The following is a 144,179-nucleotide window of genomic DNA, read 5'->3' as shown; positions in this document are numbered from 1 at the left end:
GAGTGTTTCTGCTTCCGAATAGCATGAAAGCAAACTTAATGCTGGTACTTTTTCAGTGACATGTCATCTGGCAAATGAGAATAAGGGCACAGACTTGCTTCATCAACACTTTGAAAACTATTTTTTTATATATGCTTTTGTACAAATGAGATTCCTAACCATGGGTGTCAAGCTGCTTTATAGATATGCAAACGAGCTAATTAACTATCAGGACCAGTTTCCATAATATACTGGAATCTCTCCCAGGAATCTCTAGAAAGTGGTTTAAGGATACAGAATTATATTTTTGTTAAATAGGAACCATTTATAAAATTGTGCTGCCAGTGTAAATACATTGTAAACCGGTAAGGAATGACACTTCAATTTGAAGTGTAATTACTAACTTAATTTTTTTAAGACAAAAAATTTTACAGGCAAAAATTCTCCTAGGATGGTAGGATACCAGTTCTACATTGTTAGCAGAAAGTCGTAGCAGCATAATAGTGACTTTTGGTCAGCACTAAATTTCAGAATAAGAAATATTATGATATATAAAATCATAACGAAGAGTACCTATTTAAGGAAGGGTATCTATTATTCCATCAAAGCATGCTTCTGTTACATATCAGCACTATAAATAAATTTGATTCTGAACATCTTATATTCCATTTCAAAAGTTCAGCAAAACATGCCGAAACCCAAAGGAAGTTTGAAATTTGCAAAAAGAGAGAGGGGAGGGGGAGGGAGAAAGAAAGAAGGAAGAAAGGAAAGAAAGAAAGAAAGAAAGAAGGGGAGAGAAAGAAGTAAGGAAGGAAGGAAAGAGAAGGAAAGAAAAAAGAAAGAGGGAGAGAGAGAGAGAGAGAGAAAGAAAGAAAGAAAGAAAGAAAGAAAGAAAGAAAGAAAGAAAGAGAGAAAGAATTGCCTTAATGGAGGAAAGGGGAAGGAGAGAAAGATAGAAAAAGAAAGAAACACTCAAACCTGCCCATAAGGAATGACATAATGCTGAGAACCTGAGAGATTGATAGATAAAATTGACAGCCATTTGTGAGAGGGAATGAAAGTAGTGGCTGGAAAGGGAGAGGAAGATGAAATACACAGAGATAAAAGGCTCAAAGGGAATCATCTCATTATCTTGATAGGCTATTTCTTAATATACCACTTTATAATGAGAAATAAATAATTGCACAAGTAAAAAACCCACTATTGAATTGATCTGGCTTGCACAGTACTGTATACTGTCTACTTCATGGAAAATGTATAAATGTTAGCAAAATAAATAAATCCTGCTTTATGCATGTAATGGGAAATAAGGACACAGATCATTCTTTGGAAATGAATGGGGATGATTTCACAAGCGCAAACAGTCCATATGGCCCTGTTTATCCAACATACTTAGCTGATGGGGACTCCTCATCATTCATCATTAATGGTGGGGGTACTATTGTGCCATGCAGATTCCAAAATGGAATTAATTGAACCAGCCAATTAATCATGAGGTTAGTTTTAGCTCCAACCTGTTCTATGTTTCTTTGAGACTAAAATCAGGTATATATGTAGCATTATCCTCAAAGCAATGGGGATTCCCAATGTGGAAAGAGCTCCACAACAAAATTCCCCAGATTGCAACAATTGAATGTGGTCAAGGGAATGTCTCCCTTATTGCTGCCAACACAGTAGGACTGTATATCTCATAAGGAGTTAGGAAGAGAAGACAGCAGCCAATTATGAAGCCTGGGAGAGCACTCTGTTTCTACTAAGTATGTCCCACCTACATGCAAACTATTGCAGCAGCACAACAGTGACAATGCAGTAATGTACTCAGGTGTCTGGGAGGAAGAAACAAAAGGAATTCAGGGCAAAAAGGTGGTTGGGTCCACCTGCTGCTCTTTCATTAGTAATTATGCTACCCAATGTACATTTTCATTTTCTTATTTCTCCCTTATATGGAATACTTACCTATGAGTAACTGTTCCTTTCAACAACCACAACTAAAACCAACCCTAAGCATACCCTACATGAAGCTATAAACCAAGATTGTGAGAATTGAGCTGGGCTCCAACTCTGTGTGAAGTTTTATCCTTTGATTTAGAAACTACTGCCTTACCCAAGATGAATAAAATTAGAGTATTTTTAATTAAAACTAGAGTATTTCCCCCCCTAATTTTTTAACTTATTTTTTAGTACACACATGCATGCACATACATGTACATCACAAGTTTCACAGTCAGTTCCCAAAACTTTGTTATATAATTCAACACATTAATACATTCAATATTTAAAGATTTCCTTATAAAGGTACCAAATTATCACATGACCTTATCATTTGGGTTAATGAATCTTTAAAAACTTTATACCTCTAATGAATATAATCAGATGTAGGTTCTTTCCTCTACTTTGGGGAGAGGATAATATATTCAATATTTAAAAACATGCGATTTTTGAAGAAAAACATTAATCCCAAACCTGCTGATATGGTATTGTTTTAGTATTTTTAAGAATATGATTAATAGAGCATTAACAGACATTTCAGTTCTTTAATGCACATGTGGAATGTTTATATTAAAAATGTTTTGTTAGAGATTTGTAATAGGTTCAATTTTGTCATGGATTCCATCAAATAAGAGAGCATCTCAGGTCTCTTTGAAGTAACCAATGTCTTTGTTGAACCTATCTTCCATAACTTTAATGTGATTTCCTCATGCTAAATATATTGGCTTGTGAATAGCCATTATCAAGGAGAAGCACCGCTTGGTTAATAATTAGGACATTCTAAAGGGAAAAAAATGAAATGTAATGAAAAATACTGTACCTGCTAGGCCAATTATCTGCCCCTATATCATAATAAAAAGAGAATTTTTTTTAAAGGATGCTAACATCACAGTTCTCAAAAAGAAATTAGAAACATTTCCAATTGCAGCTAGTGGGCACACAATAGTCTTTGGATGGCATTTCCTATTTTGCAAAGGACATAAAATGTAATTTAAGAATCCATGCAGACATATCTTTGTAAGCCATTGTAGGGTCTGAAGATGCTGATGCCTCTGATAATGTTTTCTCGGGAGAATAGCAGTGTTTCATTCTTTGGTTAATAGGAATTGGAATGAAAAAATGTTGATATCTTAGAGAAGCCTGCCTGTTAGATGCTAACAAAGGTATATAGTTGATGTTACTTTTGTTATTGCTTTCTTTGAGATCTTCTGAGCTGAGTAAAATAGGGGTGACTTGCCTGAAGCTGTTTTCTTCTAAGACTCACTATTTCTGTTTAGCTAGTTTGCAGAGTGTTTCCAAATTGCTTCTTTGGTGAGGGGAACTGGAAAGATTAACAAAGTGCCCTTTGAAGTCAAAAGATGCCTTTTCTTTGGCTGCCCTGAACCTTGAGTGAGCAGCCCATAAAGCCAAAGCAATTTCACACCTAAAAGGCTGCCAATAGTCTCCCATCTTTAAGAATTTGTTTCACTCTAGGCATTTCCTGGAGTCAGAAGGAGTTGCTTGGAGCTGCAAAATTTGTTAATAAATAAATAGTCATGATAATAGTGTGGAAGTTTCTTTAAAAAAAAAAACCCAAAGTGCACTTAATGTCAAGTTCTAAACATTATGCTTAAGTATGGTATGTTGTAGAAAGACAAAATAGTAACAATGCTTTATAAATCCTAAATCTGTACATGGTAGTAAGCACAACCAATTCATTATGGCTAACTATATTGTCTGAACCAGACCCTACTAGGCCACCCTTCTGAGAATACATTATTCTGTAGGGCAGCAACATTTAAACTTATCTGCCTGTGCAGACTTCTCTCTGAGTCTTGCTCCGGAGAAATCCCTGCTACTGCTTACTAATTCAATGCAAACCTGGGTATCAGTCAAATTCAGTCATTTCCATTTCTCTATAAATGCCTAAAAAAAGTAATGCTGGTAGACAATTCTGGGACTTGTTATCATAGTATATATCAAGATTACACTGTGTGGGGTGGTGGTGGTGGTGGTAATCTAGTTATCTACAATTCTGCACATATTTGCTGAGAAGAAAATCCTATGTTCTATGGGATTGTGTGCATAGGATTGCAGCCAAGAAAAGAAAAAGGTAGAATGACTCGAATGTCGATTTAGTCAAGCTTTAATTGGCAACTAGATATGAATTTTAAAAAATTACATCCTTAAAGCTCCTGTTGAATTATAAATCCATTAATATTGTAACATAGAGGGTTCCTGAAAATAAAGGAATCAGAGCAACTAAGAAGCAGAAATAGGGGGAAATATTCAGAGATTTGCATCACAATAAAGAGTTGTCTTTGTTACACTTGGATTGTTGTTAATCCCATTTCTGAATCAAGGCTGGGAATTTAAAGAATTAAAACAAGAATAGTTCCACCACACTGGAACAGTTTGCAGTGTTATTTTATTTTTGAAACAGGGAAAAGATCACGACCTTTCTCAGTCAATGGAACCTGTAGAAAACCTCTTAAAGTCCTTGAATTATGTGAATTTAGAGTGTTTGGAAACCATGTTCAAACAAATGTGCTAACTTCAGTGGAGCTCATTTCCATATAAATAGTTTGAACTGGAACTCCAGGAAACTTGGTTATCTTTTTTTAAAGAGCTTAAAGGTTCAACAAGCTAACTTGAAAATAACGTCCACTTGCTTAGAAACTCTTCAGTACAATAACTGATTTACAAAATCCTTCCTTTCTGTCTAAATAGCATTGGTAAAAGCTGGCAATAAAATAGGGAAGATACATTTAAAATTTCAAATATTTACAAATTTATATAAGAACATATTCCTTTTTATATTTATATACTTGTAACTACCCAAGGTTAGCGCCAGGATACGGTCCAGGGCTGCACCCACCTATCGAGGGACTTTGCATTTACCCAGGACGGTAGCAAGGGTGGAGTGAGGGGTGGCTGAAGCGGCCCGCGGCCCCAAAGCGGGATGCGGACGCGGGGCCTCGGTGAGGCCGATCGGAGCGACTGCAAGAGGCGCGGCTTCCTTGCTGCTTCCTAAGAATAGGTCGGATAATAGCCGTCCCAATTTAGTTAGGCGGATGCTGATGGCAACATCCCCACAGAACGCACCTGCGGCGGCGGCGCTGTTCTTGAGGAACGGTTTGCGCGGGCAAAACCAGAGCACAAGCGCAGCTATGCATTTTTACAAGCTCAGCTCTTTCCTCAAAGATAGCCAGGAGCCGTTTAACCGTTGGCGGGGAAGGATTGAAGGGGGGGGGGGGGGCATCAAAGAGGTTGGCGCGGCACTCTATATTTATATCCCAGAGTCTGCTACTGTGCATGTAAACTGAGCACGGTCATAAGGTGAATAATCACAAAATAACGAAATGGCCAACAGCAACCGAAGACCTCTCAGCAGGCCGCAAAGGGCGTTCTGAGGACGCCCCTGCCACGCGGGAGGGAGGAACCCGGCCGCACCCGATTGTTCTGAGGCGAGAAGAGTTTCGAGCCGCCTTCCGCTCCGAACTGACCGGTCCCGCCAGGCACCGGCAAACAAAGGGTGCCGCGAGCGGCATTATTGCGAAGGCGGGGCCCATCCCCTCCCCATCCCCTCCCCTCGGCCAATTTACTCCAAAGGGGGCGGAAGTGTGCGTGGGGTGACGGCCGGTCCTGGGAGTTGCACTGTTGAACTTGGCCGGGTAGCCACGAGCAGTGTTTTAAGAGGGGGCTACGAAAAGGAAGGGAAGCCTTCTCTTTCTTTAAAGGTCTCCCTTCGATTTCGACAACCCCTCCCTTCCCCCAAGCAGTCGCCTGGCGAAGTTGCGCTGCTTTCGTGCGGGGGAAGGCAGAAGCCAGAAGCCAGAACGCGCACCTGCCGACCATCTTGCGCGAGCTTCCCTTTGCCAAACAGCCAGACGCTCTTTGCGCCGAGAAGGCGGAGCGGGGCGTTGTAGGAGGAGGAGAAGTAGCACCCAGGAGGCGGGCCAGGGCAGGCCGCGCTGGGATTCTGTGGGCGGAGCTCGCGCCTGCCTCCTCTCCCCCATCCCCAACTCCCCCTTAACGATGTTCGCAGGGCGCGTCCTCTGAGCCCGGCGCTTTTAAGAAACGCGACCTGACGGAGAAACCGCCTACAGGAAACGAGGCTGATGGAGGCGGGAGGGGGCGTTTGGGGGAGGACAGGCGTGTCTGTTTGGGTCTGCAGGAGTGCGAGCGAGGTCATGTCGTTGTGGGCTAAGAAAGCTTACGGCGAGGCGGGGGGGAAGGGGGGGAGGAAATCAACGGCGTACGTTAACTTTACAACAATGTAAATTTAAGGGCGCGAAAGATGGATGGTGTTGGGTTTCGGTTTTGACAAATGTCTGAGTGGAATTCTGGTTCCATGTCTACTAGGCGCAATAAATGAATTAAAATCACAATAAAGGTCATGCTTACTGGCTTGGTCAAAATAGAATGTGCCCCCCTCCAGCTCATTTTGTTTGAATTGTCTGTGACTTTTTAAAAAAAAAACAAGGGGAAGGCTGCTTTTGTCCATTAACAAAAGTTCAATGGGCAGATCATAGGGAAAGTGCAAATGACAAAACAAATGGATCTGGTGGAATTGCTGTGTATCCCCCCCTCTTGCATGGGGATGAGAGGAGGAGGAAGATATCCACAATTAAATTGATTATTTATCTGCATCAACCTGCCAAATATTGGATGGTATACAGTGGTACGTCTACTTAAGAACGCCTCCACTTAGGAACTTTTCTAAATAAGAACCGGGTGTTCAAGATTTTTTTGCCTCTTCCTAAGAACCACTTTCTACTTAAGAACCTGAGAAAAATTTCCCAGGAAATTTGAGAGTGGCAGGAACCCCGGGCCAGTTTCCTGCCATTCTCCCTTTAATCCTCCCCACCTCGGGTTTTTCTGGGCTGCCAGAGGAGCCTTTTGGTGGTGCCTGTCTGGGTTTCTCTCTCTGGCGCAGTCTATGGAAGGCATACACTGCTCTTCTTCCTCCTCCTCCTCCCACCCAAATTCCAAGCTTTTATTTCTTTCCTAATGGGTTTGCACACATTATTTGCTTTTACATTGATTCCTATGGGAAAAATTGCTTCTACTTACAAACTTTTCTAGTTAAGAACCTGGTCACGGAACCAATTCAGTTCTTAAGTAGAGGTACCACTGTACTCTTAAAAGGTAAAATATCTGCTGACACCTTCTAAAATAAAGTAAAATATCTGCTGACGCTTTCTAAAACTGCAAGTGCTACATTTTGGCTGTGAAGTCAGGCTTTGCACTCAAATTAACTTTTAGGTGCACCTGTAGAGGAATTTATTTGAAAGGCCCAATTAAGTATCTGTATAAGAACTGCTGTAAGTCTACATACAGTACTTCCTAATTGGGTTACTATGTGCACCAGTAGTGAAATAAAACTGGAATCCGCCCATGAAAACACTGCCACTGTCGTGAATACATGTTGGTTGCCAAGCACCTGAATTTTGATTACTTGATCATAGGGAAGCTGCACTGGTTGTAAGTTACTCCCCCTTCCCTAACTTTCAACTGTTGCTAAAGGAATGGTTTGAGGACTACTGATAGACTCACTAAAGAATATGAATACCCTGAAAAACAATTAACAGCTGTCAAAATATTACAGAAACGGCCTACGGAGAGGGGCGGCATACAAATCCAATAAATAAATAAAAACAAGATTAAATATATTGATTTCCTTTTTTGATAACCAATTTTGTGTTCTTTTACCCTTTGTTCAACTTACATTTGCAATAAACTGATACCATATCTTTCTGCCATTATTCTGGAGGGGAGTTCAATATCTCTTGCTGAGATAATCAATTCCAGGATTTTATTTGGGGAAGAAAATAGGTGCTACCTTAGTCTGATTTAATAAACTCATTTGTATTGAAGCATCAATATAATCTGGCCTGTTTTGCCTCATATATATCATCCAGAAAATAATGAGGAATCTTGAACCGGTTTTATGTTACCATATTGTTTGAGGATGCACTTTTTTACCCCCAAAAGAGGTTGAAAACTTGGGTGCGTCTTACACACTGAATGTAGCCCTATCCAACCTGCTGCACCCTTTGGCCTTGCCTCCCAGCAATTTATCTCCTTGCAGCAAACCCTGATCAGGCAGAGCCTGATTAGCACAAGCAACTCATTACCAGCTTCCCAATCCTCAGCTGATTTGAGGCTGCAAGCAGGCCAGCCACATGCTAAACTGAAAGTGAAACTAGCTGCAAGGAGGCAAATTGCAGGGAGTTGGACTGCTGCCAGTATTGGACTGTTGAAACTGGATGCAATGAGATAAGTCAATAACTATAAACGCTTATAGAATGTTCAAATTATTAGACTTTTTTTTTAAAAAAAACTGCTTTATTACTGTTCTAGACAACAAAAAGAAGAAGCTTTTTAAAATAAGAGATTCAGTGATATTGTATCTTCTTTTAAATAGCAGAGAATAATGTATACTTTCAGAAAGCCACATCAACTTTAAAGACCTGTGAAAATATAATATGAAATGTAACAGTGTCCTGTTTTAGTATTAAGATAAGGCAGCAGAGTTAAACCCTGACTTATTCATGTTTGGAATAGATCTATTTAAATAATAGGGAGGAGTTAGTGTAACTACATCTAAGACAACTTTCTGACATTAATATGCTGCCATAAAGTACATTTTTCCAATTATTTGCTATTTTTATGAGTCAGGCCCACATGCACAGAAATACATAGCAAACAGTGTATATCATCTGTACTGTTTACTGTTTGCTGGGAGGCAAATTGCTGAGAGACAGAGGCAGATTTTTTTCCTCTTCGTTTTCCTCCTTCTCTAAAGTGGGTCTTATACTCCAGTGCATCTTATACATGTACTCTGAAATATACGGTACTCACCGGTTTCCCTGTATTTACCTGTTTCAATCACTTTTTCCTATCAGCCTCTTTCTCTCCAGCCTCTTTCAATTTCCTTGTAAATGATTGTCTCTCTGATAGTTTATATATTGTGGGACAAAGCTTTTAATACAAAGGAGAAAAAATTGGTCATCTTGCCTATAACAAGTAGCATATTACAAAACACTGCATTCACTTAGTGGCAGAGTGTGGGTTTATACAATTGTGGCTAATTTAGCCAATTTTGGCTTATGTGTTATGTAAGCACTGCCTAAGCTCCCATAAGATTGCACTTTAAAACAGATTCCTTATAACTATTGTCTTTCTTACATGCAAACAGTAAAACGTAATTCAGGATCTGGTCTATTGCCTGCTGTAAAATCCAGTCAAGGAATGTGTAATATTATAATAAAGAAATTTGAAGCACATTTCAGAGTCTATTTCAGCATTCAATAGGTAGTTGGAGAGATTAAGGCTGATTCTCGGTATACAGTATTTAATATGACTATGAAATCTTCAGATTCATTTAAGATATTGACTAACCCGTTTTTCTCAGACTCTATAAATATGCCTCCACATTTTTCTTGCAGCTTAGTCTATTGAAGGTTCCTACAAGGATCTGCCAAAGTGGAATTGATCACAAGCCCACAATTCAAATCCCTTTGCAGCTCCATTGGGTAGTTTAGGCTGACAACGTGGCATAGGATGAAGATAGAAATGCCCCTATCCAAATGCAAATAATGACTAATAACAAAAGATGCTATTCTGAAATATTGGGAGAGTACCAATTTGCTTGCTTTTGTTTTAAAACATCAAGGAACACAACTATACACTACTTAATTTAATTCAATCAAACTTTTGGGTCTCTTAACTGTTTCCAAGCACTATTTCAATTGATTAATGATGGACTCTGCTTGTGGGGCTTATGGGGCTAAGTGATTTCCAGCATGAATCCATGCTTGGATTAGGGGTTGGGAATATAGAAACAAACTATTTGATTAAATCTCCACGGCTAGACCTTGTTTCTTTTGACTCTTTATTTACTAGAATTGGAAGGGACCTTGTAGGTCATCTAGTCCAACCTCCTGCTCAAGCATGAACCCTACATCACCCAGACAAATGGCAGCCCAATCTCTTGAAGGTCTCAAGTGTTGGGGTGTTCACAACCTCAGCAGGCAAGCTGTTCCACTGGTTGATCACTCTCACTTCATCTTCCTACTTGTTTCCAAGTTAAATCTCTTTTTGGTCAGCTTCCATCCATTGTTCCTTGGTTGGTTTTCTGGTGCTTTGGTAAACAGCTTAACCCCCACCCCTCTACTATCACGTTTCCCCTGGTCCTTCTCTTCGCTAGACTGCAACCTCTCTTCATGTGTTTTAGTTTCCAGTCCCCTTATCATCCTGGTTGTTTCTTTAGCTTAAGCCAAATCATGTACCCTTCAAGGGAAAAGGAAACGGCTAACTGGAGTATTGACAGAAAAATATTTTCAGAAAAGGGATTTTGACATCTTTATGCATTAGTAGAAAGATTTACTAATTGTCTTCATAGCTTAACCATAGTTTGTTGACATATCTGCATTTATGCAAGTGTGAAAGCACAGCATAGCGAAGACGAGATACTATATTAGTGATGGCAAACCTTTTTTTGCTTGAGTGCCATAAGTGCATGCGCGTGTATGATAGCATGTATGTGCATGACCAGACCCATAATGCAATGCCATCCCACCCAAGCATGTGTACACAACCCTCCCAACACCCTGCTCTCCCACATGCACACAGGACCTACTGAAGCCAAATGGCAAAAAATGGGCCCAATGGGCTTAATGGAAGTTTGTTTCAGAACTTCTGGTTGGTCCATGGGACCTATTTTTTTAATCACTCACAGGCTCCAGAAGCTTTCCTAAAGCCTGCAGAGTGCAAAAACAGCCTCCCCCACTCTCTGAAAAGCCAAAAATCAGCTGGCCAGCACACACATGCACACTGGAGCTGACATAGGATGCCTCATTGCCCTCCACTATGGTTCCACGTACCACCTGTATCACGCATGCCATAGGTTCGCTATCACGGTACTATATTGTCAATAACTGATTGTGTCGATATAATTTGCTTATTAGCTTGTCTGCATGAACTGATATCTTTCTTTAATAGTAAAGAAACTATGTTGACTAAGGAGGAGGATTGGTAGGATGGGACTTTAAAAAAAATTAAAAGGGTGATTATTACCTTGAGATTGAAGTCATTTTCTTATTTGTTTTTTATTTGTCCCACTTTTATTATTTTTACAAATAACTCAATGCGGCTAATATATCCAAGTTACCTTCCTGTTCTGATTTTTCCTACAACAGCAGCTTTGTGGGATAAGTTGGGCTAAGAGAGAATGAATGGTTGACGTCACCCAGATGGCTATGTTTGGACCAGAACTCATCATTTTGTAGTTTCTAGCCTGATGCCTTAATAACTAGATCGAAGTGGTTCCCAGCAAGGCAAGACTTCACAAGAAGAGAAAGACACTCATTTGGAATAAGATCCTTAAAGCAGGGCCTTATATAGAGCTTCCTGCAACCCAAAGCAGATGAATTATCAGAGAGGTCAAGGCAGAAGTCTTACCAGAGCTGAAGGCAAAAGGAAAGGAAAAAGGGAAACCATTGGGTTGCAACTTCCCCCTGGTAACACTACTTGTTCCCCTTCCTCAAGACGTGCATGTTGTAGCTATTTAAAAGTTACTGGTTTTGTCATGACATTGCTAGACTGTATAACCATGGGAGGGAACAAAGGAGTGGGTTTTGTGTCACTTTTTGTTGCCATCTAGTGATTGTCCAGAATTTCACAGTCCATTCATAACTCCAAGTGATCAGGTTGGTTGAAAGACTAGAACGGTGTTTATCAACTTTCCCAACTTTAAGATGGGTTGACTTCAACTCCAAGAATTCCCTAGTCAGCATTTGAAGTAGACAAGGCTGAGGAAAAACTGGCATTTGATGAAGTAAAATAAAGATAAAACTGGAATCCCAGATTCAAATCACTGTGTGTTGAATCCAACCGCTAGGGCAGCTCTCCCTCCACACTCAGCAGAATATAAGATAACTTGTTGATTTCTACGGGCTTACTGGATATATAAAAAACTTTAATCCTATTCCTACTAACCATGTCAGTACCAGAATCTAAGTACAAGTCCTGCTGAATTTAACAGTGTGCTCTTTGCTCTTGGCAGAAATATAACAATCATAATGTAGGGCTGTTTTAACTTGTCAGAAGACAAAGACTTCTTTGTTAGTTTTCATTTTTAATTTAAACTAAGGCAGAAATTGAATATTTATTTATTTATTTATTATTTATTATTTAGATTTGTATGCCGCCCCTCTCCGAAGACTCGGGGCGGCTCACAACAAGATAGAACAAATCATAAATAATCCAAATAACATTAAAATATTTAAAGATTTAAAAGAACCCCATATACTAACAGACACACACACAAGCATACCATGTATAAATTGAACATGCCCGGGGGAGGTGTTTCAATTCCCCCATGCCTGACGGCAAAGGTGGGTTTTAAGGAGTTTACGGAAGGCAGGAAGAGTAGGGGCAGTTCTAATCTCTGGGGGGAGTTGGTTCCAGAGAGTCGGTGCCGCCACAGAGAAGGCTCTTCCCTGGGGCCCGCCAACTGACATTGTTTAGTTGACGGGACCCGGAGAAGGCCCACTCTGTGGGACCTAATCGGTCGCTGGGATTCGTGCGGCAGGAAGCGGTCTCGGAGATATTCTGGTCCAGTGCCATGAAGGGCTTTAAAGGTCATAACCAACACTTTGAATTGTGACCGGAAATTGATCGGCAGCCAATGCAGACTGCAGAGTGATGGTGAAACATAGGCATACCTAGGTAAGCCCATGACTGCTCTCGCAGCTGCATTCTGCACGATCTGAACTTTCCGAACACTTTTCAAAGGTAGCCCCATGTAGAGAGCATTACAGTAGTCGAACCTCGAGGTGATGAGGGCATGAGTGACTGTGAGCAATGAGTCCCGGTCCAGATAGGGCCGCAACTGGTGCACCAGGTGAACCTGGGCAAACGCCCCCCTCGCCACAGCTGAAAGATGGTTCTCTAATATGGCATCCACTGTCTCAAGTAAGATGGAAGGATTTCAAGTGGAAGATCTGAAAACTCTAGAAGAATAGGAATTCTTAAGACCATTTCTTTTAATAGGTGGGAGATCTACGCTGAGAAATACTCAAGGGCTGAAGGGTCAAGATTCACTTGGGATTTCCTTTCTTTCTCTTCAGCTCTGATTTGACTCACCACATACCTTCATTAACTTCAGAAAAGAGCAAGCAGTCCAGGCACCTGTGGATCTGAATGTAGAGTACCAATATCTTAATAATAAGAATGGGCTGGGATCCTGCAACATACAATCCTCTTGTTTAATTTGATTAGGTAGGTGGCACAAACCATAATGCTTTGAAAACTATTTTCCATGGCCCTGTAAATTGTGCCAATGGTAGTTTGTTCCATAAAGCATGGTCAGGCAAAAACTTGAGTTTAGCAGGATGTGAAGATTCAACCAGAGAAGCACATGTCTTATTTCTATGCCTTTCATTCCCTATTCTATGCCTTCCATTCCCTGTTACTGTATGCAATAGGTCTTTAGAACAGGGGTCTCCAACCTTAGCAACTTTAAGGCTTGTGGACTTCAATTCCCTCTCTTGGAATTAAAGTCCACAAGTCTTAAAGTTACCAAAGTTGGAGACTCATGCTTTAGAACAGTGATTTTCAACCTTTTTTGAGCCGTGGCACATTTTTTACATTTACGAAACCCTGGGGCACATTGAGCAAGGGGGGGGGGGGGCTAAAAAAAGTTTGGACAAAAAAATCCTCTCTCTCTCTCTTCCTCCCCTTCACTCTATTTCTTTCTCCCTCCCTCTTTCTCTCCCTTCCTTCCCCTTTCTTTCTCTCTCTCTCCATCCCTCTTTCTTTCTCTTCCTTCCTCTCTTTTTTGCTCTCTTTCTCCCTCCCTCCCTCCCTCTGGATGATCTCTGGCGGGCCCGGGACAGGGGCTTGTCCTCTGTCCTGGTGCTCCTTGACCTCTCAGCGGCTTTCGATACCATCGACCATGGTATCCTTCTGCGCCGACTGGAGGGGTTGGGAGTGGGAGGCACTGTTCTTCAGTGGTTCTCCTCCTACCTCTCCGGTCGGTCGCAGTCGGTGTTAGTGGGGGGTCAGAGGTCGACCCCGAGGTTTCTCCCTTGTGGGGTGCCTCAGGGGTCGGTCCTCTCCCCCCTGCTATTTAATATCTACATGAAACCGCTGGGTGAGATCATCCAAGGGCATGGGGTGAGGTATCATCAATATGCCGATGATACCCAGTTGTACATCTCCACCCCATGTCCAGTCAACGAAGCAGTGGAAGTGATGTGCCGGTGCCTGGAGGCTGTTGGGGCCTGGATGGGTGTCAACAAACTCAAACTCAACCCAGACAAGACGGAGTGGCTGTGGGTCTTGCCTCCCAAGGACAATTCTATCTGTCCGTCCATTACCCTGGGGGGGGAATTATTGACCCCCTCAGAGAGGGTCCGCAACTTGGGCGTCCTCCTCGATCCACAGCTCACATTAGAAAAACACCTTTCAGCTGTGGCGAGGGGGGCGTTTGCCCAGGTTCGCCTGGTGCGCCAGTTGCGGCCCTATTTGGACCGGGAGTCATTGCTCACAGTCACTCATGCCCTCATCACCTCGAGGCTCGACTACTGTAACGCTCTCTACATGGGGCTACCTTTGAAAAGTGTTCGGAAACTTCAGATCGTGCAGAATGCAGCTGCGAGAGCAATTATGGGCTTCTCCAAGTATGCCCATATCACTCCAACACTCCGCAGTCTGCATTGGCTGCCGATCAGTTTCCGGTCACAATTCAAAGTGTTGGTTATGACCTATAAAGCCCTTCATGGCACCGGACCAGAATATCTTCGGGACCGCCTCCTGCCGCACGAATCCCAGCGACCGGTTAGGTCCCACAGAGTTGGCCTTCTCCGGGTCCCGTCGACTAAACAATGTCGTCTGGCGGGACCCAGGGGAAGAGCCTTCTCTGTGGGGGCCCCGACCCTCTGGAACCAGCTCCCCCCTGAGATTAGGATTGCCCCCACCCTCCCTGCCTTTCGTAAACTCCTTAAGACCCACCTTTGCCGTCAGGCATGGGGGAACTAAAACACCTCCCCCTTGCCCATGTTGTTCTGTTGGTTGATTGATTGACTGTGTGCCTGTTTTTTATATATACTGTTTTTTATGAGATTATTAATTTCAATTGGAACTGGATGGGTGGGCATTGGATTTGGTATTGTGTACTGTACTGTTTTTTATTATTGTTGTGAGCCGCCCCGAGTTTGCGGAGAGGGGCGGCATATAAATCCAATAAACCTAACCTAACCTAACCTCTATGTATTTCTCTCTCTCTCCTTTCCTCCCTCTCTTTCTCTCTCTCTCTCTTTCTCTCTTTCTTTCTCTTGTTTTCTCTCTCTCTTGTTCTCTTTCTAGCTCTCTCGCGCTCTTTCTCTCTTGCTTTCTTTCTCTCTCTCTCTCTTGCTTTCTTTCTCTCTTGCTTTCTCTCTCTCTTGCTTTCTTTCTCTCTTTTTTTCTCTCTTTTGCTTTTTTTCTCTCTGAGCTTCACGGCACACCTGACCATGTCTCGCGGCACACTAGTGTGCCCCGGCACACTGGTTGAAAAACACTGCTTTAGAACATGCAGCGTGTTTTGAATGATTTTTGGGAGGTGGTTGCAGTGAGCTCAAAATTAACCCAGTTCTTCATAGCTTTCAGTGCATGTGGTAAGACTGGAAGCAAATTGAGCCAGAAGACATTGATAAACTAAGAAATAGTGCTCCAGATTTTATCTTTTGTCTCTCTGGATAAAGCAGATTTCCAGTTCAGGATTCTTCTGTATATGTTAAGGGCAGGCCCAGGAAATTTTACTGTCCAGACAAAAGAGCAAATGATGACTCTTCTCTAGGCAAGATGCTTTGCACCCAATGCCAGTAGAATATTTGAACACCCATTGAAGAAAACTTAATGTAATTCCATCTGTTCTCCACTCCTTACAAGTAATTATTATTCTCCGATTTCCATTTTGTGAAAGTTAATACAGCTGCCCTAAGGTCACTGCCCATTACCACCTCTTCATCTAATGTTAGGTCTGGCCCTGCCTGGCTCACACTGGAATGACTTTATTGTTCAATTCCAGTATTGTCGCCAGAGCAGCTATGAATTATCCAGCCAGCTGAGAAGTCCAGCCCTGATTTCTTTCTAATCTCATTGGTATATGGCTATCTAATCCCCACATCTCTGTGGGGTGTTTCACGCAGTCTTTAGCTGAGAAAAGCACTCCTTGTGCTTCAGACCCATTTAGTGCCAGTTCTGCTCCATTACGGATCTGCCGAACTTGGCCTGGAATGACTGCAGACATTTATTTCCTGGATCTACACAGTTGTTTATAATGAATTGATAAGTCAGAATCATTAAGCATTTGCTCCTTTGGAGAGAGCCATGCCAGCATGGAAAAGCTGGACAAGGGCTGCTGCATTATAAAAAACATAGAAAAGCAATAGGGAGGTGCACACTTGAGCAATTTGTAGTTATGTTAAGCTCTCACTCAATCTCTCCCTTTTGGGGCCCCCACCCTTCCCTTTTTTGGACCAGTTTCTGTTGGCATAGCAATAAGGAAACTTTGTAGTTACACGAACTGTTTTTTGCCAGATCAATGTAACTGGAAAGCCTGCAGGGTTCTATTTAAACCTACATAAGTGGGCAATATAAAAACATTCTTTCCACACCCCTTCAAGTTTCAGTAAGCAGAGGATCTCTTGCAACCAGATCTTATTTGTTGACAAGTCCTCAGTCTTAGTTCGTAGTAGTTCCCGCAGGACTTCATTGGTGAGAAAGTTCGCCTACTTCTTTATTTCAGAATTGCAAAGTCTAAGGGACAGGTGCTTTTATCACAGAAGGAATAATGCCAGGAATAATGTCACTGCAGAATTGAGGTTGAACCTGAACTGTAGCTTGATGACCTTTTAGAAAAGAAAGCTAATAAATTATTTGCTTGCCCTGCTCGGTGAGTAAATGTTATCTTTGTCAAACCACTTCAAAAATACCACCTCTAGTAGGATATTGTATCTTTCATTCCAACTGGCTCTAAAAAGCTATTTGTCAGTTACATCCTTACCAAAAAAAAATCATCAAAGGTTTTTTATTGTTCCCTTTCTTCTTACAGGTGATTTGAAGATAACTTATTAGGTCCAAAGATTACGATGTTTGATCATAATTTGGTGTTACTGTTTGTGAGTCCATCTCTGAGGGAACTGGAGCAGATCCCTCAACTACTTCAGTGGACCTTTGACTTTGTTCCTTCATCATTGCAGCTTGTAACATGCAACTTCTTGGTGTGGAAGATTGCCAAGTGCTAAACCTGGGAAATCAAAATAGCAAAAGAAGCATACCTTCTTTTTAAATTTTAAAATGAAGTTTGTTTATTTCCTATAATTCTACCTTAAATTTATACTTTTCAATAGAAAGCCTTGATTTTGGGATTGGGGTGTGTGTGTGTGTGTGTGCGCGCGCGTGCGTCTGTGAGTCTAGTTGCCATGACTATAGTTGATCCAGGGGTTTTTTTTTATTGCTCAAAACTGGGAGGAGGACAAGAATCCATCATACCCACCTCCGTCCTCGAATAAAAATAGTTGGCTGCTAAGTTGATACTCACAAGAAGAGCTGGTTGGACCGCTGGAGTAACCAGCGGCTCCGGTTCATCGGAACTTCCAGAGTCCATGTTGCTCAGTCAGTCCCCGGGTCAGCGAAGAAATGCTTTGCCACATACACTTGGCTAGCACACGCCTCGTTGAAATCTGGGTTTGGGCAAATATATGCTCAACAGATGAAAGGCAAGTAAAGCGGCCAGGAACCGACTCCAACTCTCGAAAACTGCCAAGCGAGACATAAAGCCGCATTGTCAAAATCATCTGGAAAACAGGTTTCCCTATTGAAATCGCTCAGTGTTAATTACAGCGATCTGGAAGCCTCTGAATTTAAGCGCCTGGAAGCGGCTTTCCCTGCGCTCGCCTGCCCGCCCGCCCCCTATTTTTCCGGGGTAAATGGACAGGGCGCGCTGTGCCCCGGCTGGTGACAAGGGTGGGGGCTAGTTGACACCCGGCTTCTTTGCCCTACTTGCTTAGACATCCGTGATTCGTGCCCACGGAAGGCGCGCCCAGGATGGCGGCTTATTTTCTGGTAAAGAAAACGCAGGTCTCCCTTCCTTTTTGCCTTACAAAATGATTCGCATTATGTATGCTACATTGGGCGATCTAATTTCTTCGTGATAGTCAGCTAATTGCTGTGGCAGGTAATTAGGAGAGGTTTTACAACGCGAAAAGGGGCTTCCTCTTTTTTTCTGGTTTTCCCTCCCCCTGCTTTCCCTTTATATTTTTCCTATTTTACAATGCCCCTTTGGATTATTAGATGGCCCTATAAATTATCATATCTCTCTAAAGGGGCGGTAGGGTGGGGATGATGGTTATGGCGGAGGGGAGATCTTTTCAATAAGTTTTTCTGGTGCCATCCAGCTCGCTCTTGCTCTCCCTCTCTTTTAATGGACTTTTTTCCCCTTGGTTTAGCTTTTTCCTGGCCTCGAATTATTCTAAAGCACGCGATCTGAAGCCCATTTTGTTCGTGCTCAGTGGTCCAGAATAACTTGCCCATAATGGGCCAGGTTTGAAGCGAGCTTCCTAAGCGATGGCAATCTCTACGGAGCATGTGGGAAAAGAATGGCTTAAACGAGGACATCTGTTCGGCGCTGCTCGCCCCCACCTCCGCTCTTTAACAGGCCAGGCTACTGGAATAACCGACCGCCACTTCCCTCACTCAAGTGTACATGCACGATTCACACGTTGCTTCAGGTGGGCGGACGGGGAAAAATAAGTTCCAATCCATTGGGGTCAAAAGGTCAGTCCTACAATTTTTGGAAGGGAAGAACCTGGTTGGATATGTGGTTGTTTTATACAGTCGACCATCCATGTATAGTGAATGCATTAAAAAATAACATCTCTGTCTGAACTTCCTAACACTGGGACAAAAATATGAGTATGCAGCCCGCCACTTCTGAGCCCCGTAAGAAAGGAGGTGGTCGCCCCTTTTCCATGCCTCCGGTAATATTTCATTCGCCCCGTCATAGTTCAGAGTTTTTTGACAGCCTCCGAGTGCTACGGTCTGAACGGAGACCTGTGCCGCCTGAGGTCAGAGAAGTTAAATTGCACTCCGCAGGCCAGATCCGGAGCAAAAGCTCAGCTGCCGCAAGAAAAGCCGTGCCCTCGGGCCAACTGCCGGTCTTGCAAGAAGGCTGTGAACTTGGGGCTTATCTCAGTGTATCTCATTGATCTCCATAGGACTCCGGTAGAGTGCGGGCGCCGAGTGGCTAATATTGTATTTGCTGCGCACCATTAGGCGCCAGCTGGTGGGAGAATGTTTGCACTCCCTCCCCCTATTTTATTATATATATATAGATTGCCCCCCTCTGCCCGGCCTTTCGATGCTTGTGAAAGTATTCTCCAACACACGGGCATTTGAAGCACCCCAGCAACAGCTCCAGTGCGCCACCGTTCAACTCCGAGACCTTTTTAAATTATTGGTAATTAAACGCTCTTCCTAAAGTAACATTCATCTTCAAGTAAGCACGATTGCAACTGTCAACCGTCTGGAGGAGATGTGCGGTAATCGGGGAGCCTGACCTCCAGGGAGAGAGGGGGCAAAGTGCGACGGGGTGGGGGGTGGGTGGGAAATCAATATTGCTGAGGAGGCGGATTCTGTAGCTTTTAAACTGTGTGGAGAGAAACGGAAGTATAAAAGAAACGGGGAGGGGGAGAAACCTGACTTTTCTTCGGGGGGGGGGGTTAAGGAACGCTTGCGATTTTCTGAGGCAGCCCTTTCTCCGCCCCGAGGGCCTAAACGAAACGGTAGGCGACGGCGAAAGTGGGTCAGGGTAGCGTTCCCAAACCTGTTTCTCTCACTTGTTGCTACTTGAGGCCCCCAGATGTGTGTCGGATTTAATCTATATTTCATCCTATTCCAATCCCTTTCTGGTTTTCTGGGGAAAGGTTTCTGTGATGGAAGAGGCGACAGCATCTACGTTCTCCCAGGACCGGCTCCTAAGCGACATCTGGAAGTTACTGGGACTGTAAACAAGCAAAGGAAACCGGTTTGGGACAGCCACGGCCGGCACGTTTTCCCCAGATAAGGGGAACCAGCCCAGGCTGTTTCTGCTCTGTCAAGCCCCAAAGCGGCATCTGGAGAAAAGCCTTTTTCAGCTGGAAAAGAAAGAACAAGAAAAGGATAATCAGACATTCCGAGGTCGCCGGTTCCTCGAGTGACCCTCTGGTCTCAGCCACGCCCCTCAGCGAAATACGCGCAGGATTGTGGAGTAAAAGGGACCCCCTGGGGAAAGTTCAAGATTGTAACGAAAAGGTCCCACGCGCGGGCAAGGCTGTCGAGGGTAGTGGAAGAGAGGAGTCCGACTCACCTGCATAAAAGAAAAACAATCATTTCCCCCTCCCCTGGCAATATTAGTGCGCATTTGGACGCGTGTGCATGAACCCGCACTTCTCCTCAACTCCCTCCCCCCCCCGAAAGTGTTGCATAAAGCGTTTAACCGTTTAACCAAGTTAGCTAGTTGAAAATTGAAAGGCCAGGCCAAGGGAACAATGAAAACGGGCAGCGGAGATAATAATGGGGCAAAGGCTTTTCGATTCCCGAAACCTTAAGCGCTTCCCTTCCCGCAGGCTACCCCAAACTTGCACTGATTCTGTGAGAGTTTAAGCAAGAGCTTCATATGCCCTAGTTGAAATCAAGGAGCTTAGAATTATTTGGACCCTGGCTTTTTGTTATTTAGTAATGGCAAGGGAAAATAATACCGAGGGGGGGGGGGGGAAATGCCTTTACTTATACATAAGTAAAGTGATAAGTTATTGTTTAGCTTTCCTGTGGATTTCTTTGGCATTTTTTCCTTAGAGAATTCCCATGAATTATGAATGAATGAAAAAAAGCCTTAGGCATAAGCAAAGTATTAATACTGGTGGGAGTAAAAAGAAGAAAGTGTTTTTTTTTTCTTCCTTCCTCCTTCCTTCCTCCTTCCTTCCTTCTTTCCTCTTCCTTCCTTCCTTCCTTCCTTCTTTCTTTCTTTTTTAAAGCGGGCACCTTCTGAGTCTTTAGATGTATAATGAACACTCTGGCTGTGGATTCAGTTATCTTTCCTACACTTTCCTGCTTTTGAATACCTCATGCTACTCCCTTCGACGGAATCGTATCTTTATTTCTTGAGATGGGATGTTGGTCATGCTAGTCAATAAAACTTTTTTTCTAAGCCCTCATTAGTATATGGACAGGAGACGATCCAAATTACTAGTGAGTTGAAAGCACCCCAGAAGGCAACGACAGATCTTTCCCGAAGCTTTGAGTGCTCCTGAGATTCAACTCGACTGTATCCCCTTTCCCCAAGAAATCCCAGGCAGAAAAGCTGGAATTCTCTCGCTTCGGATTTCCCCGTGCAACATTTAAACGCCTCTGTCCACTTCAGTCTGGGCTTGGTTGTTTGAGGCGACCGCCCATCTGCAACTGTTTGGCAGAGTGAGTGTGTCCTAGGTCACCTCAATTATACAGCGTCGCCTAGGAAGTGCACCTTCTGTCCTTCTAGAAAGCATCTCCCGAAGATCTGTAAGGGTTCGGTAAAACTTCGGTTGCTTCGCTTCTAGGCCTGAGATTAGGATGGCCATCGAGTCTCCGAAGTCTTTTTGGGGGGACCGGGGCGGGGACGAGTTTTTTCTATATATCTATCTATCTTTTTTTTAAAAAATGTCAAACTGGGAATTGGGCAGTCTGAAAATGCAATAAGAGGCATGCGTACATGTTCCAACAAATAAAACCCACATTTGGTTTGCTCCGCAAACTAATCAATAGCCGGCGGGATGCTGGTTGCTGTGTGTATTGACAAATTATGCACATGGGAAATCCGTGCACGCAAGCCTTCCTGGGCGAAGTGCCGCTTGTTCCCAGGGGGAACCGCCTTGGAATAAGACCCATTCTTCCCTTTCCTCCAAGTCGCAGAAGAGACGAAGGGTCTTCTAGTGTCAGGATTCGGCTCCTGAGAATCGGCCCATAGAAGCCCCTTCGCCTCGCTTGAACAAATCGAAAGGTCGCCAAAGCCGCCGCGTCCTTCCTTCAGGCCCTGCGCGAAGAGCTAGTTTGTTTCCTGTCACCCACGGGACCGGGTGTGTGTTTTATGCAGGGGTGGGGAAAGTGTGCGCTCAGCTGGGACTCCTGTTTCCTTCCCCCACCCCCACCTCGCGTGCGCGCACACACACACGTCCGTCTCATCGGGCGGATGGGATTCCTAATGGGTCCCCGAGCCACTAGGGTCTTCGCTGGGCAGACTTGTGCAAGTTGTTCCCGGTATGTAAATTAGGTCCCCAAAGCTGTTGTCCAAATCGAAGAAACAGAGAAATTAATCTGGGAGACTATCCATCATAGACTGTAATAAAGGGAGCGACATGGATGAGACAGATGATATGATTAAGGAGCTGTGGTCGTTTTAATTAACTTTTCGCTGTCCTGTAATGATCAAACTGGTCAACAGACCCGGTCAATAAGCATGTTAATATCAAACAAATAAAACCAGGGATGATTAAAAACCTCCCGGTTTATTAAATTTGAAATTCAAATGAAATTTATGTGCAGATGCAGGCGGAATGCTAATGGCCCGCCACTTTTCGCCAAAGCGGCGGGTGCCACAGGTTTACAAGAAAACGTGCGGACCTCTCCCGGCCAAACAGCGAAGGAAATTGGTGCGCGCTTAGTACTTCCATGAATTTGGAGAAGAGAGCTTTTTACCGCCTTTGAGGTTCCAATCCTTAAAAATTCCTATTTCTCCCGCTCCCCAACCTCCATCCCCACCAGCCCCCAAAAGATATGGGGCTCCCTGCGGACTATCCCCAGCCGGGATAACCACAGGTTTTAGATTAATCTGGTTTTTCAGCCCAGCCGAAGGCCGCTAGTAGATGCGCATCGTGCGCTCACACACACTCCGCACACCAAGTTGCATTCTTCCCCTCTCCCTCCGTTCGGAGACAACCCTGCTACACAGATTCTCTTTGTTTCTCTTTCTTTCCCTGGCGCAGGGGCTGCAATTCTTCCGCGGAGATATTTTCTAAGTTTATGATAATTACTAATTTGGGCAGATGCTGCTTTTCAGTAATGAAGTTAAAAAAGGAAAGAAAAGAAAATAGAAGTGATCCAGGGAAATGAGCATTTCTGAAGTCCTCTCAAACCCTATAAATAATTGGCTAGACATAGAAATGCATAACTGAGAAGAAAAGGAGGGAAGCGTTTTCTTCACCTCACCCCACTAACGAATTTGATCTAATTGATAACCCCTATTTGCAGGGATCTCTTTAGAACAGGCGGCACCAAGCTGTCTTTCCCCGGCTTGGAAAGAGGCGCTGACCCCATTGATTTTCGACTCCCTCCCAAATCTTCTTCTTCCGTGCACTTCTGGTGCAGCGGACAAAGTCAACAGATCCCGAGCCTCAACAGTTTACTCCTCCATCCAAACTCTCCCCTAAAGAACTTTCTCACTCTTTTTTTAAACTCACGTTCCCACCCCCTTTCTGTGGGTGTTTGGCGGGAGGGGGGAGGTCAAGGGGTAGTATTGATTCAATTTAAATCCTAAATTTAAACAAGTGTGCATTAGGTCTTTAAAATGAATATCATTACAGAAGGAGACCAAAGGCACGAAGTTAATTCTTTTTATTTGTTAAACGCCGCTCCCTCCCTCCCTCCACCCATTCCTCCTCCTGGGCTGGCCTGTCCCGCCTTCTCAACAGGCTCAAGTCACTCAGAGCAGCTCAGCGAGAGAAGCGCCACATTCATGGTTAACCGTCAGCCTTCAGAGAAAGACAGCAGTTCATTAATTTACTTCGCTCCTTACTTCCAAGTATGATCATGCCTCTTACCCCGTAATCAATAGCTATGATGTGCAGTCAATAGCCACAAAGCATTAAAAGCCTCCCCCACCTCCGTAACAAAAGCGGGGGGAGAAGCCCAGAATTGGCTATAGAGGTGAGGTATCCCAGTCCGGGATACTCCACCTTTATATATACACCTCTGGTTTCTCCTAAAAGTTTGGAGTAGAGGAAAAACTCCAGCTACAAATACTGTACATGGCAAGCGGGAGCCCGGGGCGCTCTCTGCATTAGTGTTAACTGTAATAATACTAATTTCTTCTCATCTGAAAATAAATACGGGGAACAAAATGTACTAACGAAAGGCCCTCTTCTGCTTAAATTAAAAAGGGTTGCGCTTTCATGGTGATGATTGCGTTGATGAATATGATGATAAATAGCGACGCTTTGGTGGAAGTCTAAAATCCTTCCATTTAACACCTGTGTCAAGAGATTTCACTCTACCGGAAACGGAGCTATTCCGATTTGAAGAAAAGGAGGAAAAAAGAGAAGGGGGGCGGGGGAGTCTGCACTACACAGTGTGGAAATCCCAATTCCAATTTTTTATTTGTCCAAAGCAAAACAATCGTGCCTCCTCGAGTGCTTGAAATCCTGTTGAAATAATCAGGAGTGCACCAGGAAATTGGGGTCTAAAATATCTACATGTAATCCGTATGCACATCATCGTGTTTCAGGAAAGAAATAATGGGAGGGGGAGAAAGATAGAAGGAAGGATGGAGAGATGGAGGGAGGGAGGGAGGGAGGGAGGAAGGAAGGAAGGAAGGAAGGAAGGAAGGAAGGAAGGAAGGAAGGAAGGAAGGAAGGAAGGAAAGGCGGACCCACTGACAGTAGCCTGATCCGGGATACTGTAGTTCTTTCCCGCTGCTTCACACGACTAGACTCCTTGGCATTACAACAAGCTCGGGCGAGTGAGTGGTCGGGTAGGGGAAGGAAAGCGGGGATTCCCCAACCATCCAAACGACTGCAGCGGGCAATTGGGATGTGAGGGAAGGCGGAAGAGACCGCAGACAAAAAGAGACGGGGGTTGAAACTACGGTCGGCGGCTCCCAAAGCTGTCACATGTCTGAGTAGTCTCATGCAGAGGGCTAAAAAACCCACGCGTTTTTCTTTCCGTCTCCGGGGCTGAATATCTGAGCAACTTTCCGGGAAACGAGAGATTGAAAGAAAACGGAGGGAACAAACGGGCAGGCGAAGCGCGCTGCAAGGAACGCCGAAGCTCCCTTGCGCTCGCCCGGCATGCCTGCTTTTTGCTCCCTGCGCGCCGTGCAGCAGCCCTGGAACGAGCGGGCAGCGGCGGCGGCAGCAGCAGCAGCGGCGCTGATGACCTCACGCGGCAACGCAGCCGAGCGGCCAACGGCGCCGCAGATTGGCTGGCGCGGGCTCAGCGGCACTTCAAAGCGAGAGAGGGAGCTACAATTGTGGTGGAATGGGCGGAACTGATCATTGTATTGCACACCTCTAAAAAAAACACTGCCTCTGATTTATCAATATAAAAAAGATCCTCTGAGAGGAGGGCACTTTGTGGGATGGCAACTTCACTTCTAGGGGTGAGTCCGAGGGTGTGTGTTTTCCCCCCTCTCTACTGCCCCCCTCCCCGCTTTGCTGTTTTAATTGGGTCCTTTTTATTGGCGATCGCGGAGCAGGGTTAAAGCAACCCCTCTCTTGACCGGGGGGCTATTGAGGGTTTCGTTTTTGCTTTTTCCCCCTCTCCTCCTCTTGACTCCATGCGAGTTTAGGAGAAAAGAAAGAGGAGAGGGGGAAGGGGAGGGGGGAAGAGGGCAGCCTCTCTTTTTTTTCCCAACCCCCTTGACAGCGTGCAGGAAAAGGTTTTAAGGGCATTAGCCCTTAACAACCTCCAGAGCTTGGGCTGAGCTATTCCTGTATCCCCGGAGAACTGGCCTCTCTGTTGTCGACGCGGACGGGGGAAAAACAGCTGCCTCGCTTAATCTTTTTCTCTCCCTGTGAGATCTTTAAAAAAAATTGCAGCAGCTTGTTGCTGTTGTTGATTCCCCCCCCCCTCTCCTTTTTAACATTTCTTTGAGCCCGACATTTCCTGCAGGTATGTTGATTGTCTCTGTTTCCTTGAGGTGTGAATATAAAAAATTGGGGAGGGGGTAGAATGCTCTATGAGTGAACTCTGAGACTAAAAGGAACAGGTTTTTTTTTTAAAAAAAGAAAAACTTTAATCTGCGGCTACAGCCACTTTTAATTGCTAGATAAGAATGGCTGCGGATTAAATACACCAATATACTCTTGGTAGTTTCAGGAAGAGAAAGAAGGGGGCATATGCTGTGGAAACCCGGCATATGAACTGGGGTTTAGTCGGTACCGACTAAGCTTTCTCTCTTCTTTTCCTTCCGAGTCTGGGTTATCTGGATGGGACTGAGATTGTTCTCGAGCTCTTTGGCCGGGCTCCGGGCTGCGAGCCAATCTCAACCAAAGAAACCAGTGGGCTTTCCTAAAGGACGCTTTTCCGGGGCTGGTGAGCAGAGATCGGGGGAGGGGGTGTCATTTCTTCTCACGGAATCAAGAGGAGGGGTAAAGGACCGCAAAGGTTCCTCGCCTTAGCCCCCATTTCCTCGTCCACAGGCGAGGCTACCAGGCGTGGATCCTGCTTTGGGGCGGGCTGCCGCGGGCATCTTTGCCGGCGGAAGATGACGGGCGCTGTCCCGGACTTCTCTCCCCGTTTTCTGCAGGAAGAACCGCGTCTCGGCTCTACTCCACTGGCCATGCTCGCCGCTACCTGCAACAAGATCGGCAGCCCCAGCCCCTCGCCGTCGGTCTTGTCCGACAGTACCTCGTCCTTCGGCAAAGGCTTCCATCCGTGGAAACGTTCATCTTCGGGAAGCTGCAACGTGGTGGGATCCACTCTGAGCGGCGTTGGAGTCTCGGCCTCGACCCGGAACGGTTCTTCAGCTCACGCCGCGGCTGCGGCAGCGGCTGCTGCCGCGGCGGCTGCCCTGGTCTCGGACTCCTTCAGCTGCGCCGGCTCGCCTGGATCCAGCGCCTTTTCCCTCACGTCGAGCGGACCGGCGGCCGGCTCGCCCTTCGCCAACGACTACTCCGTATTCCAGGCGCCCGGGCCGTCGGGCGGCGGGGGCGGCGGAGGCGGCGGCGGGGCAGCTCCGGACACAGCCGCCGCTCATCAGCCGGTCTTCATCTCCAAGGTGCACACCTCGGTGGAGGGCCTGCAGGGCATCTACCCGCGCGTGGGCATGGCGCACCCCTACGAGTCCTGGTTCAAGCCCTCGCACCCGAGCGACGCGGGCGCCTCCAGCTGGTGGGACGTGGGGGCCGGGTGGCTGGACGTGCAGAACCCCAACGGCGTCCACCCAGCCGCTGCCGCGGCCAGCGGTCTCCAAGCGGGTTCCCTGCACTCGCCACTGGGCGCCTACAACTCGGATTACTCCGGCCTGGCGGGTCACTCGGCCTTCAGCAGCAGCGCCGCCTCCTCGCACCTCCTCAGCCCCGCCGGGCAGCATCTCATGGACGGATTTAAGCCGGTTCTGCCGGGCTCCTACCCGGACGCGGCCCCTTCACCACTGACGTCCGGAGCCGGGGCCTCAATGTTGGGCGCCGGACCCTCCGCGCCACTAGGCGGCTCCCCGCGCTCGTCGGCCCGGCGTTACTCGGGCCGCGCCACTTGTGACTGCCCCAACTGCCAGGAGGCGGAGCGGTTGGGCCCTGCCGGTGCCAGCCTGAGGCGCAAGGGCTTGCATAGCTGCCACATCCCCGGCTGCGGCAAGGTCTACGGCAAGACGTCCCACCTCAAGGCGCACCTGCGCTGGCACACGGGCGAGCGGCCCTTCGTCTGCAACTGGCTCTTCTGCGGCAAGCGCTTCACGCGCTCGGACGAGCTGCAGCGCCACCTGCGCACGCACACGGGTGAGAAGCGCTTCGCCTGCCCGGTGTGCAACAAGCGCTTCATGCGCAGCGACCACCTCAGCAAGCACGTCAAGACTCACAGCAGCGGCGGCGGCGGGAGCGGGAGTGGGGGCGGCTCGGGGGGCGGCAAGAAGGGCAGCGACACCGACAGCGAGCACAGCGCCCCCGGGAGCCCGCCCTGCCACTCGCCCGAGCTGCTCCAGACCCCCGAGCCAGGCCACCGGAACGGCCTGGAGTGAAACCCTCCCTGAGCGCGCTGGCGGAGGCCAGGCGGGAGGGGGACATTGCCGTTGCTCTTCCCGGCTCTCGCCTCTCTCCTCCCCCTCTCAGTCCTTCGTCTCTCCTTCTCCCCTTCCTGTTCGGATCCACCACCCGCTTTTCAGCCCTCCCATTCCGCAGCCTCCCACCCACTGGGCCAAAGGGGATCTGGACGTCGAAGTAACGCATTCCAAACCAACGCGGACTCGCAGCCAGATCCCTGCCCAGAAAAGGGACTTCGGTTACCGGACAGCTGCTTCAGAGACACCCGCGCCGGAGGGGAAGAGGTTTGGGGCGCCCCAAAGATTCTGAGAGGGCGGGGATCGGGCTCTCGGCAAGGAGAGATGGCTGTCCGGGGCAATAGGGAATGGGAGAGGGGGAGAAAGCCCAAGGCCTCCCGCTGAAAGCACTTTGAATATTGTGAGATGCTTTTTATTAATATTAATTATTATTTCAAAGAATTGCTCCAAACTTTAAATTTCTATTCAGTTTTGCTCCGAAACTGCAGCGTTCACTCGCTTTCTCTGGAATATTGCAACTAATAGGATTACTCTGGAGGACGTGGGTGAAGCCTATAATGTGTGCGTGTGTGGAAGTGAGAATGTGAATGTAGGCGTGATCGCCTAGCGCCCCATTTGCAATTCAGTTCTGTCAAAGAGGATCCCGCCTTGGTAGATATTACAAAATAAGCTGGGCTACGCTTTTCTTTCGGATGTCTTTTCTGTCTAGCACTTTCAAATGTTCTGTGCTTCAGCGACTGGCTCAAAATGACTAAGATTCTAGTCTTAGTTGGAGGTTATCTTTTATTTCGGCTTTCTTAAAAAAAGTTTTAATGAGAACAGATCAGGAACTTTCAAATAAATGGATTTTTAATATACCATTGACTTGGGAAAAAAATCAGATTAAGTAATTTAAAGAAAAATCCCCCAACTCGGCATACAGCCATAGAGCTTTCACTCAGAAATTAGTGAGGTTGGTTTCATAGACTTAAGTCCAAGATAGTTTTCATAGAAAATTTTGAAAAAAAATATCCTTCAATCCCTTTTACTTGCACTCAAAATCTAGGCAAACTGAATTAAAGTTCCAAAGTTAAATAGTGAGGGTCATTTCTGAGTATCTCTAGGATTGCATAGTAAATTGCCTTAAAATACTATCTTTTCCATGCTTTCCTAGGGATAAATTCCATTCAGTATAAAGCTATTTACTTTTGGTTAATATTCATAAAGCTGGGCTGCACCCATTCTGATCAGTTAGTTTATCCTTCTATAAGTCCAACTAGTTTTTAAAGTTTTGAATTGGACTATTAATTCGTGATTTATGCTGTAATCAAGCATTGCTTAATTGATGGTAAAATTGACTGCAAAATACTTCCTGGAAAAAGTGTAATCAATTGGTGCAGCTCAACCACTTTGATTATATAAACTTTATAATTGTTGAAAGTTATGACCCAGTTTGTCCCATTGATTTCAATGAGATGCTAAAAACAATTTCCAATATTTTCTTTGTCCATGACTACTTATTTGACTGGCTAATATCCATTAGTTAAATATAAGTGACTTCCAATCTTCCCTATTATTCTTTTAAAAGTTAGAGAAAAAAAATCTAATTAAATTACTTCAGTCTACATAAGTTTCTTCCCCATTCTTAAAAGAAAGTAGCAATACCTCTGCTTAATTTCCAGAGCCCATCATCTCATGTGATGCTTTGAAAACACAAAGGATATAATTTATTCTCCTTCGTAGCATAATTTTTCTGACAGTAAGAAATATGAAACCAACCTAGCTTTTCTGCAAGTCTGTAGTTTGGGGGGAGGAACCCCAGCCAACCAAACAAAAACATAAGGAAATAAAGACAAATATTAGTAAAATAGTTCTAAACCTAATGACTTGTACAACAGAAATCCTTGTAAAATAGTTAGCAATTTAATATAATTCCACCACTGTATTGGTGTGAGGCGCAGTTGTCCAGGGGACGATTTTGTATAGTATTTTTCTTGTATATTACTTCCAGTAAATATTTGAAAATATATCAAAGTACACATGAGCTTTCTTTTTAAAAAAACATTTTCCTTTTTTGTCACAAAATATTAAATCATTATTGTTGCAGTCTTAATGAACTGCAATTTTTTTTAAAAAAATATGTCCTTTGAAGTGTACAGCAAATTGCACTTCAGAATATAGTTTTGCTTGAATATTAATTTAGTTAGGCATAAGACTGTAATTAAACAAAAAAGATTGGATAAATGTTGAATGCCACTTCATTTAATGGAGCATGTACTTTTTTGCATTTTCTGACAGTTCAGGTATAGTTTAAGTGAGAATTCTCCTATATTTCACACAGTGGGCTCATCTACACCCATATATTAAATAAACTGTCCAAATGATGCAGACAAATAATGCCCTTGTGCTTTTCCTGAAAATAAATATGGTGAATGTTAATAACGCACTCCTGGTGTTACCTAAACAACACAATCCTATGCATGTTTTCTTAGGAATCCTACTGTCTTTGGTAGGTCTTATTCCTAAATATGGATAAGATTGTTGTGTGCAAGTTTGCTAACTCTGCAAACAAATTGTCTCATTGTAATGTTGAAATAAGTTTGGATATTTCACATTGAAATGAAAAGAATGAAATAATCAAAGGAAGAAAGAAAAGGCCTTTCTCGGGAATACTTAAAAATTGCATTTTAAATGCATGAAATGTAATTGACTTTTATCTGTAAGATTTTAAATGGAATTAATAAACAGCACATAAAATATTTGTTGTTAGGGGTTAGTTAATTTTTTTCTCAGGATAATAATGGGGTATCTTCAAGACATTGCAATTTATTTTTCCGAAAATGGGATCCCTTTTGAAAATAATGTGTTAGACTCTGCAGCCTCGCGGAATCTTCCTGTGCAAGTCCTCTAAAACTAATAGGCAAATATATGCTGGGGGGGGGGACCTCTATTAAACACAGCTGGATTTGGTTTGAGATAAGAAGCTTTAGCAACTAATGTAATACACATTGCTCTACTCTCATTCTGTTGCTTGTGACAAAAAAACCACGTTCACATTCAAATATTAGTTTGCTAATGCTTCTCAGGAGATAAACCGGGACAGTTAAATTTGGGGAATATTATTTAGTGATTGGCTCGCTGTGTGCATGGAGTGCTCATTTTTTAAATTATTATTTTAATTTAGCCTGACTTACAACGCATTTCTTCCTACAGACAATGAGTGAATGAGATACAAAACTGGTGTTATCCTATGGCGATTGAACAACTATTTAAGTACGTTGACCCCTGTTATCGATCCGTAATGCCAGCAGAATAAGAACAAACACATTCCTTAAAGCTACTTTTCGGGTCAAGCCGTTTAGGAGCAGAGATTTTGGGTGGGGAGTGGGAAATAGCTTTAAGGTTGAAAAGAACCTTGCTAACTATTGAGCGGGGATAGATCCAAGCCTGAAGTTTGAAAGTTGTTGATTATTCTGATCCCTGGCTGATGGTCGCCCTAAAAAAGGGAAGAAGTTCTATTTGGTTTTAATGTAAAGAAAAGATCACAGAATCGGCAGTCAGTGGGGTTTTTAAAGGTGTTGTCCGAATCAATACATTGGGGGTGGGTGGGTGGGCGGAATGCAAATTTGAGTTTGGGGGAATTCTGGCGCCAGATTATTTACGTTGATTTCGTTCATCTGCGGGATGCAATCCGGAGAGCTGACTCTTTGCGGTTTGGCCAGTGATTTCGCATGCAAACTCCCTTTCCAACTGAGAGGCAAAAGTGAAAGTTAGGCTAGGCTGTGTATAATAATGGGAAAAGTAACCAGCGAAACGAGAGCGATAGTCTCGTCAGGGAGCTGCGAGTTGCGAAATAACCACAACTGCAAAAATACAGTACTGCCGTGTTTTTTCTCTCCCGGATTTTGAGGTCTTTGCAAGGCATGCTTTTCCATTCTTCCATAGCCCCCATCTCCTCCAAGCAGAGAAAAAGACCGCCGGTATCACGGGCGCACAGGTACTCCCGCCCCCCCCCCCCCGCCACCTTTTCTGATTGGCAAAGACTGGAGCGCAAAGCGCGGAAATGGGAGAGTTGGAGTTGGAAGTCCGGCAGGCGAGACAGCGCCGACCTCTCCTTCCCCCCCCGTCTGGCAAGGTGGGCTTCGAGGCTGGGGGCGGGGATGGGTTTGGCTGCCCCACAGGAGGGCCCCGAGGTGATTCCAGGCTGCCGCCCCAGTTGAAAACTGAAGCTGCTTTTGGCTTGGTGCCTTGAGTGTGCGTGGCCTTTTCTGCACTACTGAGTGGGAACTGAGGAGGTGAGGGAGGTCTCAACCTTAGGGCAAAAAGGGGGGCAAAATGGAGAGCGCTTTCTGCAGGCTCACGGCTGCTTTCAGCCGAAATCTCTCCCAGCTAGAGAAAACTCAGCCGGCTTGTGGGAGGGAGGCAGCGGCCGGGGGGGGGGGGCGGAGAGGCGGAGGCAGTACGCCTTAGCTATTTGCTCTTTGACTTTGTAAATAGATTTTCTACAAAGCTGCTCTGGGTGTCCTGCCCCAAGTTTAAGTCAACGAGGAAGTGGGGCGGGGGTAGAACGAATACTTGAAATTAATATTTTAGGATTGCGCCAATTCTCTCGCCACTTAGGTGTTTCCGGTTGGAGCAGAACTAGCCAAACTTTGTTTGTATTTAACCGGGGAGGTGGGAGGGAAGAGAGTCGCACACAATATTCACTGTTCCTTTGCTCAGTTACAAACCGCTGGAGAATGTGCGTTTGACGCCTTCTACCACAGACCATGCCTTACTCCCTCGCTTGAAGAGGTAGGATGGGACCCCACTGACTACGGTGGAGCTAAGCATCGCTGCAGTCCCAATGTGCAGTCTAACGTGGTCACATTTTAAAAGAAGGATCCTAAATCCTTTTGTTAAAAAAAGTGAACTCCATTGAGTCCTGTCCAAAGAAGACTATTAGGAACGCAGCCTTGTGAACACCTGTAGCCACCTCCATCCAACTCGAAGTAAACGCATTTAGGATCGGGCTCTAACTCAACTGGCCTCTAATTCGGAGCTTTGGAACGGATAATAAATAATATACGGAGGTATCTCTCTGAAAGAAAATATAAGAAGGCTTAAATTAAGACAGGGAATCATAAACCACAGGTGTCTTTCTGGCAAGAAGGGGAACACGTTCGCGGACCTGTGGTGGTTTAAGATTCTTCGTACTCTTGGTTGGGGGAAATCTAATTTCTGAGCCTTCGAGGCTTTAAGGCAAACTTTAATACTAGCCAGCTTTCCTTGCTAAGTGCGGCTCCCTTGGGAAGATGTCTTGTGGACTGAGAAAGTGTTGCACAACTTTCGAAGAAATGCTATCCTTGCTTCTTTTTCAGACCTAAGGTGCTGGGGTCACACAATAGGTCGGGACAAACTAGGGGGCTAAAATAAAACAGGACTGGGCGGTTTGTATTGTGGGAATCCAGTCAGCCACTATCGAGGTCTACAGGTACAAAAGCTATCCCGTGAAACTATAAAACGACTCCTTCGACTAGCGCATATTTAGGTAGAGACCGCGTTTTGTTTTGTTAATCCTAGTTTAAGGTTTAACGGTGTTTTGTAATCCCGGTTGCAGGATCGATCACGGACAGAGTTGAAACCCCTGCTCAGGTTTTGTAAAGGCAGGTGGAGATTTGGGTCAGTCACTATTCCGCAGTGGAACCAGCTTCAAAGGCTTATCGAAGGATAAAGGGGGAGGGAAAGGGAGAGGGAGTTGCGGTTCGGAGAGATGATGGTTTAAATTTACACAGAGTAACAATAAAGATCTAATGCAGAATAGAACGTTCCTTCCATAGGTGTCAGAAAAAGCAAGAAATTGAGGCTAATTTGTTGTGTATTAATATGCATTCTAAATTCGGAGCTGGCGCTTATTATCGATCTGGATTAAAGATGCGCTCCAGAGCCACTGAACGAAATCTTAAAGTAGTTTATCTCTCCCTTGTTTGTGTCCTAACTAACTTGGGTTTTTGTTTTCGAAGAATTGACTTTTTTTTTTTCGTTGAAGGAGCTTTTTTCCGAACCTCTGTTTATTTCGCTCTGGAAATTAACAGAACACCAGGAATTCAGTGACATGTCCAGACTGGGTCGCTGGGCTGCCGTACCAAAATACATTTGCAGCGATTCTCTTGAGGATAATGCTAGACTTACTTCCAGGCACTATTATCTCTATTAGTGTCTTTGCAACTATCGAAGTGCCTAAGGGAAGGAGGTAGAAACCTCCCCACCCGCACGATTTACTGTGACTGACTGGCTAGAAAATTCAATTAGCACTCTAGGACGTTTATGCCCGCAAAATTTCAATTAGGAGATAATACAGGAATTCCTATCGGAATCTGAGAGGGTAAAATGGCTTAAGTTTCAGTTAAACGCAGGGGAAAACATAAACTCGCAGGACTCGGGTCAATCGCGCAGTTCCCAAAATTCGCGGGGATCTGGATCTGCATATCGCTTTACTTTTTCCTGCGACAAAGCCTGAGGCGGTGCTTTGAATCCATTTGCGAAGCAGTTTGTTCCTGGAGTTGGCTGGAATGGAAGCGTCGTTTCCTGGAAAACCCCTCCTCTTCCCCCGTCGGTTTTAGTCTACAGCAATTACATATCCCGGGTTAAGAGGCCGCCCTAATTCTTCATCGCTTGAGGGAGGAATGAGGGGGCCTCCTATCCAGGTGACTATTCCTTCCTTCTCTCTGAGCCTCAATGGGGGGTAATGTCTTGAAAGAACCATTGGAGGTTGCTTGAGCTCCGGCCAGGAAAGCCCTTGTCCGGAGGCAAGTTTACCGCGAGAAGTATCGAAGCAGTTTTGGGTGAAAGTATCCGAAGGCGACCTCCATTTGACAGGGAATTCGATCCCAGCATCCCCGCCGGCGTTTTCTAGTGTTTTGTATGGCCTTAAAATAATTATCTCTCCACTCGGCTTCGCTTTTTGGCCCTCTGCCGGTGAGCTAAGTTGTGTTGGAGACTTGGCTCCCCTTTGGTGCGCGTGGGTGCGAAGGAACCTTTGGGGATCAAGAAGGCACCTTTACGCCTTACAGGGGTGGACAGAAATGGGTGACTGTGCGGTGGTTTCCAAAGCCGACTTCGGTACTAGCGCGGACCTGGCAGCTTGCTTAGGTGCTGAAGCTCCTGACAGCACAGCCGAGCGCGCCGATTTCGAGAATGGAGAAACAGCGCCGCCTGCTGACTGAATCGAAGCCGCTACGGGCGTTGGCAGAAAGACGGAGGCGCCGCGAAGCCCGCAACCGGGAAGCGAGCTTTTTTAAATTGGCCAAAACTTTCTGCCAGTTTTGTTAGACGCAGGGTCGATGCAGAAAATGTTGTTTTTGTTGTTGTTTCATTTAAAAATAAAATAAAATCAAGGAAATTAAAGGTGAAGAGGTTGAGACAGAGGGGTTAAAAATGTAACTGTATGTATATAGCACTGTATTTTTCTTGCCCATTTTACTTGCCCCCCCCCCCCCGGTCGCTGATAAAGCGGTTGGAGATTTATTTTTCTCTTTTGTTGCGCCCACCTCGGTTTCTGCCAGCCCAAGTGCTACTAAGCGGATCTGAGGAAACTGGCTACGTTTCGCTCCTTTTGGGCTCCAACCTGCTTATCTGCGCACTTTTAGCGGTACCTACCCTTTCTTCCAGGTACATCAGATCTCACCGGACACAGAGCGAAGAAGAAATGTTTTTCAGAATCGATGGTTAAAGCAAAGGAACCAACAGAACTAAAGGAAACGCCGGGCGGAATGAGATCCCCTTCCGTGTTTTAAAAGGTTAACCCCGGAATTAAAGCAATTGAAATGGAGGGATTTAGTCTCCTCTGTGCCGAGGCACCTGCTTTAATTTCTTTACAAAGGGAATCTAATACTGTATAAACAAGCAAATATTTCTGTAGCATGTACAAGGACTTAAAGCGCTTAAGTGTTCCTACAAAATAAATCATGGCTTCATAGTTGTTCGGACAGGGAGCTTCATGATATATATTAGAAATTATGATATACTTTAAGATTGTGATGATGGCAGTAGAAAAACCAGGTCTAGCTAGAATTGCTAAAGTTGGTGTAGAGATGAATCTAACCTGTATAACAGACACAAGATAATCCATAACTTTGCCATTTTCAAGAGACATATGCAGTTCCAACCTGACTCACACCTCAGTAACAAAGGTTCCAAAAAACCCAATTCTGGCTATGTATTCTGTGACATGAAACATTATCTACACTGAAATTAATTTGTTTGGTTTAATTTTTGCTGGTCCTTTTGCTCATACATTCATACACTGTCTACTCTTCTCAACAGCAGTGTTGGACAAGATGATCAACTGGATCTCTGTAAACCTGCTTCAAGTTCAACTTTAGCTCTGGAATTTCATTGGCTGATTTTGGGCTTGCCATGAAATTTCTTGTCATCACCAGAATTAGCACTGTATTAGTGTCGAAGTAAAAATAAGTAGAAAAAGATGGTCTCTGCTTTCTCCAGCACGCCAGCTGTGCTTTTCAAGAAGACATCTACCAACAATCACTCTCCTTGAAATAATATTATTGTTATTTCTAGAGGTAAAGACACATATTTTAGTGCAACTCTCAAGATAGGGCCACTCAAATGAATCACAACTCCCTTGATTCACAACCAGCGATCTCAGTACATGTCATATTTCCTCACTCCCCCATAATGAGAAGGGTAATTTGACTCTGCCACATATTTAGGAATATATAAAGTGTCCTTGAACATTTTACGTACAAAGCATATTGCAGAATACACTGAGTGAAACAAAAATTGAATCAAAACAAATTATTTTTGCTTATGTAGGTGATGTGCTACGTATTAGAATACATAGCCAGAATTGTTTTTGGAACTTCTGTTACTGAGTTTTGATTCAGGTTGGATCAACATGCATTTCTTAAAAATGGCAAAGGTATGATTATCTTGCACCTGTTCTTCACGTTAGATACCAACTCTTTCTCACCTGAGACTTACCATTCAATCGCATCAGAAATCTTGGTCTCAAAACAGGGCAGATTAATGTCAGCAACCTGTCTGATATAATTTCCATCTGTAACATGAGAAGAATGCCTAGATATCGGATTCAGTTGAACTGATTGTCTGGTGTTTCAATGGCCCTAGAAAATATGCTTAAACCTGCCAGAATGCAAAGTAGATTTCTGCCAAGTGAAAGTTTGGCTGCTTTTTAAGTGCATGCCTAAAGTTTTGTAGATAGCCATTTCTGCAAATTATATGTTACAGTACAGCCAGCAGGTTTCCTGATTCCTTCAGTACTTTTTGAAACTTTAAATATAAATGCCTGCACAAAAATGAAAGTTTGGTACTTCAATGATCTGAGAATGAAAAATTAGAAATCTAATGATCTAGAAATGTTATCCACAGTATCAATTCAGTATGGTCAGAAAGGGGAGATACTGCTGTTTGTAATGTTTTCTTGAAGGTTTTTAAAATTATCCCTTTTTTTTTACAGGTGTATTATATTACACAGCACTGCTTTAAAATAAAGTTGCATACTTCCAATTGCCTCTTTAATACAACATCGGGCAGAATGTCTGTATCAATCTTCAAAAATGTTGTTCAAATTTTCCTTTTTTTAAAAAACAGCCAAGGTACTCTGAATACTGAGGAACCCATTTACTCAACTATTAAAATCTATCTGTATTTCTAACAGCATTGCACACTTTTGTTTGTTTTTTTTAAAAACTAAACTTCCTTCAAACTGTCAATGTTCACAAGTGAGGTTTTGGATATTGAATATTAAAATGTTAAAAAAAAAATCTGGTAATGAATACTTAAGTACAAAATCTCAGAGGTATTTTTGTTATTAAGGTGACACTTACACTTTTTGTACAAAACAAGTTTGATCTAAAAATGCCCAGATTATTGGATTAATATATGGGTGGTATCATGTTGTACACAAAAATTCTAGTGTGTGAATAGATATTGGCACATCCGCTTTTGTGATTAGAAAATACCCTGCTTGTATAATGAAGATCTCTAATATGACCCTTAAGGACTTCTGTTGCTATGTGGATTTCTTTATGATACTTGCCAGACCTCTCTGGTCTCTTAACTTTCTTTGAAATATTTTTGATGAAAAACTTAAAAAAAGAAAAAAGAAATAGGGAAGCCTGGGATGCTGCACAGAGAGGCATGAAACTGCAATACCATTGTTCCCAGGAATTTTTTGAGCAGAAAAATTGTGAGTGTCTGCAGTTCAAGGTATAGGCCCAGATGTGTAGAAAGTGAAAATAAATTGGAGATGAATGATAGACTTAAAGAGACATTTTTGGCAAAAAAAAGAGAGAGGATGGTGGAAAATAAAGCAGGCATTTTGAATATTGTAAAAATGTAATGTGATTGCTCTTCACTTGTGTAATTTCACTTGCATATTTTGATGTGCATGGGGGAACTTTGAATAAATAGATTTCTGACCACCAACCTTGCACTCTGCAAAACGGTTTTTTTTGTTCTCCCTGAGAGAGAATATATCACTCAGCAACTCTTACATGACTTACGAGCAGCTTCTTGACTAATCATTTTATCTTACATTTTGTTAGATATCTGCCTGGAATGTGTCTATGCCATTGTGACTGATATTTTGTGAGAGTAGCAACGACACAATCTTAACATTCAAAATATGCCCAATGTTCTGTCTGGGTCACTCCAGAAGCCAATACCAACCCAAAAAGAGAAGCCAGACACACTGGTAAAAGGCAAAGGCAGTTTATATAATTCAAGGAAAACACAGGTAACAGAAAATGTCCTTACAAACAGGAAAAACGCTGGAACTTCAAATATATACACGAAGGCAATAGTCCATGAGGCAATACCAGATTCTTGCTGCCAAGACGAAGCTGTAGATAGCAAACAAACGCCTCCCACGAGTCTTCCAGAGTGCTAGGCCACAAGCCAAGATCAGAGACGCTGAGAATCAAAGCAGGTCACCGCAACTCCAATTGATAACACTCCACATGGCTTCAAGGCCTTGCCTGCCTTTTAAACCCTGCTGATGAGGACCACACCCAAACCCAGCTGTTTCTAATTCAATGGTGATAATATTTCTTTAACTGCTCCTTTCGTTGCTCTGAGCGTCTCTGTCTCATGTCAATGACAGCTTGTGCGTCATCACCTAATGACTCCAAGCTACTGGCCGGGGAGAGCCCCCCCCCCCCCCCCGGGGCTCTCATGCTGTTCTCCTTCATCCCATTCCTGACTCTCCTCTCCCCGTCCGACTGTTCAGCCCCCTCCTCTGCGCTGTCATCCTCCTCCGGGAATGGAGCCAGCAGAGACACAGCCGGTCCCTGAGCAGCCTCAGGCTGAACCACAACACCCAAGAGTTCAGAAGGATACAGCAGAATCCTTTCATTGCTATATATAATATGAGCACTTCCTAGTCTGAGTGGGCAGTCAGCAAAAATGCATAGATTAGCAGCTGCTCTTGCAACAATGTTTTCTACTTGGTTTTCTAGGACTTTCAGAAAATTTCACCTGCTAAAATTTGGATGCCCATTAGGTGACAGGCAAAAAAAGTAAATAAATAAAAACATAAATTTTGCTGTATTTTGAGGGCCATCTAGATTTTTTTTTTTTTTTTGCAGCACAGGTTCTGAAACCTATGTATTTGGAGCATTAGTTGAAATTTCGGAAATAAGCAAATGGATTGCCTTTGTTTCTGAAACAAGCTTCATTCATCAAATTTGCTCCAATGTTTATCTCATGTAGTACACATACATACACATACACATGCGTGCGTACGCATGTGTAAAGACCTGGCGTTTGTGTATGTGCATATATATGTATATGTATTATATATATATATGTATGCAACATATTTTTTGCTGAGAAGAGAAAAGGAATATTATATATACCCCACCTCCGGACTTCCATTGTGAGCGAAGCACCCATTTTTGCGATGCTGGTATTCCCCTGCTGGTATTCCCCTGCAGCATTGCAAAAACGTGGCAGTCCGGAGGTGGGGTTTTCCATGGAGAGGAGCCTCAGGGGAATCCCACCAGCGCAAAAACGGGTGGTTCGGCTGGCAAAAGGGGTGAATTTTGGGCTTGCACGCATTAATCGCTTTTCCATTGATTCCTATGGGAAACATTGTTTCATCTTACAAACTTTTCACCTTACAAACCTCGTCCTGGTACCAATTAAGTTCGTAAGACAAGGTATCACTGTGTATGTATGTATGTATGTATGTATGTGTGTGTGTGTATATATGTATGTATGTGTGTGTATGTATGTATGTATGTATATATATATATACATAAAAATCATCCCCAGAGAAAAATCTTCCATATGTCCAAAACTCTATGGCCTTCCAAAAATACACAAAGAAGGAATACCTCTCAGGCCAATAGTCAGTTCTATAGGCTCCCCTCTACAAAACCTTGCCAAATTTTTAGCCAAATACCTTCAACCATATACAGAAACTATTACCTCATATGTTCAAAATTCATCCCACTTTATACAAATAATTAAAAAACAAAACCTACAACCCGATGACCTACTTGTAAGTTTCGATGTCGTGTCCCTGTTCACACAAATACCTATTACAGAAGCCTTGACAGCTATCCAAGACAAACACAAACCCCCCAAATATATCCTAGACCTTACCAACCACTGCCTGACCAATACATACTTCATCTATAATGAACAAAGATATAAACAAATAGAGGGAGCCCCCATGGGATCACCTCTATCACCTGTCATAGCCAACCTCTATATGGAATATTTCGAAAATAATGCTTTAGAGCAAGCCAAATACAAACCCAAACTTTGGCTGAGATATGTTGATGATACCTTTGTAATTTGGCCACATGGTAAAGAAAAACTAGACAATTTCCTCACTCATCTCAACAGCCTACACCCCAAAATACAGTTTACTATGGAAACAGAAATCAATGATCAACTTCCCTTTCTAGATGTACTGGTCTATAAAAAACCCAATGGCAGCCTAGGACATACTATCTACCAAAAGAAAACCCATACCAACCGTTATCTAAATGCACACTCACACCACCACCCCGCACAAATCACCTCAGTGGCCAAAACTCTCATCACCAGAACCAAACGCTTAGCTGACCATGAGCACTTAAAAACTGAATTGAACAAACTCAAAGATGTACTAATTTCTAATGGATTCAAAGAGAAAACAATAACAAACCTAATCAATAAAGAGACACCCCCCAAAAAACAAGATCAAGAACAGGACAATGGCACCACCATCCTTCCTTACATCAAAGGCACCACGGATAAAATTAGTAAAATTCTACAAAAACATAACATCAAAACCTCATTTTGCACTAACCAAAAAATATCTAATATCCTAAGGAGCCCCAAAGATAAAATCCAATTAGAATACCAAGGAATCTATGAAATCCCTTGCAAAACATGTGCAGCCACATACATTGGACAAACTAACCGAAGAGTGAGCCAGCGCATGGCAGAACATATGAATGCAGTCAAGAAACAGGAGAAGACCTCCTCCCTTGTCCAGCACATTAAAAAAACAGGGCACGAAATTGACTTTGAAAAAACTAAATTACTCCACAAAACAGAGAATTTATATAAAAGAATCTCTCTAGAAGCTATCGAAATTGAAAAGAGGTCCTTTTGTTTAAATAAAAGGGATGATACCTCGCGCCTGCCAGAGATTTGGAAACCAGCCTTAAACAAAATAAACACTTCATTATAATCAATATGTCAATCCTTTAATTATTATGATTTTAGAATTTTATATTTGGAAATCAGACTTAAACAAAACACTTCATAATCTTCATGCCATTCCTTCTATAACCATGATTACACCAACCAATCAGATCACGGAAGCATAGTCACCCAATCTATTTGCTACATTCAAAGCAAATCTCCACCCCCACACTACATGCTAAGAAGAAATGTCAGTTGCTAATATTCATTTGCAAAAACACAAAGATTGGAACTCCAGCCTGATGATGGTGAATGTGATTTCGCCGAAACGTCGCATAGACATGCAAAACATTACACAGGGCAAAACCCGAACTCAGAACAATCTACATACATATACCCGTGAAAATTTACGAAAACAAATATCTTGCCTCTACGGGGAGGACACTTTCCTACTGACTAGGACCTATGAAAAACTTGAAGTCAGAAAAGCCTCCATCTTATGTGATCTCACATTCCTACGCAACTGCAGGGACAAAAAAATAATTCCCAAATACTTCCAACTAAAATTCCACCCAAAAACCCCAACCATAGAGAGGATCCTAAAAAGAACTGAATTAGCCCTAATCAGAAATGAACTCCACAAAAAAAGATTCATACTTGATGAAATCAACAAAAGTCTACTCTCTCTTCACCTTAAAATCAGTAACCAAATACACCCTTTACTCTGGGATAAATTCAAACAAATATCAATCTGGAGGGCAGAAACAGAAACCCAATACAAAACAGACACACATAATAAGAAACTCCAAATACTAGAGGTACAGCAAAAACCCAGCCCTCCACAACAACTTATGACCAAAACAGTACATAACATATCAGACAAGATACTCACCACTACAGAAACCAATATTCTTTCAAAAGGATTTAATTTTGCAATAACTCCAAGACGAATACCAACTGAAAATATCATATGTGGAATTGAAACAACTTTACATAAAATCAACCCAGATACTGCTAACAAAATCAGACTCCAAGTCACTAATATTCTGTGCTCTAGTAAACCTCCAAAAAGCAACATACAGCAGGAAGAAAGAGAGGCACTTATCAATCTAAAGAAAAACCAGGATATAATAATACTCCCAGCTGATAAAGGAAACTCCACTATAGTAATGAACACAGCAGAATACAAGGAAAAAATGACAAATCTACTAAAAAACCCGGCCTACAAACTCCTAAGCACAGATCCTACCACCTACCTAGAAAAAACCACCAAATCTAAAATCAAGGCCTCTCCCATCAGCGAAGAAATCCAGCAAAAAATCATCCCCAGAGAAAAATCTTCCATATGTCCAAAACTCTATGGCCTTCCAAAAATACACAAAGAAGGAATACCTCTCAGGCCAATAGTCAGTTCTATAGGCTCCCCTCTACAAAACCTTGCCAAATTTTTAGCCAAATACCTTCAACCATATACAGAAACTATTACCTCATATGTTCAAAATTCATCCCACTTTATACAAATAATTAAAAAACAAAACCTACAACCCGATGACCTACTTGTAAGTTTCGATGTCGTGTCCCTGTTCACACAAATACCTATTACAGAAGCCTTGACAGCTATCCAAGACAAACACAAACCCCCCAAATATATCCTAGACCTTACCAACCACTGCCTGACCAATACATACTTCATCTATAATGAACAAAGATATAAACAAATAGAGGGAGCCCCCATGGGATCACCTCTATCACCTGTCATAGCCAACCTCTATATGGAATATTTCGAAAATAATGCTTTAGAGCAAGCCAAATACAAACCCAAACTTTGGCTGAGATATGTTGATGATACCTTTGTAATTTGGCCACATGGTAAAGAAAAACTAGACAATTTCCTCACTCATCTCAACAGCCTACACCCCAAAATACAGTTTACTATGGAAACAGAAATCAATGATCAACTTCCCTTTCTAGATGTACTGGTCTATAAAAAACCCAATGGCAGCCTAGGACATACTATCTACCAAAAGAAAACCCATACCAACCGTTATCTAAATGCACACTCACACCACCACCCCGCACAAATCACCTCAGTGGCCAAAACTCTCATCACCAGAACCAAACGCTTAGCTGACCATGAGCACTTAAAAACTGAATTGAACAAACTCAAAGATGTACTAATTTCTAATGGATTCAAAGAGAAAACAATAACAAACCTAATCAATAAAGAGACACCCCCCAAAAAACAAGATCAAGAACAGGACAATGGCACCACCATCCTTCCTTACATCAAAGGCACCACGGATAAAATTAGTAAAATTCTACAAAAACATAACATCAAAACCTCATTTTGCACTAACCAAAAAATATCTAATATCCTAAGGAGCCCCAAAGATAAAATCCAATTAGAATACCAAGGAATCTATGAAATCCCTTGCAAAACATGTGCAGCCACATACATTGGACAAACTAACCGAAGAGTGAGCCAGCGCATGGCAGAACATATGAATGCAGTCAAGAAACAGGAGAAGACCTCCTCCCTTGTCCAGCACATTAAAAAAACAGGGCACGAAATTGACTTTGAAAAAACTAAATTACTCCACAAAACAGAGAATTTATATAAAAGAATCTCTCTAGAAGCTATCGAAATTGAAAAGAGGTCCTTTTGTTTAAATAAAAGGGATGATACCTCGCGCCTGCCAGAGATTTGGAAACCAGCCTTAAACAAAATAAACACTTCATTATAATCAATATGTCAATCCTTTAATTATTATGATTTTAGAATTTTATATTTGGAAATCAGACTTAAACAAAACACTTCATAATCTTCATGCCATTCCTTCTATAACCATGATTACACCAACCAATCAGATCACGGAAGCATAGTCACCCAATCTATTTGCTACATTCAAAGCAAATCTCCACCCCCACACTACATGCTAAGAAGAAATGTCAGTTGCTAATATTCATTTGCAAAAACACAAAGATTGGAACTCCAGCCTGATGATGGTGAATGTGATTTCGCCGAAACGTCGCATAGACATGCAAAACATTACACAGGGCAAAACCCGAACTCAGAACAATCTACATATATATATATATATATATATATTTTCGTAAATTTTCACGGGTATATGTATGTAGATTGTTCTGAGTTCGGGTTTTGCCCTGTGTAATGTTACATTACATTACATTACATTACACAGGGCAAAACCCGAACTCAGAACAATCTACATATATATATATATATATATATTCCATATTTACAGCAGCACGAAGCTTAAAACGTCAGCCTGATGATGGTGAATGTGATTTCACCGAAACGTCGCATAGACACTCAAAATATTACACGGGGCAAAACCCGAACTCAGAACAATCTACATACATATACCCGTGAAAATCTACGAAAGCATATATATATATATATATATATATATATATATATATATATATATATATATATATATATATACACACACACAGTGTCACATGTTTTTGCTGATACACACACACACACAATATATATTATATATATCATTATCAGCAGAGGGTGTCTCTCTCTCTCTCTCTCTCTCTCTCTCTCTCTCTCTCTCTCTCACACACACACACACATTGGGATGGGGCAAATTGCCAAAATTTTCTGATCAGATCTATATAGCCAGTTATCTTTCTTTGTCTTTCTTTCAATAGAAGTAAACTTGCCTGCATAGCTATGTCACAAATTTTGTGAATTTATCAAGAAGAGAGTATTTTAATGTTTGAACATTTCTTCCCAATTTTTTTTAAAAATGCGGCCAAATAATAAGTTTATTTAAAAGCTTCTGACCATTTAAAGCCAGTACACTTTGTCACATCACAGCTATGCATTCAAGTCTTATGTGCCATCACTAACTCTAAAAGTTGATCAAGGGATTTAAGTTGATTAGGAATACAATCCACACATTCATGTTTATCTGTTTTATTTGTTTAAGAAAATGGATATGTCCACAAAACTCACTCTTGGTGACTCAGGTTGGATTAGAAAGATAAAAAGCCAATATAAAAACAATAAAAGCCTATAATTCTTCTCCCCCGCATCCTATCCTCCTGCTGATAAACAGTCAAAGGAATCATTTGACGGGTTCCATCCCACTCTAGGGTCCCTAGGTCTGTTGGCAAAACCAGGTCTTAAGCATCTTGCAAAAGATTGTCAGTTATGTTAGCATTTGTGGATACCAACAAGTCTCGATTTAAAAACAGAAAAGCTTCCCCTAGTTTCTGGTCACAATTCAAAATGTTGGTAATAACCTATACAGCCCTACATGGCATCGGACCAGAATACTTTCGGAACTGTCTTCTGCCACACGAATCCCAGCGATTGTTGTTGGCCTTCTCCCGGTCCTGTTGACTAAACAATGTCATTTGGCGGTACCCAGGGGAAGAGCCTTCTCTGTGGTGGCCCTGACCCTCTGGAACCAGCTCCCCCTGGAGATCAGAATTGCCCCCACCCTCCTTGCCTTTTATCCCCTTCCCCCTAGGTCTATACAATTTATGCATGGTATGTTTATGTGTATGCTTTGCTTTTTTAATAAGGGGTTTTTAAATATTAGATTTGTCATTCATTGTTTTGTTATTGCTGTGAGCCGCCCCAAGTCTACGGAGAGGGGTGGCATACAAATTTAATAAATAAATAAAATGGAGGCTAAGATAATGTTCCACAGGAAGGGAACCACCAGAGAGAAGGCCCTTTTTTGTCCTTTTAAAGGATCTTCTCAGAGGAGGGTACCTGTAGCATTCCTTGCAGGAAAAGTCAGTCCTTCAAGTTACCTGGTCCCAAGCCATGTAGAGCTTTGAAGGTAACAACTAGCGCTTTGAATTGCACCCAGAAGCAAATTAGCAGTCATTGTAGCTCCAGCAAAGAGACGATACATATCTCATTTAGGACTGCAGACAACCATGCAAGCCACAGTTTAAACCAATTGAAGTTTCTGGATACTTTTCAACAGCAACCCCCATGTAGAATGCATTGAAATAGTTGAGACATTAAGCAATTAGGATGCGAGTGAGTGGGAGCAGTTATCATTGGTCCAGGAAAGTGCACAACCTGCAGCTGTGCAAAGGCACTCCTGGCCACAACACCACCTTCTCCTTCAGCAGGAGTTGTGAGTCCAGAGAACCCCCATATTATATACTAGGGCTGTTTGGGTTAGTGCCATTTCATCCAAGACCAGAGATGGCAATTCTCCATGGACCAAGAATCCCCAACTCAGAGCTATTCTGTTTTGCCAGGGGTCAGTTTCAGCTTGTTGCTCCCCATCCAGCCCTTAGCAGCTTTCAAACATTGTGAGAGGGAGGTCATGGCATCAGCAACTTGCCCGGCACTGAGACATATAGCCTTTGTCACATCAGCAAATGGAAGATATCTCAACCCATGGTGTCAAACGTAGATGTAGATGTTAAATAAAAGTACTCGTGGGACACTGCAAAGCAGTAGAACTTCTCACTGTTAACAGTAACTGAAAAAAGACCACAAAGGAAATTAACAAGGACAATACAGAGCCCCCCACTCCAACCTGTGAATCCATCCAGAAGAATACCATGATCAATTATATTGAAGGCTTCTGAGTGGTAAAGTAGAGCATGGATGGATGCAGAAACCCTATCCTGCTCCCACCAGATATTAAAAAGTACAGCCAAGGCCATTTCCATCCCATACCCTGACTGAAAAGGGTCTAGATAAGCTAGTTTATGCAGGAACATCTGGAAATATCATGCAATCACTTTCTCAATAACCTACCACCTGAAAGGGAAGACTGGAGACAGAATAAAATTATCCAAAAATCTAGTGAAGGCTTCTTAAGAAGAGGGTAGACAGCAGCCTCCTTGAAATACTAGGTATGTGATCACTATTTCCAATTGGACCCTGGATGACCTAGGACAGGGATGGGCAAAGTTGGCTCTTCTATGACATATCGACTTCAACTCCCAGAATTCCTGAGCCAATCATGCTAGCTCGGGAATTCTGGGAGTTGAAGTCTAATGTCATAGAAGAGCCAACTTTGCCTATCCCTGACCTAGGACATAGTTTTCATGAAATCCCAAGCTAACTTCAACTCCACCCTCAGTGATGGTACATTGAAGTCCCCCAGAACTGTAAGTCTACTCTAGAGAACTCCACTGCCAGCTTTGTGGTGAAGTCCAGGTAAGGAAGTTGCCACACAGTGGGGAGGTTGATATAGTAGCAACAATCTCACCTGATCCTTTGAGTCCAACCTATGAAAAAGAGTCTCATAATTGGGCACTCGTGGAGCCACGTCCCTGGAGGCTGCCATAGATTAAAGGATAACTTTAAGTCTCTCAACAGTGAACTGTAGGGGCTACACTAAACATATTTGTGTTTTGAGAAAAAGATGTGGCAAGGTGATTAATGCTACTTTTTCTGTGGCAGCCTGGTTCTTTGTGGCCTTATCATTTCTGTGACGTTGCATCTCTGATGCCAGCAGAGTCTGTTCCCTCTGATAACTGTCAATCACAAAATATTGCTAGCAAGCTACCACTTTGACCTAACTATGTCCTGTCAGTGATGGTGGGAATATTTCAAGGAATTGGCAAGTTTGCTAACCAATGATGATAACCTTTCTGACTTTCCAGATGCCCATCATGACAAAGGTGAATCAGTGGGCATTCTTAAGCCAAGTCTTGCCATCCCTGTAAAATGAATTGAAGAATTAGTTTAAGTGGTTTTAAAATTATTTTTATGTTAAAGTTAGGGCAAAATACTTTCTTTCAACCCAATTAGGCTCCTGTTTGGAAGCCATGATGCTGTTTTCCATTCACCCTTGCTATGTCTGCCCTAAAGGATTTGTGGGGTGACTTAAATTGTCAAGTATCCCATTGGTAACATATAGGCAAGAAGATATAATCTCCTTATTTTACCAAGAGTATAACTTTACTGATAGATCCACATAGGCACAGTAGAAAGCAAAGTCAGTTCTGTTAAAAACTGCATAGTTAACCCTCCCTTCTTTTCCCCAGAGACACCCACCAATCCAGTGCCATCTCTGTTTTGGGGAACAGCCTGCTCAGTTGAGAAGGTTCTCATTGCTGGACCGTGAGGTGTAGAGATTTTTCCCAGGTCACAGACGATGTACACAAATTCCTCAATTCTCTCCCAGCTACCCATACATTCCAATCATTCCTCCATTTGGATACATTGACTCCCTTAGGATTCAGGGGTCCATGGCTTCCCCCACCTTGCCCACATTTGCCTCCAAGCAGGGTTGTACAGGGCATTCTTCTCCCTCTCTACCACATTCACAGGCTGTTGCTCAAATCTCTTGGCATTCCATTTGGGATATGTGCTAGCCGGCAGTGTTTCTCCTCAATATTGAAACATCGCTGGAACCTCCCGAGCCTGACCTCCCGAGCCTCTCTGGTAGACTCCTCCCACAAATTCACAGGTACAAATTTCAGACACACACGCATTTGAAAATTCAAAACAATGTTCTTTATAATGAAAATTCACTTAAACTAAGCCCTCTTTTGGTATAGCAAAGAGCACTCATCTCCAAACAAACTGGTAATTTGTACAAGTCCCTTATCAGTTCTGTGATACTTAGCTTGCAGCTGTGAGGCAATTCACAGTCCTTCTTCTTTCACAAAGTGAAACACACTTTGCCCTGGTTTAGTTTCAAAGTGGGGAAAAATCAGCACACAAAAGGTCAAAGTCAGTAAAGCAGTCAGGAATCACAACGATCAGGTAATCCTCCACAATGGCCAAACCCACAGGCTGCTCTTTATAGCAGCCTCACTAATTACCACAGCCCCACCCAACTACAGGTGGCCTCATTTTCTTTGATAATAATCTCTCAGTTGTTGTTGCCTATGCATCGCTCTCTGCATGCGTGGCTGTATCATTAACTCTTGTTCTGAATCCAAGGAGGAGCTAGATAATTGATCTCCTTCTGAGCTGTCTGCCACATTCTCCTCCTCCCTGTCACTCATGTCTTCTTGGTCAGAGGAGCCTTCATCAACAGATTCCACCGGGGGCAAAACAGGCCTGAAGCATGTGGGTCTCCCCCACATCCACAGTCCTTGGGGCAGGAGCTGGGCCAGAGCTAACCACAACACAGGGGTGGACTGCTGCCTGGATGTCCGCGGAGAGGGGCGGCATACAAATCTAAATAATAAAATAAAATAAATAAAAATAAATAAATGGTGGTGGTGGGGGGGGGGAAAACACAGTGGGGTAGCAAAAATGGAGCTCCACCCCAGAGTACCCAATTTGCACTGAAAGATGTTGAAAGAAAATGCCGGGCGTCCTGTATAAGCCACATCCACAGTGTGGTAGTAAAAAATTTGGTAGCCCTTCACTGCCTATTAGCATATGCAGCAAAAGAAACTCCTTACCAAGACTATAACTTCACTGATAGTTCCATATTGGCATAGCAGAAAGCAAAGCCAGTTCTGACTTTTCATATAAAAAAATTGTATAGGTAAAACCTCTCTGCCCACCCCCCCACCATCCACTGGTTTGGTGTACACCAATCCCATGCAATCTATTTGCTTTGAGAAAGAGTCTCCTCAGCTCAGAAGGCTCTCATTGCTCGACCTTGAGATGTAGAGCTACTTCCAGGCCACAGATGGTGCACATGAATTCCTCAATTCCCTCCCAGCCACCTCTATATTCCAATTATTCCTCCCCCCCTTCCTGGTTTCTGTTGCCTGGCTGTAAGCCAAAGTGCAGGGCAATTCTGCCTTGACATAAATATTAAAATGAAATTCTGCTAAATATCCAGCTAGAACTCCAGACACAAAGTATCCTCTAAAAGCCAACTAATACCTGGGGGTTTTAATCTCCATGTTGTGAAGTATGAAATAATTACAAGTGTTATACTTAATAGATAGACATTGTTGAAGATTCTCAGACATTTGTCTGGAAGTAGAGTCCAGTTGCCACGACTCCTTTATAGGTGTATCTTTTTTCAAAACGATGCTCAAAGCTGAAAACATTTTGAAGTCAACTTGGCTACCTGCAAAATCTCAAGTCTCAAAGTAGCATTCTTCACATATTGAATTCAAATTGAATCAATGATGATTGACTGAGGTTCATTATTCCAGGACATGGGAGTACCATGGGGCATTATGGGACGATATTATTCAATTCAATTCTATTTATTAGATTTGTATGCCGCCCCTCTCCGCAGACTCGGGGCGGCTCACAGCAATAATAAAAAACAATATACAATGGCAAATCTAGTAATTAAGATATCAAAAAACCCTTATTTAAAACAATACATTCAGACAAACATACCATGCATAAATTATATAGGCCAGGGGAGATTATTGCAGAGTTCTCCATCAGAGAGATTTTCTTCTTGTTGACATTTGTGAATATACCTTGCTCTTTCTTGCTATAAACAACTTGAAAGTCTGTATGTATGTCTACTTACTTATCTAAAAGAGTAATGGATTTGGATGGGACCTTAGAGATATTTATTTATTTATTGGATTATTCTAGTGCAACCACCTGTTCAAGGAAACCCTATACAGCAGTGATGGAGAACCTATGGCACAGGTGCCACAGGTGGCACGCAGAGCCATATCTTCTAGCACATGAGCTGTTACCCTAGCTCAGCTCCAACTTATATATGCGTGCCTGCCAGCTAATTTTCAGCTCACCTGGATGGGCATTTTTGGCTTCTAGAGAGTCTCTGGAGGGATGTGGGAGGGTATTTTTGCCCTCCCCAGGCTCCAGAGAAGCCACTGGAGCCTGAGGAGGGCAAAAAATGGGCCTATTGGGCCCACCAGAGGTTGGCAATTGGGCTGTTTTGGGCCTCCGGCGGGATGGGGAAAGCAATTTTCACTGTCCCAGGAATTGAATTATGGGTGTGGGCACTCACGCATGCACAATAGCACATGCTCACGCACTTTCGGCACCCGAGGAAAACAAGGTTTGCCATCACTGCTATATACCTGTTGTGGTTAGCTCTGGCCCAGCTCCTGCCCCAAGGAATGTGGAGGTGGATGTGGGGGAGACATCCACAAGCCGCAGGCCTGTTTTGCTCCCAGTAGAATCTGCCAACGAAATCTCCTCTGACCAAGGAAGTGTGAGTGACAGGGAAGAGGGGAGTTTGGCAGCCAGCCCAGGAGGAGATCAGTCATCTGTATCATCCCTGGATTCTGAACAAGAATTAATGACACATCCACGCATGCATAGAGTAATGCATAGGAGACAACAGCTGAAGGATTATTACAAGAGAAAATGAGGCCACCTGTGGTTGGATGGGACTGCTGTAATTAGTGCTACAGATAAAAGTGCAGCCTGGTGTTTTAGCCTCATGGCAGTTTATCTGATTCATTGTTTCGTCAAGACCGTGGTTTTTGCTGTTCAGGATTGTGTGTGTGGACTCTCTGGACTTTAGAATTGGACTCAATTTCCCAGTTATTGGACTGCATTTAACCTGTGCCTTGTGTGTATCAGAAAATCCCTTTGACATTTAAAAAGGGAGATGTTTCTGTTTTTCTGTTTATAAAAACTTTTGGGTTTCCCTTTTATTGTGTGGTGTGTGTCTTCCTGGACTAATTACCCTGTAATTACGGGTGGTTGAGACACGCCAGCAGAACATATACCATTCCAGATAAGTGGCTGTCCTGTCTCTTCTTAAAAGCCCTTGGTGTTGGAGCATCACAACTTCTGAAGACAAGCTGTTGTACTGATTAATTGTTCTCACTTTAAGAAATTTATCTTGAATTCTAGGCTACTTCTCTCCTTGGTTTCCATCTATTGTTTCTTGACTTATCTTCTGATACTTTGGACACCATTCTTCTTTATGGCAGCCCCTGAAATATTGAAACTCTGCTATCATGTCTCCACTAGCCTTATTTTACTAGACTAGACAGACCCAATTCTTGCGATTGTTCTTCATATGTTTAACTGCCAGCCCCTTACTCATCTTTGTTGCTCTTTTCTGCACTCTTTCCAGAGTCTCAACATTTTTTTAATAATATGGTGTCCAAAATTAGATGCAATGGTATTACTAATGCTTTATAAAACGGTGTTAATACTTCAAGTGATCTTGATTCTACCACTCTGTTAATGCAACCTAGGATTGCATTGCCTTTTTTTGGGTACTGCCGCACATTGCTGGTACACATTTAAGTGATTGTGAACTAGGAACCCATAGCTACTGCTAATGAAACAGATTTTACCAAATCTATACCTATAGATTTGTTTTTTCTTGCCCAAGTGTAAAATCTTATTCTTCTCTGCATTGACATTCATTTTGTTAAATAGAACTACCAGTACTAATTTTCCACCCATCTTTCCAATCCACCCACCCACCCACCCATCCACCCACCCACCCACCCACCCACCCACCCATCCATCCATCCATCCATCCATCCATCCATCCATCCATCCAAACACACACATTTATTTATTAATAGATTTATTTGCCACCCATTTCATTTTGAAGAGACAAATAAAACTATTTGGAAATAGGAAAATAATGGCATTATTGAGTTATTGCTGAGGTGATGAAATTTGTGCTTGAGTTTTTCAATGCAGACAATTCCTCCCCCTCACATAGACACTGCTGTGAGTTTCTAGAGACAATATAAAAACAAGGCATAAATAAAACTAAATAATATACCATAAAGAAAAATTGAATTCAGATACATTTAAATACTGTCTACAGGGGAGAAAAAAATACATATTTTGATTAATCATGTGTCAGTAAGTCAATCCTTAGCAAATGTAGAACATGTATACTAAATTTATATAAATATTTTAAATCCCAGTGAAAATTTCCTTTTCTTTAAGGAGGTAACTCAGCAGTCACATACCAATTTATGAATCAGAAAACTACTGATTTGAATGGACAACAGTGACCTCCCATGCATTTGCCAGTCAATGATGCAGACAATTGGGGAAACCTATAAATGCCTCTTACCTATAATTTTCTTGTATTTTGTCCTCTTCCCTTGCAAAACTTTTATTATGCAAACCATGCTGTAGCCACATAGTTCTACGTTCCACTCTTGACAACTCTTTTCATTTCTAACCGACCCATTTTGCATCAAATATAAAAGTGAACTGATACACTAAGCATTTTTCATTTTTAGCCAATTGGTGCCTGTTTAAAAAACAACAATATTTCTTGTATATTTTAATTATTTAATCTCCAACCGTTGATAACAGATTTTGTCTAATTAAAAAAAGATACTTTTGGTGATAGGAAATTATATGCTCGGACATTCTCCCCCCACATAATTCATATACTAATTAAAAGCAAGATAATTTTTAAAACCTGTGTTATTGCTATTATTGTTGAACTTAAGTCCAGGTGTCCAAGAGTATTTGCATACTCTTTCTATAACAGACAAAATTCTAAAACTTCATGCACCCTTAGGATTTTTTCTGGTTTTACTTTTGCAACCATATGTACTCAGACATATGTACTCATTTCTATATATATGTTATGTTTTTCATGACAGTAAATTTACTGTCTGAATAGCAAAATAACAAAAATATGGACTTAAAATATTTTTTAAAATATTAAAGCATTACCCTGTATATTCCTCAACAACTTTTTATTATACATAATTTATGTATTTACATTTAGCAAATAACATGTGTTTCAAAAAAGGATCTTTTATTGCCACATTTGTACAATATTTTCCTAACAAATTCTTTTTTCTCCTCTGTCTCCCCCTCCCTCCCTTTCTCCCCCCTCACTGGAAATGATTTTAGATACTTTCATTGCAATAGGCAAAATTTCCTTTTTGCTATATAGTCAGTTTTTGTGTTTTGATTCCTCTGCAAAAATACTTCCAATGAGTGTAAATGATAATATGCTATAATTTTGGACCCTAAAATTATGCTGGTTTTCTGTGCTATGACAAAGCAATAAATTTTCATCATATTGCCGTTATAATCTTACAGGAAGTCCTTAACCTATGGCCATTTATTTAATAATGGCCCCAGAAAAAGTGACTTACAGTGTGACCTGCACTTGTTTTTAGGATAGACAATCCCTCCCCCACAATCTCATGATTACAATTTAGGTACTTGGCACTTGGCTTGCAGAATCCTGTTGTCACGTGACCCTAATTTATGACAATTTTCAGCACCCCCCTACTCCCTATTGGGGAAGATGGTTTATTTAATGGCTGTATGAGTCACTTAACAATTTAAAAATTGTCATAAAATTGAGTCCAACTTGAACTTACCTCCTTAATGACTTATGATGGAAATTCTGGTTCCAACTCTGGTCCTAATTCCAGGATTATCTGTACTCCTACCATGTTTTCCTGAAAACATGCCTTATATTTTTTTTTTAATCCTGAAATAAGCACTTGCCATGCACTCAAAAGTCCGATTATCAGCTGATGTCTTATTTTGGGGGGAAATAGGGTACTTAGAACACAGCACATGTACACACTGACATAGGTTCAAGGGGATTGGGCCTTATACCCTTCTATTACAAGGTGTCCAGCTTCTGCATCTTTTCCTAAACTCTTGGAAAGGGGCACCTTGGTAATGTTGCCAGGGGAATCTGGCTTTGTCTTGATTTACTCAGAAGAAAGCAAAGGGCATTTTTTTCCCCTTTCAGTAGTTCAATTGAAGAGCAAAGATGCATTCTAACGTCTGGCATTTTTAATTTTTGTAGAATGAGTACCATATACATTTGTGAATAAGCTGCGAATTTTAGATGCAATCTAAATATTGGGTTTGGCTTATCTGCAGATGAGCTTGTCTAACAAGTGTTTACTGAATAACTTTTGGTAAGGGCTTGCAGGCCATAGAGAACTAGATGTATTTTTTTGGCCCTTCATGGTATACTTTTATATCATGGTCTTGCTTTTTATCCCTCTACCAATCTAAGATCCCAAAATGTACTTGAGTCACTAGAATGCCAAAGAGAGTGACCCAAGAAGAGGCTTGGGGGAAAAAAATATCAGTTTTCATTTGTACAAAAAAGAAATAGGTAGACCATTCCACAACATACAGATAAAGAGCATACAGTAAAAGGCCACACTTTGGAGAAGGTATAGCATCCTTTTATAAATTCCAAGACATTAGCTTAGTACCAAATTCTGCCCCCATGTCCCATGCCTTCCTTTTGGCCCTACATTGGCTGTGCAGCAACGAACAGGGGGGCTGAGAGCTTGACAACAGTGGTATTTGACCAGTGTAAACCTGCCAAGCCATGACATATCCTGCTTCTTGGTGTATCCACCAGGCACAGAGTTGTACAAAAAACCCAAGATAATTGGAGTTAGATCACTGGTAGAAGCAAATGGCAGAGGCAATTCTCAAGGAGCAAAACAATTCTTACAGAAGTGAAATAGCAAGTTCCTATTTTTATTCCAGTAATTCTACCTAGTCTACTATTATTATGTTCCTTCAAGAACATGAGGCTTGGGTTGAAAAATTGCTGCAGTAATGAAATCCATCTACATGCATTTGCAAATGTACAATAACCTTATGGTTATATATTCACATATTATATGTCTATCATGCTGCTCCTGTTACTCATGGTTCTGAAAGTGTAGTCTGGGGACTATGAGAGTTTCCAAGATTTTTCCAAAGGTCCCTGAGGTTATATAAATAAATACTTTAACAATTCACAGTTTTAACTTTGAATACAATGCATATTGATAAACATAAACCACATATACCAAAGCTCTTTTGAGTTGTCAATCATTTTTAAGAACATAAAAGGATCCAGGGACCAAAATAATTGAAAACTCTGTTATCCTGATTCTAATTTTAAGGGTGCTATATGGAAATGTTAATGACTTTGATCAGTAGATGGCACTAGAGTCAGAGTTTGACAAGGCAATAGATGAAATACTCAGTGGCTGCTGTTCTTTGCATAAGTGGCAACTGCAATCCAAGAAAACTGGGTAAAAAACTAGTTTTGCAGGCTTTGCCATCACCATTGGGATCTGTAGTGCAACAATCTAGAAAATCATTTCTAAAGTGTAGTTTTATGTGTGAGACTTAAAGTCACTCCTTCACTGTAGGCAACTGTCTGGACAAGTCATTGCAATTTTCTTAGCCTGATTGCAGAAGTGAGTTGCCATTGCCTGCTTTCTCGGTTTTTAGAGAGATTAACTAGGTGCACTTATTTCTAGTCTGGTTCCTGAACTACTGCACCGCGCGGGCTCTCTGCAAATTTATTTGAAAGCATGTATCAGCTACATCTGTATTTATAGGGCAGGGATGGCGAACCTTCTTTCTCTCAGGTGCTAAAAGAGCATGGGTGCGTGAGTGGCCATGCCCATAATTCAATGCCTGGGAAGAGCAAAAACAGCTTACCCTGACCTCTGGAGGCCTTCTGGAGGATGGAAACGGCCTGTTTCCCAACTTCTGGTGGGCCCAGTAGACTCGTTTTTCACCCTCTTCAGGCTCCAAAGGCTTCCGTGGAGCTGGGGAAGGTTAAAAACACTCTAGCCCAGACCTGTCTGTGACCGGCCTGCCTGCTATCTGTGACTGGTCCAAGAAGGTCAGGGTCTGCTCCAGTGTGAGGATGAAAGAGCTCACTGCGACTGCCAGGACTCCTCCGGTTTCTGCTAGGAAAGCAGGAACCAGAGGAGTCCCGGTAGACGTGGCGAGCTCTTTCATCCTCGCACTGGAGCAGACCCCAACCACCTACCGAGAGCAGCCGAGCACAGAAACCACACAAACACTCCAGCGCATTGACTGTGGTGCACCGTGTTGCCATAAAACAAACAATTAGGGGTCTGTAGAGTGGGTCTGGGTGTTTAGGTCAGCCCAGGTTCTGGGTCACTACAGTATTGGGTAGAACTGAGTTAATTGTATTAGTCCAGCCCTCTAAAACGATCCCAATTTCTCAGTCGGCCCCATGGCAAAATTAATTGCCCACCCCTGCCTTAGCCCAACCCGGAGGCTTTCTGGAAGCCAAAAACGCCCTCCCAGAGTTTCTGTGTGAGTCAAAAATCAGCTGGACGGCATACACATGCACATTAGAGCTGAGCTAGGGCAACAGCTCACGTGCCAGTAGATATGGCTCTGCATGCCACCTGTGGCACCCGTGCCATAGGTTTGCCATCACTGTTATAGGGCATGTCAAATTTTTCAACTTTCAATTTCCAAGCTTTAGGAGTGCTTCAAAGTTGTGACATGCCTTGGGGATTGTAAAGATATTTTGGTTACTTTAATATAATTTAAATGTGCTCGGTAGGTAACTACATAAATATCATAACTTTTTAACATTTTGTTTGTTTCACGTACTATAGAATACTTCCCATGGCATATATCCAGTACTGCTCTACTGACCAATTATGCTGGCAATAATGTGCCAAATCATTCTACTATCAAGCTTTACTTGCCCACCAAGGAGTTCTTAAGCAGATATAAACTGCACTTCATTATGACCATCCAATATTCAAGAGTGCCTCTTAGGACTTATTAAAAGGCCTGCAGCAGCTGGAGGGTTGTATTCTAACCACATTCAGCGATGCATGGCTTGCAAACAATTAACCCAACTAGAAGCTTTCAAAAACAGAGTAGTTATTTCCAAAATGATCAGGTCAAAGGAACATCACACAGATCGTTCACTAGAGGAATTGCTTGACAATATACTGCTTTTGCTGCCACTTCATATAAGCTTAAAGGAGGTTTTTTTTTAAAAAAAAAATTCCATCTGAAAATTCTCTTTTGGGGTTTTCCCATATGATTTTGAGTTCAGTTTGGCCATGCTTTATTAAATTTAACTTGGGGAGGGGGGACATATTTGCTAAATTCCCAAGCCTATATAAGCTGTAAAATCATTATTTGCATATGTACTTATTTTGAAAAGTTAATTGAAATCAATTTTAATTTAATTATTAATTTTAATATAAAAATAAGGGAAAATGGCTTATGGGAGAATTTCATTGATATTTGTGTGCTCATCTCGATCCAGATCTTGGACCAGATTGGGATATTCAACTGCAGAGAAGATCAATGAGTAACTTGAATTAAGGTAGACTTTTCTCAAAGGCTTGAAACAGAAATTACTGCCTTCCATTGCAATAGTGTCCACGTTGGTGGAAAATAACTGAGCAACCAATCAATGCTCACTTCCTTTCTCCATTCCATGCTACTCATACCCAGATGTGTAGGCCTGCTCAACATGATATAGTGGGTTTAAGATATATTATTGCTATTAATTGGGAGAGAGGGGGGAGGGAGAGGGAGGGGAAGGGAGGGAAAGAGGGGGGCATACGTTTGAATGTATAACACAGTCACCTAGAAAACAATTTCAAAAGGAAGAAATGTAAGAGAATTTTTTTTGCATATGCATATATGCATATGGGATTAAAAATGACCCTATTCTTTTGAAGTATTCCAATGGTTCTTTAAAACTAAGTAGGTTGCAAGGCAATGTTGTGGAAGGGAAAGGAACTGTCTTTTTTATTTATCACCCACATTCTTGGTCCGAAGGAAAATAATTGATGATCGATTGATCGGAGAGATACTCTAAGAGTGTTGATGAGCTACAAATTGTGGCTTAAGCAGACACTTAGCTTTGCTTGTCCTAAAAAGATTTTTTTCTGAGGATTTCTTTGGCATTGCGCATGCCTGCACATATGAAGTGCACACTCACCCATGAGGCGTGCTCATAAGGCATGGGAGGAGGTGAATTGGCAGCACGGTAAGTAGGAACCTGTAAAATCAGAGGCTGGAGGCCGATGAAGAGGGTAACAGCTCTTAATCAGGAACATTTAAAATGACCAGCTCGCAGGCAGGTAGTGACTTAAAAAACAAGTGGCCAAAACCGCACCTTATATACTTTGTTACCAGCGCTGGGATTGGTGACAATGTTTCAAGACTTCATGCCAGGGCTTCCTATTGGTTGCGCCCGGAGGCTCCTTATTGGTCGCGCCTCGGCTTCCCATTGGTTGCGCTTGTGGGCTTCTTATTGGTCGCGCCTGCTCCAATCAGCGATCACATCTATTCTAACAACTTGCAAACATAACACCACCCACCCCTCAACCTACTACAGTGGTACCTGTACTTACGAACTTAATTTGTTCTGTGACCAAATTCTTAAGTAGAAAAATTTGTAAGAAGAAGCAATTTTCCCCATAGGAATCAATGTAAAAGCAAATAATGCCCTGTTTCTTCCCAGGAGATTCCTAGAGAGGCCCCACGGAGGCTTCTCCCTGCCTTTTCCGGTTCTGTTTCCTCCCAGGAGATTCCTATAAAGGCCCCACGGAGGCTTCCTACCTTTTCCGGTTACAGTTTCAGAGACTTGGGTTTGTAAGTGGAAAATGATTCTTGAGAAGAGGCAAAAAAATCTTGAACACCCGGTTCTTATCTACAAAAGTTTGTAAAGAGAGGCATTTGTAGGTAGAGGTACTTGGTAAGCTAGAAAAATGTAGGATAGTCAGCATTACCACCAGATGGATTTCTAACTGGCTGACAAAAACCATACCCAACAAGTAGTCGTTAATGGAAACTAATCCAGGAGACAAGCAACCTGGAATTAAAGAGAAACAGGAAGTGAAGACAATTAACCCATGAAACAGCGTATCTTCAGACATTGTGGGTGCTTCATCACTGCAGGTTTTTAAGAAGAGACTAGTTTAGTTTAGTTAGTTTAGTTTATTTAGATTTGTATGCCGCCCCTCTCCGAAGACTCGGGGCGGCTAACAACAATAAAAAACAATGTAACAAATCTAATATTAAAAAGTAATCTAAAAACCCCCAATTTAAGAGACCAATCATACCAATAAACATACCATGTATAAATTCTATAAGCCTAGGGGGAAGGGAGAAAATTTTTTTTCAATTCCCCCATGCCTGATGACAGAGGTGGGTTTTAAGGAGCTTGTGAAAGGCAAGGAGGGTGGGGGAAACTCTGATATCTGGGGGGAGCTGGTTCCAGAGGGTCGGGGCCGCCACAGAGAAGGCTCTTCTCCTGGGTCCCGCCAAATGTCACTTGTCTGAAATGGTATACGATCTGCTTGAGCAAGGGGATGGACTAACCTCCAAGGTCCCTTCCAGCTGTATTCTGATTCTGACCTTCATTTTACAACTGTGTTACTAGCTTAACAACTGCAGTTAAGAAAAACCATGTAGCAAAATGGGACAAAACTCACTTAACAAATGTCTCGCTTAGAAACATAAATTTTGGGCTCAATTGTGGTTGTACAGTTAGTCTAGGACTACCTGTATTTAGAGGACACTAGCTTTTAATAGATTCTGCAAAATTCTGTGCAAGGCTGGTGAGTTTTCTTTGTACAAAATTTGGCAATGGGGTGAACTTTAGTGAAATAGCCTAGTGCCTATTTTCAATAAGTAGTTCATGGGACCATTGTGATAATCATATTAAAACCAGTTTACGGCTTTTGTTCTAATATATCACAATGTACCTACTATTATCATAAAAAGAAAGCTTCACGAGATGAATGTCATAGGACTATTAGCATGTGAATGGGTGATTAGCAAGGCATCAACAAGAGTGCCCAGACTACAAAAATTAGCATTTATATTATATTAGAATGGACATGAGAGTCCTGTTTTTCCCGCCCCACTTAGCAACATCATAAGCTAATAACTTCATTTAAATTACTTTCAAGTCACTGAGTTACTTAAAAGAATGGACATGATCATGCAAACTTGCCTCTCAAGGGGGTCTTTGAGAATCATACCCCGGATCGTGAACTTATTAGGCAATGCAATTTATGCTTATGAGAATGTCTGCATTCTCACCGTGAACTCTGTTGTGGCAGTTTACCAATCCCATTAGAACCAGGAGGACTATGGGGAAAATGGGCTGACAGCAACTGACAGAAATTCAGGTTTACTAAATGCTTTCCAAAAGGAAGAACAGAGTGGGAAGGTTAGAAGCAGTGACGGGATTCAATTTTTAAAATAACTGGTTCTGTGGGTGTGGCTTATTTGGGGGCCTGGCTAGCTGTTCATGTGACCAGGCGGATGCGGTTAGCTAGTCATGTGACTGGGTGAATGTGGCTATGTGCATAGGGACTACTCAGATGGCTGGGAAAAGTGAATTATGACAGGTCCTTGCACTTATGACCTGTCCTTGCACTTATGACGATACTCAAATTTACTATCGTTGCAACATTCCTAATAACTGTGCCACTCATTTCACAACTGTGATGCTTTTCTTCACCACGGTAACAAGATAGGGCACAAAATGGGGGAAAAAAGGAGTAAAATGTGATGATGGTCATAAGTGCAAGGTCCTGTCATAAGTGTAAGGACCAGTCAGAAACCATTTTTTTCAGCATAGGGCATATGTGCATAGGGACTACTTCAGAGGGCTAAAAAGTGAATTATGACCAATCCTTGTACTTAAGACCGGTCATCATTTATGCCTATTGCATCATTTCCCTAATTCCCCATGAGTGGCCAACTCCCGAGTTCCATATCTGCCTCTCCAAGTCAAGACTGCTATGCTCCGGCCCCTTCCCACCCTATATGGAACCAACTCCCTCCAGATATCAGAGTTGCCCCCACCCTCCTTGCCTTTCCTAAGCTCTTAAAAACCCACCTCTGTCATCAGGCATGGGGGAATTGAAATATTCCCTTCCCCTAGACTTATAAAATTAACGTGTGGTATGACTATATGTATGACTGAGCTCTTAAATTGGGGTTTTTAGATTTTTTAATATTAGATTTGTTTACGTTGTCTTTTTACTGTTGTTAGCCGCCCCGAGTCTGCGGAGAAGGGCGGCATACAAATCAAATGAATGAATGAATGAATGAATGAATGAATAAAATAAAATAAAATAAAATAAAATAAAATAAAATAAAATAAAATAAAATAAAATAAATAAAATAAAATAAAATAAAATAAAATAAAATAAAATAAAATAAAATAAAATAAAATAAAATAAAATAAAATAAAATAAAATAAAATAAAATAAAATAAAATAAAATAAAATAAAATAAAATAAAATAAAATAAAATAAAATAAAATAAAATAAAATAAAATAAAATAAAATAAAATAAAATAAAATAAAATAAAAATAAATAAAATAAATAAATAAATAAATAAAATAAAATAAAATAAAATAAAATAAAATAGCCCGCCCTACTCTCCAGGGCTCACTCATCTGGGTGGTAGCACAGGTCTGCTATCACATTCATATCAATCCAGGGGACACAGTCAAACCCCCACCTGCTTCTGTTTGCACATTCAGCAAGGGGGGGAACCTGTTCTCACTCACTCATTCTTCTCACACATTTACACTACAGGCACTCCCCCCCGCCAAAAAAAAGTTAGAATAGAGTAAAAATAGCAATATAACAGAAGCCAATGAGGCAGATACAGAATAAAAAGGGATGTTGCAACTGTCAAGGTTGGTTAAGACTAGTCTGGTCTTAGAAATGTTCAGGGAGTTAATAAAATCAGTCCTGTCATTAAAAGGTAGGGCAAGATGGTAGTAATTCCCATGATTGATTTAAAATAGGAGGGAAGTCCAGATAAAGTTGTTAAAATCCAAATAATGGTATCAGACCTGGGATATTCATTTCACTTATTTATTTATTCAATTTTCATGCCGCCCTTCTCCTTAGAGTCAGGGCATGTTAGCAATAGCATTTTTTAACAGAGCCAGCCTATTGCCCCCACAATCCGGGTACTCATTTTACCCACCTTGGAAGGATGGAAGGCTCAGTCAACCTTGAGCCGGTGATGAGATTTGAACCGCTGACCTGCAGATCTACAGTCAGCTTCAGTGGCCTGCAGTACAGCACTCTACCTGCTGCGACACCCTGGCTCTTCCCCAACCAAAGGTCTTTTATTATATCCCTCCACGCTGCTGCCAAAACGGCCGGCGTCATGATGGTAAAACTTGGCCGTAGTAAGTATAATGGCATAGACGTCCTTCTTCAAGCAAGGATTCCGCTCCCCAAACTAGTTAGCCAAACTAGAGAGTCATCTAATCACTGCATTCTAACCTCCAAATCCTGTGGCTGTTTCTATTACTGGTCACGAGTTCAACCATATGCAGATCTTTGTAATTAATTGCCACTGCTAAGAAGGATCTATTGCCACTTTCCCAAAACACTGTCAAGGGCTTCCAAAATCTCCCTGTTCCTATCAGCTATTATTCATTCGTTAATTCATTCATTCATTCATTATTTAGTCAAGCATGTACAGTAGTACCTCTAGATACGAGCTGCTCCATATGTGAGTATTTCAAGATACGAGCCACGAGGGGAGAGAAATTTCTGTTCCAGTCCCGAACTCAAATTCAGGATATGAGCCGAGCGTCCACTAAATGGCGCAAGAATCCTTGCTTTTGGTTATCTCGGAGGGGAAAAACAAAGTCTAAAGTTATTTGTTCCAGATACAAGTTGCTCGACATACAAGCTCCCTTCTGGAACGAATTATGCTCGTATCTAGGGGTACTACTGTATATGAATACAAGCAAAGTCTACGAGTCTATGGAGAAGGGCGGCATACAAATCTAACAAATAAATAAATAAATAAATAAATAAATAAATAAAGTAAGTAAGTAAGTAAGTAAGTAAGTAAGTAAGTAAGTAAGTAAGTATAAACATTAATGTGAGTATATAAAAGTACAAGCATAATTTTAAATGCATGATATTTTATGAAATACATGGGGATTTTAGAACATGGTCGGTAGGCACCCTAGTGCGCTTATGCACATCCGTTACAGACCACTTAGGAATGGGGTGAGGTCAATGGTAAACAGTTTAAGGTTAAGGCTCCAGGGAGTTGGGGATGAAATTACAAAGTCAGGTAATGTATTCCAGGCATTGACCATTCTGTTGTTGAAGTTGAATTTTTTGCAATCAAATCTGGAGCGGTATCTATTGTGAGATTGTGTATTGTTGTAGTTGAAGCCGAAGTAGTCATTGACAGGTAGGACATTGCAGCATATAATTTTGTGTTTTACACTTAGGTCAGATTGAATGCAGCATACCTGTAGTTCTAAATTTTCTACGCCCAAAATTTCAAGTCTGATGGCATAGGGTATTCTGTTTCGAACAGAGGGGTGTAGTGCTTGTCTCGTGAAATAACTCTGGACATTCTCAATTGTATTAATGTCCAATATGTAGCATGGTTTTTAAATGGATGAACTGTATTCAAAAATTGGTCTAGCAAATGTTTTATATCCCCTAGTTAGAAGTACAATATTACCAGAGAAGAAGATATATCAGCCTCTGCTATTAAATCACAAGCTACCGAACAACTGATTTGGTGCATCAACTATTATTTTATTGCCTGCAATGATTTATCCTGTGTCTCTTTCCCCTAAACCAGTTGTGCAAGTCTGGCCTAGATCCATGGGACTGGAAGAGTAGATATCACTGCTATTTATGGAAGGCAAAAGGAGATTTTTCCCTGATCTATCCTCGAGCTACAATTCTCCACGCCATATTCTGGGTCATTTGCAAGGGGATTATGATCATTATGAACACTTTAGTTGAGATATAAATTGTGATAGGGAGGAAGATTTTACAGTAAAATCTGCATCGTTTACAATTGTGTAGCAAACTGACATCCTTTTCACACTGTGGGCGATGTGAAACATCATGTAATGCTAGTACAATGTGCACAGAGGCAATCTTCAAAGCATAGTTATGTGTCTCTAAGCTACAAGAATGAGTTGTTACCCTGTTTTCCCTAACATAAAACATCCCCTGATAATAAGCCCAATTGGGCTTTTGAGTGCAGAACAATAAGGGCAAGCATTTATTTCAGGGTTCAAAAAAAATATAAGACAAAGTTTTATTTTCGAGGAAACACGGTAGTAACCTGTCCATTTTCAAAATACATTTGAACCTATTTCTTCTTGGACTGCTCGTCATGTTTTTAATTAATCATCTGGACTTTTGTTTATATTTTTAACAATTAAGAGGAGGAAGGAGAACTGTTTTTTAAGGCTTTACGTTCTATTTTTATGTAAAGGTCAGGATAGATACTATATTCATGCATGACTTTAACAGTATCCCTAATAAAGGCACAGTTACTAAAAAAAAATCTTGCTTTTCTTGTAGGCTAGTCTTAAATTGTAATTTTAAAAATAACATTTATGTGAGCCCAAAACACATGAGTCAGAGTTTGGAGTGGTGTTTAAGATACCATGCTAGAAACTGGGAGACAATTAGTTACTGTCCTACCTTAGGCAAGACATCTGCTAGGTTACCTTGGGCCAGTGACTCCCTCTCAAGGAAACAGGGAACCATGTCTGATGACTTTTTAAAATCACCCATCAGTTTTTCTATATAACAAAACATTCTGTGCTCCTCCAGGTTACAGGTATAATAAAGTTTCAGCCCTCCCACTTTCACTCTCCTCAAAACTTGCACACAGTGTTATGACTTTTTTAAATAACAACTTTGTCTGAAAATATAAATGTAGCATGAATCAATTTTATCTGTTGACCAATTCACTATTTTTATTTTATTTATTTTTTTAAAATTAAATTCTTTACGCATTTTTCCTAGCTACTATTTTTTTGGTAGTGTTGTAAAACTTCAGGTTTATAACAGAGAACAGTTATAAAGTCCTTCTCTGCCACTAATATTCTTCAGTGTACTCATCACAATGGTCTCTGAGCTGAGGAATCTATTTAAAAAGCAGGATGAAACACTTTTGATTTATTTCCTTTAAAAATAGGCATTTATATATAAAATAAATAAATAAATAAATAAATCCCTAAGATCAGGAACCTAAACCAGAAGCAAAATTATTGGAAAAAAAGCCCAAACAGACAAAAACAAGCTATAAACTTGAAAACACACATCTTTGTAGGTCGTGCTACATATCTTATCACCCAGGAGTGGTTTATATTGATGGTAGTTCCTGGAACAAGGGGCAAAATGAGGTTCAGATTAAATATGATGCCTTTCAAGTTTCCTTGTAAAGTAAAATTGCAATCTGAATTCAGAACTTGTAAGAAGAAAGCAAAGCTTTAATTTCCCTGCTTCATTCCTGTCCTATATCCATCACATTTTATATGCCAAATGCATGCATTCATTCATTTACCAGTGCAGATTCAAAAACGGCAAAAATGTTTATAGTCTTTCCTGCCCTGCATGGATCACGTTCAGGACTGGATCCCTCATGCTGGCAATGTAATTGCCATACAGAGATTATTACCATTTATTTATTCATGTACAGTGGTACCTCATCTTACGAACACCTCTTCTAACGAACTTTTCAAGATACGAACCCGGTGTTTAAGATTTTTTTGCCTCTTCTTCCAAACTATTTTCACCTTATGAACCCAAGCCGCTGCTGCTGGGATGAAGGGGTTTCTTTCTCCCCTCTTTTTTGAAGAAAGAAAAGGGAGGGGCGGCTTGGAGGGGGAAAAGACTGCATTTAAATAACTAGGTGAACAGCGTGTTTGCAGGCACTGAAAGAGTGTCTTTTGGAAAAAAAGAAAAGGGAGGGGTGGCTTGGAGGGGGAAAAGACTGCATTTAAATAACTAGGAGAACAGCGTGTTTGCAGGCACTGAAAGAGTGTCCTTTGAAGAAAGAAAAGGGAGGGGTGGCTTGGAGGGGGAAAAGACTGCATTTAAATAACTAGGAGAACAGCGTGTTTGCAGAGGCACTGAAAGAGTGTCTTTTGAAGAAAGAAAAGGGAGGAGCGGCTTGGAGGGGGCGGCATACAAATCTAAGTAATAAATAAATTTAAATAACTAGGAGAACAACGTGTTTGCAGGCACTGAAAGAGTGTCCTTTGAAGAAAGAAAAGGGAGGGGTGGCTTGGAGGGGGAAAAGACTGCATTTAAATAACTAGGAGAACAGCGTGTTTGCAGAGGCACTGAAAGAGTGTCTTTTGAAGAAAGAAAAGGGAGGAGCGGCTTGGAGGGGGCGGCATACAAATCTAAGTAATAAATAAATTTAAATAACTAGGAGAACAACGTGTTTGCAGGCACTGAAAGGGTGTATTTTGAAGGAAGAAAAGGGAGGGGTGCCCCCCGTGCCTTTCTTCCTTCCCACTCACCCTTTAGCCTAGCCTTGCTTCTTCCAACCGCCCCTTTTAGCTGCTCCTCCCGGCCCTCTGTTCGCCTCCCTTCTAAAGTTTGGGATTTTCCTGAAGGATTTGCACGCATTATTTGCTTTTACATTGATTCCTATGGGAAACATTGTTTCATCTTACGAACTTTTCACCTTACGAACCTCCTCCTGGAACCAATTAAGTTCGTATCATGAGGTACCACTGTATTTATTTGCAAAATGCCTATCCTGGCAAAAAAATAGAGAATCTTTGGCTAGGAACTATGATAGCAGTTGTCACCATCATTAAAACACAGCCACTGCAAACATTCAGCAACTGATAAAATCGATATTTTAATTTTAAGAAAAATTAAAAATCCCTCAGTATCCAAGATGCTTTAAAGAGCAGCTTTTTGTAATCTCACACGCATGCACACACCACCTTTACAAAGGTGGAGGAGATTCTAACACAGGAGGAAGCTAATTTCCCTGAACTATGGATCACCAAAAGCCAATGCAGACAGCAAAGTCAAAGAGTTAAAAGGATGGGAATTTTAAATAGACTAATAATCGGTTCACCCGAACTGGTCCAAACTAGCTGAACCCCACTTCTGAGTCTATGTAACTTCCCCAATGCAATATCCAATTTAAGTTCATTTCATGGTAAAATGGGAAGAACATTTTAATCCACTTTAATAAGTCTCTTTTTATTAATTACTCAATTAAAAATTCATTCAGTTCTAAGCCTGGCTTTTTAAACAGTGCTAATAATTTTCATATCATCGTAATTAAAGGAATGGTGAGTATAACAGGAAGCTAGAGAAGTCAGAGAAGCTACATGACCCACTCATTATTCTCCCTGAAAAAGATGTTATCCCTAATTTTGCCACTATAACATTTATAGTGAGACTTCAATACAAATTCTACGGGGGTACATTACCGGTAGTCCTTAACTTATAACTCTACTGGAGCCTATTCCTCTGTCAAAACCTAATTGTTAGCTAGCTGACTCCCCAGGCATTGTAGTACCTGTTCAATTGTACTGAAGCTCAGATAGATAAAACATACATACTCCCCCATAGATCAAGTATTGAAAGATCCCCAAATCCTGATTTTAAAATAGATCTCTTATCAACTCAAAAATGAAGTGATGAATGAGGGAAAAGCGATGCTTCTTAGGTCCCACAAGAGGGCAGTATTTAATGGAGATGAGTTGGAGTGGACTCAGTTTGCTGGATTGGGCAGATAGAAACAATTGGTCTTCAGCTATCCAGGCTATATATCATAGAGTTCCTCTATAGAGGGTCCATTTTCCAATCGTTTCTATTTCTTGGTTCTAATCTTAAGTGTCCAATGAAACTGAGAAATCTACCAAATGTCTGTTTGATGCAAGCATTTAGATTAGGGGTGAATGGCTCTTACCTGCCTACTGGTGTGCTGCGCGTGCCTCATGACAATTCACTCTTGCACACGCGTCCTCTCACTTCTGTGCATGTGCAGGAAGCAAAACAGTGCTGAAATCTTGCAAGGGGACACTCACACATACACAATTTTGCTAATTTTTTAAGATTAAGATTAAGATTTATTAGATTTGTATGCCGCTCCTCACCGAAGACTCGGGGCGGCTCATAACAACAACACTACAATGCAGAGAATACAAATCCAATAAAGTTAAAAAATGAGATTTAAAACCCATAGATATTAAAAGCAATCATGCTGCGCAATCACACCATTCTCATATATTACAGTCAGGAAAAAAGGTGGTGGTGGGGGAAGAGATAGTTATTCCCCCCATGCCTGGTGACATAGATAGGTCTTCAACATCTTGCGGAAGGCAGGAAGGGTAGGGGCAATTCGAATCTCCGGGGGGAGTTGATTCCAGAGGGCCGTGGCCGCCACAGAGAAGGGTCTTCCCCTGGGTCCCGCCAAATGGCATTGTTTAGTCGACGGGATCCTGAGGAGGCCAACTCTGTGGGACCTGATTGGGAGCTGGGATTCGTATGGCAGAAGGCGGTCCTGGAGGTATTCTGGTCCGATGCCATGTAGGGCTTTATAGGTCATTACCAATACTTTGAATTGTGACTGGAAACTGATCGGCAACCAGTGCAGACCACGGAGTGTTGGCGAAACATGGGCAGATCTTGGAAGTCCCATGATAGCTCTCGCGGCCGTTTCCCCACATGCACAGAAGCAAATGTTGCTGAAATTGTGCATTTGCGCAAGTGTCCTCTCACAAGATTTTATTTCCCCACATGCTCAGGAAACAAAATAAAGCCAAAATTCAAAAACAAGATGACCATGCAATGGACTGGCAAAGATAGTACAGGATCCGTCATGCGCAAATTGTGCAATCTGTGGGGCCCTACCAGAACAGAGCTCCAGGGAACACCAAATAGGAAACCAGCACTGATTTAACTACTTGAAGATGATTTTCAAGACTTATTGAACCCTTAATCAGTGGTTCCCCCCTAAACTCACATTATATACAATGAGCATTATTCACCCAAAGCAGAGCAAATGGAAATTCATGAAATTATATGCTTAATTTTATAGGCATTTTACCAACAACGTTTTGCTTTTGTTTCTTTCTTTTTTAATCCAATTTTATTTCAGACATTTTCAAAATTTCTTCTTTCAGATGTGATGCCTGGGATTTGTTTTGCTGAGATAAAAGACCTTGGAATACTAATATCAAACGACCTAAGTGCTAAAGCCCACTGCAACAATATCGCCAAAAAGGCTTCCAGAGTTGTTAACCTGATCCTACGTAGCTTCTGCTCTGGCAATCTCACACTACTGATTAGAGCCTACAAAACCTATGCCAGACCCATTCTTAAATACAGCTCATCTGTCTGGAACCCATACCACATCTCAGACATCAACACTCTCGAAAACGTCCAAAGATATTTCACCAGAAGAGCCCTTCACTCCTCCACTCAAAACAGAATACCCTACGAAAATAGACTATCTATCCTGGGTATTGAAAGCTTAGAACTGCGGCGCCTAAAACACGATTTAAGTATTGCCCACAGGATCATATGCTGCAACGTCCTTCCAGTCAACGACTTCTTCAGCTTCAACCGCAACAACCCAAGAGCACACAACAGATTCAAACTTAATATTAACCGCTCCAAACTTGACTGTAAAAAATATGACTTTAACAATCGAGTTGTCGAAGCGTGGAACTCATTACCAGACTCAATAGTGTCAACTCCCAACCCCCAACACTTCTCCCTTAGACTCTCCACGATTGACCTCTCCAGGTTCCTAAGAGGCCAGTAAGGGGCGTATATAAGTGCACTGATGTGCCTATCGTCCCCTGTCCAATTGTCTTTCCTTATCTCATATATCATATATATTCTCTCCTTATCTCTTATATCATATATACTCTCTCCCTCCCATCTACTTCTCTTCTTTTTACTTTCTATCGTTATATATATTACTTAACGTCTATTCTCTTTCATATGTATTGTATATTGGACAAAGAATAAATAAATAAATAAATAAATAAATAGTATGTATCCCTTTAAGCCATAAGAGGTCAGTGTTGTGTGTAAAAAGCTTCATATCTAGAAAACTGTCTTAGAGGCTATGCTGCTTTGTCAAAGATCAAAAGCTCTACTTTTTTGTGGCTATTAAGACCCCAGACATTTATATGACCTGAGGCTTTTAATCAAACAACTCTATTTTCGTCCAACAATTTTAAGTAACTCTAGACAATGTAATAAAGATAATGGTCAACATTGCCATTTGGACAAAATTATTGCCAGCAGCATAGATAAGATATTTCCTTCCAAGACTCAGTTTTATTTCTTTCCTTCCTTCATCTACACTTTATAGCAAGAATTTTATTGATGTATAATATCTGGACATTTTTGCATTCTTATATGTATTACACTGCACTTTTGCTAGAGAATTTCTGTACCTGAAAAATATAGATCATACTTATTAATGTATGTACAATATTGGCTTTTAAAGATTTTGCCTCTGTTCATTTTCTTCCTTTGAGTCTACCCAACAGCAAATGTATAGCAAACCATATGGATCATGAAGGACTTAGGGATAATTCCATGTGATTCCTCTTCTTCATTGCAATCCCATTTGCCCCAGTATTGCTTTGAACAATTGAAATAATGCAAAAAAAAAAAAATGAAATAACATTCCTGGTGTGGTGGGAGTCAAAGGGAGCAAAATACTAAAAGAAGCCCCTTACATACTGTACATGTGTCATGGTGTTATATTAAAGCAGAAACACGGTAGAACATGTAGTTGGGTGTCACATCAATACTGCTTTCATTAGAAAGAACTGTTATAGTTATACAGTGGCACCTCTACTTAAGAACGCCTTTACTTAAGTATTTTTCTAGATAAGAACCAGATGTTCAAGATTTTTTTGCCTCTTCTCAAGAACCATTTTCCCTTTAAGAACCCGAGCCTCTTAAACTGTATCCGGAAAAGGCAGGAAGCCTCTGTGGGGCCTTTCTAGGAATCTCCTGGGAGGAAACAGGGCCAGAAAAGGCAGGGAGAAGCCTCCGTGGGGCCTCTCTAGGAATCGCCTGGGAAATTTGAGAGTGGCACGAAGGCTTTGAGGCTTTGGCAGTCCAGAGCGAACGAAGCATTTTCCTTTCTCTGGGCACTTGGAGAGGGAATAAACCACTTCACTGTGGTGACTCCCTTGCGCTGCCTCCCATACACCCTGCGTGAGGTTGTCTGGAGCCCTTCATCATAGGAAGGAAGAGGCAGCAGGTAGCAGCAGCAGCTGCCACCTTTTGGTCAAAGGAGTGGTAGGTTTCCCCCTCTCGCCCGCCTGGGTTTGTCTCTCTGGTGCAGTGTATGGGAGGCACGTGCTCCTCCTCGCCGCCTCAGAGTCCCTCTTTTTTTTAAAGCCTTTAAGTTTTGGATTTTTTTGATTTCCCTCACCTCACCTTCTTCCTTCTACAGCGACTGCCCTCCTCCTCTTCTCCCCCCCCCAAATTCCAGGTTTTTATTTCTTTCCTAATGGATTTGCACACATTATTTGCTTTTACATTGATTCCTATGGGAAAATTGCTTCCTCTTAAGAACTTTTCTACTTAAGAACCTGGTCATGGAACGAATTAAGTTCCTAAGTAGAGATACTCCACTTTGTATCAAGGTTGCATCTGTGAAGATGATCAATAGTATTAAGTATCTGGGGGTGCAGATAACTGATTTGGTTTCTTCATATATTATCTTTAGTGAAGCCTATAAACCAGCATTTGCATTTCCTGTTTCAGATGAGGAGAGTGTATCTTTTTCCTTCTGTCCCAGTCACTTTACAGAGGCATGATTGACAATGTTTTAACAAACAGCATCACTGTATGAATTGTAGGTAGCGGTATTCAGATAGAAGGTCCATACTATGCAGGTGTTGCCACTCTTCTTGCTCTGCGCGTGCAGCTCTAAGTCTCTGGTGTGCGCATGCACAAATCTGAGTAAGATTTTGCTTCTGAGCATGCACAGAAAGCAAAATCTGGTGAGGAGATGCCTGCATGTGAGATTTTGGCAATTTTTTTTGCTTCCACACATGCACAAAAAATTGCCGAAACCTCACACAACCATGCGTCCCCTCACAAAATTTTGCTTCCTGTGCATGCGTAGAAGCAAAATCTTGCTTGAATGTGCACGCACACATATCAGAGAGACAGAACTACATGCGATGTGATGGCATTGACCATACCACTAGGAACCTGCTACTGGTCCATACAGAGTGTTGTGTCCTGGAATTTGCAAGTTAGTTAAGTTTTTAACACTCAGGCCACTACGGAGAGGGGCAGCATACAAATCTAAATAAATAAATAAATAAATGAATGAATGAATATTGAGCAGAAATGCTCAAACCTGATTGGTTCTCTCGAGAAATGCTCAAACCTGATTGGTTCTCTCGCTGCCAGAGAGAACAAATCAGGGGTCACCTGGAATTGTTCACTGTAACTAATAAAGAGCTGACTTCCTGATTTTTCTGACTTTTCAGTATTGGGTTCTAACATCTGGCGACGAGAATGGGATACTGAAGAGCATTTCCTCCAAGCATCCAGCCCAAGTGGAAGGACTGTCTTGTGGCACCAAATTCAAATTCTGAACAAAGATTGCAATAGCTGCCATGTGGTCTTTCCACCCACTGACCCCATTTGACCCAAGCAAAGAGACATGGGACACATACATGACAAAATTTCACTTCTTCCTGGGAACTAAGGACCTGCAAGGCATGTCAGACAATCAGAAATGAAATATGTTCCTGAGCCATTGTGGCCACATGGTCTTTGATACTGTTTTGGTCCTAATGGAGCCCCGTAGACTCAACAACATGAGCTACACTACAAAACCTTCTTAAAAAACACTACAATCTGGCACCCTCCAAGGTGGTCAGCTGGTACGGATTCTATGAGCGGCTACAACAGGAAGGAGAAAGCATCAACAACTATGTAATGACCCAAAGAAAGGCAGTGACCTGTTGCCAATTCCATGACCTGGAAGATGCTCTGCTGGACCAGATCATGAGAAGGTTTAAGGACATTAGCCAATAAAAGGAACTTCTGGCTAAAAGCAGCTTGAATCTAAAAACTGCAGTGGAATAAGCCAGGGAATCTGAAATTTCCACTAAGGCTGCACTGCAATTTCCTGGAAAAGTGCACTAGCCCCTAATAAAGTGCCTCTTGAAACTCAATGAGATCCCAAGCCACCAGCTAGCAAAGAGGAGGAAGTATTCTGGACCTACTGGCACCAAGGGGGTGAGACAAAGAATCCAGGACCATGCTATAGTTGTGGGGGGCGTCACCCCCAAATGTACTGCCAGTTCCATGATGCTGTTTGCCAAAAATGCGGGAAACTGGGCCACATCGTATGACTCTGCAAGGCACACTATTTCCCTACCAGGAGAATGGGACACAGCCACCCGCCTGAGCCAAGGCAAGATGGAAGAGGCCCAAATCAATGAGCATATAACTACTATCCATCATCTGAGACAAATCACATCAGAGTGTACATAGTAGCACTCAGAATGAGTCAAAATTATTCATCACTGTGTTCATGGAATTCCCCCTGTGAAACAGGCTCATTGATATCAATCATGTCCTGGGTGGCAGTGAATGTACATTTTTATATTTTCTGTCCAAACAAATGCAAAAATAATCCTCCAGTAATTTAGATGTTGAAAATAACATGTATCGGCAATCAGTTATTACAAATCAGGTGTGTTGTAGATATTACAACTGCATTTAATCGTTCTTTTATCCAAAAGCCTGAAAAATCCACAAAATATTTTGGTAGATTTCAAATACTGAAGATATATAAGAAAATCACAGGAGTCCTTAACACACAACAGTGCGCCTAAAGATACACTTATTAACCTCAGATATATTACCAGCATAAGGACAAACTATATGAGTTAATGTTCCAACTCCTATAAAGCATAACCAATTACAAGGGTATTATTATCAAAACATTCACTTGGTTTATAGGAAGGGAACATTCAAACTTGTTTATATAGAAATCCTGCTAATAAAAGCATCAGGTTCCTTCTGGTTCTGAGATGGGATATATGAATTACTTGGAAGATGGAGGGGAGGGGGAGAGTTGCTGCCTAGCCCTAGACAACCTTTGGTTAAGGCAAATAGTTGTGTGGTAGGCAAAGAAAGAAATTCAGAAAGATCTTCCCTACTCAATCAAGCTGTAAAAAGGGACAGTGGGAGAATTGTACTTTCAAATTGGCAAGACTGATGTCAACCTTCCCAGGTAGACTGGTAAGCTTAAGAATATATTAACAGAATTTTGCAAATCTAAAAGTACAAATTCCTCACCAACTCTTTTTACAGTCTGATAAATTAACTGAATCTCTTCTTCTTCCTATTATGCAGCTGGGACTTTCCCATCTTATCTGATCATTCCCTAGGCAGCATCTCTTCCCTCCTTTATTCCAAGGTCATACCCATATACACAACATATAAAAAAGAGGATAGCAGCTTAGGAGTCAAAGGATAGTTCTATATATTAGCCAATTACTAGAAATACAAATGCTGCTGAACTGATTTATAAACTTTTTTTATTTTAAAAAAATCAAACACATATAAATATATTCTTTAATTTATGTTTTATTACAAATAATTCTTGCTTAACTTGTATTCCGAAAGGGTTGCATTGCTTGAGTACTGAAAAGTCATTATACCGTACTTCTATGCAATAAAACAGAAAATAAAAGGTGCTGGCAAATCATTCTGTACTGAAAGAAATACAGTATCTTGGGGAGCAGATAGTGAAAAATAGACAAAATTTCTTAACCTCTGTAGCACAGGAATCAAATTTGCGACATCACATTGCTGTCATGTCTTGTTCCGTGATGTTTTTCCCATTTGCAAAGTTAGGGTCAGTGTGGCCTCCATGTGATGCCTCTGGCCTCCAGGCTGCCAGTTTGACACCCCTATACAATACTACATGCAAAAATAATGGATCATAATGTCTCTGATAGCTGCAGGTCAATAAAATAATTGTCGCCTTCATGGAAAGTTTAGGATCTAAAACATATTAAAAGCATGCATGCCAAACCCTTATGACCAGAAGCATATTGTTTCATAATATTGATCTTAATCTATAATTACATCTCCTCTGGTCTTCTTTATTTTGCAAACATGGTCAGCAAATGACTGTTAGGGAGCAACAAACAGGCTAGGCACTATTTTTTCTTCACTATTGACAGCTATAACTTTCAATCCCATTTTCTTCCACATGAATTTTTTACAATTGGAAAGATACATTTTATTACTTTTCATTTAAAAATGACATTATTCTTTTTTGAGATTGGATATTTCAAAATGTGGTGATTGTGGTATTAAAATAAGTCAAGATGGCAATTGCAATCTTTGTGACTTTGGCTGCCACAGCCTGCAGGATCATCTTTATTGCCCTTTTATTTCTTCTTGAATTCCACCTTAACTCCCATAGCCACTTTTAGAAGAAGAAAAAAGATAATCAATAGCTACTATACTGTGATTTTGTAAATATATCCAGATTAAAAAATAATAATTTGATATTGATAATGAGCATTCCAAAAATCTAGATGTGGGTGTCAAAGGCAAACCGATGGGTGGAAAAATCATATTTAAAAAAAATAGTTTATAATATAAAATATAAAAATACAAAGCAAAGTATTGTAAAATAAGGGAGGGAGAAGGGTAAGAAAAAGTGTAGGGAAAAGGGAACAAAGAAAGAAAAGGTATTGACTTCCAACTCCCTTTGGTTTTGAGAAAATAGGATAATAGCATCAAACATAAACTTTATTTTTACATAGTAGTATAAAGTAACCATTTCCATAACAGCAAGCCTATCTAATCAATGAAACTCAAAACCAAAAGTTTCATTTCCTCCCCACCTCAAGCATAAAGGCCAGAAGTGATTTCCAAGTAGAAACAAAAGCAATTGTGTCTTTTTCTTTCATCAAAGCATTGAATTTAGCAATCTATGATAACAAAGTTCCATCCTCTCCCCCAAGACTTTTTCCATTAAACACAAAAGAAGGCAGTTTCATCCAGAAGTCTTCTGGCAGTGAATCTACAACAACTTGGCATAGCAAGTTTCGTGTGACTAGCTTACCACTGTCGGCTCGCCACCCCCAAGTTGCCTATGTCAACTCACCACCAAGTCACTACAGGATAATTCTACAGGGCATATTCACCATGGGAACAACTTGCATCTGGAGGGACACCCAGCCAGGTGCATGAGTGACTGGACAAAGTGCAGAGTGGTGGCAATTGAGGGGGTTTCCCATTTTCACACCTCCTGCCACCGAGTTCTGGGCTGATGAGGCTTTGGACATTGGCTGTAGCGGTAGTCAAGGTGGGTGGTAGTGCAGCAGTGGTGGACAGGTGGTGTCTCCTTTTTAATATTCCTGCCACTGCCCCTCCCCGCCTATCCACCCTGCTCAGTACCACTGCTGCTTCTTTTCTTTTTGGCCTTGAGTTTGGCAGTAATGGTACCAAGGGTTTGAAAATGGGAAGTTTCTGGCCACGATACCACTCTGTACTCTGCCCACTCGTTCACTCACCTGCCCATCCAGCTGTCCTTTTGAGTGTCCCTGCAGTGAGTTAGCCTTGTGGAGTTATCCTGTGGCAATTTGGCAGTGAATTGGCAGTGGCGAGTTGGTGGTGGTGAGCTGGCTGTGCCACACTAGCTATGTCAAGTTGTCCCATGTCACCTGATTGGCAAATGGTTTCAAAATTTCATTGTGCCCGTAGATGCAGAGAAGTTGCAGAGAAGTTTGTGGTTCCTGATAGTTCTTACATCATACTTATTTTAGAATATCTATGGCATTTAAAAGTTTAGGTCAATGAAATCACTAGGATTTAAGTAATAATTTTCATTCTTGAATTCTTTTTTCACATACAGGAATCTGCAAGTGACAAAACAAATTGCAATGATGGAAACTCTCTCCCTTCTCATACATTTATATAACACTATATAATGACATCATATTATGGCATCACAATTTGCATTTTGTCTACTGTCATTCATTTTCATGATTGGCAATGGACACTTGTCTCTTCCTCCTCCTCCCATTATACCATTTTATATATTTCTGTTTAAGCCCATCTTACCATTTTCAGTGCTCACATTGGAGATAGACTACATAGTCTTTCACAAACATCTTACAGTAATTTCAAGAATGTCAATATATATTACGAACAAAACATTTTGGTATGTTTGATTAACACCTGTTACTTACAGTATACCCAATTCAATAATTAATTTTCCTGTGTTGAAGAAACTTTGCAAACATAGTAATTATCAAGCCCCACAAAGATCCGCACAGGATCAAGAAATGAGAATTACAGAGACTTCACTAAGGCATCTTTAATGCTAGCCTTGGGGGAAGATACAGAGTATTGGAAATTTTCAAGAGGAATTTTCAATTCTCGTTTATACTGGGTTTGTCAAGATAGAGTCTTTTTGAATGATTTGAAATGCTTCTTCTTCAGTTTCACTTGGTTGATAGACTTTTATAAGATGAACTATCACCTGCTATCTATCGTTTGATGATCTGTGCCTATTTACTTTCCAGCCTCCTTGCATCACATCATTTTTCTAAATAGAGAGATTTCTTTGTGGGAGAGTGAAAAGCATGGTGGCAATGGAGAAAACTTGTATTTCAGCTGCAGTACTTATGATGGGTATTGCATGAAGGAGAGAAAATTCGCAATGGATAAGTTGAGAAGGGATGAAATGCAGATACACCAAGTAGTAAGCTAATTTGCATGCAAGTTGAAAGATTAGATTAGATTAGATTTATTGGATTTATATGCCGCCCCTCTCCACAGACTCGGGGTGGCTCACAACAATGGCAAAGTACATAGTGACAAATCTAATATTTACCAATCTAATTACAGTTTTACGTTAAAAAATTCATAAAAGCAACCCCAATATATATAAAAAACAAGCACACAATCTATCATACCCCAAAACAACATGGGCAAGGGGGAGATGTTTCAATTCCCCCATGCCTGACGGCACAGGTGGGTTTTAAGGAGTTTAGGAAAAACAAGGAGGGTGGGGGCAATCCTAATCTCAGGGGGGAGCTGGTTCCAGAGGGTCGGAGCCACCACAGAGAAGACTCTTCCCCTGGGTCACACCAGACGACATTGTTTAGTCGACGGGACCTGGAGAAGGCCAACTCTGTGGGACCTAACTGGTCGCTGGGATTCGTGCGGCAGAAGGCGGTCCCGGAGATATTCTGGTCCAGTGCCATGAAGGGTTTTATAGGTCATAACCAACACTTTGAATTGTGACCGGAAACTGATCGGCAACCAATGCAGACTGCGGAGTGTTGGAGTAATATGGGCATACTTAGAGAAGCCCATGATTGCTCTCGCAGCTGCATTCTGCATGATCTGAAGTTTCTGAACACTTTTCAAAGGTAGCCCCATGTAGAGAGCATTACAGTAGTCGAGTCTCGAGGTGATGAGGGCATGAGTGACTGTGAGCAATGACTCCTGGTCCAAATAGGGCCGCAACTGGTGCACTAGGCGAACCTGGGCAAACGCCCCCCTCGCCACAGCTGATAGGTGTTTCTCTAATGTGAGCTGTGGATCGAGGAGGACGCCCAAGTTGCAGACCCTCTCTGAGGGGGTCAATACTTCCCCCCCTCCCAGGGTAATGGATGGACAGATGGAGTTGTCCTTGGGAGGCAGAACCCACAGCCACTCCATCTTATCCGGGTTGAGTTTGAGTCTGTTGACACCCATCCAGGCCCCAACAGCCTCCAGGCACCGGCACATCACTTCCACTGCTTCGTTGACTGGACAAACTGGATAAACTCTTTTTTTATTGCTATGTCTCTTTAAAATTAGGAGATCTTTTGAATCTTCAAGTGCCTTCCAATTTTGTAGGTAAATTAGTAATTAAATATACTTAAGTCTGTTCATCTGAAATTACCGTAGTAAGTTTTCATCATGTCTTCTTGCTTGTTGGTGTTCATAGATGCCCTTTGTTAGTCTTCTGCCTGTTTGCTGTTAAATTGTATGTTGTATACGCTTACTATCTTTTCTTCTGGGATTGCTGGGTTTTTTTGTTTTGCTTAGGATTTTTTTTTTGAAAACTTAGTTGATTTATGTGCTATAGTGATGCCACATAGTTGTAATAGTCTGTTGATGGTTTCTGAAATATTTCAATGTATGGCAATATTATCCTTTCAACTGCTTGTTTTTATTGTGCTATATTGGGTCGAGTGCTCAGGCACTTTTTGATTAAGCTGCCCGGATATAGTGGGTGAAGTTTTGCAGAAACCACCAACAGACTACAGGTAATCCTTAACTTACAACCTCAACTGAGCCCAAAGTTTCTATTACTAAGTGAGAGATATGTTAAGTGAATTTTACTCCACTTTATAATCTTTATGCCACAGTTGTTAAGTGAATCGCTACAGTTGTTAAGTTAGTAACATGTTTACTAAGTGAATCTCACTTTTCCATTGACTTTGTTTGATAGAAAGTCACAAAAGGTGATCACATGACCCTGTGACATTGTACCCATCAGAAGTATGAATCAATTGTCAAGCATCTGAATTTTGATCACATTACCATGGGAATGCTACAATGGTTGTAAATATGAAAAATAGTCACCTTTTTTCCAATTATTTGTAATTTTGAACAGTTTCTAAATGAATTGTAGTTTCGGGATACCTGTATTACAACTAAATGGCATAAACATTGACAGACAGTAATCAACAGCTCAATCAGGGAACCACTAAGACCATTCCCACCAACATTGACAAGTCATTAGTATATTAGAGCTACCGTGATGCAGTGGTTTCAATGCCATATTGTAGGCTAACTCACTGTTCACTACCAGGCATTCGGCTCAAAGTTGACTCAGCCTTCCATTCTTCTGAGGTTGGTAAAATGAGGACTCAGATTGTTGATTCTGTTAACCACTTAGGGAGAAATGTAAAGCACTATGAAGTAGTATGTAAGTATTGTATTTCTATATAAAATGAGAGCAAATCCCACTTCCCATTAGCACTAACGATGTTACGTAGTTTGGTAATGAAACATTTTCAAGAATGCAACCAAGCTCAAAGGGCATCAAGGGCCTGACAATTCAAGCCTGAACTATAAAGATTGTTTTCTATTTATTTCTTTGTGGTACTACAAACCTACAATGTATATTTTTTAAATAGAATACTAATTTGAAAAATGTTTGTAGAATACCCTAATTAGTCAAATTATTAACAGGAAGTGCTGTGGATCAATGGCTTAATGATACTGGAGATGGTTTCTGCTCTGGTGGTTTGAGTCGCGGCACTGCATGGTGAAATCAGCACTTGACATACTCTTCAACTTTAGCCAACCTAGAAGTTTGAAAGCATGTTACTTGCAAGTAAATAAATAGGTACCACGTTGGTGGGAATACAATCCGGTGCTTCTTGCGGATGGTCAGAAAGCTGCTAGTGAGGTACCTTCCTAGATGCAATGCCTGTTTGTGATGTGACTTTGGTAGAGGAAGAAGGGCCCTGATGCTGCTGTTTGTTGTAGTGCATCTTTCTTTCTGGTGTAAATCTAGCTCGCCCTCTGTGATGCACTATGGATAATGTGCAAACATGAACAAAATGGGTTATCAGTCTCAGGCAGCCAAAATCTACTATTCTGTGTTAGCATTGTAGTCTGCAAGCTATCGTTACATTGCCAAATGTTAAATAAAATAAATTAATGAAAGAGAACAATCACTTTACCCCTAGACTATCCATGTAATTTAACGAAACTGCAGTGGACATTCTAATAGCAACTAAAAAGTTAATATGGAAGAGAAAATCATACTTAGTTCTATACTGAAGAATACAAAACAAATACTATGCTAATGATTCTGAAGGAACTACAAATGGGGAAAAACATTTGTGCAATGATTTCAAAATTATATTAGCAGATACAGTATATCATTTGGATACTAATTTGTATGTCTATTGTATAACACTTACAAACAGAACTATAACAATTTGTTTCCTGTAAAGCCAGTATAAAATGATTTTTATTTCCTGGTTTATTCCTTTTGAATAAAGAGGAAAAAGAGTTTACACACTTCTTAGATCTTTTAAAGATATTTCTATATATTATTTCTTGAACTTTAAAGTTTGACATATGTGCCACTGGAACATTTGCTAGAGTCAATCACTTGCATTCTGCTTCTGCTTTTGATATTTGATTTTCTAAATTTAATTGTTTTTGGAAATTTATATTATCTTATATCTTATTTTATATCATATAGAAGATAGTTTCTGTCAGGCTAGACAGATTACTTTTAGTTATGCTTTATCACCTCATTGAATTTCATTATGCAGTGGAACATTATGGAGCTTTGTAACATTTTTATTACTTTTACATAAATTATCATCAGCATCATAATAAAAAAAAAATTGTAACACAGCAATATATAAATAGGTATTATTTTTCTTCACATAAGTAACCCAACTATCTGAACCTTGCTTTTGCAGGCGCCTGAGAATTCCTTGTTAATGGAATATGCAACAATCATTCTTCATGTTTACTGAGTTTCAATGAATAATTTTAAGTTGTGCAAAAAAAACCCCCCTGAAATAAGAATGAAAATTGTACATTTTGATCAAGAGATCCACTTACACCACATTATTAATATTTATGTTTCAATGTAGTAAAATGGATTGCTGTTTGACAACTCAAACCCAAACTTGCTCGGAAATTGATGAATAGCAGCTTTTCATATCGCATCTTGGTCTAACTTCTCCAAACTTCTATTTCTAGTTTAATAAATACAACTAATGGGATACTTGGGCATTGACAAGTGCATAATAAAATCCTTCCAGGGCTAGCAGCTGGCTGTGAGTTCCTTGTTCTACTACTATGCCATTTTGGATGACTGCTATGATATCAGAATTCTGGATTGTTGACAATCGATGAGCAATAACAATGCAAGTTCGGCCTTTTCGAGCTTCATCTAATGCTTTTTGGACGATCTGTACTCAAAGACAAAAGAGAAATATTCTTATAAAAGCACTAGCATCCCCCCCCCCCCAGTTTAGATCATTTCTCAAATAACAATGAATTGCTTACCCATCAAGTAGGAAGTCAGCTATGGTTTCACTTACCTTTTCACTCTCTGTATCCAGAGCTGATGTGGCCTCATCTAGAAGTAGGACTGCAGGTTTTCGGACAAGGGCACGAGCAATAGCTATTCTTTGCTTCTGCCCTCCTGAAAGCTGTGCTCCTTTATCACCCACCCGAGTATTGTATTTCTAGTTTTTTAAAAATACAACAGTGTTGGTACAGTAAGAAAGTCAACTCAGAGTCCAAAGATAGTTTTCACAACTCTAATATCAAGTAAGTTTGTAAATTAATGTAAATATCATTAATAAGATGTATGATAACAAATCAGTTTTCTAATCTTTAAAATTAAAATTTTGCCATCTTTCAAAGCAATAGAAGCTTTTTCAATTTGGTGCCATGCTAATTGTGTAGCAAATTCCTGATTGGCATTTTAAAAAAATGCCTACATGTATGTAAAATGACTTTTTTCAGTATCAGAAAGATTGTTTTTTCAGTCATAATATTTTTTCATTGAATCTTTATATATGCTAATGATAATATAGAATCAGGGATGACTTTTTTCAAATTTCAGCCGATAAGAATATGATATGAACTTCAAATTACAATGATAATATATATGAAGGGGCAAGAATGAAGCTGATTGCTGCATCATGAAATAAGTAATGAAAATCTAGACTATTAAAATCATTCAATAAACTAGGTAGAAAACGAAGTAGATAATTTACATTGTTATTATATAATAAAATGTCAATGATGCAAAAAAACAGACATTCAAAATGCCAACTAACATTGATTTTAAGGTTATGCCTGCCAAGCAGAGAACAAAGTTTATCAAAGGAAGATATATCCTCCTCCTGATGGTTGTTTGGTAACTCTACTTTTGGGACAAGTTCCTTCACCTTTTCTGTTGTCTAAGTCAGTGATTTTCAACCAATGTGCCGCGAGACATGGTCAGGTGTGCCGCGAAAAAGGAAGCTCAGATTCCAGTCTCACAACTTTTTGCTGAGAGAGAGAGTGAGAGAGAGAGAGAGAAAGCAAGAGAGAGAGAGAGAAAGAGAGAAAGAGTGAGAGAGAGAGAGAGAAAACAAGAGAGAGAGAGAAAGAGAGAGAAAGCAAGCAAGAGAGAGAGAGATAAATGAGCAAAAAGGAGAGGAAAAAAAGAGAAATGAGAAAATGATTGAGACAGAGAATGAGAGGCAAGAGAGAGAAACAAAAGAGAGAGAGAAGTGACTCTTGATTTAAAGCATATGATAAAAAGTACCCAAAGAATAAGAGACAAAAAACCACCAGCCCTCATCTGTTTTTGGAAATGGTTCAAGGGTGTGTATACACACACACACAGACACATACACACACAAGGGTGGGGAGGAGACAGGGATGGAAAAAGAGAGGAAAGTGTCTTAGGGTGTCATTTTGGTTGGTGGCGTGCCCCAGGATTTTAAAATGTAAAAAATGTGCCGTGGCTCAAAAAGGTTGAAAATCACTGGTCTAAGTTACAGATTTCAAATGAGATTATGGTACCTGCATTACCTGTAAAATTATCAGTTGAATTTCAAAAGACAGTCTTGTTTTTTTTAATTTATTCTTCATTTGTTTGTTTTGCTGGTTATTAATTTTATTTCATTGCTATCTGTACCAGCTGCAATAATTAATTTCATGCAGAAAAAAGATGCAAGATACCTCTGGAAGATTTTCTATAAAATTGTGAATATTAGCTGCTTTGGCTGCTTCTTCAATTTCTTCCTGGCTAACAAGTCTGCTGTTATCTCCATACTGGATATTCTCTGCAATACTGCAGTCAAACAGAATAGGTTCTTGTTGTACAAGGCCCAGTCTGGATCTTAGCCACTGTATATGCAGAGATTTGGTATTGACACCATCTGCAATCTGGAAATAGAAAGAAAAACATGACACTTTTCATTGCAAAGTTTAAAATATACTCCTTACAAGTAGGTTTGTTTGTTTGTTTGTTTGTTTGTTTGTTTGTTTGTTTGTGTATGTATGTATGTATGTATGTATGTATGTATGTATGTATGTATGTATGTATGCATGCATTTGATTTATATGCCAACCCCCTCTGAGCACTTGTGTACTAATTTTGCAACATGATGCAAAACAAATGAAACAAGTGTGTGTGTGTGTGTGTGTGTGTGTGTGTGTAACTAAATTACATTTTTTATCAATATAATTCATGGTATCTTCTTATTCTTCATACTTTTCTATCCTTGCAAATAATCCCTGTTTCCATTGTATACCTTTTTTTTGAGAGGAGAGGCTTTCAGTCAGTGTTGAATCCTGGCAACTGTCTGGACCTACTTCCTGCAGTCTTCTTGGAAGATTTTAGAAGTTGGTTGCCTTTTTCCAAGAGTGATTTGAGCATGATTTGACCAAGATCATCCAGCTGACTTTGTATCTTAGGACAGTGTTTCCCAACCTTGGCAACTTGGAGATATTTGGACTTCAACTCCCAGAATCCCCCAGCTAGTGAATGCTGGCTGGGGAATTCTGGGAGTTGAAGTCCAAATGTCTTCAAGTGGCCAAGGTTGGGAAACACTGTCTTAGGAGAAGTAAAACTCTTGGTTTCCCTGTTTCTAGCCCAGATCATTAAATACTATATTAAACTGACCCGCTTGCTTACACACCCTGTCTAATATATCACTTTTTCTTCTCATTTCTTTCTTCGTGACATCAAAGCTCCGCCCATGGAATTCCCTATTGGGATTCCCCACCTCCTTTCCAGCCTCCAGAGCGGCCGAAAACGCCGCCACCGATCGCAAAAACGGTGCTCCGCTGAGCGGCAGCGCCCGGCTATAACCTTCTGAAACAGCAGGGCGCTTCTTGGCGGCCTCCAGAACCCGAACTCGAACTTCCGGGTTCGGCATTCGGGAGAACGCCGAGAAGGCCCCCCCAGCTGTTTCAGAAGGTGACAGCCAGGCGGTGGAGCTTCTCGGCTGCCTCCTGAACCCAAAAAGTGCGGGTTCGGGAGAACGACGAGAAGCCCCCCGTCTGTTTTAAAAGGTGACAGACGAGCGGCGGCGCCCAGTGGAGCACCATTTTGTGATTTTTTTCTTTTTGCACGCATTAATCGCTTTTACCGTGTTTCCCCGAAAGTAAGACAGTGTCTTACTTTCTTTTTATCCCCAAAAGCCCCACTATGTCTTATTTTCGGGGTATGTCTTATATTGGAAAAAATAAGAGCCACCCGGCCAACCCACCTACCCGAACCCGCAACACCCGTGTCCGGTAAAAAGTAGTATTTTAAAAAATCTTCTTGAAAAATCTGGGTCTTCATTTTTACCCACCGGGGGGGACAAAGAGCCCGAAGCACCCTCCCCCCCACACACAAACACACGGAGACACATCCGCATCCCCGCCTGCCCGTGCCGTCCGGGCCCCGCCATGACGTGGCAGCCGCGTCCGGTGCACACGTCAGCCTTGACACATGTCCGCCCACCCGGCGTCTCCGAAGCTTACCGGTCTCTGGCGGGCGCCTTTCGGCAGGAGAAGCCTTCGCCGGGCTGCTTCGCTGCTTGTTCCCCGACGGTGGACAACGTCCGGCCGGCTTAGCCAGGACGGGCAACACGGCATCCACTTGAGACGCCGGCGGGAGCAGCGGGAACAGCAGGAACAGCAACATTTGGATCAGACGGAGGCGGCGGTGACGTATGGAGGGGGGGGGGCGGCGCAGAAGTGGGCAGGAGGCGGCAATACCCCCGTGTTTCCCCGAAAGTAAGACATATGTCTTACTTTCGGGGTACGGCTTATATTAGCCAACCCCCCTGAAACCCCCGATACGTCTTACAATCGGGGGTGTCTTACTATCGGGGAAACAATGTTTCATCTTACGAACCTTTCACCTTACGAACCTACTTCCGGAACCAATTAAATTTGTAAGACAAGGTATTACTGTATAACAATATAACACAAAGGCAAATCTAATTAAATTTAAAATTATAGTTTAAAAGTCCAATATTTAAAAACAATCATACTAGTTCAGTCCTAATTGCCCCAAGCCTGGTGACATAGGTGGGTCTTAAGACTCTTATGGAAGGCAAGGAGGGTGAAGCAGTATGAATCTCTGGGGGTGGGGAACTGATTCCAGAGGGCCGGGCCCCCCACAGAGAAATTTCTTCCCCTTGGCCCTGCCAACTGACATTGTCTGGTTGATGGGACCTGGAGAAGGCCAATTCTGTGGGACCTAATCAGTTGCTGGGAGTTATACGGCAGGAAAGCAGTCCCGCAAGTAATCTGGCCCAATGCCATGTAGGGCTTTATAGATCATTACCAACACTTTGAGAATGTTTATATTCTTTTATCAAACTATTTGTCTGGCTGGATAAATGATCATAATAAATGATACTGACCAAGAAGAATTAGTACAGTGGTACCTCATCTTATGAACTTAATTTGTTCCATGACCAGGTTCGTAAGGTGAAAGGTTCGTAAGACGAAACAATGTTTCCCATAGGAATCAATGTAAAAGCAAATAATGCGTGCAATCCCAAAACTCATCCCTTTTGCCTCATTACTGCCAGCATTCGGATCCTTGTTCGGGGGCAGGTGGAGGAGAGGGGTGAAGACAGCGCAGGCTGCCCGGAGGGAGCCTTGTGGGTGGACCCTCTCCTCAGAAACCCTGAAACTGGGACCCGTGCTCTGTTCCTGGCTGCTGGCTCTCTGAAGGAAAGTGAAGCCAGCCGGGTGGGGAGGGAGGGGGGTTGAGAGAGAGGGAAGTCACCGCAGACAAAACCCTTGGGGAGATGTCCAGCTGGGGGAGGGAGTCACTCTTCTCGGCACCCTCAAGCCCAGGAGGGCGGCTCCCTGATTCTCTGACCCTCCCTTCAAAACCCCCGGCTTTCAGAACGAAAGAAAAACTCAGAACGAAAGACAAACCAGCTGGCTGGGGAGGGGGGCTGAAAGAGAGGGAAGTAGAATCAAGGTCCACTTACCACTTGTCCTGAAATTGGGTCATAGAATCGCTCTAGAAGTTGAATAGAAGTGCTCTTGCCACAGCCACTGCTACCCACGAGAGCCAGGGTTTGGCCCTTGTTAATTTTTATATTCAGCCCTTGCAAAACCTGAACTTCTGGTCTGGTTGGATATGCAAAATGAATATCTTTAAATTCAATGTTGCCTTCAAATTTCTCCTATATCAGGGAAAGATGAATAGATGATGAGAACAAACACAACAATGCTATGATTTTGCACAATGTTTTGTGTCCCCATCCCCACTTTTCCTTATAGAATAGAATAGAATAGAAATAGTAATGGAATGGCTGCAGCAACAACAATAATGTACTTCTTTCCTGTACATATTTATACAATTAAAATTTTGATATGGACTAGACTAATTTTTCAAACTTTTATTCTCCAGATCTTATGAACTAAAATATTACATTAAAATATACAGCACGAAGCTTGGAAACTTCAGCCTGATGATGGTGGATGTGATTTCACCGAAACGTCGCATAAACATGCAAAATATTACACAGGGCAAAACCCGAACTCAGAACAATCTACATATATATATATATATATATGTTATTTTCATACATGATGAATGGCTCTTTCCTCTGTTACTCCTTTTACTGTTTACAATGTACAATGCAGTAAATATTTAAAATGCATAAGAGGACAATTCATTGAAAGTGAATTTTAATTTAAGAATGACCTTAAATTTCCCATTGAAAGAATGAGACTAGAAGAAAACTCTTATAAATATAGCTTTTCTCAGAAATACTGTAGGTCCCAGGATTTTAAAATGATATATTTTGCATAATAAATATAACATTAGTTTATTCATTTACTATATTGATTTATTCATTTACATATGTGTAATAAATTTTTAGATCAAATGTGCAGAAACCAACGTTTCTAAGTTACTATTGCTAATTGCTATCATGCTATGAAAATATGTCAAGTCAATATATTAAAGCCAGAATAAGCCGTATGATCTTACTAATTTATCTCCTTCTTCACTATAGCTGTCAATTACAGGCTTTCGATCCAAAAGATGAAATATTCTTTGGGCAGAAACTTTTGACTTGCTAAAATCAGGTGCAAGAGAATTAGCTTGGCCAGCACTCATTGCAGCAAAAATAACCGACGAGAAGACTCTGGAAATATAAAATAAAAATATGTATCAGAAAATAATATAAAGGTAAACTTTTAAGTAGCAAACTTTGTTGAAGCCACATGTAAATACTGTAGTTTCAATTTGCAACTTGAATTTTATAATGTCGGTCTCTTTAAACAGAACAATTTACTGAGTTTTATATTTTGAAAATAGAGCATACAATGTATTACTATATTTTTTCCTCCCTAAAAGAAACTAAACATTTTGGGTGCATCTTATACTCCAAATGTAGCTATTTCAAAGCTTTTTCCCCCCAGCCCTAATTAGATGCTAATGATCTTCCCAGGTCTTACCTTGTAGGCTCATTTATTGTTATTCTCTGCAAAGAATGTTTTTCCAGTCCTAAGTCTTTGCAGGCTTTTTTTCATTTCTCTACTTGCTCTGAATATATTTCTTTCCAGCCCTAATGAGGTGCTAATGATATTCCCAGTTCTTTCCAGCTTGCAAACTATTTCATTGTTACTCTCTCTGAATAAGGTTTTTTTTAAAAAGCCCTAACCAGGGAATAAAATAATGTGATGAAGCTGACCAAACTAGGGATGCTATCCTCCCCTAAAACTAAGGTGCATCTTACACTCTGAAAAATACAATAGTATGAAATAAGTTCAAATAAAATATTTTGCCAAATGCCAATATGGTTATAATATGCATTGAAATTTTGGGTTAAAACCAGAGCCTGCAGTGCAATCTAATATGAAAAATTGAAGAAAAGGAATGCCATATTATTCAAGAAGATTATTTAAGTCAAGAGCTTGTATTTGTGGCAGTAATTCTCTGTGTATCTTGTAGGAAAAATCCCAGGGAATTTAGTATGCCTTAAATTTTAGGAAGATACATATACATGTGCCTTATGACAATGTTCTTCAGTAACTTAAAATGGTTCATTGACATGGCTAAAATGTTAATAATATGAACTTTTCCTTCACTTCAGCATTTGCTTTTGCTTTAAAAATAGATGTACCTGTATATCCACAAATCACATGTGAAAAGCATTAAAATATTTTCATATTTTCATTACCCTCCGTAAAAGCGAATATACTCACATAAACAGTTGTTCAAAGTTCATTAAACAATGTGCAATAAGCCATGCTCCAAATCTGAAGACAGCAGCATTTATAAAAAAGTTAAAACTCTGCCCTAAGGCATAGGATAATCCATTAATAGGAGCTTTCTTTAGTGTATCCCTAATAAATGAAAATAATTGATATAATTCACAATCAATCATAAAATTCAAAACTAACCACCAATTATTAATTACATCAATGTTAATTAACCTTATCAAGGGATATTGTCTTCAACTCCCAAATTCTGGGAGGTTGAAATACAATCTCTTAAAGTTGCCAAGATTGAGAAACATTGAATTATTTTAATAATACTTTCCCCAGCAGATCATCTTATTTGTCCAAATATTCTGGATAGAAACATTAAATGTGAATGTTAAAAATGTTTGCATTCCAATTTCATTTGTGCCTTTGTGTGAGAGAGATTACTGGTTTTGTGTTTCCCCCAAAATAAGACAGGGGCTTATTTTTTTTAATCCCAAAATATGGCCTTGGGAGGGCAGGTTATTATTTTGGGGGTGCAGTAGGCAGCACGTGTGGGACTGCCACCACCTCTCCTCCCTGTTCATGGCACTGGCTATGCGGCTGGCTGCCACAACCGCCTTGTGGAGCAGGACTCTGCAAGGCTTCTTGTGCCGTTGCATGCAATAACTGCAGGACTGCTGCAAGCTTCCTCATACAGCACAGCTGAGCTCCTGCTGCTGTTCATGCATACAATGGCACAAGCCTTGCAGAGTCCTGCACCTCAAGGCAGTGGCGGTGGTGTGATGAGTCTCATAGAGCTGACAGCAAAACATGGCTGCTTCAGGCAGGCCATGAGAGTTTCTTCCCCTTTCCTCTTCACTTCAGAGCACCAAGGAGCAGGTGGCTGTTCCTGCAGAGGATTCCCATGCAACATCCTCCTTTGCATCTTCTGTGTGAATGACGTGGAGAGGGCAGATGGGGGATGCGATACCCGAGCTGGTGCAGGAGCATGTCTCAAATTGCCGTAGGTAGAGTCCGAGCTAGTACCCACCTTTCGCTTGCTCTCACTCACACTCTCCCAAAAGGAAGCTGCTCTTTCTCCTGTGGGCACTTTTTTGGCCAGGACAGAAAGAGAGGAAGTGAGACGTGGATGCACACACACCCAACATGGATTAGCTTGGCTGCTCTGGGCTGCCCCCGGCAGCATTTTGAAACACACTCCTGCTTGTGAGGAGATGGTGAGGCAGGGATCGATACTTGCCTCTTCTTATTTGCCGGCAGGAACGCATTTTAAACTGCTGTAGGCAGAGCCCAGAGGAGCTGAGCTAGTTCTGTGGTGTGTGCATGCCTCTTGCTTGCTCTCGCTCTTGTGACCAAAAGAGTCACCTGCCACAAAAGGAGCAGCTCCCGGTATGTCCCCAACCTTTCCCCGGATGGGGGGGGGGCAAGTATTTTTTGGGGGGAGTTGTTATTTCAATACGTGTCCTGAAAAGCCCTGTTGGCCTTATTATCAGGACATGTCTTATTTTGGGGGAAACAGAGTATGTATGCATGTATATGTATAAGTGCATTTATATGTATACCGTATTTTTCAGAGTATAAGACACATGTTTTTATAAAAAAAACAACCCAGAGTCAAAAACTGGGTGTGTCTTATACTCCAAATATTGCATTGTGGGGAGGGGAAGTGGTGCAATGGCAGCAATAGAAAAAATGGGTGGCAACAGGCAGCTATTTGGCAGTATTCCATGAGACTGTTCCAACTGTCAATCAGAAAGGTAAAAAAACATTAGCTGAGGACTAAGGACTCCTGCCACACCTTGCTGCCTGAATACTGTACCTGCTCCTGACTACCACTGGGACCCTGCCTTAGCTGATGTCTCAGCCACCTTGCGGCCCCTCATCCACCTGAAAAAGAGCCGCTGCCACCATTCCTGCCTGAAGCCTGTGAAGAATCACTGCTGCTCTTACTGGCTGCCACTGAACCGCACGAGAAACCATCACTGTGATTGCTGGCCACTGCCGCCGTCGGACCTCATGAGAAGCCACTGCTGCCAGTGCTAGACACTGCCATCACCCCCAGACCACGGAAAAGCCACCACCACTCTTGCTGGCTGCCACCACCACTACCATAAATGGGAAAGTCACTGCTGCCATTGTTGGCTGCTGCCACCACCACCAGAACATGGGAAAACTGCCACTACTCTTGCTGGCTGCCACCATCGTCGCCAGAAATGGGAAAGTGGCAGCTGCTGTTGCTGGCTGCCGCTACCACCACCGGACCATGAGAAAGCCACTGCCACCACTGCTGGCTTCCACTTGCTGAAGCCTACACCTGAGGAACCACCGCCGCTGCTGCCCGAAGCAAGCCACTTGACAGGTTTGAGGACCAAATCTCAAGTTGAAGATCCCTGAGTTAGGGGTGCAAGGGTCTTCAAACCAGGCATGTTTAAGACTTGTGGACTTCAACTGCATTCCTGAGTTAGTGTGACTGGAAGAGGAACTCTGGGAGTTGAAGTCCACAAGTCTTAAAGCTGTCAAGTTTGAAGTTTGTAAAAAATGTACATGGTCATGGTTGTTAAAAGTGTACCTGGTTGTAAAAAATATACATGTTTGTAAAAAGTATTCTGCTACACTGGTATTTTATTAAATAATATATTACTACATCATTTGGTTCAGAATACTTTTTCCCTTGTTTTCCTTCTCTAAAATCTAGGTGCATCTTATACTCCTGTGCATCTTATAATCCAAAAATATGGTATGTGTATGTTAAGGTTCCTTCATTTTAATGAATGATTTAAATAAAATTATTTTTAAAAGCAACTTGAAGTAGTGACCACAATGGGAAACATGCTTACAAAATATACATGTACTGTATACACAAACTCATATACATAAAGTATTATAAAATAAAATTCTTACTTGTACGGTTTATATAAGCTTGTTTTGTAGTTCTCAAAAAATCTGTCTTCTCTCGTTAATGACACAACAGTTCTTATATTTTCTACAACTTCTGTTGAAATCTAGATTTGGGGAAAAATGGAAAATATAAGGCATTCACTCACCTATAAAAGGATTTTTGTGATGTATAGTATTATCTACCTAAAGTACAAAGACCCATGGGATAGCATACTATAAAACATAAGGCATGGCTCATAATTTATCATGTGTAAATCCAGCCAATTATGATTTATTAAACTACTGTTACATAAACTATAATTTAGATAATGTATTTATTGTTTGGCTTATCTCCAAAGACAATGCAGACCAGTAAGTTAAATCTCTACCATTCCTTTTTGAAGTTATCTTCTACTAACTAGTTAACTTTCTGAAATCCCTTCACTCTTGCCCTATATACTTTATGGAAGAGAGAGGGTATATTAGAAATCAGGATGTTTTTCTTCTTTCCAGAAAGCAAAACAGAAAATATGAGACAAAGTGCTTCTTTGTTTTTCCATTCGGCTGAGCAAAGAATGTTAAGTATTGGTGAATTGGTGACTCCTTCTGTGGGGAGGCATTTTTCAGTTTTGTGCAATGAATCTTGCAATAGAGAACAAGGGAATATTGCAATAGAAGTCAAGGGAACCTGTGCTTATCAAATCTTGCAGGCTTGTTTAATTTGAGTTTTCAAATTGTGCTCCTCCTCAGATTATTTGTTTCAATATACAGAAGTTTTTGAGTTTAAGTTAAGTGATTTCACATTGCACTTCCTGAAGTACATTCTGAGAAAGGGTGACATGTTTTCCTGAAGAAGCACTACTAAGGACCAGTAGTAGAATTCAGCTAGTTTGCACTGGTTCGGGTGAATTGGTTATTAAATTCGCCCCTCCTCCAAATCAAAGTGGATCCTGGGTGCTGCGCTGCAATGAAGAAATGGGCCATGGAGTGGCCAGCGCAAGGGAAGGAGAACGCTGCGTTCCCTCCTCCTTCCCTCATGCCATCCACTCTTTTGCCTGTGCCTCCACTGTAGTGCAGCACCCAGGATCTACTTTGATTGGCTGTCACGGGAAGCTCGTCCCAGTTGCGTAGCAGAACTTTAGGACAAGAATGAGCCACACCTCCCACAACAGCCAAACTGGCCTTGGGCAAACTGGTTGTTAAATTATTTGAATCCCACTACTGAGACCAGAGGTCCCCAAACTTTTTACACAGGGGGCCAGTTCATGGTCCCTCGGACTGTTAGAGGGCCAGACTATAAAAAAAACTATGAACAAATCCCTATGCACACTTATTTTAAAGTAAAAAAACAAAATGGGAATGTACTATTTAGAGGGGGAGGGAAGTCTGAAATTCACAAAAGTTTATGTTTTGTTTTTAATTTTCTTTTGTTAACATCTGATTGGCTATACAACTCCTATGCCCAGCTCCCCAGTGCGCCCTTGGAAAAGACTGCATTGGGGGGGGGGTGTTTGTGTGCGTGACAGCACGCCTTACAGGGGACATTGGCATGGTCCCTGGACACAGCCAGAGAAGCCGGGTAGGGCTCAGAGCCCACGGGGGTTTATCCAGGCCGACAGACTCACCCGTGGGCTGGATAAATGGCCTCAACGGGCCGCATGCAGCCCCCGGGCCGTAGTTTGGGGACCACTGACTGAGACCATACTAAAGTGGACTCAGATGTTGCTGAAATAGTGAATGGGTGTAACTCTATTGAAAGTTCAAATCATAAAACATTTCCTGCCTACTTGTCACCACTATAGCCTTAATCTAATCCATGGGTTTATATATAGAGTAGGTACCCTTCCAGCTTCTTCAAGGGCTTTTTGATCCTGAGCTGCATGACCTTCCATCGATTTCGCTTGAATAGCCTTTGCAACAATGATGAAGGGAATACAAGCTAGGATGAGCAGCGTTAACTGCCAACCATGTACAAAAGCAATGATAAGAGCTGTCACGAGTGTGAAGAAAGTCATGGTCATTAAGGCCAATCGACTTCCAGTAGCCTTGAAAATAAACAAGAAAAACAAATTATATATTTTTTTGCAATAAAGCATTCTTTTTATAACATTCACAACAATAATAATTTAATAATAATAATAATAATAATAATAATAATAATAATAATAATAATTTATTAGATTTGTATGCCGCCCCTCTCTGCAGACTTGGGGCGGCTCACAACAATAATAATAGCAATGTGACAATGTAACAAATCTAATATTTAAAAAACATCTAAAAAGCCTGTCATTTAAAACCATATAACACAAGCATACTATACATAAAACTATATAAGCCTGGGGGAGATATCTCAATTCCCCATGCCTGATACAGGTGTGTCCTAAGCAATTTACAAAAGACAAGGAGGGTGGGAGCAGTTCTGATCTCGGTGGGGAGTTGGTTTCAGAGGGCCTGGGCTTGCCACATGGAAGGCTCTTCCCCTGGGGCCTGCCAGACAACATTGTTTAGTCAACGGGACCTGGAGAAGGCCAACTCTGTGGGACATTATCAGCCACTGGGATTCGTGCAGCAGAAGACAGTTCCAGAGGTATTCTGGTCCGATGCCATGTAGGTCATTACCAACACTTTGAAATGCGACCGGAAACTGATTGGCAGCCATGGATTGTTGGAGAGATGTGGCTTTCGAATCTAGGTAACCCCATGATAGCTCTTGCAGCCACATTCTGCACAATCTGAAGTTTCCGAACACTTTTCAAAGGTAGCCCAATTTAGATAAGGGCTGTCAAAGAGGCCCTGATTGGGGATAGGGTGGTCCCCGCTGCCTGTGTCAGTGGTGAGGTGTGCTTACCTTGTGCCATGGGGGGGAGGCGGTGGAAGTCAGGGGTTTGCAAGCAGCCGCCTTCCCCCCACACACACACTTAGCCATGGCGCACTTAGCTGTGACTTTCAGTGCATGCTTTTTGAATCGCCAATCACCTTTTCCTGAATTGCCCATCGACACACCATGGAGGAGGAGGTGGAGAGTCAAGGGGAGGGGAGGAAAGCAAGCCTGCAATTGGCCCCTTTCTTTCTCACCGTTAGCGAGAGAAACTGTTGCTGCTCTGCCATAGGGCAGCAACAGTTTCTCTCCCTAAAGGCGGCAAAGAAAGGGGCCAATTGCAGGCCCGCTTTCCTCCTTGCCCCTTGGTTCTCCACCTCCTCCTCACTCAGCAGTCGACCACAGTGAGTGGACAGGAGATTCGGGAGCTTATTATATTGATCGGTAAAATCTCGTGTGTTGCCGCGGGCCGGATAAATGGCCTCAGCGGGCCGCATCCATCCCGCGGGCCATAGTTTGGGGACTGCTGGTTTAGCATATCTGAAGGCTCACAGGCTCTCTGTGTGAAAACACAACGTATCTACAGTATGTCTTGCTAAGGTATGAAAGTATATGGAAAGTTCACATCAGGTGGCATGATTAATATTTATTCCCTGCTTTTCCAAATCATGTTGCTACTTTTTACATAGTTTTCTTTATTAGTAGAAACTGCCCATTGGGATTTTTATAAATGTATCACGGAATTGATGCATATATGATATCCTCTGGCAATACTGCAAAGCCAGTAGATTCTGGCACAGTTATAGCTTCAGTAAATTCTTGGCACAGTTATAACTTAAATGCCAAATTGATTAATAGAATTTTGAAGTCTTGTAGAATGTATCATTCCCAAGCAGACTATTTTACACTATTTTAGAAATTGTAAGTAGAATACTTGTCTGAAGATACAAAATAAACATATATTCTAAGGTATTCAGAATGTGAAAATGATTAAATAATGGATTTATTCTGATGTTTCCTGCAGCAGTCTCTTATTGATACTGAGATAATTATAATTCCTATATAACATATAAAAACAATAAGCAAAAAACATACTCCTTTAACTTGGGAAGCATCTGTTGAAAGTCTGGTTAACAAAACTCCAATAGCATTATCGTGATCATCAAACCATCCAATTTCCTAAAATCAAAATGAACAAATTGAAATAATAATTGAAATTAACAATTACTCTTGTTAGAACTCAGAACCTTTTCTCTTGTATCGAATTATGGTACAAATATATTTTGGCAGCATGGCCATGACTCCCTGAATTTATCTTCATTTCATTCCCAGTCCATTAATGAATCAGATATAAGTCACTCTTAGTTGAGTCCTTTTCTACTGTAGTCCCAAATAGTGTGGTCACAAATAGGGGTGAAATGCTATCAGTTTGGGCCAATTCTCCCAAGCCCAAATTCTCTCTAGCATGCACATACATGCGCACATCCAGGGGTGGACTGCTGCCCGGATGGGGGGGGAACACAGTGGGGTAGCGAAAATGGAGCTTCACCCCAGAGCACCCAATTTGCACTGAAAGATGTTGAAAGAAAATGCAGGGCATCCCGCATAAGCTACGCCCACAGTGTGGTAGTAAAATTTTTGGTAGCCCTTCACTGCGCACATCCCAGCATGTTTTTGCTTCTGCACAAACACAGGAAGCAAAATGCATGGAAATCTTGAGAGGGGATGCGCATGAGAGAGATTTTGGTGATTTCTTTTGCTTCCGCACATGCGCAGAAGCAAAAAATCACCAAAGTCGATCTCGCACATGTCCCCTTGCAAGATTTTGCTTCTGCGCATGCGCACAAAGCAAAAATACACTGGGACACACATGCACGCACGCACACAGGAGAACTGGTGTGCTATCCTCTACCATACTGATAGCAACCTACCACTGGTGGGGATGGAAATAAATAAACAAACAAACAAACAAATGGAGGGAGGAGAGAAGGAAGGTAGGAGTAAAAAAGAAGAAAGAGAGAGAGAGAGAAAGAAAAAGAAAGAGAGGGAGAGAGGGAAAAGGGAGAGGAAGGAAGAACTACAAACCTGTCACTAGACACAGCATCAGAGCATAATCCAGGCCTGGAAGGGACCTGAAGGTCATCTAATCCAATGCTGCTCCAGTTAAAGTTTAGCTGTATTAAAGTAAGTTTCTTTCTTTTGATCCTCCAGTTTCATGATTACATAGCCACTCCCACCCAGTCACATGTCCCTACCAAGCCACGCCTACCAAGCACACCCACAGAATTGCAAGAAATCAGTCAAGCTCGGAGAGTACCAAGGACCTCCCCATTTAAACCCTGAGGTACAAATGTTCTCCTTTATTGGTGATTCAAACCTGTCCCCAAAATATTTACTTCTCTTTCCTGATCTGCTTTGTTACCTGCTGAAGCAAGGCTTTGAAAGAAAGTGAGCGCAATCGCATTGTGAGAGCTTCCCCGGACTTTCCAAAAGTGAATCCCTGCAAAAGATAAAGACAAAACTTTTAGCTTTTTACTTTTTAGAAAAGGGCAATAATAATAATAATAATAATAATAATAATAATAACAACAACAACAACAACAACAACAACAACAATAATAATAATAATAAATTTATTAGATTTGTATGCCACCCCTCTCCACAGATTATTTTTAATCTGAATCAAAATATCTATTAAATATAGTTTTAGCACATGGGTTTTATAATTGGGTTTTTAAATAGTTTATTATTTATATTTGACTTATTTTTATTTTGTATTATATTTGTATTGTTGTAAACCACCCCGAGTCCTATGGGATTAGGTGACATAGAAGTCAAATAAGTAAGTAAGTAAGTGAGTAAGTAAGTGAGTAAGTGAGTAAGTGAGTAAGTGAGTAAGTGAGTATGTAAGTAAGTAAGTAAGTAAGTAAGTAAGTAAGTAAGTAAGTAAGTAAGTAAGTAAGTGGCAGCTGCAGGTATTTATTAATGCAGAACTTAACTACAAGTTCAAGAAATAAAGACAGAACCATATCAAAGATTAAGGTGGTAGGAAATCATTAATTATAGTAATGATTGTGTGTGAGGGCACAATGATTAAAATGAAATATTTATATTTTATATATATTTTATATATTATATCTGATTAAAATCCTTTATAATATAGGGGAAAGCAGATATTCAAATTCCAAAAATTAAACACATTAACTTATTTCATTCATTATTCATTGTACTTTATCTTCCCCTCCAATGTTACAAATATATAATTTTAAATTTATTTCAACAGATCTAATTTATACCAATCTATAATTTTCCCAGAGTTATCAATTAATTGTATAATTAATTAATTTTAAATAATTACATTAGATTTAAATTCTTAAATAAAAATTTATTCATTACCAATAACAATATTGATTATCATCAAGTATATTTTCAAATAAATATTAATAATTCAAAGTTAACTCATTTTATCCATTGCTAATTATAATCGTTTCCCTCTAGAGATACCAATATGTATGTGATAATTTTAAATTTAATCCATCAGATCAAAAATATTAATTATTAACATCCAATATATTCATAAATGTATTTAATTATATGTAAAAATAATAATTATATAGTGATCAAATAATGGTCAAACAATCAAATAACAACCAACCATTTTCTTAAAGACTCCATCTTCTTAATCTTAACTTCTCCTTCTTCTTTTTTCTTGTAACCTGATATCCCCAACTTCTTCCCCATTCTCTTTTTTTCTTTCCATAGCCTCACCCAATTCTTTTTTTTAAATCACTGTTAATCCCAGTGTAATAATCATATTCAATATAATCCTTGGTCTATCCATTTTCAAAATTCTCTCCCCTTTTCTCACCATCATTTTCCGTAACTTCTCACTTTATTCCATTTTTATCAATGATAATTCCAGTGTAATCATTATAATATTTAGCCTGTTTGTTCTCAAAATTCTTTCCTCTTTTGTCCTTATCTTTCTCTGATTCCCCATAATCATGTTCTTCTTTTGATTCAAAAAGTCCAATATAATCATTAATCTGTCCATTCTCATAGTTCCTTTCGCTTTTATCTCCATCTTTGTCTGTGTCTTCTTCCACCTGTTTTTCTCTTTCTGGTTTCTTCTCCACATTGCTGCTTTGTTTGTTACTTCTTACAATCAAGTTATCAAAGTCCTCACTGTGCTCCAAAGCTTCCTCAGTTGCTTCTTTAAATCCGTCATCACAGTCCTTGAAGCATCTCTTTCATTCTTCAATATTGTCCTTTAAAAAAGTTTTAAGTTCCTCTTCTTCAGAAACATCCATATTCCAAACATTTACTGTTCACTAGTCTTCACTATCAATTCATCTGCCAGCAATTATCTGTCTCAGAGCCTAAAATAGTTCTAGTGCTCCCAATTCAGGGTAAGCAGCAGTCTAAACATCCACCAAAGTTTTTCAGAATAATAATTCCTCCAACCAGCAGATGGCATTCCTCACTGGCTCCCCAAATCCATTCTTCTTGTTAGTTAATATACTAAAGTATTTTAAATCAGTTCAGATTAATTCAGAAATTTCTTAGTTTCAAATTTAAAATTGATTCAGTATAACAATATTTCCAAGAGTTCTCAAAGAGTGGACTTTAATTACTGCTTTCTTTAGCAATGTTTTTTCTTGTATAGCCTTCTGTGCTAAATAGCTGCTTCAATTTCTTTGGCAGTCCTTTTATTCTCATTTTAATCTTTTTAAAAAGTCCCAAATCTTCTCATTGGCAGAGTAACTCACCAGCTCAACGTATGTTCTCCAACTTGGCCCTCCAGCATTTTTCTTAGGTTTCATTCTAAGTGACTTCCAATCCAAAATTCCAATCAATCGGTGCTCTTTTTTGGCTCCTGGGACAAGGTGTTGCTGTCCCCTCCTGGATCTCTGATGATATATCCTTTTTTTTACCACCACTCCAGGGTGGGTCTGACCCAGTTCTGATTGAACCAGGTCCCCAGGCAAAACGGATATCGGGGTTCCCCAGCAGAGCATGGGGTACTCCATGTTGCTGTGGCACTTGGCCATGCTATTCTCTAAACTTGAAAGCCTTTTAATATTTCACTGGTTGAGTAACTTGGTACTGTATACATTCCTCTCTTTCTTATAGGATGCTCCTTTGTGATAATTTCTTATTAAGTAGGTCTTATACTAGAACTTACCTGGATTGTATAAGTTACTAAACTGATCACTCCCAACACCAGAAACATGAGAGAATACAATACTGTATTCTGGCTTTTCTTTACATCATCTCGTTCTTGGAAAGCCTGAGTGGCAAAACATAATTTTAATTAGCAGCACCAGAAACCATTGGAGAAGAAGCCATTGCAGTTAAACTTTCTATTTGGTTCTAATTTTGATTATTTCCTGCACTATTTCCATTGGTGAATAAATAGTTCAGAGAATTCTATTTTTAATTTATATCTCTTTTCCCATGAAAAATACTATTGAGTGCTGGAAATAAAATATGGTATATAATTTGTTGGCTGAACTAGATTAATGCTTTTATTTCTTATGTGGAGAATCATTCCATCATTGGGGAGACCCTGATTAGAATCTCCCCAATATATGCTGAAAAATAGTCAAAATGGCAGCTGAGAAGTGTAATTAACATCTATTTCTATATGAGAATCTTCAATTGTTGCCATCCTGACTTTGTTTCATCATCTACTGCAGATACTCCTGATCTTTTCCATAGACACAAGTCATCTAAAGTTTCAAGAAATAGGCCGTTGTTGACCAAGGGACTGTTCTAGACCTTAGTTTCATTCTGGAGAAAAACATTATTTTACTGAGTAATTAGATTTTAAAGATTATAATATTTAAACATACTTGGAACTGGGCTGGAATTGTGGAATATTATTAAAGCTAATCAAGTATCCTCAAATTGGCAAACTGCCATTCATTCCTCTTATAGTGCAAGGGCAATATTTTTTCTTTTCCAAGACTGCATTTACACAGGAATAATCTACAAGTAATCCTCAAATTATAACCAGAATTGGATTCTGGAATTTCCACGACAGTCATTAAGTGGCTTCCACACAAATTATGATCTTTTTTGTTGTCACAAATCATATAATTATTAAGTGAATTTGGCTTTTGCTTATTGAAAAGCAAAAGAGAGAATATTGCAAACAGTGAATATATAACCTGGGATAGTATAAATATAGGCCAAATGCCTGTATCCAAGTGCCTGAATCATAATCACAGGATGTGTGAGCAATGATTGCAAGTCATTTTTTCAGCATTATCATAACTTTGGATGGTTGCTAAATAAATGGTTATAAATCAAGGACTATCTGGAACAGATGTATTCCGCATAGCCAGATTAAAAGGAATTGGGGATTCCACTTCTTCTCTCTTTCTGTATATTACCCTTTCTTCTCTCTCTCTTCTCCCAGCTTCCTTGCCAGTGGCTTTTGAAATGAATTATGAAAGGCATTTTATTGTTCTATTAGCATTCAATTTACATATCTGTTCATATGATGACCATATCAGAACAAAATTCAAAATGCATACCAGAAAAACATTACAGTAATATAATGTCCTGGTTACTCTCTCCTGTTTTATACCAACTTGGAGGATACTTTGATCACCTGAATTAAGATTATTCATTTATTTTGGGAGGAATGATTTAGAGTATATTTTTGGAAAGCTAGAGGTAGAATTGAGATGATGAGAAAATTTAAATGCCATTGGTAAAGCCATTGTAAATAACCTCAGCTTCCAATAAAATAAGATCATAATCAGAAATCAGTAAATCTGCTGGGTTTGATAGATTCTGGGGAGGGGAGGAAATAGAAGCATTAAATGGTCCTAAACATACCCCAATAATTTTACCAAACAGAACTGCAAAGGCAGGAATAACACCTCCACAAAGGGCAGCAGCAATGATCCCAACTGCTATGTAGCAGAATTCAGGCTTATTTAGAGCCAAGATCCTGGTATAAGGAACATCTGGGAGGGTCTCTTTCTGTAAAGAGAGAAAATTGTCCTCATCACCAACAAAATTAAAAGTGTCAATAAAATTGATGGGTAAAATGTCACTGAGAATTATTCAAACGGCACAGCTCTTAAAGGAAATTGACTTCTGTGTTCAAGCCAGACATTTCTAAGATCTCAGACAACGAAGTGTTAAAACAAAACCCAAAAAGAGAACAAAAACCCAATTTATCTCAAAATCCACAAAGGTCACTAAAAAGTAAGAGAAAGCCCTCATGAATAGAGATATTTCTGCATAAATCATTCTTTTGCATTGCTAATCTGTAGCTCTTAGAATATTGCTACTTATTCATTAACTTTCGGTTCTTATTATTTTAGTGTCATGTATTTCAGATGAAATTTTGATGTGGTATGTTTAAAATACAATATAATTCCAAAGTCTAGAAGTGAAACACATTTCTAACTGGTTTCCTAAAACTGTTCATATTGTTTGATATATACATTATCGTAATTACCAAACATAGGGCAGGGATGAATGAAATTGAATATCATTTTTTCCTAACAATTGGGGTTTCTTTACTCATGAATTTATCTAAAAATAAAATCAAATGCATGGATAAATACAAGGCATTTATGGAAAGAACAAGGCTTTTCTTATAACGCTGGTGTTAAAAGAACTACAAGGCGTGGATATGAGTTTCCACCAAATTCTTAAAGAGCAGTCATGTTTTTAACAAAGAAGTTATTTTAGAAATAATTTTAATACTAACCACACGAACTTTCTTTGCTTTCCTCTTCTGTTTTTTTCTCCTTTTTCTTTCAGAAAATCTTTTAGTAGAAGCCCTACTTAGGGAAGGTCTGTTGGATATTCTTCGTAAACTTCCATACTTAGCTACTTCTGTGCCACCATTAGAACTCCCTAAATCATTTTGATCTGCTATTTCATATAAATCTTCTTCCTCTGAAATTTCACTATTTTCATCCTCAGTCTCAAATTCTGTCTCTTCATTTGATGGTTCACTCTCTGGTTCTTCTCCCTGGTAATTCTAAACATTTACAAAAAGAAAACAACTTAGAAAAATAATAATCAATTTTTCTAATTACAACTTGTGAGAATTAAATCTACAGGTAGTCTTTGACTTACAACCATTCTTTTAGTGACTGTCTGAAGTTCAATGGCAATGAAGAAGTGACTTATGATTGATCCTCACACTTACTATTGCAGTATTTCCATGGTCATGATATTGTGATTTGGACACTTGGCAACCGGCATGGATTTACAACAGTTGCAGTATCCCAGGGTTACATCTTTGCCAGTTGACTTCCAACAAGCAAAGTCAATGAAGGAAATTTGGATTCAATTAACAATTTTGTGATTTGCTTAATGACTATAGCAAAAAAGAAGAAGTAATGGTTGGCTTGGAATTTCTGAGATTTAAATCCATCTAACTTAAAGCTGTCAAAGTTGAGAAATACTGGTCTATAATAACAGAATATTGTATGCATTTATGTCTGAACCATTACTTTGTTCATTTTCTAACATATCTGGACCCATACAGAATCCAGTGGCATTCTTGGAAAAAAGAGATTATTCTGGAGGTGAATGATAATATGTTGAAATATGCCAGGTCCAAAGCTGGTAAATATTCTGATTTTAAATTAAGGAAAAAACAATAAACAAAGATTCTTCAAGGTGCTCATGTAGCTTAAGGATAATATTTCTTTGACTTGTGGAGACAGTCAATAACGTCTCATTAACTTTGCATGACTATTATTCAGTATTATGGCACGGTGAGCTTATATATTCCTCTACCCTATTTTGAATAACTACAACATGTTTAGCCAAAGCACAGTTGTCTGGATGGTAAATATCATTTATAAAGGGGGAATGTCCTCCTCCCAGTTAATGCTACATTGTAATTTACCCAAAATGGACAATTCTAGACCTCTGATAGTAGACCCTCTCTGAAGGGGTCAAAAGTCTGCCCCCCAGGTGATGGATGGACAGATGGAGTTGTCTTTGGGAGGAAAGGGAAGAAAGTGTACACCTGGGAAATACCCTCAGGAAGCATAAAATATCATTTAAACCAAGCCACTGAATCTCATTACCTGCTGCATTACAAGGGCATAGTAGACTCCTTTATGTGCCATGAGCTCACTATGTGTCCCCTGCTCGACAAGAATACCCTTCTCAAAGCCAGCAATGACATCAGCTGTCCTGATTGTAGATAGTCTGTGAGCAATTACAATAGTGGTGCGCCCAGTTCTGGCCTTCAAGGAAGGATAAAAGAAAAAGAAATGAAAAAAAACACACAAACTAATAAACAAACAAAGGTCTTATCTAAAACTTGAATTTGTTCACCATACCATCATATTTCTTCATGCATAGATATAAGATCTATTAAAATTTTAGCTCATGACATAAATGAGGTATATTTCTCAGCTATGTTGTTGTTAACCCACTTAATTGATTTAACTACTTTATTTTAATATTTTAAGGTATATGTGTATTGATTTTTATGTCATATGGAGAAAAAAATAAAAAAAATATTTGGGAAAAACATTTTCTATTTTATGGAAAGAAATTGCAACTTTTTGTTGGGGAAAGTATTATGACTTCATTGTAATATCATAACAAGTATTTATTGTATTGTTTAGAGTTTAGAATAACAGAGTTGGAAGGGATCTTGGAGGTCTTCTAGTCCAATCCCCTGCTTTGGTAGGAAACCCTACACCACCTCGGGCAAATGGTTATCCAATCTCTTCTTCAAAACCTCCAGTGTTGGGGCATTTAAAACTTCTGGAGTTGTTCCACTGATCAATTATTCTAACGTATTAATAGTAATTTATTAGTAATTTATTAATAATTATATTATTTAATAATTTATTAATAACATTATTAATATAAGTTATATAAGTAAATTACTATTTATTTATTGAAAACTACTTAGAATATTCAAAATGTCTAAGTAGTTATCAAATAAATAAAGAGACACTTTCCAAATTTTCAGGCTTCCCTGAATTTGTCAACTTAGATTTTTGGTCTTATGTCTAGATTGGATTTTGCTCTGTTCTTATTCCAGGAATGATGAAAATAGTCATTATTATTTGCTTTTATATTTTATATCATTCTATAGTTTGGGGTGATTAAAATAGTGGAAATATTGTCCATATCATGAAGATTTCACTTTCTTTTGACCGACTGGAAATAATGGGAGATACCTTCATCTGGATATGATTAAACAAAGGCCCTGGTTTGGTAGATTTGATAGATTAAACATGGGATAATTTTGGGTGGTGTAGCTTCAGTTAAGCCTGCTAACTTTTTCTTTACAAGGAGTTCTAATAAATGAAAACAATATCCTGATTCACAAAAGAAAGCAAGAACTGGAATGCTGAAGGGAAATTACTGACTGTTTTCACTGGAAAGTTCATTTGTATTAATGGAATAACCATAAGATTAATGAATCACCTTGCCAAAAATGACTAAGACTGACACAGACTCGCACAAACAAGCACTAATAAAAACACACCCATCTGTACACTAGCCATTAATAATAATTTTAGACATTCAGTTTTGAGCCTTGCAAAATGGTTGGAACCTCTTAAATAGAATGATAAGCTTTAGATAAATTATATTGCTTTTGATTTTATGAAGTTAAAAATTTCATTAGTAGCCTTAGGGAATTAGTGTAAGATGGCCTTTTATAAAACACCATCCAAAATAAGCAGGGTGTGAGTTTTATTTGTACATAATATTTAAACTCATTATCTTTAAATCCAAACAATGTTGAGTCTGGTTAAAAGTTGTAATAAGTGCTGTGCCTATCTTTCTCCATTCTAAAACACTGAAAGATTGATATCTTTCAGCATTTTTATTGTTAGGTGGTTTTTATTTTACTGTTACAATAGTCATAGCGTTTGAGATCTGCTTTATCATATAACCAAACTGGCAAAACAGTTCGTTTTGAAAACATTTAGCAAAACACTAAATGTTTTCTACTTTGGGCTTCTGTTGAACAAATCCTCTTCAGTTTTTTTCCATCCCACAAACTTTGCTAGATGCTCATGCTAAACTTTCTCTTAGAATGCAGGAGATCTTCATACTATTGAAGCTACATTGTCCTTACATATGCTTTTCAACATACTTTTGCCTTTAAATGATTGCCTATAGTGTACACCAATACAACTGATTACATATTTATCTGTGTCCTGGAAAGAATTATGTGTCTCTGTTTTGTTTTCCTTGTTTTCTTTATACTTCACTGCTTCGTTTCATTTATTGCTTCAATTCAATTACAGTCTCATCATGAAATACATATTTTATAAATAATACATATTTAAGGAAAATTTTCTTTTTTGAAAATAATTTGATCATCTGTGGATGCATTTATTTGCATCTATTCACCAACAGGCTTTTAATTCCTTAAAGTCAGTCTCTATGTATAGCTGAAGTGCTACACAATCATATTTAACTAGGCATGTTTACCTTATCAAGTGCTGCTTGGACTATGGATTCACTCTGATTATCTAAAGCAGAGGTGGCCTCATCTAGCAGCAAGATCTTGGGGTTTCTGGCCAGAGCACGAGCAATAGCAATACGCTGTTTCTGACCCCCACTGAGCTGGGCTCCTCTTTCTCCAACCATGGTATTAAATTTCTGAGATATTCAAAATATAGAAATGAACACTGTGTATGCTCATATGTGTTTCTAAATGAGAAAATATTATTAGTATTCAAGCAAGCATATTAAATATATTAACCAAACACACAAAAGGTGCCTGCAGGTGCACATGGACATACACACAGTTTTAAAGCAAACAGAGCACTTTCTATCTGCAGAGACTTCCTCATTGAATATAGGAATGGCTCTGTTGCTCTCTTAACATTTTGATCAGATGAACTGTGCCAATAGTTTCTCTCTCAAAATCTCAGGGATAGCTCAATTACATGAAAGATTCTCAAAGAAAAAGAAAGGAAGTCCAATGTTGGCATGCTCTGAGTAACTTTCATTCATTTGTAGGAGTGTGGTATAAATCCAACACTTCATTGCTCTACTTCTGAGCTACTGCATTGATTCTTAATGTTTTCAGTGTGATTAAAAATTGCCATTTCTCAAAAATAATGTGTCTACTCAAAGTAGGCAAGTAAGTATACACTGATGCACAAACCCACCTTATAATTAACCATAATTAAACAAAGCAAGTCATTAAATATAATTACCTATTGACTGATAGAGCTGCACAATTGAGACAGAAAGTTCAATCCTCATTACAACAACAACATATCATACTATGATGACTGAATATTCAGAAGTCATAGCAATTTATACATTCAAGAAAAGTTTTGGAAACACCCATATAAGCTGAATGAGTATGCCTTTGATTTCCTATTATTTTAAGAGTCTACCAGTGAAAGGTAGATGAGCCAAGGGTTATTTTGCAAGAAAAACAAAGAAAATTATATAACCCTAAAAAATTCCAAAATATCAAGGCTTGAGTCAGATTGCTGTTTCTGGGGACTCTGTATATTTTCTAATCTGACTGAAAGATATTTTGCATTTCTTCGTGTGCCTTAAAATTACACTTTGCGCCCTGTAAGATTTCTATATTATTTTCAAAGGCAAAATATTTAATATAATAGATGATCTCTGGGAGATTTTCAGAAAAATAATTAAAGATTTCTGAGATAATTGGCTAAACACTATAGAAAAAAATGATTGCATTGCCCACACTATCTACCGTATTTTTCGCTCTATAAGACGCACCTGCTGATAAGACACACGTAGATTTTAGAGGAGGAAAATAGAAAAAAAATATTTTGAGCCAAAAAGGGGAGAGGAAGAGAGGAAGGAGTGAAAGAAGGGAGTGAGGGAGGAAAGAAGGGAGGAAGGAAAAGGAAAGCAAGAAATGGAGGGAGGAAAGGAAGGAAGGAAAGAAAGAAAGAAAGAAAGAAAGGGGGAAGGGACAGGAACAGAGGAAGGAAGCAAGGAAACTTATGAAAGGGGAGAGTAAGAGAGGAAGGACTGAAGGGAGGGATGGAAGAAGGTAGGAAGGAGAAAGAAAAGAAGAAATAGAGGAAGGGAAGGTAAAAGAGAGAAAGAAAAAGAGCAAGAAAGAAAGCAAGAAAGAGAGAAAGAAAGAAAATGAAAGAGAAATAAAAATAGAGAGGGGGAATGAAAGAAATGGAAGGAGGGAAGGAAGGAGAGAAAGCAAGAGAAAGAAAGAAAGCAAGAGAAAGAAAAAAGAATGAAAGAGCAAGAGAGAAAAAGAAAGAAAGAGAGAAAGAAAGAAAGAAAGGCAACTTCAAAGAAAGGCTCACTGAGCATCTCTCACTCTCTCTCTCTTTCTATCCCTCTTTCTTTCTTTCTCTTCCTTTCTCTCTCTCCTCTTCCTTTATTTCCTCTCTCTCCCTCCCTCTCTCTTTCTCTCCCCCCTCTCTCCCCCTTTCCCTCTCTCTCTCTCTCTCCCTCTCTTGCTATCTCTCCCCCCTCTCCCTCTCTCTTTCTCTCCCCCCTCTCCCCCCTTTCCCTCTCTCTTTCTCTCTCTCCCTCTCTTGCTATCTCTCCCCCCTCTCCCACTCTCTTTCTCCCTCTCCCTCTCTTTCTCTCTCTCCCCCTCTCTCTTTCTCTCTCTCTCCCCCTCTCTCTTTCTCTCTCTTCTTCTCACTTTCTCTCTCTTGTTTTCTTTCTGTTTCTTTTGCTTTCTCTCTCTCTCTTTCTCTCTTTTTTTCTTTCTCACGCTCTTTCTTTCTCTTGTTCTCTCTCTCTTGCTATCTCTTTCTCTCCCCCCCTTTCTCTCACTCTCTCTTTCTCACTTTCTCTCTATCTTGCTGTCTGTTGCTCTCACTCACTCTCGTTCTCTCTCCGTTCTTCTCAGCGGTGACGCGCGCACGCCCTGCCCGCCTCACCTTTGCCGAGAGCACTTTCGCCTTGGGCTCTCAGCAAGGGGGTTGCAGGAGAGGCGGGGCCGGCGAAGGTGATATTCAATGTCGGGGGCGCTCGGGCGGTTGCGCGTGCTCCCTATCTCCCTGCTAGCCCACTCGGAATATTCAAAATAAGAAAAACCTTCGCCGGCAAAGGCTTTTCTTATTTTGAATATTCCGAGTGGGCTAGCAGGGAGATAGGGAGCGCGCGCAACCGCCCGTGCGACCCCGACATTGAAGACCTCCGCTGAGAAAAACCTTTGCCGGCATTTCCTCTCAGCGTCAAGGAGGCGCAGCGGCAGGCGGAGAGAGGGAAAGGGGGGCAGCGGCATCCCTCCTGGCCTTGGCGGGCTGCCCGACCCTCCCCACCTCCTGCAAATGCGGCGGGCGGCGGGGGGAGAGCGAGGAGCCGGTTCTGGTGGGCGCGGGGCTTGGCTGGCTGGCTGGCGGGGGGAGCGCCGCTGGTGGTGCGGAGGGAGACCCTCCTCTGGGAGGGAGGGGGCCAGGCAGCAGCTAGCCAGCCAGCCGGCGGGATGGCGCTTCCGAGTTCGCAGCCTCCCCCCCCCCTCCCTGCCTGCATCTTTGCTCCATAAGACGGGGCTGATTTTTCTTCCTACTTTGGGAGGAAAAAAACTGCGTCTTATGGAGCGAAAAATACGGTACTTCAATTTTGACAGTTGATTGAAAAAACCTGGTGTCACAAGGATTTGTATGCAAGGATCCTGAATGTCATTCTGCTGTAGAACACAAAATAAAACTCAGAGTTATTTAATTGGATATCTTTCACATTGGGTCTATCTGAGGAATTAGGCTTTATTACAGAACAAATTTAGACCTCATAAACAGAAACTTTCTAATACCTGACAAGCATGATATTAAATAGCGTCCATAATCTTGATCCAAGGAATATACAACATATGCAAATATATAACTTTGAATGAATATAGTATAATGTTGTAATAAGAGTAATAGCTCAAATTCTGATTTACAATATCAGTTACTGCTTCAGGGGTCCAGGATAGTCAACTGATGATTTACAGAATACATGGATCCATCTTCTCCCCCTCCTGCTTCTCTTCTTTTTGTAATAAAGTTATCGAAAGAAATGTTCCCTCTAATTATTTTTTGGTGTGGGCGGAGAAGTATAGTGCCTGAGTGGCAGTCCCCTTGGGACTGGGCGGCATAGAAAAATCAATCAATCAATCAATCAATCAATCAATCAATCCCTTCTTTTTTATTAAAAGAAATTAATAATTTAAAAAAACCAAAATCCATTACTACTAAAACTAAAACAACCAGCAAAACCAAAAACATAATTATTAATAAAAACAGGTGAGGGCTGGTTTTTTCCCCCTCTGTTATTATTTAAGTGCTTTTACCATATGCTTTAAATCAAGAGTCACTCTCTCTGTTTCTCTCTCTTTCCTGTCATTCTGTCTCAATCATTATCTCATTTCTCTTTTTTCTCCCCTTTTTTCTATCATTTCTCTCTCTTTCTCTCTCTTCCTTCCACTCTTCTCTCTCTCTTGCTTTCTCTGTCTCTCTCTTGCTTTCTTGCTATCTCTCACTCTCTCTCTTCTTTCCTCTCTTCTCCCACTCTCTCTTTTTTACTCTCTCCCTCTTGCTTTCTTTCTATCTCTTTCTCTCTCTCTCCCCCCCACTTGCTCTCTCTCTCTTTTTCTCACTTTCTCTCTCTTGTTTTCTTTCTCTCTCTCTCACTCTTTCTCTCTCTTCTTCTCTCTCTCTTGTTATCTCTCTTTCTCTCCCCCTTTCTCTCTCTCTCACTTTCTCTTTATCTTGCTCTGTCTGTTGCTCTCACTCTCTCTTGTTCTCTCTCCGTTCTTCTCACAGCAGAGACTGGCGAAGGTGATTTTCAATGTCGGGTGCGTGGGCACGTGCACTCCCCATCCCCCTGCCAGCCCGCCAGGAACATTCCAAATAAGAAAAACCTTCTCCAGCAAAGGTTCCAGGCTGGCTGGCAGGGGGATTTGGAGCGCGCGCTCGCTCGCTCACGTGCCCAACATTGAAAATCACCTTCGCCAGCCTCCGCTGTGAGAAGAACGCCTGCCCCGCCTCTCCTGCAGACCCCTCGCTGACAGCCCGGGCGAAAGCGCTCTCGGTGAAGGGACTGCAAGAGGGGTGGAGCGGGCATTCCCAAAGAGCTTGGAGCGGCTAGTGGCCAGATGAGGAGGACAAGAAGCCACAGCCGCTACCGCCGCTGTGGGAGGAGCCGTGCCCCAAGGCGGGAAGCAGAGGAGGAGATAGAGAGGTGGATCAGACGGGCGGGCAGGGGGCAGCGGTGAGGAGCCAGGGGCGTGAGGGGAGCGGAGGCACTGGGGGGTGGGGGCATCTGTGGCTCCTTGCGCACCCTTGGAAAAGGGTGTGCGAAGGGTGTTTTGGGGTGCGTGCATGCGCATGCGCACAGCTTAGACGGTACAGTGATCCAAGGCAAAATGGTCAAAAGTCAGTAGGATTATTGTTTAACAATGTCTGATTGGCTATAGATATTAGATACAATTGAATTGAATTGAATTGAATTTATTAGATTTGTATGCCGCTCCTCTCTGAAGACTCGGGGCAGCACAAATAAATTAGCTATATAACAAGGTGTCAAGAGTTAAGGTTAGTTGGATGATATTGGCTTCTAAGTGCTCTAGGATGAAGCATATTGTATAGTAGAACACATAAATGAGGGAGGGAGAGCAGATTATTTCATCCTTACTAGAGGATCCTCCTTACAAGAATGTGAACATTGTGCTACTTACATCAGGAAGTTTCATTATGAAGTCATAAGCATTTGCTTCCTTGGCTGCTTGTTCAATTTCAGCATCAGTAATATCCTCTCTACCATAACGAATATTGCCTGCAATTGTAGTAGCAAACAAAATTGGTTCTTGGCTTACAATGCCAATGTTTTGCCTCATCCACTTGATGTTAAGTGTCCGAATGTCGTGCCCATCTATGGTGATCTGAAGGAAGGAAAATAGAAGTTTATAAGAGCCAACAGTGTAGATGTTTGTTTATCAGAGCCATCAAGTAGATATTGCTTACTTATATACAGTTTTAGATCCTGTATCTCAGCCCTGATTTATAGCATTTGTTATTGAAAAGTCAAATCCAAAAACTCCAATAGAAGATATCACAGTTGCCCTTGCATTAAAACGAACCTGTCCTTGTGGTGGATCATAAAATCTTTGTAAGAGTTGAATAGTAGTGCTTTTTCCACAACCGCTGGAACCAACAAGAGCAATGGTCTGTCCGGGTTGTATTTTTAAACTCAGACCTCTAAGAATCTGGAATTCAAAATATAAATATATATTTAAAATATTTTAGTCACCTCTCTGGCTTAATACACTGTAAACCATGCCTGCAATACCTGGAAAATATTCTTGAAAATTATCTAATATATTTTTAGTCAGTGAAATATTCTGAAAATGAGAGACTTGTTTAAGATATCTAATGTGCTATAAATACACATTTTTAAAATTATTGCTAAGGTATTTTTATTTTGTGATGAAGCTTGTAATTACACATTCTTAAGACCTTTTCATGATCATAGATGTTAGATATTTGCCTGGGTGACCTACCCAGACAGGGTAAAAGTCAAAAGTTCAGATTTGTTTATTGCATGTTGATTGGTTGCCTTAAAATGTATATTTGTAAAACTACCTTGTTGCTGGCCTAGATTGTATAAATAGGAGAACTGTCATTGTATAGAGCTCTCAATACTCCATTGCTTCTTACTGAATTGACTTCCTTGTCCTGTTAGCCAAATAAACCTTGTTTGATTCAACCTTGCTTTGAGAGTTATTACATTGGCGACGAGGAAACAGACCCTCCGTGTGCTATCATGGCTACTCCATTGGTAGTCCAGCCACCTGAATTCTTTGACCCAGAGAGAATGACCTGGACAGCCTACATAGTGAAGTTTGAAATATTTTTGGAAGCGGCCGGCATGAAAGATGCCGACAGCGGCCGCAAGCATGCCCTTTTCCTCAATTACTGTGGCACACAGATTTTTGAGCTGGCAGAAACCCTCACTGACCCTGAACCGGCGAACTCAGTTTCCTGGGACACTCTCTCATCCAAGCTAGCCGCTCACTTCAAGCCTACAAAGCCAGCTACAGTTTTTCGCCATCAATTCTCCCGGATGTCACAAGCAGAGGGGGAAACGATCCATCAGTTCGCAACTTGCCTCAGAACTTTAAACATTTCTTTTAAATTGATAAAAAGAGGAAGAAAAAAAGAATCTGTCTTACCTGAATATTTGGTCTAGAGGGGTAACTGAAATGGATATTTTTGAATTCAATTTCTCCTCTGAGTTTATCTAGCTTGAACCCATCAGTGGAACTGCTATCTATGGGACGAGGCTGGAAAAATAATGGGAAAGAAATCTATAATTTTTATAAATACAATACAGGCATGTCTAATGTTAAATAAATATGGGAAATAATGCATTACTTTTCTTCCTCTGAATTGCCTTTCTGAGAACTATAGCTGTCTTTTCAAATAAGAAATAGATTTCCTATACATTTCAAAGCCAGGACTTGATATGTGAATCAATACATAATTAAGGTTAATTAGAGATAACCATATTAGAAATGTCATTTGTGGTTCCTGTTATATTCATATAATTGTCATGTGCAAGCAACCACTTTTGAATAGGCAAGCAACCACTGGTAAACAGGTCCAAGTAGATATTTTATTGCTGAACACCTATTTATAAGAATCTTACCAAATTGTCTGCTTTCCCTTGAGAAATGGCATATCTAAACATAAGGGTTTGACCCAAGGCTGGTTTACAATTTTTTTTAATTACCACTCTGTGATAGTAAATAAAGTGTGGCTTATTTTGTGGGTTTGGCTTGATGCTCGTGTGATGGTAGGCGTGCCTTCATGTCATGTGACTAGGTGGGAGTGGTTTGGCAGTAATGAGACTGGGTGGGAGTGCTTTATGGTCATGTTACTGGGTGGGAAGGTTGCTGGGCGGTCATGTGGCTGGGTAGTCATGTGACTGGGTGGGCATGGCCAACGTGATCTCCCTGACATCAAGGGTTAGAGTGCCTGCCCTCTCCTCACCTCAAAGGCCTCAATGAGATACAATTTCCCTGTCTATTTCCTACTACTGAACATATACTAATGAAGGTCTTGGCATATTCGGGTTTCTTCCCATGTAAGTTTCAGAGATTTCTGGCAATGTTTCAACAAGGTCCCACTCGTCATCTTCAGGCTGGTGCTTTTGTCCTTGTCGAAACGTTGCCAGAAGTCTCTGAAGAAACTTACATGGGAAGAAACCCGAATATGCCAAGACCTTCATACCTGTACCTGTGAAAATCTACAAAAACTGTACTATATACAGTGATACCTCATCTTACAAATGCCTCGTCATACAAACTTTTCGAGATACAAACCCGGGGTTTAAGATTTTTTTGCCTCTTCTTACAAACTATTTTCACCTTACAAACCCACCGCCGCCACTGGGATGCCCCGCCTCCGGACTTCTGTTGCCAGCGAAGCACCCATTTTTGCACTTCTGGGATTCCCCTGAGGCTCCCCTCCATGGAAAACCCCACCGCCAGACTTCTGTGTTTTTGTGATGCTGCAGGGGAATCCAAGCAGGGGAATCCCAGCAGCGCAAAAACGGGCACTTTGGTGGCAACAGAAGTCTGGTGGTGGGGTTTCCCAGCGAGGGGAGCCTCAGTGAAATCACAGCATCGCAAAAACACAGAGGTCCAGAGGTGGGGTTTCCCATGGAAGGGAGCCTCAGGGGAATCCCAGCAGCGCGAAATCGGGCACTGCGGCTGGCAAAAGGGGTGAATTTTGGGCTTGCATGCATTAATCGCTTTTCCATTGATTCCTATGGGAAACATTGTTTTGTCTTACAAACTTTTCACCTTAAGAACCTCATCCCGGAACCAATTAAGTTTGTAAGACAAGGTATCACTGTACTATATACCATCCAGTCATAGGGCCATGAAGCCATGCCCACAAAATAAGCCACACCCATAGTGGTAGTTAAAAAAAATGGAATTCAGCCCTGCATACCACTATTGCTAAAGGCTTTTCTTTCCACATGATTTAGTTCACTATTTTTAAGATATGTAAGCTTCAGCTCCCAGAATTCCCCAATCTTAAAGTTGTCAACTCAACTTGAGTTGAGGTTTGAATAACTCAAACTTAGATTTATTTACAATTAGATTCTAAATCCTCTAACAAGGAATTAACATGATATCCATTTGTGTTTGGCCAACTTGCATTATGCCTTTGTTCCTTCAAGTGAATATGCCACAGGGTTCTTTAAGAAAATGCAAAGAAATACAGAAATGAAGTGCTATATTTACATATCACAGCCAATAGTTACCTTTTTGATAATTTTAAAGACTTGGTAGGCTGCTCCACGAGCATTGGCCACATTTTCCAAATTGGGAGAAGCCTGTCCAAGGGCAAATGCACCAATAAGCACAGAAAAGAAAACCTGTCAAGTAAAAGAGGTGAAATAATTAATACAGGTGCTCAATTCTGTGGATTCAATTAATAAACTAGCAGAATAATAATAACAGCCAGTATGAGAGTCCAGGGGACCCAAGTTTATAGTGCAGCAACTCTGGATTGATTTTAAAATAGTAAAATAATAACCATTCATAATATGATTGCTTCATGTAATCAGGCAACACTAATGTTTTATTTATCTGTTTTGATGAATGCTACTTTAATTCAAAGGTAATTTTTCCTCCAAGAATAATTTAAGCTTAGTAATGTGATTTCTAGCACAGATAATCTGCTGAGTGTATATGATCACATTTATAATGAATTCCTTTAACTTTTAGCATTTGTTTGTTTGTTCATTCATTCATTCATTCATTCATTCATTCATTCATTCATTCATTCATTCATTTGATTTTTTTTATGCCGCCCTTCTCCTTAGACTCAGGGCAGCTTACAACATGTTAGCAATAGCACTTTTTAACAGAGTCAACATATTGCCCCCACAATCCGGGTCCTCATTTCAATCAATCAATCAATCAATCAATCAATCAATCAAACAAACAAACAAACAAACAAACAAGCAAATAAATAAATAAAATAAAATAAAATAAAATAAATCAATCTGGAGATTGTTATTGTTAATATTTAGCTTGGGAAAGAAAAGTAACCGAATACTGCAGATTAAAATTTGTTGGCCAGCCAGTGCAGAATTATATTGTAATAAAAGGTATAATACCGTATTTCTCTTTGTGTATACTGTATGTCTATAAAATCCCATTCATTTTCATATATATCACATAATAATAATAATAATAATAATAATAATAATAATAATAATAATTTATTAGACTTGTATGCCACCCCTCTCCCAAGACTTGGGGAGGCTCACAACAATAATAGAACAGTGTGACAATGTAAACAAATCTAATATTAAAAAGCATATAAAATACCCATCATTTAAAAAACCATGCAACACACGCATACCATACATAAAACTATAAAAGCATGGGGAAGATGTCTCAATTCCCCCATGCCTGGCGATATAGGTGGGTCTTAAGTAGTTGGCGAAAGACAAGGAGGGTGGGGGCAGTTCTGATCTCTGGGGAGAGTTGATTCCAGAGGGCTGGGGTCAACACAGAGAAGGCTCTTCCCCTGGGGCCCGTCAGACGGCATTGTTAACTACTTAAGACACCAACTACTTAAGACCCACCTATATCGCCAGGCATGGGGGAGTTGAGACATCTCCCCCAGGCTTTTATAGTTTAATGTATGGTATGCGGGTGTTGCATGGTTTTTAAATGATGGGTTTTTAGATGCTTTTTTAATATTAGATTTGTTTACATTGCTCACATTGTCTTATTATTGTTGTGAGCCGCCCAGAGTCTTTGGAGAAAGGCGGCATACAAATCTAATAAATAATAATAATAATAATAATAATAATAATAATAATAATAATAATAATAATAATAATAATTATTATTATTATTATTATTATTATTATTATTATTATTATTATTATTATTATTATTATTATTATTATTATTATTATTATTATTATTATGTTATATTTATTAGATTTATCTAATGGATTTCTATAGTTATTTTAAGCATTAACGTTCAATAGAAAATGTATACTTACAATTAATACCGTTCCAATATCATATTTATCCTTTTCATCTACTGTGAGCTTGGTTCCATACCAGAAGGCAAGGGCATAACATCCATACATCAAAAACTGGGATACACCAGTTGAAATGTTAGTGGTGATAGTTTTTTTCATTCCAATAGACTGAGCCTCTTCTAGGTTTTTATCATACCTGATAACAGAGCCATCAGGTTAGATTTAGGACAGTTTTATGATATACCGTATCTTTCCTATAAGGAAACTTTTTAACCTTTTAATCAGTGAAGGGCTACCAAAATTTTTACTACCACACTGTGGGTGTGGGTTATGCAGGATGCCCTTCATTTTCTTTCAACATCTTTCAATGCAAATTGGGTGCCCTGGGGTAGAGCTCCATTTCCACTACCCAACTGCATCCCCCTCCCCATCCGGGCAGCAGGCCACCCCTGCTTTTAATTATTCCTTTAAAAACATTCATTTCCTGGGGCTTGTTGAAATCTCACTGATGTTTCCTTGGATTTCTCTTTTTTTACATTTCCCTGAGAACATCCAGTGATGTTCCATTGAAGAAATTGATGTTATATATTGGTTGAAATTTGGTACAAATTACAGGAACAAGCCAGAGCACATTATGAACTTTAATGTCAGTTACTTATTTATTTACTTAGTTAGTTAGTTAGTCCAATACACAATGACGGTTTTAGTGGGTATACACATAGTAAAATACATAATTAAGGTTATAGAGGATATACTCATAGTAAAATATATCTAAGAAAGAAGAGAAGAGAAGATGTAGGAATAAAACTTAAATGCATTTAATCTCCAGAAATTTCTTGAAAATCTTTATCTTGCATGGCAATTTAAACACTAAGAGATTATTTTATGTATTAACTGTATAAACAAGAGGGGACACATTTTTCATAATCCAAGTTGCTATCCTGACTGTTGTGTCCAGAGGACAGTTAGGCCTTGTACCCGCCCCACATTCCTTGGGCGGGAAAATACTGCAAGGTGATTGGTTAGCTCAGCCTGGCAGCCCGGCATATATATAGCTGCCAGGCACGGCCATGTTTCTCTGAGAACTATTGGCTACATTAATCTAATAAGGTAAAGTATATTTGTATACTATATTGGAGCACTGCTTTTGTTCTTGCTTCCTTTTTTGCTTCCTTTTGGCTTTTAGAAAGAAAGAGGAGGGGGAAAAAATCTAATCTATAAAATTTCTCACGTCAAACATAATTACCTGTCCAAAAACTAATTATTTATAGAAGGACCAAGCAGCTTGGTGGCTGGAAATATCAGGTTTGGAAAAGGCTTAATGTGAGTGAAACTATTTTTGATCCTTTGATCCTGCTGTAACTCATAAAGATCTGGGGAAGATTGCAGAAGCACTACTATTTAACACAGGTAACATTGACATAAACATGAATCTGAGATAAACTGATTGGTATCTTAGCATAAGGCACTGTCCCGTGAACATGTAAATGTCATCTTACCTTGCCATCGCTTTCTTCTGTCCATTAAAAGCAATAACTGTCCTGATGGCTGTCAAAATTTCTTCTGCCACAGACCCTGCCTTGGCATAAGCCAGTAGCTCCTTTGTAGTCATTATTGACAGTATCTGGTTCAAAAAAATATATTGAACTCAATTTCTAGAATTCTATTCTATTCTGTTCTTTTAAAAAATATTTTTATTGAATATAAATATTAAAAAAGACATCTAAAACATTAAACTACCAACTTAAGACAATGTAGTACAAACAAAACAGAAAAAAAGTACAAAAACACAGGAAAACTTTTGTGACACTTGTTTCGTAGGGTAAATTGCTTTAATGCCACACTTCCATATATATATATGGAATATATATGAAGGTCTTGGCATATTTGGGTTTCTTCCCATGTAGGATTCAAAGATTTCTGGTGACGTTTTGAGGAGGTCGCACTTGAAACGTCGCCAGAAGTCTCTGAATCCTACACGGGAAGAAACCTGAATATGCCAAGACCTTCATACTTGTACCCGTGAAAATCTACGAATATATATATATATACATACATACATACATACACACACACACACACACACACACACACACGTGTGTGTATGTGTGTGTGGGAAAAGTTGCAGGTTCAAGTCCCAGTGAGGGTATGGCTAGCTGATGAGGCCAAAATAAAGCCAAAATAGATCTATCCTAGTCTACTTTAATTTTTAAATTCAGCCAAAGCATGTGACACATACAGAATATAGTTTGTCGGCTATTAATAAAATTAACTGCCTTGGAAATGTCCCTGGGTTGGGCCGAGAGGCAAAAAAGGAGCTGTGATATTCCTTCAATATACCAGGGTGATTGGACACAAAAATATGTAACCCTTCCCTGGTACAAATCTGAAGGGATTGGATACTGTAGCCTAGAGGTTAATTCTCTGCCTTACAAGGCAAAGGTTGCAGGTTCAAGTCCCAGTAAGGGTATGGCTAGCTGATGAGGCCAAAATAAGGCTGAAATAGATCTATCCTAGTCTCCCTTAATTTTCAAATTCGGCATATATATATATATATATATATATATATATATATATATATATATGTCACATGTTTTGGCTGAATTTGAAAATTAAGGGTTATATATATATGTATATGTATATGTATATATGTTTGTATATGTGTGTGTGTTTGTGTGCGCGCACACGTGTATGTGTGATCTGTCTCTTACAGTTTTCATCTATCACTCTATTTAATTATTAATTAATATTTACCTATTATAATATAGATTATATCTATTTCTCATATATAATTACTTATACATTCCTTCTTCGATTGAGAAGTTTATTTTCCTTCACTCTTACGATTATAACTATGTACATTTATACATCTTCTTTTTCCTCTGTTTTCTTTCTTTCTGTTCATTTGTAAAACATATTCCAAACCTCACAAGTACTCTGAATCTTCTTTTTGATTTAGGTCAATTGTTAATTTATTTAGCTCTGCAGATTTTAACATTTTCTTAATAATGGCCTTATCATTTGGTACATCACCCTGTTTCAATACTGTACTAATAATATTCTCACTGCTGTTAATATATGCAAGATGATGTATCAATGTTTTCTTTCAAGCTTTTTGTCAAATATTCGTAGTAGAAATGTTTCTGGTTTCTGATTTATTTTGAAGGAAATGCTCCTTTCATGTCCTTATTTTAGAAAATATAGTTTACTGAATTCTCAAGGTCCAGCCTTCCTAACCTTGGCTTCCTCCCTGGAAAAGAATTCCCTTTGATACCAAAATAATCTAACCTCATTAGTTTTAAGCCATGGCTGTTATCTTTGAGGTGTAAAACTATTTTTCTTCTCTCCTACAGATTAACTGTGCATATGGACTTTGTACATTTATTGATATTGGGAAATTGTTAAATAGTTTTGTTTAACTAGTCTACATTCTTGCATAGGGTGTCACAGTGCCATTGTTTCCTCTGGAACTATTGCATGGCTGTGATAAAGATAGATAGATAGATAGATAGATAGATAGATAGATAGATAGATAGATAGATAGATAAGTAGATAGATAGATAGATAGATAGATAGATAGATAGATAGATAAGTAGATAGACAGATAGATAGATAGATAGATAAGTAGATAGATAAGTAGATAGATAGATAGATAGATAGATAGATAGATAGATAGATAGATAGAAAGATAGATAGATAAGTAGATAGATAAGTAGACAGACAGACAGACAGACAGATAGACAGGTAGATAAGTAGATAAGTAGAGAGATAGAGAGATAGATAGATGGATAGATGGATGGATGGATGGATGGATGGATGGATGGATTATAGATAGATAGATAAGTAGATAGATAGATAGATAGATAGATAGATAGATAGATAGATTATAGATAGATAGATAGATAGATTATAGATAGATAGATAGATAGATAGATAGATAGATAGATAGATAGATAGATAGATAGATAGGTGGATGGATGGATTATAGATAGATAGATAGATAGATAGATAGATAGATAGATAGATGGGTGGATGGATGGATTATAGATAGATAGATAGATAGATAGATAGATAGATAGATAGATAAGTAGATAGATAGATGGATGGATAGATGGATGGATGGATTATAGATAGATAGATAGATAGATAGATAGATAGATAGATAGATAGATAGATAGATCTTGGAATATTTGGGTTTTTCCCCATGTAAGGTTCAGTGAATCCTGGCGAGTCGCGACATTTCGACAAGGTCCTACTTGCCATCTTCAGGCTGTTGTCTTTGGCTTTGTGCTCAAGTGAATGAAGCTGAAGACAAAAACCTGAAGATGGCGAGTGGGACCTCATCGAAACATCGCCAGGATTCACTAAACCTTACACGGGAAGAAATCTGAATATGCCGAGATCTGCATACTATACTTGTGAAAATCTATGAGTATGTATTTATGTATGTATGTATGTATGTATGTATGTATGTATGTATGTATGTATGTATGTGAAAATTAAAGCAAAACAGCAGACAATTTTAGGATATTTCAGAGCCAAGTTGATACATTAATACAAATTAATTTTCATGCATGATGTATCCACTTTTCCCCCTTGCCATATATGTTTTTATTTGTAAATCCTTTTTTAACAAAGAAAGAAAAACAATGTTGTTTTGGTATGGTGTAAAATAAGAGCCCCTAGGCTCAAATCTTATGGAAAATTATTCAAATGAAATAGAAATAACACTTAGACTTATATATTGCTTCACAGTGCTTTACAGCTCTCTCTAAATGGCTTACCAATTCAGAATATTGCTTCCTACATTTTACCCACCTGGAAAGGATGAGAGGCTGAGCCAAGCTTGGTCTGGTGGGAACTGAACTGCTAGCAGTTGGCAGAATTAACCTACAATATTGCTTTCTAATCACTGCGCCACAGCAGATAATTGAATATTAGATAGAGGGGAATTGTGTTGACAGAAACTATCTGACAGTAAAATAAATTGTTTTGAAGGATTGTAGGCTTTGCTTCACTAGAAATGTTTCAGTATAGAATGGTATTGTTCATTTGAAAATTTGTAGTAGTGAATTTCCTACATCAAGAAAGAAATATGCAGCTGTGTTATGCTAATATGTATACTCCTAGAAACTTACATATGACCATATGCCCCCAGAAACAGCAATAAGAGGAGTAACAGACAATATCACCAGAGTCAGTTTCCATCCATATGCAAATCCTATTATAACCCCAGTCAAAAATGTTGAAAAATCTTGGATTATTATAGCAATCTTGTCTCCGATGCCTTTGTGAATTGTGTTAATATCCCTGTAATGTAAACAGAAGATGAAAAGCTATTGTCAATTGCCTTTATTCACATATTTTTAAAAAATCAGCATACATAAAAGTCAAATGTAGTGGTTTATATTTTTATGAGATATTTCTGATGAAAGTTGAATGCCCATTGTATGTAATTAGCAATTCAAGAAACCTAGTTTGAGAAACAAACCAAATTGTGGTTTGCTAAATATAGTCAGGGAATAATTGCAGCAGATTCCAAGGTTGAAAAATTGTCCTAAATTAAATTTGTACTCCAATAATGTTACTATTTTTATTATAACATTCAGAAATAAATGGAAACACCCCCCCCATTCTACAATAGCTAAGGAGAGAGGGGGTGGAGGGAGGGAGAAGAGAGAGATATAGAAATTCCTCTAACATTCCTCTATATACAAGAATATGCTCTCATTTGAAATTAATGAAACAATTAAATAAAGGTGTAAAATACTTTGAAGGGAAGCTAAACATTATAGAATAATACTAAATATTGAAGGCTATAGTTTTGTTCATCCTGTTTTTAATAAAGGCAATATTCTGAAGCATTCAGTAATTATTGTTGTACAGTACCTTAATTCATGTTAATAACTTTGGGATAAAATGCTGAGCAGAGATCATGATTTATGCAGTGAAATATAAACTAATAATTATGAAATTCCACTGAGCAAATATGAACTCATAGAGTTACCATTGCTTGCTAACAGCCATCAGGTAGAATTCTGACGTATCACATAAATAGCCATAGCCTATAAAGCCCTTCATGGCACCGGACCAGAATATCTCCGGGACCGCCTTCTGCTGCACGAATCCCAGCGACCGGTTCGGTCCCACAGAGTTGGCCTTCTCCGGGTCCCGTCGACTAAACAATGCCATCTGGCGGGACCCAGGGGAAGAGCCTTCTCTGTGGCGGCTCCGACCCTCTGGAACCAGCTCCCCCCTGAGATTAGGATTGCCCCCACCCTCCTTGCCTTTCGCAAACTCCTTAAAACCCACCTCTGCCATCAGGCATGGGGGAACTGAAACATCTCCCCCTTGCCCATGTTGTTTTGGTGTTAGATTGATTGTGTGCTTGTTTTTTAATATTCTGGGGTTGTTTTTTATGAATTTTTTTAGCTTAAATTGTAATTGGATTGGTGGGTATTGGATTTGTTATTATGTATTGTTTTTACCTTGTTGTGAGCCGCCCCGAGTTTGCAGAAAGGGGCGGCATATAAATCCAATCAATCAATCAATCAATCAATCATAGTAGATTCATGGAAAGAAATAGAAAAACATGGCTTCTTAAGCAGAGGTTATTCTTCTATTTCACAGTCCTTTCTTGCTGGTGGCCTTCCAACTCTGGAAATCTTTCCTATGTGAGATTGAGCTGACTTCTAACTTATTGTCACTCCATTGTCAGGGAAAATATTTTTTTTATTTTATCAAGGATTATTATGTTGTTAATATTTTAATTTTTAACTTCCTATAGAGCTTTAATGAATCTGTAATCTAATTCTAACTAGGATTATCAGACACCCAGTAAAGCTATGTCTTCCTGAATAGCTTTTCTTCCTAACAAATGCTAACCTCAAGTTAACCATCTCCATTCTTTGATCTTAATTAGTTGATTAATACCCTTCAACTGACTTTTGCTGCTGCGTGATAAAACCTTAATGAGTTATTTACTGAAGCCTTTTGTCTCCTAACTGGATTGAACTAGAAGCCTGAATAGTGCTATACAAATACCCAGAACTAGCACAAGTATACTACCCATCAGCTGCTTGCTTATTCACTTGTAATTTCTTCCTCTTCAATGAGTATAAATACAAATACTAAATACGGTGTCCTCTTTTTATCCCCATTTATCCATCTTTCCAATTATCTTTGTCTTCATTTTCATGTTCATATATCTGGTAATCCTAGGGCTAATATGTATTTTGACATTATGTTATCTATTTTTAATTCATGTAAATATTTTTAAATTGTAATTTCAGGATTACAAGTTCTATTATAAGAATTACACTCTGCAGTCTGCATTGGTTGCTGATCAATTTCCGGTCACAATTCAAAGTGTTGGTTATGATCTATAAAGCCCTTCATGGCATCGGACCAGAATATCTCCGGGACCGCCTTCTGTCGCACGAATCCCAGCAACCGGTTAGGTCCCACAGAGTTGGCCTTCTCTGAGTCCCGTCAACTAAACAATGTAGTTTGGCGGGACCCAGGAAAAGAGCCTTCTCTGTGGCGGCCCTGACCCTCTGGAACCAGCTCCCCCCCAGAGATCAGAACTGCCCCCACCCTCCTTGCCTTTCGTAAAGTTCTTAAGACCCATCTCTGCCGTCAGGCATGGGGGAACTGAGACATCTCCCCCAGGCCTATACAGTTTATACATAGTATGTTTGTGTGTATGCTTGCTTTTAATAATGGGGTTTTTAGTGTTTTTAAAATTATTAGATTTGTTCTTACATTGTCTTTGTTATTGTTGTGAGCCGCCCCGAGTCTATGGAGAGGGGTGGCATACAAATCTAATTAATAATAATAATAATAATAATAATAATAATAATAATAATAATAATAATAATACAAGATTAAAAGTTCTGAAAATTTTGTTCTAAGATCGGAAAACATTTAAAAACAAATAAGTAAATATAACTAGCGAATGTGGTTAATTGATGATATGGAAATACAAATAAAGCAACTATAGAAATTTGTCCTCTTTTGGTCCATGGCAGTGACAATCTTCCTCAAATTTCATATTTTTTTTAAAAAGATCCTCCTTACTCTGTCAGTCTCGTATTCAATGTTCCAATTGGTGTAGTATCAAACCAGGCCATTTCTTGGTGAAGAACAGCAAAAAAGAATTTGTCGCGTATCCTTGATGTTTGTCTTGCAGAGGCAGTCACAAAGGTCCAGATTTCAACCGTACTACAGAGCAGTACAGCAAAGCCAATTCCAACAAAGTAGTACGCATGTCTGTGGAATAAATGAACAGTCAATACATTTGTTACTAAAGTATTTCTACTTTTTCAGCCCCCCAAAATAGTTCCCAACTTAAAATTGTAAAGTACATTCTTGTGTACAAAAAAGGAGGGATAGAGTGATTTCATACTCATAGAAAGTTAATAGTCATGCAGATAATCGATAAAGTCAATCAATGATAATGGATATAACATCAAACATTTTATTATGTAACAAAAGAACAATATTAAATTGCTATATAGCAATAGCACTTAGATTTATATACCACTTCACAGTGCTTTACAGTCTTCTCTAAGTGATTTACAGAGTCAGCATATTGCCCCCAACAATCTGAGTCAATTTTATCTCAGGTGGAAGACTGAGTCAACCTTGAACCCGTGAGAATCAAAATGCCAAACTGCAGGCAGCTGGCAGGTAGCAAAAGTAGCCTGCAGTACTGCATCCTAACCACTGCAGCACCAGGCTCATTATATTTAAAGTAAAATAGAATATTAAATTCACACAAGTTAACCATAAAATCAAATATAAGTTACAATTTGTCAGTTGCAAACAGGAAGAGGGAAAAAGCTGTATAGGTACATACGAGGCCATTTGGTTTTCTATATCTGAAGCAGGACATGCTGTATTATTCATTTCTACATTTCCTATAAGTAAGAGTATAACAACAGTAGTATCAGTAGATAATTTATAGATATTAAACAGCAGTATGACCCAATTATTTTTTACTCAGTCTAAAGTCTGCTTTTTTCCTTCAAAAAGCAACTGGGTTGATTTTTTTTCTTGAGGACGAAGAAGAAAACATTTCACTTCTCATCTAAGAAGCTTCATCAGTTCTGATAAACAGGGAGATGAAAGGATAGGTACTGACAGTTGAGACTAGATGGTGGGGTGGATGGATGGAAGGATAGGTTCTCATAGGATGGGGTGGGGGTTGGAAGGATTGTATTTCTTTGCAGTTATTAACACTCTCTGAGACCTTTTGCGATCACATGAGATCTGTACCTTCAGGAATACCTGGATCAGGGTGTAATTGATTGTGGAAACATCTTGGAATTGCTGCAAGGGCTGTTGTTAAACTGGGGATGGGTGTTGTTTTATTCAATTCAGTTCCAGCATAGATGGATTATTTTACCCTTCTTTAAAGTGCTAACAACCATTTGCCTGCAAAAAAATACAATCCTTCTATTCCCCTCCCATCCTGTCAGAACCTATCCTTCTATCCTCCAGGCATTAGAACTGATGGAGGGTTAAAATATGTTTTATTGTTCTTCCTCAAGGGGAAAAAAACCCAGTCCAGTTGACTTTTGAAGGGAAAAATATCTTTGAGACAACTATGACTTAGATGATTGAAAATAAATATTATGTGTCTTGTACATAGAACTTTAGACAGACATACAGTCTAAAGTTCTATGTACAAGACACATAATATTTATTTCTTAAAGTTAAATTGTTACTTTCTAGATCTGATCCCAAAATCAAGCTATAGCAGATTGCAAATTGACAAAATCCCAGATTCTTGATCGTTATATGGATATATTCTCATTATGGTTTTTTCCTTATTTTTGGCAAAACACAAATGGGATTACCTTTTAGGATGCTTTTTCCAGTCTGGCTCACAGTTTCAAATTTAATAATAATTTCTTATCTCGACTAGGTCCAACACTACGAGGCTTTTCTGTGATCAGCTAAGGTCAACTAGATATGGCCATCTATCAGAGTGGATATACTATCATTATAATTTAGTTATAGTGGCAAAGAGTGCACCTTTGAAGGACATGAAATAACAGATTAGGTATAGATAATCATGGAGAAATATCTATCTACTGTATGTGATCCCTAAGAATAAAAAAATGATTTTATAATTAATCAAAGACTAATTTCTTATATTAAAGTCTTAATATGTTGGGCACTGTGGTTTTTTGGCTACATTTCAATACTTTTTTCATTAGTGATCAGAGTCTTCATTTCCCTGCTTCCCAGTTCTCTGTTAATGTATTCATATCCTACACTAAGCATTTAATAAGCTAGTGTTGGTTCATTTGTTGCTATACCATAATTCAATATATTATTGCTTGGTGTCATACATAGCTCTTACCTCTAGATGCATTAAAACTAGTACCCACAAAGCTGTTTGTCATCTGCCCAAAGATAATTACGATAATTGGTTGTCCAGTTCCTGTTGCAATAGCTGCGATGGATCCCACAATTATTAAAATAGTATCTAGAGCATCTGCAAAAGTAAACTAAATGGATACAGAAAAAATTAAATGAAGTCGTGATGGGAGATTCCATATAGCTTTATAGACAAGACTGTCTCATTGATGGCAATTAGGATGTCCAAGTCCTATTGCATATTGTTTCTATCTTGCATTTTGGAAGCCATATTATAAAGACAAGTTACCTATTTATCTTTTACCTCTAAACTCAGCTGGATTCTGGTCATGACCGTCTTGTTTCCATATTTGACAACCAGTAATTGAATAATTTGTAACAGATTTGTATGATAACAAGACAGAACCATTTACACATTATTTTTATTGGATGATTTAATGTCTATGCTCAACATCAAAATTTTACCAACTGTCATTGCATTGATAGACACTTTGGTTCTGAAGGTGCCTAATTTTTATATTCCACCTATTTCCTTTCCTACTTCATTTCATTTTAAAAGATTCTTTAAATTAAATAGAGAGAAATAGACAAGTTACAGAGGAAAATGTCTGTATTTAGTACCATTTTTATTTACCTAAACTGTTTCTAAGTCCCTGTAGGTATTTTAGAGAGGAAAACCATAGCTTAATTACTGTGTTTTGAAGTGTCAGCCACAGCCTGAAATTTTAAGCACGCTAGAAAAACATATTTCGGTTAAAAATTATAAAACATTATACAATGAAGTAACTATTTGCCTCATCTGGGTTAAAATGTATATTTTAAACTGATATGTTCCACTATTTCAAAAATAAATAAATAAAAGGGAACTCATATCAATAGGATTACAAACTAACCAGTTCAAAAAATCCAATCATCTGCTTTTCTTTCTTCTTAGAGGTTCCATTGTTCTTTCTAAAAAGATTTGAATAGGACAGTAAATCAACTGAAACAATTCTTAGCAAATTTAATGTGCAAGTGCTTAGATTAAACTTACTTTTTCTTATTTTTTAAATCACCCTTTTGTGTAGAAGTTTCATCCAGCTGGAAAGCAGGATTGTCACAGCCATTGCTTGAAATTTCTAATGGGAAACCAGATTACATTTAATATCCTACCAATACATCTATCTACCTATACAAAAATAAACCTGCAAAAATTACTGATTTCTGTAGTCTAGAATTGGCATGCTTATGGAGGAACCTTGTAAATGTCATTAAGAAATTAAACATGGGTTAAAAGTGGATTGTTATACAGCAATAATTAGCAGAGAAAAACTAATTGGCTTTTTTCTATTAAATATACCCATCATTATAAAATTTTCACATGAAACTTTAAAAAGATATTTATACAGAGTAGGAAATTGTACATACCATATTTTTCGGTGTACAAAATGCACCTTTTTCCTTCCTAAAAGAAGCTGATAATTAGGGTGTGTCTTATACTCTGAATGTACTTTTCTCCCTTCCCCCCAGCCCTAACTAGCTGCTAACTATATTCCCAGCTCTTAACTTGCAGGCTCTTTCATTGTTTCTCTCTGAGAAGAATGTTTTCCAAGCCCTAAGTCTTTGTAGGGTTGTTTTCATTATTCTGAGTAAATTTCTGTCCAACCCTAACTAGGTGCTACCTAGCTCTTACCAGCTTGCAAGCTCTTTCATTGTTATTCTCTGCCAAGAATGCATTCCAAACTCTGTCTTTGATTTTTTTTTTCATTCTTTATTTGCTCCAAATGTTTCTTTCTAGTCCTAACCAGGTGCTAACAATGTTCCCAGCTTTTACCGGCTTGCAAGCTCTTTCATTGTTACTCTCTGCCAAGAATGTACTACAAACCCTGTCTTTGTAGGGGGTTTTTCATTGCTTTACTTGTTCCAGATATTTCTTTCCAGCCCTAACCAGGTGTTATTAATGTACCCAAGCTCTTTCATTTTTACTCTCTGTGAAGAATGTTTCCAGGCCCTAAGTCTTTGCAAGTTTTTTCCCCATTGGTCTAACTTTCTCCAAATGTTTCTTTCCAGCCCTAACCAGGTGCTAATGATGTTCCCAACTCTTATCCACTTGCAAGATCTTTCATTGTTACTCTCTGTAAAGAAGAATGTTTTCCAAGCCCTAAGTCTTTGCAGGTTTTTTCCATTGCTCTACTTACTCAGATTGTTTCTTTCCAGGCGCTTATGATATTCCCAGCTCTTACTGGCTTGCAAGCTCTTTTATTGTTACACTCTCAGAATAATTTTTTTAAGCCCTTAACCAGGAGATAAAATAATGTGCTGAAGCTGACCAGACTAAGGATGCTAGCCAGATGAATACCTGGTAATCGGATCCTTTTCCCTATTTTCCTCCCTCAAACTAAGGTGCGTCTTACATTCTGGTGCATTTAATACTCTGAGAAATACGGTATGCAAGGCAAAAAAATAGCATTCCTGACTTTTCATTTAACTACTACTGTATATAAGTTCTCGGAAAGAGACAGCATATAAATCCAAACAAACAAACAAACAAACAAATGTATATTAGAGCAAAATAAAATACTTTAATCTCAAATTACTTCAACAATGTTTGAATGTTTCTATTTCGCAAAGTGTAAACTATAGGCTAAACACCTCATAATACAAAACACAGCTTTTAAAACAGAACTTTAATATATTAATGGATATGACCTAATACGAGATCTGAGATTACCCTTTACCCAGGGTTGCTGGGGGTTTGCAGGGGTTTAGGAGAGCTAAGATTCTGTGCAGTTCAGAGAAGCCCCGCTCCTCCCAGGAGTTCCCTTGTGGCATGTTTTGGCTACAGGTAAGTGTAGGGTGTGTGCAGAGGCTTGAGAAGGGTGAAAAACAGGCCTACCAGAAATTCAGGAAGACCAGAAACAGACTTGTTTCTGGCCTCCAGACAACCTCTGGGGAGGCCATTTTCACCCTCAATGAAAGCCTCCAGAACTTTGGGAGGGCAAATTCCTCTCCCTCATGGTGCAGGATGCTAACTAGGTCACACCCACCATGGTCACACCCACCCAAAAACTGGGCAGAGAACCTCTTGCTAATTTTTTTGAAGCATATCCTGGCTTTATCAAAAGTTTCTTAGGGTGAATTTCAAAGGACTCCTTTCCCACAGGTCAAAGTTATGAACATTATCTTACTATTGTAGTATTGTGTTCTTTTTTTTTTTTTTTTTAAAAAGGCAGGGTAATTTGTTTGAATAATGATCAGTTATAATATAATATAATAATATATTTACTATGCATAGCCAAAAAAGAATATGTGAATATAAATAAATTGTTAGAAATATCAGATTTACCAGGTATAGAAACATCATTCACTGTGTAACTTCTAGAATGATCCTTCATTGATTTTTTTCTCTGGCCCAATTTCCGTTGAAGAACCAATCAGTTTCAGAAACAAAATCTACATAAAAATATATATTTCAGAAATAATATGCTCGTTTTAAAACCAAACACTTTTATTATTTTTCTTAATGTTGAAATTTATAAAAATATCCTATCGCAATCCAGATACTCAAAAGTTTTGAAATCAACAAAATTCAACTATTACTTGTCAGGTTCCCGTGTCATAAAATAGTGATTAAAATGTATGCATTCTTTAGGATAATCTCAAGGTTTTCCAGAAATTCATTTTACCACTGTTTATGTCATCTTCATCTTGAGACAAGGAAACTCAAACCTCATACTCTATTCTGATTTGCCTGTAGTCCTATATACTCCATATTTTTGTTTTAGCAAAGCACCATATTATTATTTTACTTAAATTTGAAAAGATATTTCCTCATCTGAATTGGTAATCTAAGATTCCCAAGCCTACAAGACCCCATTCCCTTTAATGTTCCTTTTGATTTTTTAAAACATAAAGTCAGGGGTATCATAAGCAACAGTGACTTCAGAATATCTGGCTTGGGAAACATTTAAACATTTGTTTAATTAGCTTGTTAATAAAATTATTTAGATAATTTGTTGTGAAAATAAGAGAGCCTCCTAAACATTATTCAGGCGATATTTCTCTGAATATTATTTTCCAAACACAAGATAGTCAAACCCTTAACCAGTCATATTTTTTTCCAAGTAATAACAGAACATCCTCCTACGCATTATGTTTCTACAGAAAGAAGTCATGCCTTGTTGAAAACTAATGGTTTCCTAAGGAATTTGCTTCCCTAAAACCTTAAAAAATGAAATGATTGCTCACTTAATTTTTTTAAAAAAAATATTATTCAAAAAAAGATCAAGTTCCCATACAAATATCATATTTGGAGATTCTACTAAACTTCCCCATCTACCTTCTAGGTTAGTCTTCTTTTCTTGTATATTTCCTGTTCAATATTTAATGCCAAATGGCAGATTACCAGGCACCCTACTGCATATGGTCTCAGCTACTACTGCTCCAGGTCAGGGGTTAGTTTGGATCTTGAGAAGTATCTTTTGCATAGTTGCAGCCCTAGTTTTTGCTGCTTTTTTTGAGGCAAATGAAAATGAAGCTTCTTTTATGATACCAGCTTTTCAAACAACCTTTTCAAGATACAGTAGTCCCTCGCTATATCGCGCTTCACCTGCCGCAGCTTCACTTCATCGCGGGTTTTGAAGTCAGCTTCATTTGAATGATTTTACCACACAAACAAGCGCTAGAATCCCCCAGCGGGACTCCCAAATGATGAGTGGGGCGGGGACTGAGCTCCGGCGGAGGCCCGTCCCCTCGTTCAATCCCCCTCACCAGTGCCGAAAGGAAAAAAAAGAAAGGAACGCGACACGGCGGGGATTTCCAGACTGGGCTCGAGGGCGGAAGAGGAAGTGCTCGAGGGCGGAAGAGAGAGAGAGAAAAAAAGAAACAGCCGGGGCAGCTCACCAGGGACTTTACAGCCGGGGCAAGGCAAAAAACACAACATTTGGCCGAACTGCTGCAAAGAACAGAGTAAGTAGTAGTGGGGGGGGAAGGTTAGCCGGCCGTTGCTCGCCTCCAGGCATCCGGAGCTGGTGGGAAGGAGGATAAATTCCCCATCGCGGATTTCACCTATCGCGGCAAGGTCTGGAACGTAACTCCCGCGATAGGTGAGGGATTACTGTATAAGACATGCATATGAATACTACATACATAATACATATGAATATATATCTTAGCTTGAAAGGAACCAAGGTGGTGCAGTGGGAAGAGGGCGGTACTGCAGGCCACTAAAGCTAACTGCTAGATCTGGAGGTCAGCGGTTCAAATCTCATCACCGACTCAAGGTTGACTGAGCCTTCCATCCTTCCGAGGTGGGTAAAATGAGGACCTAGATTGTGGGGGCCATATGCTGGCTCTGTTAAAAAATGCTATTGCTAACATGTTTTAAGGCACCCTGAATCTAAGGAGAAGGGTGGCATAAAAAAATTGAATAAATAAATACTATTTTCCTTGGAAGTGGGAAATAGAATTCAAGCAGAACCTTCCTCCTCATCCATCAATATTAATATTATACCAGATAGATTACAATTGAGGCCAAATCCTTCTGTCTTCTTCAACAAATCTTTAATAGGTTTTTGAATATATAAGATATTATATGTTTATACAGTCTCTTTGTGAAAGAAAGAGATATAAGAGCCTCCACTGAATGATTATTTATTTATTTATTTATTTATTTATTTATTCATTCATTCATTCATTCATTCATTCATTCATTCGGATTTGTATGCCGCCCCTCTTTGAGGACTCGGGGCGGCTCATATCATGTACAAAAACAGAAAAATAATATGAATCCAATTAATAATACATTAAAACAATCATTAAATTCTAGTTAAAAGAAAACCTATCAAACCAATCATTCAACAATCATACTGAAAACATTCATTGGTCAGGGGGAAGATCTAAAAACCCCAAGCCTGGAGGCAAAGATGAGTTTTTAAACTCTTTTGGAAGGTGAGAAGGGTGGGGGCAATGTGAATCTCCGGGGGGAGCTGATTCCAGAGGGCCGGGGCCAACACAGAGAAGCCTCTTCCCCTAGGTCCCGCCAGCCGACATTGTTTGGTCAACGAGACCCTAAGCAGACCAACTCTGGGGGACCTAATCTCCAGGGGGGAGTTGATTCCAAAAGGCTGGGGCCACCACACAGAAGGCTCTTCGCCTGGGTCCTGCCAGATGACATTGTTTTGTCGAGGGAACCTGGAGAAGGCCAATTCTGTGAGACCTAATCGGTCGCTGGGATTCGGGCAGCAGAAGGCAGTCTTGGAGATATTCTGGTCCGATACCATGAAGGGCTTTATAGGTCATAACCATCACTTTGAATTGTGCCCAGAAACAGATCAGTAGCCAATGCAGTCCGCAGAGTGATGGTGAGATGTGGGCATTTCTTGGAAGGCCCAAGACTGCTCGCGTGGCTGCATTTTGGACCAGGTGAAGTTTCCGAACACTCTTCAAAGGTAGCTCCATGTAGAGAGCATTGCAGTAGTTGAACCTCAAGGTGATAAGGGCATCAGTGACTGTGAGCAAAGACTCCCTGTAAAAATAGGTACTCCCTGTCCAAATAGAACTGGTGCAACAGATGGACCCAAGCAAATGTCCTCCTCATCACAGCCCAGAAATGGTATTCTAAAGTTAGCTGTGGATCGAGGAGGATGCCCAAGTTGTGAACCCCCTGTGAGGGGGTCAATAATCCCCCCCCCCAGGGTGATGGACAGACAGATGGATGTGTCATTGGGAGGCAGTACCCACAGCTACTCTGTCTTGTCTGGATTGAGTCTAAGCCTGTTGGTACCTATCCAGACCCTGACAGCCTCCAGACACCGGCACATTACTTCCACTGCTTCACTGAGTGGACATGGGGTGGAGATGTACAGCTGAGTGTCATCAGTGTACTGATGGTAACTCACCCCATGCCCTTGGATGATCTCACCCAGCAGTTTCATGTAGATATTAAACAGCAGAGGGGAGAGAACCGACCCTTAGGAACTCCATAAGGTAGGGACCTAGGAGTTGACCTCTGTCCCCCTGCTAACACTGACTGCAACCGATAAGAGAGGTAGGAGGAGAACCACCGTAAAACAGTGCCTCCCACTCCCAATCCCTCCAGTCGGTGCAGAAGGATACTATGATCGATGGTATCGAAAGCAACTGAGTGGTTAAGAAGCACCAGTACAGAGGATAAACCCCTGTCCTGGGCCCGCCAGAGATCATCCATCAGCGCGACCAAAGCAGTTTCCGTGCTGTAGCCAGGTTTGAATCCTGACTGCCAAGGGCCTAGATAATCGGCTTCTTCCAAGGACTGCTGGAGCTGGAGCGACACCACCTTCTCAACAACCTTCCCCATAAAGGGAAGGTTGGAGACAGGACGATAGTTGTTGAATACGGCTGGGTCCAGGGAAGGCTTCTTGAGGAGGGGGCACACAAGTGCCTCCTTGTACAGAGCCGGAAAGGACCCCTCCCTCAAAGAATCATCAGTAATCTCCTGGACCCAGCTCCATGTCACCTCCCTGCTGGCCAGGAGAAGTCTGCTTTCCTATTAAGTCAACAGAACCTTGAAACATGCTGAGTCACAGACAGAATGACAATTCATTTTGGTGGATAAGTGATATTAACTTCATGACCAATCTCCTCTCCTTGCGTTGTCGTTTTTTCTCATCCAAGCTGACTTAAAGGCATAGACAGGCAGACAGACATAACTTGTTTCAAGTTCAGAAAATGAAAAAGGGTGTACTTAAAAAATAAATACAATGATGTCCCTACATAGAACGAGTAGGCACTTAGAGGACACACTCATTATTAAACTATTCAGATATATATCTATTTCATCCTTACAATGTGATGTTAAAATATGACTCTTCCAGATGCTGAGTATTAAACGCTGTAATATGGCATTGACTGAGTTTGTTGGGGCAGCAACCTCCTACAATATAGATTAGAGGTGGCTATTCTCCTTAATTCGGCATAAGTCTCTCTGAATTCTGAATTTAATTGCCCTTACCCAACCCCATGATTTCCTGATGCTGATTATAATACCAACACTACGCAGCAAGTATAGGCTGAGGACTGGGAGAATTAGTAAAACTCACCCGGAGAGCACGAGATTGGGGAAAGCAGCGCTCAATACTCACACACCCGCGCGTGTAAGGAGTGCGCTATCCAAAAAACGGTCCCGAGGCTTATAGACAACGAAATAATTTCGCTCTTCCGCGGCTTAAAAGTAATCAAAGAGGACCAGTAGAGTAGAATACTAAAAGAGCTGAGAGTGCCATATCCTAGCCGAATTTCCTTTTTGCTCAACCATTCGCGGTGGCAAGATCCTCTTCTGAAATTTGCACTCATTTATCAAGCCTGCATTCCGTCTTCACCCACCACCTCCCGGCCTCAAATTTAAATTCTGCATCTTTTTACCTACTGTCTTTTGGGGAAACGCGCGCGGGATATTCAGCTTTAAACACCAAGTACTGTACTAAGCCGAGCGAAAATCCTCCTTTGGCGTCGAGGGAAAGCTGGCAAATGCCTTCGCCTGGGTGATGGGGTGGGTTTAGGCACCTTCCTTTTGTCTAGCAAGGTTAATGTAAGGTTTCGCTCGAAGCTATTCTGGAGACACGCCCAGAGAACTCAACTTCTCCTCCCGGATCGGGTTTCGATAAGGGACTGGGGGGAAATGCTTGATTTCAAAGAAGCCCTTCCATTTAACAAGCTTTCCTAAGACCACAAAATCGTTTTCTCCCTTTGCTCGTATTTTAAAACAAACCTGAATGTATGGAAGCAGCCGGTCATAAAGAAACAGACTATTTGAGAAATGTAGTTTAGCTTATAATCTCAGTAATTATTTACCTGCCCTTCAGGTTTCTTTTCCTTCATGAACTACATTAAAAAAGTGAAGGTTTGATCTTTTCTGGATCATACAGAACAATCTCCCTGAGCTATAATGGCCATTTGGTGATAGGCTATGTACAATTTTATATGGATTAATCCAATTATTTTCATTCTGGGCTATTTTTCTGTTAAGTGTGTTTAGGACTAAGAGGAGAGGTTTCTGGATTTGACCAGTGCCAGGTAATCATGTCCCTCATCAAATACTGTTGAATCTTACTTGTCAATTTTTAAAAGCTATAATAAGTACAACCAATATCAAATGCTACTTTTTAAATATTCATAGATTATTCAGTCCATATCTGAATGTTTCTCAAATGTTATTTATTGTCAACTTTTCTTCCCTTTCCATCACAATGTTGTCAAACATCTGTCCAATCACACTTCAAAATCAACCCTCCCTAGCAAACCACTCTGAAATTAAACATTTTTCCCAGTACACCATGCCTATCTGTAAACATAGCATTGTATTGCATCTGAATAGCTTTTATTACTTTCCTCCCCTTTCACTTTTGCTTGGCACTAAAATTTCTGACTAAATGACTGCACGGAAGATTATTTCACTGGGATTGGCAGCGGGGCTTGTAGATTATCGCACTAAGAACGGCAGTGGAAAATATTTAAATTAGGGAAGAATATTAATACTTTGGTCTTTTTTAATGGAACATACTTTTCGCACAAAATAGTAGAATAATAATGATTTATATTTATTTTGATCTGTTAAAGTAGAAATGATATACTGATATAATGAAAGAAGTGAAATAAATGAATTGAGTAGGAAATGTATTTAAAAATTTCTAACAACAACCCTTCCTCCTATATACATAAGATACAATATGAATAGTGTTTCTTCTTTTCTTTCTTTTTCCAGCTCTTTTTTTCTTTCATTTTTCGTTTTTCGTTTTTTCTTTTTTCTTTTTTGTATTTTTCTTCCTTCCGGGGCTTTTAAAGAGACGTGAATTTGGATATTTTCTATTGTTAAGGGCAGCTACGATAAAATGAGGTTTTATTCCCAAATGAAAGTAGGAATGTGTTTTCTAAGAGTGCTAGAAAGGGACTGAAGCCTGATGCCACAGTTAGGAAAAATAGCAAATAGCCAAGAGAAATTTAGATAGCTATAGCACTTTAAATATAAATAAAGCACAGAACATTATCTAAAATCCAGATGACAGCATTCAAAAAGGAGGTAGCACAGGATGAATGATATATACCAGAAATAATTGGATAAATAATTAGAAAAATTTGATTAATTTGATTAAGAATTTGGCATTTGATATTGTATTGTATTATATTTTGATTTGAGATACCGTATGTAAATTGGAATCTCTGTAGGGTGTGAAAAATAATTAAAAAATTATACTCCCTGTACTTTGTAGTTAGCCTAAGGCTGCCAGATTCTATGTAGATTTTTTCCCTAGTTGCCAATGTTAAGATTTGTGTCTGTCTTTTGTCTCAAATGGCAAATGTCTCTTGGTATGATTGTTTTATTATTGAACAATTGATGTTCTTATAGCTGTGTTCTTACAGTATGTTCTGCCAGGTACACCTTGTCTCTTCTCTAAAACATTAATTTTTGAATTGCAGATTTCTGTCATCAGATATATAAAAGCTGGATTTATAAAAAATGAAGAAATCACCTCTTTCCTTTAACTTCAGAGTAAAAACATACTGGGCTAGGCTTCCCCAGCTATAGGGGAAATTTGAACATCTTTCTCTTTCCACCTGAATTATCTTGTTCTTCTACTTCAGCTACTACTGGTTATTTGCATACCATACCCTGGGATATTCAAGAATCCTGGAAAAACCTTACACATATGTTAAACATTAAGGAAAGTTTATATTAAACATCACCCTTTTCCTTGATTAGAAATAAAGAGTTGAAGGAAGCTGATTTCTGGTACAGTATATAATGAGGAAATTACCTAAAAGAGTAAAAGGTTTGTTGGAAAGAAGTAGACTGTTGTTAGTTGAAGTAAGTGGACATTGTAGTGCATAAATTCCACCCATGAGCAGAAGATTGCAGAGAAATGATTAAAAAAAATATTCCACAATGAAATTATATTGTATGGAATTGACCAAGTCCAGACAGGCTTTATTATCGATGTGTTAATACATGCTAAATAAATTAATTATTTGCAGGTTATTATTTAACTTGGTTCTGAGAAACTAGGTAATGCACCTTAATTGACCTTGAGTAGATGCATATGATACACAGAGTTTAGGAAATAGTCTGATAAAATAAATGAATCTATCTGTAACTCTTGGGTCACGGCAGTTCATGTTCCAGAGCAAGACATGCTCTGCAACTTTTTTTTATTAGGTCAGTAAAGTCTACTTTATACCATAAAAGGAGAAGAGGAGAAAACATAATACACTATACCTAGTTTAAGCAATTTTCTAGGTATAGTTTTCTGAACACATTAATTCTATCAAGATTATAGTAAAAATTCAGTATTATTATAATAGTGAAATCTTTTGAGTTACCTATTATGATAGATGATTGATGGAAATTTCAATCATTTTTGCACAGATTTAACTGCCACTGAGCTGAATATCATATTGCAGTGATAACATAGGGTTGTCTTTCTTAGTCATATCACAAAAATGGATGCATCAAGATAACTATTAAAATATTATTATTATTATTATTATTATTATTATTATTATTATTATTATTATTACTACTACTACTATTAATTAGATTTGTATGCCACCCCTCTCCGAGGACTCAGAGTGACTCACAACAAGCAATACAAAGTACAAATCCAATATTAAAAAAAAACAATTTAAAAACCCTTATTAAAAACTATCATGCAGCCCAAACAAACCATACATAAAACGGGACAGCTGAGGAGTATATCAATTTCCCCATGCCTGGCGATATAGGTGGGTTTTCAGGAGTTTACAAAAGGCAAGGAGGGTGGTGGCAGTCCTCATCGCCGGGGTGGAGTTGATTCCAGAGGGCCGGGGCCAACACAGAGAAGGCTCTTTGCCTGGGTCCTGCCAGATGACATTGTTTTGTCGACGGAACCTGGAGAAGGCCAACTCTGTGGGACATAATTGGTCACTGGGATTCATGTGGCAGAAGGTGGTCCCGAAGGTATTCTGGTCCGATGCCATGTAGGGCTTTATAGGTCATAATCAACACTTTGAATTGTGACTGGAAACTGATCGGCAGCCAATGCAGGCTGCGGAGTATTGACGAGACATGGGCTTATATAGGAAAACCCATGATTGCTCTCGCATTCTGCATTCTGCACAAATATAGAAAGACTATTCTCAAAATTGTAAAAATTATAATTATAGTACAGTTGTTTGGAAATGATTTGGAATAATAAGGTATATCTAGATCAGCCTGAGTTTATCATAGTTGAGTAGACTGCAATGATTATTATCCATACTAAATAAATAATAAAAATGTTGCTTTACATCTGAAATCTCTTTTCATAGTGTCTGAATTAAAAAAAAACCTTCTTGATAGCCTATTCTATATTCAGATTTTTCATAAGTGGTCCTTGGCTTATGTCCATTCATTCATCATCTATTGAAAGTTACAGTCATTCTGGAAAATAGAAATACAGCCCATTCATAAAGTTCCAGCTATCATACCATCCCTGGCAGCCATATGCTCATAATCTGGACACTTGCAGGAAGATTCAGTCACTTGATTGTCATTTATGATCTTTCTTGCTGGCTTCCTCCAAGGAAAGTCAGGCAAAGTTAATGTGGAACACAGCAGGAAGATGGCAAGTTGCTTTGGTAAGCCACCTGATTTTTTTTGCACTCAGGTGGTGCCATGTCAGCGTGATCAACCAATGGAACAACCTAACAGCAGACGTTGTGAACTCCAACACTCCGGACATTTTAAAGAGAAGACTGAACTGCCACTTGACTGGTGTGCTGTAGGGTTCCTGCTTGGGCAGGGGGTTGAACTTGATGGCCTTCATGGTCCCTTTCAACTCTAACAATCAATCAATCAATCAATCAATCAATCAACAAACAAACAAACAAATAAACAAACACATAAATATCCTCCAAACTATGTCCTTCCATTCCCCTCCCCACCATCCACATTTCTCACTTAATCTTCCCTGCGGCTTCCAGGGATTCCTCACAATCTCCCTCAATACCCATAGTGTCTATAAACGCTGTGACTTTTACCAGTTCCTATTTGACACATGTTTTCAGGTTACAAGAACAACTGGAACTGCTAGACAATGTTGTTGATAAATTTAGTAGCCATGTAATGTTGTGCTTTAAAACCACACTGCTTGGCAATGGCAATCTTGGTCCCAAAGATAACCCAAAGACTACCTCTAAATTTTATCCACTAATTCTTTCTATCAAATATCAAATTAATTAGTCTTTTAGGTTCATTTTTTGTCATGCGGTAACATGAACAATGTACTATTAAACCACATACTTTAAAGACAATCTTTTTCTAAATAGATAAAAGACCAGTCATCATTCTCATCCATTCTGTAACTTTCTGGTTTTCATTCTCAACCAGCCACTGAAACTACCTGACAATAATATCTCCTCTTCGGTCATCGTCATTCTCAATATTGCATAATTTCCACATAAAATCATCTATGGATATTTAGGTATCACAATTCATAGGAATGTTAGTTCGGTTGTTATGCCATCTTTATTTTCCACATCTCTGAGCAGCACAGATAGTGCTCCTGTCTTCTATTTTCCCTCAACAATACTGTCAGAGGTGGATTGGGCTGCGAGAGAGTAGCTGGGCCAAGAGTCAGCCAGTCAGTTTTCAATTATCATTAACTTACATAATTCTATTTTTATAGGTAGTCATTGTTGAACTAAGTAGCGAATACAGTAAGACCTCACCTATCGCTGGTGTTACGTTCCAGACCCGGCCGCGATAGGTGAAATCGGTGATGGGGAATTTATCGACTGATAGTACTTATTTAAGTATTTATATTGTAATTGTTTGATACGTTTTCATTGTTTTAAGTGTTTATAAACCCTTCCCACACAGTATTTATTTTAGATACAGTATTTAAATACAGTATTTGCAATTTTAGATTTTTTTTTTTTGAAAAACCTGCTGATCGAGTTCCGCGGGCTGTTTAAATCTGCCGATCGACTTCCTCAGAAACCTGCGAACCAGCGAAGATCCGCGAATGATTTTTCTCATTAATATTTCTTGAAAACCCACGATGAAGTGAAGCCGCAGTAGGCGAAGCGCGATATAGCGAGGGACTACTGTATGCCAACAGAATGCATTTCAAGAACAATTACACATGCAATGATTCAACATTCCAGAATTATTACCCCTGTAGTATATTTCTCAATCCAAATACGAGCTACTTAAATATATTCTCCATGGGTAAATACTATCTTGTCACAAAGACAAACAGAAAGGAGTTTATATCTGAAGTAGAGTTAGTAAAGAATTGATGCCCCCACATATACTTGAGTATAAGTCGAGTTTTTCAGCACCAAAAATGTGATGAAAAAATCCAACCTCACTGACGGCGCTCAGGCGCTGCGATGGCCCGAGTGCCAGTAGGGACTCTTCAGACGCTCCCCTCTGGCTGCTCCGCCTGGACAACTTCTGCAGTGCAGCGTCCAGCTGATTCGCCTCGACGAGAGAAGAAGCAACACCACGGAAAGTTTGTGCACTCTTGGGGAGCCACCGCTTGTCTGCTTCGCTTGCCCTGAGAAGCCTCTAGGCCTCTCTTACGCTTGAAATCTATAATGGCTCAGTGGAGGTGTGTGTGTGTGGGGGGGGGGGTTGTAGAGCTCGGTGGGGGGAAATGCTAAGTGGCAGAATTGGCAACAGCAGCTGGCCTTCTCTATCTCTCTCCCCCTTTGCCCAGTCCCTGGCCAGGGATTGCAGTGGCTTGCTTTTTGGCTGGGTGCAATGGGGAAAAAGGGGTTTGGCTGTCTGTCTATCATCTGCAGCAAAGGGGGCTCCCTCTCCCATTTGCCTCCCTCTTCCTGCACTTCCTCTGGCAGGGGGAGGGAAAAAAAGGTCCCTCAGTGAGAAATAATTTGCATCCTTGCAAGACACCAGAGGGGAGCGTCTGAAGAGTTGCTTTTTGTCTGGGAACGATGGGGAAAAGGGGTCTGTCTATCTATCTATCTATCTATCTATCTATCTATCTATCTATCTATCTATCTATCTATCTATCTATTTATCTATCTATCTATCTATCATCTATATATCATCTATCTATCTATCTATCATCTATCTATCTATCTATCTATCATCTATCTATCTATCTATCTATCTATCATCTATCTATCCATCCATCCATCTATCATCTATCTATCTATCATCTATCTATCTATCTATCTATCTATCTATCTATCTATCTATCTATCTATCTATCTATCTATCTATCTATCTATCTATCTATCATCTATATATCATCTATCTATCTATCTATCTATCATCTATCTATCTATCTATCTATCTATCTATCTATCTATCTATCTATTATCTATCTGTCTATCTATCTATCTATGTATCATCTATCTATCTATCTATCTATCATCTATCTATCTATCTATCTATCTATCTATCTATCTATCATCTATCTATCTATCATCTATCTATCATCTATCTGTCTATCTATCTATCTATCTATCTATCTATCTATCTATCATCTATCTATCTATCTATCTATCTATCTATCATCTATCTATCTATCTATAATCTATCTATCTATCTATCTATCATCTATCTATCTATCTACCTACATACCTACCTACCTACCTATTTATTTAATCTACTGATGCCTTAATTAATGTAATTTTATTGGTTTCCATTTTGATAAGTTACCAGTAGCCACTGCATTTTCCACCCTAGATTTATACTCGAGTCAATATGTTTTACCAGTTTTTGTGGGAGGATATGCACCAAGATAAATTCC

The 144,179-nt window shown here is 40.2% G+C and overlaps 2 protein-coding genes across 6 annotated transcripts; one reads left to right on the top strand and one right to left on the bottom strand.

Annotated features, from left to right (window-relative positions):
• Positions 1-25,366: 25,366 nt before the first annotated feature.
• SP8 (Sp8 transcription factor) lies at positions 25,367-27,964 on the top strand. The gene is made up of 2 exons (XM_070767381.1): positions 25,367-25,387; positions 26,537-27,964. Exons 1-2 carry the CDS (start codon positions 25,367-25,369, stop codon positions 27,962-27,964), a joined length of 1,449 nt encoding a protein of 482 aa, XP_070623482.1.
• A 54,474-nt stretch (positions 27,965-82,438) lies between these two features.
• ABCB5 (ATP binding cassette subfamily B member 5) lies at positions 82,439-136,931 on the bottom strand. 5 transcript variants are annotated; one of them, XM_070729352.1, is made up of 29 exons: positions 136,807-136,912; positions 131,753-131,859; positions 129,461-129,545; positions 129,321-129,378; positions 128,411-128,558; positions 126,899-126,959; positions 126,118-126,309; positions 122,857-123,348; positions 119,538-119,662; positions 118,057-118,234; positions 116,293-116,406; positions 114,191-114,301; positions 113,099-113,224; positions 112,697-112,900; positions 107,497-107,667; positions 105,117-105,278; positions 103,778-104,053; positions 102,892-103,038; positions 101,228-101,332; positions 98,465-98,542; positions 97,138-97,221; positions 95,066-95,269; positions 93,249-93,349; positions 90,345-90,485; positions 89,125-89,281; positions 88,115-88,312; positions 84,849-85,055; positions 83,210-83,356; positions 82,439-83,077 (listed from the first exon to the last, which is right to left on the bottom strand). In XM_070729352.1, exons 9-29 carry the CDS (start codon positions 119,648-119,650, stop codon positions 82,880-82,882), a joined length of 3,222 nt encoding a protein of 1,073 aa, XP_070585453.1. In that variant the 5' UTR covers positions 119,651-119,662; positions 122,857-123,348; positions 126,118-126,309; positions 126,899-126,959; positions 128,411-128,558; positions 129,321-129,378; positions 129,461-129,545; positions 131,753-131,859; positions 136,807-136,912; the 3' UTR covers positions 82,439-82,879. The 5 variants fall into 5 exon arrangements, with proteins under 5 accessions (XP_070585453.1, XP_070585450.1, XP_070585451.1 ...); XM_070729349.1 differs by having other exon boundaries at positions 123,177-123,348; XM_070729350.1 differs by having other exon boundaries at positions 123,177-123,348; positions 136,811-136,912.
• Positions 136,932-144,179: the final 7,248 nt, after the last annotated feature.

This window comes from Erythrolamprus reginae, chromosome Z (genome assembly GCF_031021105.1).
Source record: "Erythrolamprus reginae isolate rEryReg1 chromosome Z, rEryReg1.hap1, whole genome shotgun sequence".
In the NCBI taxonomy this organism is placed as follows: Eukaryota; Metazoa; Chordata; class Lepidosauria; order Squamata; family Dipsadidae; genus Erythrolamprus; species Erythrolamprus reginae.
This window is presented reverse-complemented; position numbering and strand designations above follow the sequence as displayed.

Excerpts from the sequence above, each read along its gene's own strand:
- SP8 (XM_070767381.1), top strand. The coding sequence starts at position 25,367 with ATGGCAACTTCACTTCTAGGG. Across the intron at positions 25,388-26,536 it reads TGGCAACTTCACTTCTAGGG|GAAGAACCGCGTCTCGGCTC; the intron begins GTGAGTCCGAGG and ends CGTTTTCTGCAG.
- ABCB5 (XM_070729349.1), bottom strand. The coding sequence starts at position 131,801 with ATGAAGGATCATTCTAGAAGTTACACAGTGAATGATGTTTCTATACCT. Across the intron at positions 113,225-114,190 it reads CCTCTAGACCAAATATTCAG|ATTCTTAGAGGTCTGAGTTT; the intron begins GTAAGACAGATT and ends TTTGAATTCCAG. Across the intron at positions 90,486-93,248 it reads AGCTTATATAAACCGTACAA|GGATACACTAAAGAAAGCTC; the intron begins GTAAGAATTTTA and ends TTCATTTATTAG.